The following is a 144179-nucleotide window of genomic DNA, read 5'->3' on the forward strand; positions in this document are numbered from 1 at the left end:
GTCAGTAAAGATAAAGAGTCGCAAAGCAAAGAAAAAAATGGAACTCACCCTTAGGCCCATCGCGGACACATCGCATGACAACTGAGAATCGCTGACTTCCTGGAGGGCTCTACTTTCAGCGGCAGAGTAGAGAAGATATTACGGGATTTCGAGTATACGGGAAGGGCATTCCGCCCTTACCTCAGTACCGATGAAGCCATCCTCAAACATACTCATGTCCTCAGGGTCAATGTTGGACTCGGTTTTATAATCCTCAACCATGACGCCTTTCCATTTCTCTTCGGGCGAAGAAGGGGCGCGATTCTGCTGAGATAATGACTGTCTGCTTGGAACAACTATGGAGGCCTCGGGATCCCGTCCCTCTGCTATATTAGCCTCTTGGATGCTCGCAACGGGCGTCGCCTCTGCCTCTTGGTTAGCCTCGCTGCCGGTTTTAGGAACCGTCGAAATAAGGTCGCCTTTTAAGGACGTTTCGGCTACAGAGGCCCTTTCCAGCACTACCCTTCGTCTCTTCGACGGGGCCTCTCCCCTATCGATGCAAGAAGATTCGCCTGTTGAACAAGCTTCGGGGATCGGATTCTCCAGTTAAGAAGCAACCTCCAAGTGTATGACTTCGGTTGCAGGTGCGGTCTGACGAGCAGCTAGGCTCCTCATCCCCTTACCTGTAGTAACTCTTGGTGCGGGCCGAGTAGGGGGCACCGGTTGAAGGAACGCGAGCAGAGAAGCCCTCTTCCTTCTCACTCCTCTCCGACCTGTCAACAAGGAGGGATTAGATCATATAATGACAAGGTTAAAGAAACTATGAAGTAGAGAACAAAACAAAACTACAACAAGCCAAATCATCAGTAAGAGGCTTGCGCCCAAACTTCTCATGGAAGGGCGCCCACTCACGAATCCCCACCATGTGGGGGAGAATTGCGCTCACCCACTCGCGGATATCGGCAACTAGAGGGGGAGGTAGTCTCTCGGCTGCAAAAGCAAAAACAAGTCCTCAGTGAAGTCGCCAAAAGGAAGACGATCGACGATCGTCTTAAGAAAAATTACAAAGTAAACAGAGGAAAACTCACGAGCGAAGTTCCACGTCTCTGGAAACCCTGCCGAGTTCGCCACAAAGTGCTCTGTCCATACATAGAAGTAGCTTTCCCAAAAGCGGTAATTATCCTTGTCGTCCATCTTCACCACCAGACTTTTGGTTCCTCGATGGCGCATATGAATCATCGTACCCCAAAGAAAATGAGGGACGGAGATGTGGAGCATGTGCCCTAGGGAAATTCCTCGGCCATGAGCATAAGAAAGAGTTTGTACACATACGGAGAGATTTGAGCCGAGCACACTTCATAGAATCGGCAGAAGTCCACCACCAGAGAAGGAAGGGGAAGCGTGTACCCGATAACAAAGGGATGCGCGTAAAATGCGAAGTATCCCGGGCGGTGCAAAGGAACTATATCCTTCCCCGCCGGCACTATTTAGATATGAGCGGGGACTCCCCACTTGGCTTTGAGCGCCGTGATTGACGCGTCATCCATAGTGGAAGGAACAAGCTTCGGTCCATCTCTGGCAGAGGGATACGTCACTTTCCGACATTGGAGCACCAACAGCTTTATCAGACTGGGAAGGAGCACTAGCCATTTGTCTTCTTTGATCGAAATAAACGAGAATGGAGAAGGAAAAAAGCTAATGGTCACAACGAATTCTAGCGAAAGTAGAAGTATGAAAGACTAGGGAAGGAGGAGGAAGTTTACAAAGTTCTTTCTTAGACAATTGAAAAATGCAACAATCAAATGAGAGGCTTCCACCTATTTATAGGGACATAAATGCCTTGAGCGGGAAAACCAAGAGCCGCCAATCAGAAAACGGAAAGGGCACAGGAAATGACACAGTGCCTGGGAAACGTGCGCCATAATGATACATAAGAAGCATTTTTATCATGATACATAATGTAATTTAGGTGGTAAAAAAAATTACACTTTTATATATAGCGCCATAATACCTGGCGCTATACAGTAATAGTAACGGCACCGTTAATGTATAGCGCCAGGTATTGTGGCGCTATACTGTAAAATCTGACACGCCCAGGTATAGCGCCACAATACCTGGTGCTATACATACATCATTAATGTATAGCGCCAGGTATAGTGGCGCTATACATACATATTTTTATATCCTCTCTGTCTTCCTCGTCGATTCATCCTCCATTATTTTAACTCCCCTCTCTTCTTGGTCCCCCACTCCAGACCCGTTTCTGCCATTTTTTTAAAAAAAAAAAAATTTTGGGTCCCCCCCGACACATAAAACTCGAAGAACGTAGGTCCCACATTCGAGTAGAGCTTCGTGTTATTGTTGATTCACATTTCCGGAGTCAAAATTCAATCTTTTTGCTTTCCAAAAATTCTAAATCGAGGTATTTTGATTTATTTTAAGTTGAAACATTTATAATAATGCATATTATTTGATTTGTATGTGTTCTATTTCGGTTTGTGTTTTTTTTTCGAAACTAGTATGTTAAATTTATCCGGATTTAAAATTAGTGTTTTCTAAAAAAGTATAAATTAGTAAAATAAATTTGTCTGTTAATATCCTGATTTATATATATGTGTTTCATGCCGTTTTGTATTTTATTTGCAATTAAATTTATTTGTTGTTTATGGTTAGTTTAGATTATTTTTTAGCGTAGTAAAATCTAGACCTTTTTAGCGTAGTAAAACGTAGACCCTTATAGCGTAGTAAAATTTAGAGCCTTGTAGCGTAGTAATGTGTAGTATTTTAGCTTAGAATTCCTTTTGTTTAAGTATCTTATACTGGTTGTTGAAAATGCAAACTTTGTACAATTAAGTTAATAATTATATATATATATATATATATATATATATATATATATATATATAATTTGTACAATTAAGTTATTAAAAAATATGAATTTAAATTATAATAAAAACACATAATTATTAATGATAGTTTGGTGTCACTGGTCCTCAAAATATCGAGCCCTGAACCCATATATATATATATATATATATATATATATATATATATATATATATAATTTGTACAATTAAGTTATTAAAAAATATGAATTTACAGTTGACGACATGGACGCGACTATACATCCCGACCCTCGGACGTTGGATCTATTAGCCCTACAGCCCCAACATAGATCCGAGTATATATGGGACGGACAGTTGCTTACGCAGACTTTCCGGGCTAGGAGAGTGGATCTATTATGGGAGTTTTTGAGTCCTCCCCGCATTCTACATCCCCGGGTGGTCCATTACCTGGAGGAGATGGGATTATATAGGATTATTAGGATTGGCCGGATACAGCTCGACTATGCTTTGATTGATTGAGCGGTGGCGACCGGAGACGCACACTTTCCATTTGCCCATTGACGAGTCCACCATCACACTCCAGGACGCTGAGATTTTATATGGCCTGTCCGCTGATGGCTTGCCAGTTTTACTGCCTGCGACCATGAGATATTATTCGCGGCAGGCATATTGGGATATGCTACACATGCTCACGGGTTTTATGCCAGAGGACGAGGCGGTAGCGTCTGGGTCCAGTCGTATACAGTTGGTTCCCATTAGAGACCACCTGGTACAGATCCACCATACTATCGACGATGAGTCAGCGGAGGTGGATGTACAGTGATATACGAGGTTGTTGTTGCTCCTTCTATTTGGGGGGGTCTTGTTCCCGAACACTTTGGGGAACCTAGTGAGCCTCCGTTTTCTGCATCATATTGCCCGGTTCGAGGATACAGCCATCTACAGCTGGGGTGGTGCTGTCATCTCATATCTATACAGGCAGATGTGCCGGGCTTGCATCGGCACACAGAGAGACGTTGGTGGCTTTCTGCTGCTTCTACAGGTGACAACATATTCAAATAATATGTCCATTAGTTACAATTCTACCTAGTTATTAATCTTATACTTTACGTCAACTTTGTATGTTAGGTTTGGGTCTGGGAGCGATTTCTGCAGCTTCAGCCACCTCTACCACAGCTACCGGCTAATGTAGAAATTCCGCAACTCCCTCTAGCTTGTAGGTGGGTTATGCGTCGTACTCTTGCACGAGAGTATGATGCCCATCATAATCTCCCCCTCTGTAGGGATGTGTTGGATCTGCTGGAGGACGCACAGGTGAATATCTAACTAAACTTACTTATTATAGATTAACTTAGTGTTGTGCATACTAACGGTTTGTGTTCTTATTTAATAGTTCATCTGGACGTCGTACAGCGATGAGGTGATAGGTACCCTGCCAGCGTATTGCACGTTTGGCCGACATATTTGGAGGGCTTCTGTCCCGCTTATATGCCTCGATATTGTCGAGCACCATGCCTCCGAGCGGGTATTTCGTCAGTTTGGCCTGCCGCAACCTATACCGACTCCGCCTGCATGGCATGCTTTATATTATGAGAGGGATGATCGGTCCAGGGCGGACGACACATTTATGGCATGGCTTAACGAGCAGTTGGGTACTTGGGACAGGCGAGGAGACTTGACCCCACCTCCGCAGCACTTTCCTATTCAACGTTATATGGCATGGTACCGCACTGTTTCTCGACTTTTTATCGGGAACCCAATTCGTCAGGCACATGGTCAGTACGTCCCATACGCCGGGAGACACAAGGCCCTGGTATGTTTTCTGTTATTATTAGTTATATAGCTGTAATTTAGTGTCAAATATGTAGTTTATATTTTTTAGTTTGTGCAGGCAATTGGATTGCATACCGTCTATCATATGGGGCAGCAGATGCAGAGTTATGTCCACGATCCTGTGGACATGCAGGAGTATAGTCATCGATTCATGGATATGGCTGCCCAGACACTGCAGCGAGCCCGATCGGATCAGCGTTTGGCACACGAGGCTGATTATATGGACCCAGCGTAGTACCATCAAGGTCGTGGTATCCCACGAGCTGGTGGTGGCCGACAAGCTGGTGGTGCCGGACGACGTGGTCGTGGGCGGAGAGGAGGTGGTCCCCAGCAAGGGGGCATTGAGGCTCCTGCTGATGATGTTGCTGCTGATATGGCAGGTGGCATGCATGAGACGGACATGCCGTCTTACAACCTTGGAATTTATCGCACTCCAGTGCCATCGCAGGTGACCCCATTGGGTCAGTTATTGATCACGGGCTCGGATATTCAAGGAGTGGATTGGGGTAGATACTTCCCAGGTCCGTCTACCACTATTGAGGATCGACCGACCCGAGATTTTTATAGTGGGCGCCGACTGAGTTATGGCTCCACATCACATGCGCAGGTATGAGTTTATTAGTATTGAATTTGAATTTGTTTTAACTGTAACTTATTTATTTTCTTTAACTTTATTAATTTTCTTTTTAAGGCTTCATGCGATGCAGCGACAGATGACTACATTCAGGATCTAGAGACGATGATGGTAAGACAATATAAATTGTTGTGAATTGTTATGTAATTTTCTATACAAAGTTTCATATTATTATGTAGCCTTCTACTGGAGCTGACAACACCACTGATACATGTCATCCTGCGCCGCATCCGGCTATAAGGAGACTACTTGATGATGATGATCCTGATAGCGTACCCGGGCGGGAGGGGATGCGCCTCAGGCCAGCGGCTATATTGAGACACACCGGATGCGATACACATTGACATGGTGTAAATAATATTTTTGTATACATTAACAACAATATTTAATCGAATATGTGCATTACTTTTTTTAGTTCTCCATTCGTTTGATAGTTTTATAAAATAAAATTTAGTACAACACAAGCGCTTAAACTTAACTTCCACTTCATTTAAAATAAAATGTAGTACAACATAAGCACTTAAACTTAACTTCTACTTCAATTAAAATAAATTTAGTACAACAAATAAGGAAAACATTACTGTAGCACAAACACAATCACAAACACAAACATAGCAGGCCAACATAATAAAAATACATGAAATATGAAAAATACACTAAACACATACATGCCAATGTTTAGCCCCAGTTGCTATTTTTTCTCCACTCCAACCACTTAAATCGTTCTTCCAATTGTTTTTTTTCTTCTTCTACCTCTTTCAGTTTCGCCTTCACCTTCGCAAGTTCCAGTTTATATTTTTTTTCGATCCTTTTGTGCTTCACAATTCCATTGTGTTTTCCATTTTTCTTCTCCCACCTCCTTTAGGTTTGCCCTCAAGTCTGCAATAATTCTATTGCTTTCTTTTTCATGTTCTTGTTGTCTTAAACACATATTATGAAGAAACTGCAGTTGTTCTCTGTAATATTCCTGATAATATGGTTCATCAACCCATTCCTGAAAATCACAAATAGGTTCGCCGGGAACCTTGTAAAACTGGTTCATACAGTGCCAGTAGCGGCCTCCAACTTCACCACCGTCCCAACAATTTTGCATCAAGCATGCTTTTCCACAGTTGCAATTTGGTGGACGAAGAGGTTGAGCCATTTGTGTAATATTTGATTTTAGTAAAAAAAAACCTTACTTTTAATAAAATATTTGCTTTTAGTAAATTTTGAGCACACAACATAACTACAATGAGCCCGTTATTTATAAGCGAGACAACACACACATAACGTACTATCTAATGGCGCTATACTTTGCGTGTTAAATATCATGATGTTGACAAGACAACTTTATGTCAGTTGGTCAGCTTTTTCAGTTCGATAAGACAACGCACACATAACGTACTATCTAATGGCGCTATACTTTGCGTGTTAAATATCATGATGTTGGCAAGACAACTTTATGTCAGCTGGTCAGCTTTTTCAGTTCGACAAGACAATACACACATAATAAATATACATATAATTTTATTAAATTATTATTTAAATAGGTAAAATGGGAAAGTACAAATCATAGTTAACAAGCATAATTTTATTTCATAAATCTTGCAACATAGACATAACAACTAATTATTACAACATCAACTCATGGGTAGTTAGGTACACTAGAAGAACACCCACCACGAGCTTGATTAGTTTTGCCACCCAAACCAGCTGAAGGACATTTACGACGGTCGTGTCCTGTTTGCGAGCATATACCACATTTGCGCGCATAAACGGTGTCACTAACATCCATTTGGTTCCGTATACGTGTTCTCTTCTACACCTGTTTTTTACGCAAATAGGACTTGTTACACACCATTTTAAATGGTTCCGGAGGCCAATAATGCTCAGCACTCACTGGCTGCAACTGACCACTATATGTGTTTAGGTACTTGGAAACACTATATTGTTGATCAATATAGTTGGTCTCCGCATAACCAACATGTTGAAAACACTTGATGGCATGTGAGCAAGGCATGTGGTAGATGGACCATTTCCCACAGGAGCATAACCTTACAGATTCATTTATAGTATGTACATTATTACCCCGATTATTATGGATAGCGGTGCGAAGTTCAAAAATACCTCTTTCGTTATCATATTGCAAAAATGAATGTCAATGTGCTCGCCGCCTGTATTTCTCAAATCTCTTCATAGGCACTGGCATAAATTCAACATCCATCTCCATTAATTCTGTTGCAGCTGCAGACCGTTCAACAAACCTCTTCGCTATCTGCTTGAACGACATCCGCACCATGGCTGTGATAGGCAATCCTCTTGCCGACTTCAATAACCCGTTGAAGGACTCTAACACTTTTGTAGTAAGAATTGCCCATCGTCTGCCACCATCCGCATACAACGTATACTTTTCAGGGTCATGTCGCATTAACCAACGATAGGCTGCCTCGTCTTCTTGCCTGATAGAATCCATATGGCTCCGGAATTTATGCTGTTGGTGGTCTGTTACTGCCATCCACATCAAATCATGTAGATCCTTGTTGGGATGTGCCTTCTGGAAATTGGCCTTAAAGTGCCTCACACAGTAACGGTGGTATGCATAAGGTTCTTGCCATGCAGGCAAGTTCTCCACAGAACTTAATATACCACCGTGCCGATCAGATATTAGACAAATACCTGAACGCTGTTTGACAACGTGCTCTTTCAGGTGGTTCAAAAACAGCGTCCACGTCTCTGTGCTTTCATTGGCACAAACAGCAAAAGCTAGAGGAAATATTTGTCCATTAGCATCCACTGCCATGGCTATCAATAGCTTGATATCGTACTTTCCATAGACATGAGTTCCGTCTATGGATATTACTGGCCGGCAATGCAAAAAACCATCAATTGCTGGCTTAAACGCCCAGAACACGTAATTGAATATGTATTCTGGTGTTCCCGGACTCTGCTCAAGCTTCCATTCAACAACTGTCCCAGGGTTAAAGTGCTGCAGTGCGGCCATGTACTTTGGCAGAGATGCAAATGACTTATCCCAATTACCGTAGACAATTTCAAACGCTCGTTTGCGCCCGAGAAATGCCTTTCTATTCGTAATGGTATGGCCATATTCCCGGTGGACTTATGTAATGCACTCTTTGATTGTATACCTTATGGACGCTTCGATGTGCGGAATAAGTATAAGAGAAATCAAGTCAATATCCAAGTTGAAGTGATTCCCGTTGAATGTGTCCATTTCACCTGTGTTGGGTAGGAATGTATTTACCCACTTTCCACATACCTGTCTTCTTCTTGGTCGCACGCAACATCCAATTACATGGTGAAAACCACCTGCGGCAAACAACCTTGTATACCATCGGACTTGACTCTCATACCTTCATCTCACGACACTCTTTTACGTTGTGCATTTTACAAGCCCTGCTTAAGCGCGTTTTATCAGGAAAAAGCATCCCATTTGCAAGCACCGTTGGTCTAGACTCATCTCACATTGCTGTCTGAATTTCATCAAAATCTCTTGTGAGAGCTTCCACATCCGGCACGGTTGGCAAGTTATCAATGTAAGGAATCTCCCTTGAATGAAACGACACTTCAGACTCGTACACTCTTAATCTCGGGGGGTCTCTCTTCAAATCAGGTCCTTCCTCCTCATCCTGCTCATCACCATCCTCACGAAAAAGGGTGTCTCGTCTCCGGATTCATCGGCATTGTTATCGTAATCACTGTTCTGTTCCTCACTCTGTGCATCTGACAGATCTCGATGTAATACGTCATTTTCGGTCAATTGAGTGAGTACGGGTGGTTCAACTTGCTCGTTTTCACTGCACAACCAACAAAAATATAAGCTACTGAATTAATAAATGATTTCCATATGGCTATATCACTTCAGTTACAAGTCGTAATGTAATGAAATTTCATGATGGATGTTTTCAATTAAGTGATGACTACCCGATGGGCCACTTGTAAAATTCATATCCGGCCGGTAACCCCTATTAAATATATGAGCGTTAATACAAATTCAATACGCCAAAAATATACATAATTAACACAAATGAAAATTGAAGTTTACTACTCGTCTTGTGAATTATGGAAAGCGGGGTATAAATTATTTTCTCGTTGCTCATTCGCCGGCGGTGATAAGTTTAAATCAAGGAAAACTCTTTCATCCGGAGCCTGTCCGGTAAAAACTGCTCCAGAATAATCACCCGATGACTGGGGGTTATCTCTGCTACGCACAACCTCGGTTTTTGGAACGTCTTCGACCTTCACGTATATCTCCAACATTGTGATTACAAGAAATTCCCGGCATTCGTCCGGAGTCCTCAGAAAATCACTCAAAGTTTCATCATCGTCGATGTTAAACCCCGAGTAAAAAGCAACCCCTTGTGGAGTGACGGAATACGGATATCTTCCGGTTACTTTAAGTATCACTGAACGTTTCCTCACACTCAGTTTTTTGCATAACAACGATATCAATTTATCGTACTCTATTGTAAGTGGCAATTTAACATGACACTGAGCAGGTAAACTGTAGCCCACGGAGTTATTCTCCATCACAACCTCACCCCTCAATATAATGAAACTCTTATTCTACGCTCTTCAGACATAATGAAAAAATGCTGGAGAATTTAAGAACAATAAACGTTTCAACAAGAGTTAAAAAAAATTTTGAATGAATTTCTATACAATCCTAACCTCTTTATATAGGAAATGGCTAGCCGGAATTTTTTTTTTATGTAGGTATAGCGCCCAAAAAGTTGGCACTATACGCTTTTGAATTATTGAAGTCAGGAATTATTGGTGGGGCCAGGAAAAAGAAGTATAGTGCCACTATACCTGGCGCTATACATTAATGATGTATGTATAGCGCCAAGTATTGTGGCGTTATACCTGGGCGTGTCAAATTTTACAATATAGCGCCACAATACCTGGCGCTATACATTATCGGTGTCGTTACTGTTATTGTATAGCGCCAGGTATTATGGCGCTATATATAAAAATGTATTTTTTTTACCACCTATTTATGTAGTTTGAGTTCAAAAGAACCACATTTTGGTTCCGGACTCATAATTATAGTGGAGTACATAATTGACTGTGTACGTGGTATTGGGTATGAGGGTATACGGAAATGACGAAATTAAGCCGAGATCAGAATATTTTGGCATGGGATCAGAATAGATAATAGAGTCCAGAAAAGAAAAAAAAAGACAATAGAGTATGAGATAAAATTTTGTGTTTATCATTTTTCTTTCTTCTAAGCTTGTTCTTTCCTTTAATTTCTTCTTTCATTAAATTCCCTTGGGTGAAAATGGGCCCCTAAATAATGGTATTTTTTTCATCTTTAAATAATGGTGTATGAAAATTATGATTCGTTCAAAAATATTGTAAATGAATGTGGTAATTGACCAATACACTATAATCTCTGGCACTCGAAAATAAAGGCACGAATAAGACAGTCTTGAGTGGTAGTAAATTTGAATTAGTTGTATATGGACAGGTAATCAAGCTTTTTTTCACAAGGGAAATTCAAAAATAGCGAGATTTACGAGCGGTCATTCAAAAATAGTCACAGTTTTAAAAGTAATCAAAATTTAACCATTTTTTATGTAAAAATAAATTTGAACGAAAATACTGTTCAAAATCCGGAAAAATACTCCAGCATAATATACTGGAGTTCCAGTCTCCAGTATATTATACTGGAGCCAGCAAAGTATACCGATCCAGCATAATATGCTGGAAGTTCATACACAAGTGCACCGAACTCTAGTATATTATGTTGGACCGGTTTCTATTGTAACAAAATAGTGGCTATTTTTCAATGACTTGACAAATATTGACTATTTTTGAATGACCAGTCCAAAAACTGGCTAGACCGTGCTATTTTTACTTTTTTTACTCTATCCCTCGATCAAAAGTTTAAACTATGTAGAATCAACCTATAAATTAAATAAGATTTTTGGATAAGTAAAACACTATATATGCACGTGTAACACTATATATGCACGTGTGCCTGTGCGCCACGTTTGGGGATTTTGACGTGGTGTGGTAATATACCCACATAATTATATCACAACCTTTTCTTTCTTCCCTGTGTATATCAACATATATATTAAAATTTTATTTTTCTTCTTTGTATATCTAGAATATGAAATTGTATATATAATTTTTTAATATTTATTGTTGTCTTTTTATCAATATATATATCACAATAAAAATAATTATATTATTGGCATATTGCAGTGTATGACACATTGAATGTATATCAAAAATTTATTTTCTTTCTTTGTGTATCAAAATTTTATTTACTCCTGTAATTATATTTATTATTTTTATATTTTAAAACTTGCTATAAAAACACCAAGAGAGTAAGCTGGGCTTGATTACATCCTTTCATATGAAATTGATAGGTCGTCAACTCATCATGTCTCTCCGTTTTCAATATTCAATTTTTTGTTTTTTCTTCAGATCCTTTGTTTCGTACTCTGTCTGGTTCAGTAACAACATCCTTTTGTTCATAGGTTATGACACACATTTATTTATTACGACTAATAAATAGTTAAGTGTCTATGAGCAACGATCTTCCAATAATTTCGTAAAAACTTACTACTAGTACTTTTAGTATAATAAGTTATGGTACTACGAGTTATTTCTAATTTATTTGTTGGAAGAACGTATAGTACTACGTAGTTGCAAATCATTTCTATTTCTATGATCAGCACTGTTCTTTTTATTTATTTGAAACTTAGTTACGTCTTAATGAGAAGTTCAATATTGTAAAAAATGATCTTTGAAGAGAATTTTCTTAAAACAAAAGTACTATTTACTTGTTGGGAGGTAGGAGGGTCAGTGATTCGGTTTGGATCGGTTATTCTATAAAATTTGTACCATATTAAATTTTTAATTATTTAATTTGTATAATTAAAATTAGATTTTTAGAATTGTTCCAGTTATCTCGATTTTTCTTCGGTATCCATACAATTCGATTAATTTACTATATCGATACTAATTATATCATCTAAGGATTATGATTTTTTATTTTAGTGTTTGTGGTTTGCAGGATGTTGTATAGTTAATTTTTATCTCATGATATTTTTCTCTACTCATTCGTAATTACTACATTCTTATACATAGTAGTAGTAACTAGCATGTATAGATACTTATCTTAAATCTTCCTTCGTTTCATTCAACTTTTTTATTTTTTTTATGTGTTTTACATTATTTCTGTACTATTTTTAGTGGGCGTTTGAACATAAGAATCGTAAATTTCTTTAAAAAAAAGTAATATTTATTTTAAGTGAAAATAGTATTTAAAAATTAGAGTTGTGTTTGGACATGAATATAATTTAGAGTTATTTTTGAATTTTTGAGTGATGAAGTGAAAATTTTGAAAAATAACTTTTTGGATTTTTTAAAATTTTCGAAATTCAATTTCAAGTGAAATTTAAAATTTTCATGAACAAATATTGATTACGGAAAAAGTAAAAAATTTTGGAAAAAAGTAAAACTTTCGGCCAAACGGCCCTTATGAAATCGTAAGTTAGTAAAGTAAAATTTACATCCTGTCGCGCTGCTTCATGAGTGTCCGAAACCTAAACAATGATTTTTGGGACTCAAAATATGTTTATATAATTTTTTTTTTAAAAATTACTTTTTTATTTAAAACGCAGTATTATACTGTGCTTTATTTTAACAGAAATTTAGCCGCTAAAGTAAAGTAGTAAAACTTCTCTTTTGTACTTCTCCATTAGAGTCATCCCCTCAGTTTTCACTATTTTCAAGAAGAAAAGGAATACGATATTCTTTGCCTATAAATCAGCTGACCCGAGTGACTTTCATTTATTAAGTTATAGAAAAATCCAAATATTGTGGGGACTGGTAATGGGTGTGGAGATTCTTTTGTTTATTTATGGAGAGATTTGAGAAAATCAAGGTCTAGAAAGATACAAAGAAAATTGATAAACAAATTTAATGTATGGAGAGCCTAATAGTATTTCTTTTTACAGTTTGCATGGAAAATATAAATCCCACTATAGAAGGCATTGAAACCGGGAAATTTGATAATGTTAAGGTAACTTTTACTACACTTTTTTTCTATTGTAGAAATATAAATTTTTATGTTACATGATAAGAACTATTCTCGAAGATATCACTCTTGTGATGGTAAAGATTATTATAGTAATTTTTGCAAATAAAATTAAAAGATTATCTTGCAATATCAAATCTTGTGCATAAAGTGAATTAAGTTATATAGTGCTTGTATAAATATTTTTAATTTAACAGTAAATTTTATTTTGTAACAAATGATTGATAACCAATTCAACTTGACTAATGCACATTCTTAAAAGTTGAAATATTTCTAAAATTTCCTATATTTATTTAGGCATAATTTTATAATTTCAAGAACTTATTTAAATAAATAATAATATAATTGTTTTTCTGTAATCCATTTTAGATCACATGTTTGGTACTCTATTTTAAAAAAAAAATATTCTTTTAATTATTTTTATTTTATTTACAATGGCATAACCTTAGTAGTACCTAAATGTTATGATACCCATGGTTAAATTTTGGGAACATTTGTAATATGTGCCAAAAATTTATTTTCCTTAAACTTTTTGTTCCATAAAACGCTGCATTGCATAAAAAGAAAATAATGAATATCTAGTTTAGTAAGAGATGATAAATATGTAAAATCTCATCCATCCCATACTTTTACTAATTTCAAAACCTTTTTAATTGGGTCGAAGACTTTTTCTCTCTCTAAAATTTTTTATTGACTTTCCCTACCACGTTTCTCCCTCTATCCACAAAACTGAACGCATAAATAAAGGCAAAAGCCCCATTCATTTCTCTCTAGTCGCCACCTCCTACACCAAATCTACATATGCTCTCTCTCTGCTACAAAAGAGAAGTAAATGCATTTTACTTATTTTAACTGTTAAATTTCTGTTAAATTAAAACGCAATATAATAGTACGTATTACGTTTTAAATAAAAAAGCATCTTTTTTTTAAGTTATATAAAGATATTTTGAGTTCCAAAAATCATTATTTAGCTTTCGGACTCTACTTCACGCCACCCCTTTTCTGCAAGATCTCTGTTACCTTTTCTTCCCTGCAAAAATCCTCTCAAATCAGACAAACCCCTCCCTTCTCCTGCAAAAATCATCTTGCCTTTTTCTTTTCCTTGCAAAAATCTCTCAATTTATGCAATTCTTTGACCAAAAATCGACCTCCCTTTCTTTCTTTTCCATATTGTCTCATCTCTCTCAGTCACTCCACCAGATTCACAAGCAATTTCTTCCTTTTCCATCTTTATCAATGAGGAGAGAGAGGGGGACAGGTTTCCAATGTGTCCCAGCTATTCCTTCTCACTTATTAATTTCCTTCTATAAATTTGATGAATCTCACTAGTGTAATGGTGTTCCGATTACCAGAAGAGTTGAAAATCTGTGAGAAAAAGCAATAGGAATCCGAGAGAAGAGTGAGTATTATTGTGAGGATAAACTCAAAATAAATCCTAAAATAAAATTCTAGAGTTCTGAGTTAGAGGCACAGCTCAGCTATGTACAGCATCAGCGGGGAGGCTCTCGGTTCAGATTGACAGTAATTTTAAGGTCCGGTTTCCCCTTTATTTTTCTTTTAAAATAAATGTGTACATTGTTTAGTATAAACCTTGAAATTTCCTTATAATGAAATTATGAGTGTGTGCTTCTAGTTCCTCTATTATTTTCAGGTAGCTGAATTTTTACTTCCTCGTTCACATTTTTGCCGCTAAAATCCATGACTTCGATCGATGTTAGGATGCATTATGTGTTACTCAAGATGTCTTATTTTGATGTTTTTTTCTTCTGCATTTTTAACGTAGCATTTTGTTTCATTGGTTTCTACATGATTTACGGAATTTATGTTTAAAACACATTTAAAAAGGCAGAAGCATATGAAGCATATTTGACTTTTTATTTCTTCTTTTCTGTTTTTTGGTACCTACAGTCTCTTTTATGTCTTTTGATTGCCACTTCTCAAGAAATGCAGTGATGTTGGATTACATTGAGTTGTGTGTTATGAGTTTAATTTAGAGACTAAAATGCAAATTGTACCTGGTCAAAAAAATAGAGGAAATAATGGAATATAAGATATGCAAACTATGAATTTTCTTATAAGAATTTGGTATTTTCATAGCATATGTTAAGGTTTGAGCCAATGGCGTCCAAGGTTTAACAACATGGATAGGGTGATGATGATAATCGTGGCTTTTTTTTTTCTAACCATGACGTCTAGCCAACTTGGGTGCATTGTTACCTCCTACCAGCAACAAGTACTAGATAACTCTATCCACCAAGTCTTGAACAAATGAGAAGAAATCACCTAGTGTTTTTTGCCTCCATTAGGACTTAACCTGAGACCTTATGATTCTCAATTCACTTTATTGACCACGAGGTAATACCCTCGAGTGCATAATAATGGCTTTCCTTAAGGTCTTTTAGGCTCCCAGAAACAGATTTTCTATGTATCAACCTTTTCTTTTTGTCCAGGCAATAGAATTTTCTCTCAGACCATGTTAGCATTAGGGTGGATCTTGCTATTTTTTAGCTTTTGATAATGTTTGTCATGGTGTGAAGTGGTGATGCTCAAATCATGGTTTATGTAATATAGTGTGTTTTGGTTCTTTTAATGTGGTGTGTGATGAAATGACACATATTGTTTTCTTTAGGTGATGGGAGCCTTTGATGAACTAGGATTCCCTTTCAAGGGTAAGCATTTCTAAGTTGGTTAGCTTCTGTTTTTCTCATTTTTGTATTCTTAACTTTACACTTTTGTGCTATTGATATCAGGAAAGAGGGGCAAACCCGTTAGACGTGCCTCACAGTGTTGTGAACCAATTGTTGACAATGATTAGGCCAGTTTAACTAGTGTCAGTTTAATAATTAGGTTGATGGTTATAGTGGGCTAAATGATATTTTGCTAATGGGAAAAACTAATAGGCTCGATTTGATTAACAAAACCTTGAAGATGTACACATTTCTTTCTTTATTATATTCTTAATAGTATGAAGTGGAACAATAGCTTGTTAATTTACCTTAGCCTTTTCTATCCTCTATATATTTGACATATCTTAATATGATTATTGGCTGAGAAGATTCAAATTGCACTTGAAAATAGGTTTTTCAAATGAAGATGGACAATTGAGATTCTGAAGATCAATATGAAAACTGCCTCTCTATTGCACCCTTTTCACATTGATCTTTAGAATCCTAATCGTCTTGAAAGACTTATTTCTAAATGCAATTCAATTCTTCTCGGTCTACAATCAAATTAGAATATGTCAAAATTGAACTAAAGCATATTGAATATAGAGAGATAATAGAGGATAAGTAAATTTAGTAAGTTATTTGGAATAGGATAAGGAAAGGAAAGGTTTAACTTCTAAGGCTTTGACGGCTTTGTCAATTAACTCTAGCCTATTTGTTGTGCGCGCTGGCAAAATATTGCTTAGTCTACTATATCCATCAATCTAATATCATTAAAGCGCTAATAGTTAGACATAATATAGACAGCTTAATTCAAAAGCAAAACTAATGCATAGAGTTGGCGGTAAGATGACTCAAACTAGTAGAGTGTTTGAGGCCAGCCATCGTTAACAGTTGGTTCACAGCCCTGCCACGGGCTACACATGCACTAGTTATACGTGATATAGAGGGACTAGGACGCAACCAAATAACCTAGAAGTTGCATGTAATCTGGTACCCTGGAGGACCTGACTGGAAATCTTTTGGTAGCACTCAACAAACAGGGAAACCTTGTGCTTGGTGTCCAGGTGCATGTTTTTCCCTTTGGATTCACGATGGTTATTTTTTCAAAATAAAAATAAAACCAAACTAACCATTGTGAGATGTTAATCCTTCATATTAAAACTAGCAGTTTGTCCTCATTTTAAGTAGCTATATTTCTAACTTAATCCATGTTTAATTGTTTTTTTAAACCTGTCAGATGATTATGTTCGTTTAAATTTTCTATATGTTAGTTATGTTGTGTTTACTTATTAAAACCGAACATTTTCATGTTAAATGTTTTTCTCGTCTCAAGATGATGCATTCTTTTGAGAATGAAATTGTTGTGGTGAATTATCCTTTAAAAGGGGTTTCAATGTAGAATGTGGTGTAAAAGCCTTTTGAATCAATCTAGAGATGCTTGAAATTATAGTAGTGTTGTCTTTTTAAAATTTCTGTCCTCCCAAGGGATTTTAGGATGTTAGTGGTTAGAAATATGCTGTTATTGTCTTCTGAGTTGTCTTTTATGTATGCTTTTTCTATAAAAAGGAGAGCAATTTTTGTTATCCATGCACCTTGATCACGGCATTTTAAATTCGCATCATTTATCATCTTTGTTATCTGTATGGTTCATTTACTTATTGGAGAAGGTACTTTCATGGTTAAACTTGGTCACAACTATGAATTGGAGAGTATCTAAATCTGGCATATTAAATAAACCACAGAATATATGGGCACAAATTGTAGCTTTAACGAATTGTTTTCCTGATGGAAACAAAATTCATGCTGAAATTCTTGGTCGTACCTGCGTCAAATCATTCAGTTTAAAGTGACGCTCACTGCTGCATCCTCAACACTAGAACTAAAGATGATAGGTGCTTTAACGCATTCGCTTTTTAATCCAATACCTTCTCTTGTAGGTTGCTTCAATTGTAGAGGTTGATACTTGATACCATTGCTTGAGATTGAAAGGGCGCTTTCTCATATTCATTGACTCTATCTAATTAAGCATTTTCAGCCATTTTCTTGGACTCGGAAATTTTTGGGTGATAACTTCTTTGATATTCACAAATTAAAAGTCATTTCCCTTGGAATGTATTCCTTTTTTTAGAAGGGTTTTCCTTAAAATGTGTTTTTGAGTCACAAATATGGCAAAGTTCTTTCACTTGAAATTTGAATATATTATAAAGTATGTTCAATGGAGCTTTAATGACAATACTCAATAGAATAGTTGTCTACATTGATCCTCTAATACTTTCAAATACCAACTATAATGAGTTTTGCCTAGTTATTACTTGTTACCTTTTAATTTTACATAACTTTACTATTTCAAACATCAATATAATGCAGCGAAGTATCCAACTTGGAATCAGCAATGTTTTCTTACCCACTGGAGCCTTCTCTGCTCTTTACAGGTTTAGTTTTCGATTTAGCTTGTTATTTACAGTCTTTTTAGTTAATATAACTGTATATTGTAGAAAATTTCTTATTTTCACTGAAACTTGATTTCTCCTTTTCCCTTGCTTTTTTCCTTTTATAAATCTGTATGCTGTATATGCAGGAATCAGCAATCTGTATGCTGTATATAACTGTATATGCAGGTGGCTGCTGATGCCTATCAAAGTAGGGAAGAAAGTCTTGGTTCCTATGTTGTAAGTTCTTAAGACCGCTCCCTCCCTGCACCCGCAGGGAAGTCAAATTAATATTGATTCAAATTTGCTCCATAGTTTGTATTATTTTGTGGTTCATACTAATAACAATCTATATTTCCCTGGTTGAAGTTGTAGGTGTGCATTTCAAGCATATTGCATATCAGGACTTTGACCTCAACACTATAGCCTTGATGTTTTATAAGCTAGTGTTACATGACTTCCTTGGTGGTGTCAAAGTAGGGGGTGGCAAACTGGTGGGTTGGAGTGGGTTGGGTCAAATATGGGCGGGTCGAAAATGGGTAATATAAAAATGGATGAATTATCCAACTTGACCGATATTTAATACGGATAAAAAATGGGTTAACCGGCAGATAATATGGATATTCATATCATCCATGGCTTCTTGAATATGATCACCTTTGAGAGAATTTATAGTCTCCCAAATTTGAGAAACTCCCAATTTGATCCATTTTAAAAAAATTCATTATTCAATCAATTTTTTTAGTGGATAATATGGATGTATAGCTAGATTAGTGGGAGAAATTCAAAAATAGTCAGATTTATAACTGGTCGTTCAAAAATAGCCCAGTTTCAAAAGTAATCGAAATTTAATCACTTTTCATGTAAAGATAAATTTGAGCGAAAACACTGTTCAAAACCCGAAAAATAAGCCAGTATATTATACTGGAGTTCCAGCATAAGTATGCTTGAACTCCAGTATATTATACTGGAGTTCCAGCATAAGTACGCTAGAACTCTAGCATAATATACTGGAGTTCCAGCAAGTATAATTGTCCAGTATAATATACTGGAGTTTGGAGTACCGGTGCTCCAGTCTCCAGTATATTATACTGGAGTCAGCAAAGTATACCGGTCCAGCATAATATGCTGGAGTTCATACACAGGTGCACCGAATTCCAGTATATTATGTTGGACCGGTCTTTGTTGCAGCAAAATAGTGGCTATTTTTTATTGACTTCGTAAACGCTGGCTATTTTTGAATGATCAGTCTGAAAACTAGTTATACCTGATTAGAGTGGATAGAGTCTGTAACTATACTAACAAGTTTTTTTTTAATAATAAAAAAAGAAATATTCTACTTGCCTGCTTTTCTACAATGGGTTAACTTTCCGATTTTCCCTTGTTAAGATATGTATCCAGTTTAAAAAATTTCGCCATAAATATCATATTGTAGTGATGAACTGGTCGCCTGTTGAGAACACTAATACAAAATCAGTCGTTTTTGAGTACTATATTCATTCAAATAGTTCTGGCTAATTATAAACATGTATACTAAAATATGTGATTTATTTTTGTCTATTTTCCTTTTAAAAAAAACTCTTTTCATGATGATAAGGTAAATAGTACATATGCACTGGCAACTGCTAGAATATCACGTATTAATGGAAAATAATTATCACGAAGGTGAAATGGAGTAAGGTCGAAGAGAAAAGTGAAGGAAAAAGAATTTATGTTAGAATATACCTATGAACTATGCAAAATGGTTCATCCAATTTGGGGGTATATTCTCTCTCGCACGCTCTTTCCTGAGTTCACTGTTGTGACTGGTTTAGATTTGAAATCAAAAGGACGTCCATTAAAATCTGAGTTTGGGTGTGAGACAGCTGCAAATTGGAGCAATGTCTGTTACCCATTGTTGAAATTTGTTGTTTGAGCTTAATTAGAAGCAAAGAACTAAGCTAGTGCCTTCAAAAACTCAAATTCCACTAAAATTCAAAGTGTTGATTTTTGGCTATTGATATCAGTTGGGTGTTGATTCTAAGACTTAAAAACATGATTTAACAATAGTTTTGGTACTTGGGTGTGAAGATTAAATTAGGATCTACTAAAGAGCTCTTCGAAGACCCATCTAGAGTGAAATTTTATTTTGATATGAAAATTTGTCACATGTTGTTGGAATTAGCTGGTTAATGTACTTTGAGCCTATATACATCTATGCAAATTGATTTGAGAATGAGAACCTTGAAGGAGTTGTAATTCCATGGGCACTCTTTTGAAACATTGGTTCGAAAATAGGTGTTTTTTGAAATTGTAACTTATTTTGAATGAGTTTTATTAGATTTTGTTGGGGATATTAATAGGAGCTTAAATCTAAAATTTGAGAGGGTTTGGAACAGATTTGAGATGGATTTGGGTGGATTTCAGAGCGAATTCGAAGGTTGAAGAACATGTTTGGTCCAAAAAATTGGGGCGGATCTAAACGTGAGGCAGTTAGAAATCAATCCAGATTGGGGTGTCACGTTCCTAATGAAATAATACCAGTACATTAAAAAAAGGATCACACAATATTCCGTTAGTCGCGGGTAGTTTTAGACCGAAAGATAACGTTGTATACAATTTTAGACCAAAAAGTAGATGGAGAGTGAAAATAAACCATTATCAAATAATAGGGGTAATTTTAGCCCCTTTTCCGAAGAATTTAACACAATAATATCATGACTCATAGCGGGAATATTAGCTACATGTGATTTGCCTAACCACAACAAGTGAAGTAGTTAGGTGAGAGTGGTAGATGAATGTGAAAAGTTACTAGAGTACTATATATATACAAGCCACCTAACTTTCATGCATGTATTCATCCATAAATAGTGTAGAAGTTAAATAGTGTAGAAGTCTCAACAGAAATCTCATCTCCCTCTCAATCATTCTTCTTCATTCAGTATTTTCTCATCATCTGACCTCTCCATTTTTCTCCCCTTCCCTTTGTCAGATCTTTCTCTTCTTTCTGATTTTTTTGGGTTGAGCCACTGGTTAAGTCATAGTGTTTGCTATCTCAACGGTTAATTATGTCTATAAAATCATAGAGATGCATGGTCATGTTTAGTTGCCTCTCACACTGGATTTTATCTCCACGGTTATGGCCGGCAGATAGCCGAGGAAATAATACCATAACATACTCTGCCCCAGGAAGGAGAATAGGTAAATACTTTACCCACACGGGTGTTTACACCAAACTATATTGACTCACTATGGTTAATTAATTTAATTAATTGAGAATGCATATAATTTACCATGGTTAAATGATTGAAGTTCATATGCAAAACACATGTCATGTATCAGTTGGTTTGGTGTAAACACCCGGTGTGGGTAAGTTTTTATTGCAAATATATATATATATATATATATATATATATATATATATATATATATATATATATATATATATATATATATATATATATTTGCAACAAATAATAAAACCACTTTCAACGCGACCCATAGGCCGTGGAGATAAAAAAAAAAATCAGCAAATCATGCCGAAGGCGTTGAAGTTATGAATTCAGTTAACTAAATTATGAAACAATAAAATATTTAATTATATTCAAACTATGAGAAACAATAATTTTCTTTGCTTAATTTCTACCTTATCCTTCTGAATATATAGCATGGAGATGCTTCCAAAGACCCAAAGAGGCAGAGTGTGATTAGTTCATGGTGAGTTCTTTAATTACTTCAATATCTTCGTAAAAAATATTCAAGAAGAAAAACAATTCTTTAGCCTTAATTTTTTTAACTCGTATTTTGGAACAAGATTGAATATATGAGCTAAAGACTCCATTTAATGGTGATTATCTTTGTTGATTGTCAATATTTATTTATGATATGACATAGATATTATTGAAATTGTGAAATTCTCAGTGTTGAAAGTCCATGTTTTGCACATTACTTTTGGTCAAGGGAGATTGATGATCTGTTAGCGGCTTTAGCGATAGGGGCGAGGGCAGCGGGACATAGACCCCGTTTGGATTGACTTATTTTAAGTGTTTTTAAGCTAAAATGGCTTTTAAGTCATTTTGTAGTGTTTGGATAAAGTAAAAAAATATTTTTAAGCACTTGTTTTTAAGCTAAAATGATAAAAATAAGCCAAAAGCTAGAATTCCTAACTTATGGCTTTTGGCTTAAAAGTCACTTACAACAAGCCCATCCAAACGGGCTCATAGACTCTGAATCCTAAATCTAAGTTCCTGTTTCGAAAATCTAGCATGAGATATCCGGAGGTGTGGAAAAAGCTGTCCGTGAAAGTTTCTACAGAAAGACCCCTTGGTTCTGGCAGGTGAAGGGTATTCTGTTCTATTGAATATTTCTTATTAATATTAAACATCAAGATGTCAAGATTTTGGGCAGCCAATGGATGAACCTTTTCATTGATTGTAGAATAGGCACCGCAAATTAATTTCTGCAATACATTTTGCAATTGAGCTGATATTGAAAAATGAGGAATAAAATTACAATTCACTATTTTTTGCTTGACGGTTTTGGTGCAGCTAGCTTCGAATGCTAATATACTTGCTTAATTATACGAGGAATTTATATAGAATACAACCTTTCTAACATTTGTTTAAGTTTCTTACAACTGCTTTGATAAAATTACATATAATACAATTTATTTTAAAATTTACAACTTTTCATATTCCTAATATATCTCTGCTGAGATTCTCTTACCTAAAATGTATCCTAATATATCTCTGCTAAGATTCGCTCTCATCTAAAAGTATTCAACATATTAATTTTCCCCTAATTTCTACATTAATGTATTGTATATTGTATATTTCTTGTATAAAATCCTTTTGTTAAACTCGATTTAAAACCATTTCATATTTTATAACAGTTTGAAACGTATTGAACCCATATTATTCCGATTTAATACATTATACCATAAATTTGGAGTAAAATTGCCAGCACTAATCCTAATATATTTGTAAAATAATGAAGTATAATCAACTTGTCGGTGAATTGGATATGCTTAATAAGAAAGATTTAAACATTGATTAATATATGATTTGTTTGATGGTATTGGCTAATGATAAATTTTAAATACTATTAAATATTTTATGAGCTTCTCTTACTTTCTAACAAAAAATTCAAAATTGTACAAAGATGGACAATAAAAAGATGAAGTCTTACAAAGTGTAGGTAAGTTGAAAATTTGATGTTTGTACTAACAAGATTTTATTACATGTGGGTTTTCATTAAAAAAATAAATAGAGTAACCGCATATAAACATAAATGAATCATAATTTGGACGAAATGCTTATTATTTTTGCAAATTATTCCAATATTCTTGATACTAATTTTTAAATAGAGTGGTAAAAGTTCAAGAGTGACAAAAATTGATTGCTTCATAGCTACATCACAAGGCAAAACCTAGCGTAAATTAATTTTTGGTTGAAAACATTGCTTATCTTGGAATAGAGAGGTGAATTTGAAAATATTAATGCATTCATTGTTCCAGAGATGAATTTGTATGGTCACAGAATTATGTTTGTTTTACTAAATATCTAAAGATTTACACTGGGTACGGAGAAAAAATCATTAGAAGTAAAAAAATATCAGTTTTATCAAATTGAGCTCGTTAGTTTCTGCTAATTCAGTGATATCCTATCAAAAGAAAAAGGGAAAAAGAAAAAAAGAAGCAAAGACAGCTTATCCAAGAAAACATATGCAGTAGTAATAAGTTCTCAAATAATGCATAAATTTTTTAAACTTTTAGATTGACCTAAAATAACATGTAAGTTTTTATAGAATGCCTAATATATATTGCCGGTTGAATTGAATTGATTTGAGGACAGAAAATCTTGAGTAAATTACACCAAAGACCCATATAATATAACTCAGTTGCAAATACACCCTTATATTATAAAATCAATCACGTAACCCCTTTACGCTATGTAAATACAACACAAGTATTAGTTTTAATAATATTTTCATTGTACTAAGGTGTTACTGTTTTGTTTTTGTGATGATCCGATAGGTCATCTTATGTTTTAGAATCTAATCCTGCACTTTGAAGCCTTAAATACCTTATTTTAGCCCTCTTCGATTTGCGTGCACAGTCCGGGCGTGTTTCTAGAAAGCTTTTATGTTAAAAACTGAGAAAATATAAAAAGAATTGTCTTAAAATCATTTAAGTTGACTTCGGTCAATGTAACGGACCCGGATTCGTATTTTGACGGTCCCGATGGGTCCGTATCTTGATTTGGGACTTGGGCGTATGCCCTGGATGGAATTCGAAAGTCCCTAGCCTGAGTTATCGAACATTTGTTGAAATTTGAAAGTTAAAAACTTAATGACTTTGAAATATTTGACCAATGTTTGACTTTTTGAATATCGGATCCGTATTTTGGTTGTGAAATCCGGTATAGGTCCAATACTATATTTATGACTTGTCTGTCAAATTTGGTGAGTATCGGAGTTGGTTTGACGTGATTCGGACGTCCGGTTGTGAAATTAGAAGTTGATGAGTTTTCTTGAAAATTTCCTTTGATTTGATGCTAGATTCGTAGTTCTAAGTGTTATTTTGGCGATTTGATCCCGCGAGCAAGTTAGTATGATGTTCTTAGACTTGTGTGCATAGTTGATTTAGACCCTCAGGGCTCTAGTGAGTTCCGGATAGGCTACGAAGTGAATTTAGACTTAGAAACATTGGTGGTGTTCTTCAGTTTCTGATGCAGGTCTCAAACCTCGCAATTGCGAGGTCTGACCTCGCATTTGCGATATGGCAGCATACCTGTCAGGTTCGCACTTGCAATCATAATCTTCGCATTTGCGAAGAAACCCGATTGCGCAATTGCGACCAAGTCTTCGCTTTTGCAATGGGGACTGGGGGGAGGGGGAGAATTGCTTCGCATTTGCGATCAATGGTTCGCATTTGGGATCAGGCCCAGTTCGCATTTGAGAACATTTCATCACATTTGCGGTGGAAGCAAAGATGGGAAGGACTTTGTATTTGCGATGGCTTCTTTGCATTTGCGGGGTTCGTAAAGTCGCAAATGCGACATTTGCAGCTGATCAAAATAGGAGTTAGGCGGGATTTTTGTTCATTTTCTCAAATTTTCAAACTTAGGAACCCTAGAGGCGATTTTTCTAAGTACTCTTCTTCCCCAAATCATTGGTAAGTGATTCTAAACTAATTTCTTCCAATCTTTCACTGCATTTCCTAAGATTTCAACCAAAATTCTTGTATTTTCATGATGGAAATTGGGGGTTTGGGTAGAACTAGAAATTTTTGTAAAATGGAGATTAAAACCTCAAATTAAGGCCGAATTCCAAAATAAATTATATTACCGGGCTCGGGGGTGAATGGGTAATCGGATTTTGGTCCAAATTTCGGGTTTGGACCAAGCGCGTCTGGAAGTTGACTATTGTTGTCTCTTTCAATAATGACCTAAATTGAATTCTTTGCAATCGTGGGCAGTTCCTAAGGCTTAGTTTGAATCGTTTGGTTGGTAATTTGTTAGATTCTATTGGTTCGGAAGCTTGTTTCAAAGTCAAAGCCGTGGTTGAGCTTTGAATTGATCCTTTGGAGAGAGGTAAGTGTCGTGGTTAACTTTGACTTGAGGGATTAGGACTTGTTTATCTATTTGATGCATGTTTAGATGTTGGGTACAACGTATATATGAGGTGACGAGTACTTATACTTGTTGTCGGGTTATAGCATGCGGGTGGGACTTGTTCTTGTAATTTATTGCTTTTTTAGATCATGTTATTCATGCTTAGACTAGTTATTTGTTAAATTGATCGGTTCTACCGTGTTTATGGGCTTTTGTGATAATTGAGTATTGATTCCAAAGTTGAGATTGGTATTGTGGACCCATTGTTGAAGTAAGACTTGTTCTTGTTGATCCTATCTCCCTGTTATTACTTGTTCATTGTTATGTGGTAAGGGAGAGTGTTAAAGCACGAAGGATAATGGCGTGCCATATTGTGAGTGTTAAAGAAAGAAGGGTGTTGTCGTGCCATATTATGAGTGTTAAAGCACGAAGGGTGATGCCGTACCATATTATGAGTGTTAAAGCACGAAGGGTGATACCGCACCATATTGTGAGTGTTAAAGAACAAAGGGTGATGCCCGTGCCATATTGTGAGTGTTAAAGTACGAAGGGTGATGTCGTGCCATATTGTGAGTGTTAATGCACGAAGGGTGATGTCGTACCATATTGTGATTGTTAATGCACGAAGGGTGATGTCGTGCCATGTTATGAGAGTTAATGCACAAAGGGTGATGTCGTGTCGTATCTATTGGTCTATACTGTGAGTGAGAGTAAATGAACGAAGGGTGATCCGTGCATTTTCATTGTTTTATTGTGTTGAGAGAAAAAGCACGAAGGTTGATGCCGTGCAACTTTCTTCATTGTGTTTAATTGTTTTTACTGGTTAAAGGCATATTGACTATTCTGGTTATCATTTTCGTTGCATCTCTCGTATCATGTATCCCCTTTAGCATGTCCCCTTCCAATAGTCCATGTTTAGCTTTTATTTATCGTTATCTTGTACATATACTATTATCTGCACAGGTTTATCATGTAGGTGTTTTGTCATAGCCTCGTTACTACTTCGTCGAGGTTAGACTCGACACTTACGAGTACATGGCATCGGTTGTACTTATACTACACTCTACACTTCTTGTGCAGATTTTAGTATCGGCCCTAGCTGTTCGGCGTAGCAGCTTGGACTTGCTTGTTGGAGACTCGAGGTAGATCTGCTGGCATCCGCAGACCTTGGAGTCCCCTTATATTTTCCTGTTTTATTGTTTCTTTATATTCAGAATAGTTGTATTTCTTTTATACTCTATTTGTAGTAAATTCTAGAAGCTCGTAAATTGTGACACATATATGTATTGTAGTAGATATTGGGCATTTATGTTATTCCGCACTCACCTTTAATTCATTTTGGCTTATCGACTTTATTTATTGAACTTGAATAAAACTTGACTTAGCGGTTATCTAACGTTGGCTTACTTAGCAAGTGAAATGTTAGGTGTCATCATGGTCCCCAAGGTAGAAATTCCGGGTCGTGACAGTTTTAAAAATTATGAAGTATATCTGATACTAAGTATTGAAGTATCAATACTAAAAGACAGAGAAATTTAGAAGTACAAATAGAAAGCTCTTATATATTTAGTTTTATGAACTTCAGAAAAAGAATAAACATTTTATTGATTTTTTAGTAAAATTTACCTATCATACATAAATCTAAGAGCTATTAATGGATCATAGCTATCTTTTAATTTAAATTTTTCATAGTTACTATGAATTTTTAATTTACTCATCATAGCTGTAGATATGTGATTTTTGACCCTCCCCAAAATTTCACCCATTTTAGTGTAAAATATTTAGTTTAGTCATAATATCTTTATTTTAACTAATTTTGACTCTTTTACTTTATTTCGTCAAAAAAAATGAAAATTACAAAAATATTTTAGTTTACGTATCTTTCATAAATTTAAATAAATAAATACAAAAATAGCACCTTATTTCTATCTTTATATAATCTTGAAAAATAAAAGAAAATATATAATAACTTCATGTTTTAATATAGTTTAGTTTAATTAATTAAAATTATTTTTTGCATTGTGTAGTATTTTTATCTTTTATTAAATGGAGTTAACTAAGGTATTAGACCACAATATTAAGAGTCTTGGAGCCCAATTTTAGGACTCAATTTGGACCAACCCAATTCTCCTTAGCCCAAATAACCCATCAACCCAGCTGACCTACCCATATACACCATTTTAATCTCAACCATCGATCTATTTTAATCCAATGGTCACAATCTTTTCACCTATCAAATATAAACCAAATTATAACCTAAAAGACCTAGATCCCGACAATCTCTACAATCAGCCGCAGACCTAAAGACCTCAGCTAAAAAATGGAACGACAAACACGTTGAAGACCCTAGAGACAGCTAAAAAATCTGAGTCGTTCCCCCCTCTCCATCAGCGACAAGAACACCCAAAACTGAAGAATCCCTCTATAGCCGCCACTGCTTCTGAACCCCCTAAAAATCTCAGTCGCAGACCACTCTATATCCTCCACACCTGGCCGTCGCTATCCACCACCCCAAGAGAACGCAAATTCCAGCCTCCCAGACTCACTACACACAAATACACAATCAGAAAATTTTAAAAAATCAAAACTAAGAGGGGCGGACGAAGGTGACGAGCACAACAAAAATAGTGTTGATTTCTTCGTTTCTAATCTCAGACGTCTGCTACCAAATGGGGTTTGTTTGAGTCGAGTTCGTCGTGGTTGATGCTCATTTTTCGAGTTTTCCGGTCGAGGTCCTGCTGCTCTTGTTCGGAGGTTCGTCGAATATTTTGTTTGAAACTTATTCACTGTTTGATTTTTTTTTTCGATATAGTTGTTGTAATTGCTGAGATTCATTCTTCTCCTCTCTTCTATTGTTTGCGTTGTTAATTTGGTGTTGTGACAAATACTTCAACAACTTCGTGATTCTGGGTTAGATTCTGCCTCCATTTGCTTTTCTTTGAATGGTCTCAACATGGTTATCAGGTTTACCAGCCTCTTGACCATTTATTCAAACTGTTCCATGTGTGTTTGGGTAGTCATTATTTTAATTGTTAATTTTCAGTTATAAGAAAAATGTTATAAATATGTCGGAGAACAAAATTACTTAACGTGGTAATGAGTTTAGTCAGAATATCTTATCAACCTATATTTGTTTGTTTCACTTGAGTAGGTTTGAGGTCATTATTAGGGAAAAGGAATCTTGTTAGTTGAAATTGATTGAAATATAGCATTGGTCTATTATTCAAGTTTTTCTTTGATTTTGGTTTCTGATTGTGTGATAACATCAAGCATGATATTGGCTTATTTGAGTTCTGTTTAAAATTTCTGTAATCATGTTCATTAGAGCTGCAAACTTTGGTTTAAAGGTTGATTTTGTCTTATCTCTTAAAGTGTGAATGGTTGTTTGTTATTAATTTGTGTGAACTTGTGGGGTATTTACACATAGAATTGAATTAAAGTGTCATTATCATAATTTGAATATGTTATGGTATTTTTCCGGTAAAACTAAAAACAAGAATAAACATTGAATTTATCATGTAAATTATTCTACTTTATTTGTTTGGATCGATAGTAGCATACTTAGGCCGTTAATATTCATAAACATCGTAGCTTGCTTTAGGCGCTATTAAACATTTATCATAACCAGGAGTATGGTTCCCGTGACGAAGTTGTGATACTTAATTTCAAATTAGCTTTAAATATGAATATCCGTAGTTTAATGCATTTCCTTTTATAAAATTGAGGTGTGCCATACAATCACCTAGTCTATGGCCCTCACATTGATATCTTAACTAATGTAGAAAAATGCCTCGAATGTTTGTAGTTTGCTTTAGGCGTGCTAATTAATAAAATTATCATAGCTACGGGTACGGCTTCCGTGACGTGGTTGTGACACTTAATTTCTAAAATTCGGGAGTACATTTTATGTGACACGGTTCTAATTCCAACACGGTTAAATAGAATGTGTCGTGAATCATGGGTGCATTTCATGTAGCGTGGTTTACAATGTATTTTAAATAATCTTGAAATAATTCCTTAAATAAATAAAAGCGATTTTAAAGTTAAAGAGGCACATAGTTTTAAAATCAGATAATTAGGCCAATGATAATAGTTGAGCGACCGTGCTAGAACCACGGAACCCGAAAATGCCTAACACCTTCTCCCGAGTTAACAGAATTTCTTGCCTGGATTTCTGTGTTCGCGGACTGTAAAACAGAGTCAAACTTCCTCGATTCGGGATTTTAAACCGGTGACTTGGGACACCATAAATTATCCCAAGTGGCGACTCTGAATTTTAAATAAAAATAATCTCGTTTCGATTGTTACTTAAATTGGAAAAACTCCCTTATACCCTTTCGGGGGGTAGGAAAAAGGATGTGTGACAGCTCTGGCGACTCTTCTGGGGACAAGAACCCAAAATCTTTGGTTCAGGGTTCAAGAATTCGAGCTTAGAATAATTTTTATATTTGACTTTATTTATTATCTGGTTTTATTTACATGTTTGGGCCTAATGTGCTAAATGCTACTTTTTACCGCTTTAATATTGTTGAACTGTATATAAATTGTTGCGAAACCCTCATCTCTCTAAGTCTTCTAAATCATCTGGGAAGTGTGCACTTCGTGTGACTTCTCTTCTGTTAGAGTCATATCCCAATTTTAGAATGAGGTTCGGACAAGTTGCAAAGCCGGTGAAGCTTCTGTATTCCCAGTACGCTGCCCCTCCTCGGCTCGAGTTGTTCGCTCGGGTAAGCCGGTCAGGTCTAGAACAAATAAACCTAGGTTTTTAAACCTAGAATAACATAGCATCATGTCAGATCCCTAGTAAGAACGCTTGTTTGCATCACGTGCATCTGACTTTGGGGACTCAACATAGGGGTTGGGTCCGTTTAGGACATGTGTATCCCAAAAAATAAAAGATCATCCTGATGCATCCTAATGTGCTACATGTTGCAATCTTCAAGGGGAAAAGGGTCATTTGGCGGACCAATAATAGTTGAGGGCAAATGAAAAAAAAGGAAACAAAGAAAAAAAGAGGGTGAAGTGTGAAAATAAAGCAAGTAGAGCCCAGTTATGTTTTCTTTCACATTTTTGTTAAGAAAATAAAACATTAAAAATTCAAAAAAAAAGATTTTGCACTTTTTCATCATTTTTCGAAAATCGAAAAATCAAAAAATCAAAAAAAAAGGAAAGGAAAATCCAAAAAGAGTTTACATGTTTCATCTTTTTTCAAAAAAGACAAAAAATATATTTTCTCTAAATCAGTTTTTTTTAGTTCTTGTCCTTATCCAATCTTCTTGAACTACGCGAACCTGATTCTTGTCTCTCAGGGCGAGATACGTAGGCAACACACATAGGGTCCGGTCTTCCTAGTGAATCTTAGGTTCTTGGCTTTGCGGGGTCTTAGCTAAATTTTGCACTTCTAGCCACCTTTTGGCCAAATAAAATATTTTACAAAAATAGCCTCAATCATGTCTTGCATGTGTTCAACAGGAAGGATTATTGTCTCACAAAGCATTTTAAGTCTTTAACTTATTTGGTTTTAATTTTTCTCATACAGGTGTGGATTTACTTACTAGGGTTTGAGCATGACAGACGCTCCAAGACCATTTAGTCAGGATCGCTCATTCAGGAGTGGATTAAAATGAGATTTTCTTTTTTCTTTTTTTTATGTTTTGAGTTTTTCTTTTTATGTTGTCTTTTACCTTCTAGTTTTGTATAGTAATGTCGAATTTTTTTATTATTATTGTACTTTCTGTTTTGCATTTGAAAAAGTGTGTTATAAATCAAAAAATCCAAAAAAAAGAGGTATTTTGCATTTTTATATTTCCGTTAGAATTTTCTTTATAAATAATACTCCTGGAAACTAAAAAAAAATTGAGGTGATTTTTCCTTTAGACAATTAATGCCTAAAACTCAAAAAAAATTGCTTTTATATTTCCTTTAGGATACTAAGACTAAAAACTCAAAAAATGGGATTTTTCTCTTTTGATATCTCTTTACAAATTTTCTTTAAGGTATTAATTCCAAAAATCCAAAAAGATTTTCTTTTGAGGTTCTTCTTTGGAAAATTAATGAAAAATGAAAAAAAAAATCTTTTTATTTTCATTAGAACTTTAGGATATTGTATATAGAAGAAAAAAAACATACTTTATCTTTGGTTTATCTTCAGAGTTTCTCCGTTAGGTAATCAAAACTGAAATCCAAAAGCATTTTTATCTTTATTATTTCTTTGGTCGAAATCTTTCTTTTAGGATATCAAACGAAAATCAAAATATATTTCTTTGGTTTATTTTTTTCGATTTCCTTTCTAAAAAAAGTCAAAAAATATTTTTCTCTTCTGCGATTTTTCCTTAATAGAGTATTTGTTTCAAAAAGAAAAAAAAAGAAAAAAAAATTGTTAAGTTTGAGTTTAGAACAGGTTATAGAACTTTAAGTCTAGAAAAAAAAAGAGATTTGTTTCTTTTATTTCCTTTTTCTCGTCAGAGTAGTTATTAAGGTTAAAAAAAGAAGAGAACGTTAGTTTGTTTCCTTTATTCCCGAACTACGCAAAGATCTGATTCATTCGGTGTCATGATACACTCTGCAACCTACATAGGGTTCGATCGAATCATTTTTTTTATTATTAAAAGGAAAAAAAGAAGAGGAAAAAGAAGGAAAAAGAAAAAGAAAAAAAGAGGTGAAATTATGGGATGTGAGAAATGAGAGTAAAGAAAAGAGTGATAATTAGAAGAAAAAAAGTGGAAGGAAAATGAGCAAGCCAAGAAGTGCCAGAAAAGAAAAGAAAAGAAAAGAGACGATTGAAATGAACAAATTGGGATGATGCCAAGTGACCTTGTGACCCTCGAAATCATTTTGAACCGTTAATTGTTGCTGGGTGCATTTCACACAATGTGATATTTGCAGCTGTTAAATGCCCTAATGCTAACAGGATGTCCCATTTTGTTCCTTTTGTTATCTTCATTGAGCAGAAGGGTGGTTGGTTTGTGCTTCTTAAACGGGTAACTCTTCCATACAACGCAAGGTCAAAGAGTAAGGTAGCCATGGCTAGCAAAGACTTGGGCACAAGAGTTGTTAACCCGTCGAGGGAGTTTGTGGAGTCGGAGTCTGAATTGAAAGGGGAGGTCCAAATGTTGAAACAGCAAATGGCAGAAATGTATCAGTCTTGGATCAAGGGGCATCCTCCACCTTCATTCCCTGCTAACTACATTGATAACCCTGCAATTATCTCACCACTATCACAAATCCAGATTCCCACTGCTGCTGATATCACCCCACAACCTTTTCACACTCTACCCGCCAAAACCACCTCATATCCTGCTCCTTTGGCCACTCATGCTCTTGTAGCTCCTCCTCCAGCTACTTTTCCTCGATCCTCTAACGAGACTGTGTTCAAAGTCCCCGATGTCCAACACTATGCTCCAGAACCAACTTTCAAAGTCTCGAATTCATACTCTCACGCTCCTCATTTTGAGCCTCCTGGTGAAACTAAAAAGCCTACTAAGATAGTAGGGCAAGATGAGATATCTAGGAAGGTGAAAATCTTTGAGCAGTCTTTAAAAAACATGCAAGGGATAGGGAGCCAGATGAACGTGTCGTACAAAGACTTGTGTTTGTTTCCTGACGTCCAACTTCCTGCTGGGTTTAAGATGCCAAAGTTTGATTTATATGACGGGCATAAAGATCCTGTGGCCCATTTGAGAGGTTACTGCAGTAAGATGAGAGGCGTCGGTGGGAAAGACAAATTATTGATTATATATTTTAGCCAGAGTCTGGGTGGGGTAGCTCTGGAGTGGTTCACCCGCCAAGACGTTAGCAAGTGATACACATGGGACGATATGGTTTAGGCCTTTGCCTGGCACTTTCAGTACAATATAGAGATCGTCCCTAATCGCATGTCCCTCACCAAGATGGAAAAGAAGCCTAATGAAAGCTTTAGAGAATACAGACTCAGATGGATAGAGCAAGCTACCAGAATCAATCCCCTGATGGAAGAAAAAGAGATGGTCGAGTACTTTCTTCAAGCTCAAGAGCCAACTTACTTTGGGCATTTGATCACGCTTGTGGGTAGACCTTTTAATGATGTGGTAAAAATGGGAGAAATGGTAGAAGATGGGTTGAAGTCGAGCAAGATCATGAGCTATTCTACTTTAAAAGAAACAACACAAGCAATTCAGAACAACACAGGAAGCTTGCTAGGTTAGAAGGAACACGATGATGTTACCATGGTTGTTTTAGAGTCATGACATGGTCCAAAGGGTCCGCCTCACCAATATACCCAGCCTCAACTCCAACCCCAAACCTATCCCTGAGCTCCACATAATCCACCTCAGTATTATCCTCCGAACAATGTCCAGTCATCTGTCCAACCACCAGGTCGCTCCCTATGGCGAGCACCAGCACCGCATAATGCATTCTTTCCTTCACAACATTTTTGAACACCCAACAACCCTAGGAAATAGGGGCAGGGAGGGGAACAAAGGCAAAGAAATAGTTTCACACCAATCAGGGAGTCCTACACAAGCTTGTTTGAAAGGTTAAAGCATTCTGGCCTGATTGAGCCGCTCCTCGGTTGTACTCCAGATCCATATGCAAAAGGTTTTGATCCTACTGTACGATGCATGTACCACTATAACGTCAAAGGGCATAGCATTGAAGATTGTCGTTCTTTGAAAAGGGAAATAGAAAGAATGATTCAAGAAGGGGTAATTGTGATCAATGACAGTGACAGGGAGCATGCGAATCCTCTTGAGAACTTGCTGACTGAAGTTAATGATATTGAAGTTGTTAATGGTCTTGGCAATATTGATGTGGAATCCAATAGCTAAGATGTCGTGCTTGGTAATTGGAAAGACGCTCCATCTCTAGGGAAGTCAGGGAGGAGTCTTGGTGGTTTATTTTGTTGTCATTTCTGTTGTCCGGGTTATTTTCAGGGTTGTAATCCAGATATTGTCTTGTGACTCAAACCCTTCTATCCTTTTATTTTGCCTAGTTTGTTTAGTCGTAGTAGCTCGTTTATTGTTGTCTGGTTTTGTTCCAGGGTTGTAACCCTAGCTTATTTTACTTGTTTTGTTGTTCAAACCCTTTCATTATCTGTCTAATGCAATTTCCTATTTTCTGTTATTTCTAGTCAGTGTTTGTTTAATTCTCTTTCCCTTTTATAGTTCTTTTCCTACTGACTCTGGTGACATGACATGCACGCGTAATTCTCAGCCTAGTCTTAAAAGTTAGTTTAGTCATGAAGCAATGAAACAATTTTGAAGATGATCGGGACATTTGAGGGAAACAAGTAAAGGCATTTTGAGATCACTTCAGACCCAAATTGTGTGAAATTGGGGCAGATAGAACATAAAGAAACACTATTGAAATGCATCCTGCCACATCAGGTTGAATCTAAAGGCAAGTTTTCCCCAAATTGGCAGGGGCCATTCGTGGTAACGAGAGTGTTGTCCAATGGTGCTTTGTATTTAATAGATGTAGAAGGCAAATGTGTGGATATGGTTATCAATTCTGATGCAGTCAAAGATATTATGTATGATTTCTTTGGTTTGTTTAATTGTGTTGTTTGTATTTGGCATGCTTTGAAGATTGGAATGACGAAGGCATTTTATTCTGCTATCTAAACACTTTATCCTTTGTTACCCCTTTGAGCCTTATTTATTTTCTTTCATATCCCTCTTTTGGAATCAGAAGCAGAGTTTAGAAATATGATACCAAAAAAAAGGAGAGAAAAGAAAAAAAAAAGAGAAAAGTACAAAAACAAAGCAATTCTTATGACATGAACTACGTTCAACCTGATTCTTTTTAAGGATACATAGGCAGCCTCACGGTTCTGTCACGACCCCGGTTTGCCCTCTGTGAACCATCGTGACGACACCTAGTCTCTACGACTAGGTAAGCCTAAATTGTGGAAGAAAACCAAAATTTACGGAAGTAAAATAATTTAAAACAGTAATAAAGTAATAACAATGTTTAAATGTGCCGCTCGGCATACACCATGTTTAACTCTCACTATCCAATACATAGATCCAAGACCCGAAAATCCATGAATCCCAAGCTAAGATCAATACTACATAGCTCTAACTCTGGAATGTCTCATAAGAACAGGAAAGTACAGAAAGGCTAAATACTAAAAGCAAGAATAGAAAGGGACTTCTCGGTCGGCGGACGCGGCAGATGTACCTCGAAGTCTCTAGAGCAGTCGCCTCCTCAAGGATGATAGGCCTGTGTAGCGGTACCTGGATCTGCACATGAAAAACATGCGCAGAAGGGGTATAACTACACCACCGCGGTACTCAGTAAGTGTCAAGCCTAACCTCGGTTGGGTAGCGACGAGGAAAGTTAGGGCCTTACTGAGGTTAAATAAAATATAAAAATGACAGGATAAGATAAGCAGTGCAATTGAAAATCTACAGTAAGAATCTATACATGATAATAAGAGTACAATAACGGAAATAGAGATGAAGGCAAACCACAAGGAAGTACCACTCATAACAAGGATGATAATCGGGGATCTCTTGGTATCCCGAGGATCTCTTAGTATCCCGAGGATCTCTTGGCATCCTCAATATATGCTAAGGATCTCTCGGTATCCTCAATATATGTGCCAGGGATCTCTTGGTATCCCGCACCTCATTTCATATCATAAATACGTACATGGGATCTCGCAGGATGTCGTTCCGTAGTCCCAAAGTAAAAACACACAGCAGCAACACAAGAATACCCAATCAAGCTAAATTTTGTACCAAGTAAACAGTTAATTCTAGCCTAACATGCTTCACGTGATGCAATTAAGGCAGTTTAAGAAAATAGGCAATTAAGTCAACTAAACATGCTTTTCTAAACTAGCAACATGCTAAATTCACAAGTAGAATAAAACAGGAAAAAGAACTCAATTGAAACACTTAAGGAAAAACCAGATTTTCAACAATTAGCTCAAGTACGCGCTCGTCACCTCACATACAAGACATTTCAATTATCAAAAATATCATATCCTAAGGGGAAGGTCCCCCACACAATGTTAGACAAGCCACTTACCTCGAACTAGCTCAAAATCAACCCGACACCATGTCTTTGCCACGAGTACTCGACTCCAAATGGCTCAGATCTATTCGATTCAATTGCATAATGTAAATAATACTTCAAGTAAACTTGATTCTACAATTAAAGTCTAAGCGAATACGCAAAATTATGTAAAATGACCAAAATGCCCCTCGGGCCTACATCTCGGAATCGGGTGAAATTTACATTTTCAGAAACCTCGTACTCTCATGAGTCTATACTAAAGGTGTTTATCGGGCGGGCTGGGACGGGTTGGACACAAAAATGGTCAGCCCGTTAGGGTTACGGGTGGGTTGTTAGCGGGCTGGAGTTAACTGGCTGGTGGCGGGCTGGGATTTTTCGGGTCCTATAGGCCCGTACGGGTTCGGGCCTAGCGGGTTCGGGCGGGTCGGGATTTCCTTTTTTTTTTAACTATCTTATATTTTTGTTTTTCAATGTTATTGATAGTTAAGTACTTAAGTGTTTTCAAACTTTTAAGGGTTAAAATTAAAGATTAGATTGAACTTTTAAGGGTTAGAATTAAAAGAACAAACTAAAAGTCTAAAATTTGCAAACTAAAAGTCTAAAACATAAAACATATTAACATAAATGCATAAGTCTATAAAAAAATATTGAATAAGAGTATAAGACATTATGCAATATAAAAAATTCACAATATTTAAGTAACTTTGATATTTTTATTGAATAATATATAGTACTTCTAATTAATTTGCAAGTTCTTTTTTTATTTTTTAAATATTTGAACTTGCAAATTAAAAGTTTACAACAATTGTTAAAAAAAAAAAGAAGTAATAGTAAATCAAATGTTTTGCATTATCTTTGTAAGCTCTTCCATGTCAATGTGAGGTGCTTGGTTTCCGGTATTATAATCGGTATCATAAACCATTATATCTCCAATTTCTTGGTCTTCCTCTTCATCTACCTCGTCGCGCCCTTGATTTCGTCGTTCTGATCTAATCCAATCTCTGAAGCACACTAGAACTTCCAAAGCGTTGCTGTCCAATGAATGACGGGTATCTCCTAGCTGCTGTCTTGCTTGGCTAAATGCGCTCTCTAATGCGACTATTGAAATAGGCACATTTAGAACGTCTCGAGCCATGGCCGAAAGAACAGGAAACTGATTTGTGTTGCTCCTTCACCAACTCAGAGGTAAAAAATTCTTTGTGAGGGGCTCCGGTGACTTTTGCAAGTAGAATTGAAGTTCATCAATATTCCGGCTACTGGTTTGTTGATGCTCTCCTAGTGTAGACCAAATCAAATAATCTTGAACATTATCATCATCTTCCAAATTTGTTCCAGATGTTGAAGTATTACTTGAAGGAATATTTGCATCTACAACCGAAGAAGCATCAACAATGTTAGCATAATAATTATACAAAATTTGTAAATGTTTGTGCAGATCAGAAATACAAGTCTCAGTATCAGGAGTTTCAGTTGGTCCAATATCCATATAAGTATATAAAGCACTGATTAATTGGCGACACTTTATCATTTTGATAGTAGGGTTTAAAATAGCACCAATTAGGTAAATAGGGGGAATTGGGACGAAATATTTTTTAAACTTATCTAGCATGGTTTCAACAACATAGTATATCCCTCTTTCGCCTTCAACTTATGTAGTAAAAGAGAAATTTCAGCAATGTGAACTAAACCATTTACAATAGTAGGATAATAAGCTCCAGAAAACTCAAATGTAGCCACATAAAAATTTTGTAAAAATTGTACAACATCATGAATGACATCCCAATTTTTAGATGTTAACAGATGGTTAGGATCGGTACAATGAGAATTAGCAACTTCAGTTATAGGCATTCTATATTTATAACAACATCTTAGGAACAAATAAGTATAATTCCACCTAGTAACTATTTCTTCAGGCATGAGTCTTGGTTTTAGTCCATAGTGTACACATTTTTCCTTAAATGCATTTAATCTAGCACTTCTATTATTTCCTTGAATTACACCAACAACTCTTCTAACTAAAGTGATGTCATTGTGAAATAAGTCAAGGTCACTCTTCACAATCAAGTTATAAATATGACATGCACATCTAATATGAAATATTTCAGGAAGTGGTGGGCGTAGATGCAATTTTAGTAATGTAATAGCAGAAGTATTGTTAGAAGCATTATCAAATGACATACACAAAACTTTTTCAGAAAGATTATAAAATAAAGCAACTTCATGGATAGTAGCACTTATAAATGCACCGGTATGACTTTGATCTTCATCATATTTAAAAGCAATAATACGTTTTTGCATACAAAAATTATCATCTATCCAATGGCATGTAACAGTTAAATAATCATTTCCATTTACAGCACGACCAATATCAGAAGTAAGAGAAACTTTACAAGAAAGACTAGCGAACAAATAACGTATATATGTCTGATATTGTCCATAAAGCCTAAAGATATCAGATCTACAAGTACTTCTAGGAATACCTTTAAACATAGGGTTATAAATTCTTTGAATATAAGTAACAAGATATGGTGAAGAAGCAAAACTAAAAGGTAAACAACCTAAAACAATCATTTTAGCTAATTCTTCTCGATCTTTTTTAATATCGTATTTACCCATTAACCCCCCAGTGACCGGGTTAAGTTTTTGTTGCCCAGCTTCATCGCCTACTCCCCAATCAATAGGATGAATTTCTTCCATGTGCCTACGAAGTTGACCCGTTCCCCCATTCTTACCGGGCTCGTGTTTATAAACTTCATTACATATTTTACATTTTACATAATTTTTCTCATTTTCTAGTCTATCAAAAAAATTCCAACACTTACTTCTTAATCTTCTATGGAGGCTTACTTACACTTCCACCTCTAATATTTTGACTAGCATTACCGGGTGTAGGTGGTGGTATTTCAAGATTATCGGGTGATTGAATATCATCTAAAATATCATCTAAATCATCATCAATACCAAAATTTTCTTGAAGTAGCTCATAATCTACATTTACGTTTTCGGGTGAACTTTCAGAAACATGTGTTGCACTACTAGAAGAACCACCTCTTACTCTTTTGGAATTTTTCTTACTACCACCTTTACTAGTGCAAGCTTTTTGGCCGCTCTAAGTAAATCCATTATCTAATTTAAAACAAAAAATTCAAATAATAATTCTAAATAATAAAGAGAAAGGGATGGAACGAGTGTACCGGGATTCCGAATGCCGCACTAAATTTGATATAGAAACGAGAAAGTAGAAACTCAAACTTCAAATCTTCAATTGATATTTGATAACTTGATAATTGATTTCACACTTCACTTGAATAATTGAATTAGAAATTTATGATAATAATACTTTTGTAATGAAAGTATGAAACTTGTAAGTTGAAACTTGAAAGCTTGAAATAATGAGCAATTGAGAATATTATCAAGAGAGAATTGAGAGATAATTAGAGAGAATTGAGAGATAATTGTGAGGAATAATGAAAAAGAAAGGGGGTATTTATAGTTTTTTAAAAGGATTCAATTGCAATTTACAAATTATAAAGGGGGGGGCTAAAATATAAATAAAATACCAAATTTTGGCTGTTTTTGACAGATTTGGCCGTTGGCCAACTGTCATTTTTGAAATTTGACTGTTGGCAACGGTCAGATTTAATTTTAAAAAAAAAAATTAGGCGGGTTTGCGGGCTGTCACGGGTTGAGGCCCGTTAAGAACCCGTTAAGCCCTTAACGGGTTGTGGCGGGTTCGGGTACCCGTTTGGTGAAAACTTAACGTTACTAGCCCGCCCCCAGTCCAACCCGTCCCAACCCGCACACATATGCACTGTAACGGGCTGGACCGGGCTGGCCCGGGTTGAACCGGGTTGTTAGCGGGTCAGCCCGGCCCGATTAACACCTTTAGTCTATACATAACAAGAACATTGAAATTGGAGTCCAAATGGCCCCTCAAATCCTCATTTAAAGGTCTCTTAAACTCAAGCCCTAATTACCCATTTTCCCAAATTTTTCACCACTAATTAGGTCTTCAATCACATAAACATGAGTTATGAAGTCAATGATGTTACCTCCAAGTGATTCCCCTTTGTTTTCCTCAAAAATCTCTCTCAAAAGCTTCAAACCCGCATGAAAATGGTGAAAGAATAGCTCAAATCCGCGAAGGCAACTATTTATATGTTCTGGCCAGCGATTTCCGCATCTGCGGCCCCGGGCGGTCCCGCTTCTGCGGAACTAATGTCGCATCTGCAAAGTTTCGCTTATTGGCCAATTTCCGCATCTGCGACTCCCAATCTGCAGATGTGGTACCGCTTCTGCGGAATTACAACCGCTTCTGCAGAATTACAACCGCTTCTGCGGAATTACAATCGCTTATGCGGTTCATGAAGAAGTCCCCAATATCCGCTTCTGCCGAAATTTGCCCGCATCTGCGGAAGCTGCTGACCTCCCTAATTTTCAATTTTGCGGCCTGTTAGCCATTTTTGTGGTGCCGCACCTACGGAACCCAAACAGCATGTGCGGTTATGACAGAACCAACAGCTGAAGGTGCAACTTAAATTCAAAAATCTTTCCGTCAACCATCCGAAATCATCCCGAGGGCTCCGGGACCTCAACCAAAGGCACAAACAAGTTACCAACCACTATACAAACTTGTACCAATCCTTAAAACACCTAGAACAACATCGAAGCCTCGAATTAACCATGGATTTAAGCCTAAGAACTCCAAAATTCTCAAAATACGATTTCGATCAAAAAGTCTATCAAACCTCGTCCGAATGACCTGAAATTTTGCACACACGTCACATTCAACACTACGGAGCTACTCCAACTTCCGGAATTTCATTCCGACCCTCGGATCAAAATCTCACTATCGGACCGGAAATATCAAAAATTTAACTTTCAGCATTTCAAACCTAAATTAGCTACGGAGCTCCAAAATACGATCTGAACACACCCCTAAGCCCAAAATCACCTAACAAATCTAACGGAACCATCATATTTCCATTCCGAGGTTGTCTTCATATTGTTCTGAATACGGTCAACTTTCCAACACTTAAGCTTTCATTTAGGAACTAAGTGTCCCAGAACTCTCCGAAACTCAAAACCGAACATCTCGGCAAGTCAAAATAGCATAATTAAACTTGGGGAAAGCAGTTAATAGGGTATCGGGGCATTAATTCTTAAGACGACTGGTCGGGTCGTCACAGGTTCGGTCCCATTAAAATAAAAATTCAAAAGTCCCCAAGCAAAGAAACTGGGGCAGAAGTTGTGGTTGTTGTAAGAGATCCGATTCCAAAGTTGTAATGTTGTTTAATTTATTTTTGAGCCTTTATGATACCTTTTGTTTCCAATCCTATCCAAAAGCCTACATTATAGTCCAAAGAAAGACTTTCCGATCAATCTTTGTGTAGTGCCAAGTCAAGCGAGTTAGAGGCATGATTCTCATTAGGGGCAACACTCCGTTCTATACAAGGAAAAAAAAATGAGATAGTCTTATCGGTGAAAACCTTCGCGGACACCATAAGGCGATGGTAAGTTGATAGAAAGAGCAAAATGAGAGAGGCTTGATGGTGAAAACCCTTTGGGCACTACAAGTCGAATAAGGACCGTGAATCCGATAGGATAATCAGAGCATTGAAGCCCAGTTTCACGGCGAAGAGGCACAACAAGAGTCGAACATTAGACTTGCTTAACAAATTAGGCCACTTAATCCAAAGGTGCATGTCATGGTCATTAGAGTTGGTATCCACATCTGATAAGTTTCTACTTTGTAGTTTTCTTGTTAGGAATCATCTCTTTCCATTGTCCTTTACTCTGTTCATTTTGTCTTGTTTACTTCCTCTTCCTGAGTCTGTTTGGTTAGAACAAGTGAGAAATGACTTCAAAATTTGCTACTAGTTTTCCAATTGCACAAAACGGAGTCTGGCCAGCACATCAAGTGGCATAAGTTAGGAAAGAACAGTATGCGCACTGAGTCAGTAACAATCAACGTGCTTTGGTATTCATGTGAAATACAAAGGTTCGGTAAATGTCAATTCATGAGCAAAATGCAACGGGTAGATGGTATTGAGTTTGAATGAATCAGAGGTACTTTCTGCAATAAGAGTGACAGAGAAAGTACTTAGTTAATGAACAAGCAATATCTTTCAAGTTGAAATCAAAGTTATCATGGCAAGTGAAGGAGTAATCGCCGCAAAGTCAAGGCCACAAACCAACCACCATGTTTAAACTCACAAGTTTTCTTTGTCTGAAACAGGGACGAAAGCTAGGTTCATATCAAAGCTTAGAAGCTTGAATTTTTCAGGTGTAATGTCCCAGTTCTGCTTACGCAAAGGCTATTGAGAAGATCACACATCACCCCTAGGAGAAACACTTCCTAGTCTGGGTTTTCAAGTTTTATTTTGTTGTAGGAGATGCACTTCCTAATTTGAGGTTTTACCCCTAGGAGACGCACTTCCTAATCTGGATTTTCAAGTTATATTTTATTGTAGGAGACACACTTCCTAAATTGAGATTTTACCCTTAGGAGATGCACTTCCTAGTTTGGATCATATAAGTTTTAGTCACTGAAGTTTTCACCCCTAGGAGACGCACTTCCTAGTCTTGGTCATTTAAATTCACCCCTATGAGATGCACGTCCTAGTTGGAGTCATTGTAATTTTACCCTTTAGGAGACGCACTTCCTAGTAGGGATCTTTCAAATTATACTTTTTAGGAGATGCACTTCCTAGCTTTGTCATTTAAATTAATTCCTAGGAGACACATTTCCTAGTTTAAGTCATTGATATTTCACCCCTGGGAGATGCATTTCCTAGTCTGGGTCTTTCGGGATACACTTTCAGGAGATGCACTTCCTAAAATTGAGATTTTCGCCTAGGAGACGCACTTCCTAGTCCGGTTCATTTAAGTTCATTCATAGGAGACGCACTTCCTAACATGAGCTATTAAAGTTTCACCCCTAGGAGATGCACTTCCTAGTCTGGGTTTTTCAGGTTATATTTTTGTTTTAGGAGACGTACTTCCTACATTGAGATTTTACCCCTAGGAGACATACTTCCTAGTTTGAGTCATTTAAGTTCGGTCATAGGAGACGCACTTCCTAGTCTGGTTATTGAAGTTTCACCCAAGGAGACGCACTTCCTAAATTGAGACATCCGTAGGAGACGCACTTCTTAGTTTGAGTCATTAAAGTTTCACCCATAGGAGACGCACTTCCTAGTCTGGGTTTTCAGGTTATATGTTTGTTTAAGGAGACAAACTTCCTATTTGGTTCATTTAAGTTCATTTATAGAAGACGCTCCTTCTTGTACAATCATATGATGAAGTCTCATCAAATAGCTCTTCCACTTCCAGTGGTCACATAATTACAAACCCAAACAAATAATAAAAGCTAAATAGAAAAAGAAAGGAGTTTAGAACTAAACTATTTTTGACTTGGAAGACAAAGAAGTGTGATGAAGATGAGACCATACAAAATGAATATTCATCAAATTTACTATTTTCCGATTTGTTCCTACTTTGAGTCATGGAAGTTCCACCCCTAGAAGATGCACTTCCTAGTCTGGGTTTTTCAGGTTATATTTTTGTTTTAGGAGACACACTTCCTAAATTGATATTTCACCCCTAGAAGACGCACTTCCCAATTGAGTCATTTAAGTTCGGCCTTAAAAGACGCATTTCCTTGTCTGGTTCATTGAATTTTTACCTATAGAAAATGCCCTTCCTAATCAAGGTCATTCAAGTTATTCTTTTAGGAGACGCACTTCCTAAAATTGAGAGTTCATTCATAGGAGACGCACTTCCTAGTTTGGTTCATTTAAGTTTCACCCCTAGGAGACTCACTTCCTAGTTTGGTTCATTCAGGTTTTATTTTTAGTAGGCGCACTTGCTAGTCAAATTTTCTTGGTTTTACTCACGGGAGATGCACATCCTAGTCGAGTCTCTAGTTTACTCTCATCATTGCATCAATAGTATAAGTGGTTTACAATTTTGCTAACAACTCACAGATGTTCCCAATATAAAACTGGGGCAGAAAAATTTCTGTTGTTTTGTCTGTTTTGTTGTAATCAGGCACCCACCTGGAGAACAAGGGAAGACATTTCAAGTTTCAAGGAAGGGCATGTTTCAAAGAAGGGTAGTGCGGGTGTTAGCAATCAAGAGCTCACCTGGACAACAAAGGGGAAACAAGTCAAGTTTCGGAGGAAAGGAAGATGATTCAAATGCTAGGAAATTAGGCACCCACCTAGAGAACAAGGAAAAGCATTTCAAGTTTTAAGGAAAAGCACCGCGAGTGTTGGAAATCAGGAACCCACCTGGAGAACAAGGAGAAGCAGTTCAAGTCTCAAGGAAAAACAATGCAGGTGTTGGAAATCAGGTACCCACCTGGAAGAACAAAGGAGGAGCAGTTTAAGTTTTAAGGAAAAGCAATTAAAAGTTTTGGCAATCAGGCGCTCACCTGGAGAGCAAGGGAATACAGTTGAAGTTTTAGCAATCAGGTGCCCACCTGAAGAGTAAGGGAATACAGTTAAAGTTTTGGAAATTAGACGCCCACTTGGAGAGCAAGTGAATACAGTTAAAGTTTTGATAATCATGCGCCCACCTCGAGAGCAAGGGAATACAGTTGAAGTTTTGGTAATCAGGCACCCACCTGGAGAGTAAGGGAATACAGTTAACGTTTTGGCAATTAGGTGCCCACCTGGAGAGAAAGGGAATACAGCTGAAGTTTTGGCAATCAGGCGCTCACCTGGAGAGTAAGGGAATACAGTTAAGGTTTTGGCAATCAGGCGCCCACCTGGAGAGCAAGGGAATACAGTTCAAGTTTTGACAATCAGACACCCACCTAGAGAACAAGGAAAGTAGTTCAAGTTGAAAAGGAAGACAACACATGTTTCAAGGGAAAACAGTTTAAAGTAACAAAGAGAATACAATTCAAGTTTTGGTAATCAGGCGCCCACGCGGAGAACAAGGGAATACAGTTCAAATATTGGCAATCCGGCACTTACCTGGAGAATAAGGGAATTCACTTCAGAATGCAATTCAAGTCAGCAACAATAGAAGCTCGCGGCAAGAATGCGAGTGAACAGTCCGAGGTGATCAACAGAAGTTAGTCACAATCCAGAATAAAAAAAGGCAAGAAGTGAATCCAGATGCAGAAGTTGATGAAAGATCTGAGCTGCTCAAGACATGACTGAAGTCACAAGCATGGTATGTCCGATTTTGATCCGAAAAGTTGAAGAAGAATGAACTAGCACCTGCAACTAGCAAGTGTCAAGGTTCAAATCCAAAGTCTGCATGAAGAACCATTCAAGACTCAAGATCAAGCTTCAGAAGACTTATAGATAGGAATCTTGTAACTCGTAGTTGACAGGCTTAGCTAGTTTTTTCATTTTTTGATTTTTGATGTAATAACAGAACTGCGGACCGGAACCTCGACGGAATGGCACCTCGATCGTCTCTCCACCTCGGTATAATCTATCACCTCATTCACTTTTGAACTACACGTGGCCTAATTCCTTTATAGCCAAGGATATGTAGGCAGCTCAAACACCAGGGCTCGGTCACATTCTCCTTTATTTTAGTTTTGGTCTCCCTAAATAAGGGTCGGGTCAAAAAACCTATTTAGTCATTCTTTGTCTGAAAATACTTCGTGTTTCCAGTGAAAGAGGGGCAGTTATAGACATATGATTTTTGACCCTCCCCGAAATTTCACGCATTTTAGCGTAAAATATTTAGTTTAGGCCTAATATCTTTATTTCAACTAATTTTGACTCTTTTACTTTATTTCATTACAAAAAAATGAAAATAACAAAAATATTTTAGTTTACGTATCTTCCATAAATTTAAATAAATAAATACAAAAATAGTACCTTATTTTTATCTTTATATAATCTTGAAAAATACAAAAAAAAATATATAATAGTTTCATGTTTTAATATAGTTTAGTTTAATTAATTAAAATTAGTTTTTGCATTGTGTAGTATTTTTATCTTTTAATAAATGGAGTTAACTAAGGTGCTAGACCACAATATTAAGAGTCTTGGAGCCCAATTTTAGGATCCAATTTGGACCAACCCAATTCTCCTTAGCCCAAATAACCCATCAACCCAGCTGACCCACCCAAATACACCATTTTAATCTCAACCATCGATCCATTTTAATCCAATGGTCACAATCCTTTCACCTATCAAATATAAACCAAATTATAACCTAAAAGACCTAGATCCTGACAATCTCTACAATCAGCCACAGACCTGAAGACCTCGGCCAAAAAATGGAATGACACATACGTTGAAGACCCTAGAGACGGATAAAAAATCTGAGTCCTTCCCCCTTCTCCATCAGCGACAAGAACACCCAAAACTGAAGAATCCCTTCATAGCCGCCACTGCTTCTGAACCCCCTAAAAATTTCAGCCGCAGACCACTCTATCTCCTCCACACCTGGCCGTCGCTATCCACCACCCTAAGAGAAAGCAAATTCCAGCCGCCCAGACTCACTACACACACATACACAATCAGAAAATTAAAAAAAATCAGAACTAAGAGTGGCAGAGCAAAGGTGACGAGCACAACAAAAACAGTGCTAATTTCTTCACTTCTAATCTCAGATGTTTGTTACCAAATGGGGCCTATTTGAGTCGATTTCATCATGGTTGACGCTCATTGTTCGAGTGTTTCGGTCAAGGTCCTGCTGCTCTTGTTCGGAGGTTCGTCGAATATTTTGTTTGAAATTTATTCACTGCTCATTTTTTTCTCGATATAGTTGCTGTAATTGCTGAGATTCATTCTTCTCCTCTCTTCTATTGTTTGCGTTGTTAATTTGGTGTTGTGACAAATACTTCAACAACTTCGTGATTCTGGGTTTGATTTTGCCTCCATTTGCTTTTCTTTGAATGGTCTCAACATGGTTATCAGGTTTACCACCCTCTTGACCATTTATTCAAACTGTTCCATGTGTGTTTGGGTAGTCATTGTTTTAATTGTTAATTTTCAGTTATAAGAAAAATGTTATAAATATGTTGGAGAACAAAATTACTTAACATGGTAATGAGTTTAGTCAGAATATCTTATCAACATGTATTTGTTTGTTTCACTTAAGTAGGTTTGAGGTCATTATCAGGGAAAAGGAATCTTGTTAGTTGAAATTGATTGAAATATAGCATTGGTTTATTATTCAAGTTTTTCTTTGATTTTGGTTTCTGATTGTGTGATAACATCAAGCATGATATTGGCTTATTTGAGTTCTGTTTAAAATTTCTGTAATCATGTTCATTAGAGCTGCAAACTTTGGTTTAAAGGCTGAATTTGTCTTATCTCTTAGAGTGTGAATAGTTGTTTGTTGTTAATTTGTATGAAGTTGTGGGGTATTTACACACAGAATTGAATTAAAGTGTCATTATCATATTTTAAATATGTTATGGTATTTTTCTGGTAAAACTAAAAACAAGAATGAACATTGAATTTATCATGTTAATTATTCTACTTTATTTGTTTGGATCGATAGTAGCATACTTAGGCCGTTAATGTTCATAAACATCGTAGCTTGCTATAGGCGCTATTAAACATTTATCATGACTATGGGTACGGTTTCCGTGACGTAGTTGTGATACTTAATTTCAAATTAGCTTTAAATATGAATATTCGTAGTTGAATGCATTTCCTTTAATAAAATTGAGGTGTGTCATACAATCACCTAGTCTATGGCCCTCACATCGTTATCTTAACTAATGTAAAAACGTCTCGAATGTTTGTAGTTGCTTTAGGCGCGCTAATTAATAAAATTATCATAGCTACGGGTACGGATCCCATGACGTGGTTGTGACACTTAATTTCTAAAATTTGGGGGTACATTTCATGTGACCCAGTTCTAATTTCAACACGGTTAAATAGAATGTGTCGTGAATCACGGGTGCATTTCATGTAGCGTGGTTTGCGATGTGTTTTAAATAATCTTGAAATAATTCCTTAAATAAATAAAAGTGGTTAAAGTTAAAGAGGCACATAGTTTTAAAGTGTTATAAAATCAGATAAGTAGGCCAATGATAATAGTTGAGCGATCGTGCTAGAACCACGGGACCCGAAAATGCCTAACACCTTATCCCGAGTTAACAGAATTTCTTGCCGGATTTCTGTGTTCGCGGACTGTAAAACAGAGTCAAACTTCCTCGATTCAGAATTTTAAACTGGCGACTTGGTACACCATAAATTATCCCAAGTGACGACTTTGAATTTTAAATAAAAATAATTCTATTTCGATTGTCACTTAAATTGGAAAAAACTCCCTTATACCCTTCCGGGAGGTAGGAAAAAGGAGGTGTGACAATAGCTAATACCAAATACACAGAATTATTCCACTGTATAATCTTTTATCTCAGTCCTATTTTTCTCTTCTCCCTCAACTCTCTCATTTTCCCTTTCTTTTCTCCCTCGGCAACAAAGAAGTCACCGTCGGCCATCTTCTCTGGCGGAGTTCTACGGAGCTCAACTATTGTGAGTTGAGCTTCAATTGAGCTAGGTCATGAACTCCACTAATGGAGGAATGTAACAGTATCTTGTAAGAGAGAAGAAGAAGAAGGAGGAGAGAGAAATAAAGTAGGAAACTTTCTGTGTATTTTTGTTGTGTATATACAATAACATATACAACCCTGTATTTATAGACACAACTAACTTCTACTTAATTAAGCTAAAACCACTAATTATTGGCAACTAACTCTAACAACATCAACTAACTTCTGCCAGCACTAACTTTGCTAACTGTCCTAGCTAACTTGACAACTGGCTCATTAGTCAACACTACACAGTCGACTCCTTCATTCTCACACTCCCCCTCAAGCTGGAGGGTGTAAGATGTTGAGCACTCCTGGCTTGCTCAGTAGATGTTCATGCTGTATTGCCTGCCTGTTGGTCCTTAGTTCCAATATGGTGTGTCTTGATCCTCCCTTCTTTGATCTTATCCCTAACAAAATGACAATTTATTTCGATAGGCTTGGTCATTTCATGAAATATGGGATTAGCTGCAATTTGTAAAGCAGCTTTGCTATCACACATTATATCCACTGATTGTCTGATAGATACATTAAGCTCTGCAAACTATCCTAGTAACCATACTATTTCTGCAGTAGATGTTGCTAAGCTTCTATATTCTGCTTCTGTTGAGCTTCAAGAAACTGTTTGTTGCTTCTTTGACTTCCAAGACACCAATGAGTCTCCAAACTTAACCACAAACCCAGTCACTGATCTTCTAGTGTTAGGGCATGATGCCTAGCCTGCATCACAGTAACAAACCAAACTATCTACATGCCTGCTACTTATCAGAATTCCCATTCCTGGATTCTGTTTGATGTATTTCACTACCCTTACTGTGGCTTCCTAGTGGGACTGCTTAGGTGATTGCATGAATTGACTTAATGTCTGCACAACAAATATGATATCTGGCCTAGTGATTGTTAGGTATATCAACCTTCCAATCAACCTTTGATAGGCTGAGGTATCTGCCAACATCTCATCTCCAACTATTCCAACATGTCTATCAAACTTAGCTGAGGTAAACTTTTGATTCATATCAAGTGGAGTAGTTGTTGGCTTTATTGATCCCAGACCTAGATTAGACACCAGTTGAAGTGTGTATTTCCTCTGGTTCAACAAGATCCCTTGATTGGATCTCATGACTTCTATCCCTAGAAAATATGTCAATTCTCCAAGATCCTTCACTTTGAACTTTCTGTTTAAAATATTTTTTGTCTCCTGAATACACTACAAGAAAATAGGGTTATTACGGCGGTTATTTTAGCATATAATGGCAGTTTGGAACCGCCTAATACACATTAACAACGGCTTTTGAAAGCGCCACAATCTCGTCAGCCAAAATTATATTACGGTGGTTTTGGGCAAACCGCCGTAATTACATGTGAAAACCGTTGTATTTTAACCGTTTCAATTGTGGCTTTTTTCAATATTAAGGTAGTTTAAACAGTTGTAATTTTAATTTTCTCTGCTTCACAATCCTATTTTTTCACATTTAGAATCCTATTTATTGAATGTTATGCTTTGAAACTTTTGTAGCACTTCATATTCATTAAACCCAATATAGAAGATTAAATAATAAAAATATTCATTATATAAAACAAAAGTATACCAAAATTACATCATCGAAATATTAATGCTTCAAAGTATTTCAACAAAAATATCCAGAAGATTCATTGTCCATCCTACAAAATAATCACAAATTCACACGTACACAAGTATAACAAAATTACATCATCCAAATATTAATGCTTCAAAGTGTATTTCCACAGTAATATCCAAAAGATTCATAGTTGATCCTATAGAATAATCACTAACTCACACTTGGACGATTATCATTGTTACTTTCATCTAAAAATCTTCTTGGTTCAACTGTTGATGGTGCATCACTTCCTAAATCTGGTGCCTGAAAAAAAGGGAAAAAAATACAGGCAATAAGGAAATAACTAAAATTTTAACATGTGAGCTGAAGTAGTAGGACTGGATATACAGAAATCACATTGAAATCAATAAGTTTAATCACCAAAAAGGTAACTACACGGCTTAGGAAACCACTTTATGTTAAAAAGGAACAATAAGAAAAGCAAATAACTAAAATTTTACTGTAGTAAGTGTGACGATCCGGTCGATCGTCTTAAGAATTGATGCCCCGATCCTCTATTAACTGCTTTTCCCAAGTTTATTTCTACTATTTTAATTTGCCGGGATGTTCGATTTTGAGTTTCGGCGAGTTTTGGGATACTTAGTCCCTAAATGAGAGTTTAAGTGTTGGAAAGTTGACCGTAGTCGGAACAGTGAGAAGACGGCCTCGAAATAGAAATCTGATGGTTCTGTTAGCTCTGTTGGGTGATTTCGGGGTTAGGAGCGCGTCCGGATTGTGTTTTGGAGGTCCGTAGCTAATTTAGGATTGAAATGCCGGAAGTTAAATTATTGAAGTTTCCAGCCCGATAGTGAGATTTTGATCCGAGGGTCGAAATGGAATTTTGAAAGTTGGAGTAGTTTCGTAGTGTTGAATGTGACGTGTGTGCAAAATTTCAGGTCATTCGGACGAGGTATGATAGACTTTTTGATCGAAAGCGTATTTTGAGAAATTTGGAGTTCTTAGGCTTAAATCCATGGTTAATTCGAGGTTTCGATGTTGTTTTAGGCGTTTTAAGGATTGGTACAAGTTTAGATAGTGGTTTGTGACTTGTTGGTGCCTTTGGTTGAGGTCCTAGAGGCCTCGGGATGATTCCGGATGGTTGACGGGAAGATTTTTGAATTTAAGTTGCAGCTTCAGTTGCTGGTTCTGTCATAACCGCACCTGCAGTTGGAGTTCCGCAAGTGCGGTACCGCAGATGCGGCTAGGTGACCGCAGAAACGGGATTTGGCCATTTTCTCAAGAACCGCAGATGCGGTGAAAAGTTCGCAGAAGCAGAACCGCTCCTGCGGTTAATGTTCCGCAGATGCGAGAATTGGGTCTTTAAGTGGAAGTCGTAGGTGAGACCTTTTGTCCGCAAAAGTGGCCGCAAATGCTGGAATCGCTGGGGAGAACATATAAATAGTTGCCTTTGCGATTTTGAGCTATTCTTTCATCATTTTCATCCGGGTTTGGAGCTTTTAAGAGAGATTTTTGAGGAAAACAAAGGGGAATCGCGTGGAGGTAACATCCTTGACTTCATAACTTGTTTTCATGTGATTAAAGACCTAATTAGTAGTGAAACATTTGGGGAAAATGGGTAATTAGGGCTTGAGTTTAAGAGACTTTTAAATGAGGATTAGAAGGGTCATTTGGACTCCGATTTCAGTGTTCTTGTTATGTATAGACTCGTGAGAGTACGAGGTTTCTAAAAATGTAAATTTCACACCGATTTCGAGATGTGGGACCGAGGGGTGTTTTGGGAATTTTCCCTAATTTCGCATATTAGCTTAGAATTTAATTGTAAAATCAGTTACTTGAAGTGTTATTTATATTATGAAATTGAATTGAATAGATTTGGGCCATTTAGAGTCGAGTACTCGTGGAAAGAGCATGGTTTCAGATTAATTTTTGAGCCGGTTCGAGGTAAGTGGCTTGTCTAACCTTGTGTGGGGAACCTTCCCCTTAGGATTGGTATATTTGGTAATTGAAATGCCTTATACGTGAGGTGATGAGTGCGTACTTGTGCTAATTATTGGAAATCCAGTTTTTCTTTAAGTAATTACTAGTATGTTTCCTTTCCTGTTTCTATTACTTGCACTATTAAGTCTGCTGTTAGCTTAGGAAAGTATGTCTAAGTGACTTAATTGCTTTATTTAATTCAACCTGCCTTACTTGAATTTTGTGCAGTATGCTAGGCTAGAATCACGTATTGCCTTATTATGAAATTTTATCATTTCTGTATATCTTCCTGCTGCTGCTGTGTCTATACTTTTGGGACTACGGATGTGGGATTCCAGTAGCTCCCCCTTGTCTGTTTACTTTGGGACTACGGGTAAGATTCCCGTAGATCCCCCTGCATATTTACTTTGGGACTACGGGTTAGATTCCTTGTAGATCCCTCTACACAGTTATATGGAACTATGGGAATGCACCTGGTAGATTCCCCCAGTACTGGGTATTTACATTTGGGACTACGGAACGGGATTCCGGTAGATCCCCACGCACTATAAGTTGGACTACGGGACGGGATCTCAGGAGATCCACTGGATATGTACATATGGGACTACAGGACGGTATCCTGGGAGATCCCCGATTGCTATTACTGAGTTGTATTTCCTTTCCATATTTACCTTGTTTCTGTATAATTATCGATGACTTGTACATCCTATGTTATTTTACTACCGTACTTATTTATATTGTTCTGTTCTATATTGTTGATCTTTATATTTTATTTAACCTCAGTAGGGCCCTGACATTCCTCGTCACTACCCAACCGAGGTTAGGCTTGGCGCTTACTAAGTACCGTTGTGGTGTACTTATGCCCCTTTTGTGCATGTTTTTTATGTGCATATCCAGGTATCGCTACTTAGGCCTATTATCCTTGAGGAGGCGACTGCTCTAGAGACTTCGAGGTACATTTGCCATGTCTGCAGACTAAGAAGTCCCTTTCTATTCCTGCTTTTAGTATTTAGCCCTTCTGTACTTTCATGTTTTTATTAGACATTCCAGAGTTAGAGCTATGTAGTGTTTTCTCAGCTTGTGGATCTGTGAATTTTTGAGTTTTGGGATAGTGTATCAGATTTTGAGAAGTTATGTGTATATGTCGAGCGGCATTTAAATATTGTTTCCTTCAGTTGTTTTCAGCTTTTGATTGTTTATTCCGCAAGTTTAGTTTGTTTTCCGCACTTGTTAGGCTTACCTAGTCATAGAGACTAGGTGTCGTCACGACCGTTCACGGAGGGCGAACTAGGGTCGTGACAAGTTGGTATTAGAGCTCTAGGTTCATAGGAGTCATGGATCACAAGCCGGTTTAATAGAGTCTTGTTGATCGGTACAGAGACGTCTGTACTTATCTACGAGAGACTACATAATTGTTAGGAAAAATCCACTTCATTTGATTTCCTTGTCGTGCGATATTTTGACATCACAATTCTAAACTTTTGTCTTTTATTCTCTCACAGATGGTGAGGAAACGTGCTACACGAGATGATCAGGCACCTGTGCCCCCTACTACAGCTGTTAGAGGTCGGGCCCGAGGTAGAGGCCGAGGACGCGCACATGGTGCAGCCAGGGCACTTGCGCGAGCTGCCGTCGAGGTATCACCAGTGGATCCAGCCAGAGTCTAAGCACCTGACACGCCTACTGCTACTACTACTCCAGCTCTTCAGGAGACTTTGGCACAGTTCATGAGTATGTACACCACTTTGGGTCAGGCAGGGTTGGTTCCCCTTGCTGCAGCTACGTCTCAGGATGGGGGAGGATCACAGACTCCTGCCGCCCGCACTCCTGAGCAGCGAGTGCATGTTGAGCAGGTCCCTGAGATTATTCCTGTACCGCTTGCAATGCTGGTTCAACCCGAGGATAGGGCAGCGGCTTCCGAGGATGAGCAGTTGAGGCTTGAGAGGTTCAAGAAGTACAAGCCTCCTATATTCAGTGGTCTAGAATCGGAGGATGCTCTGGGATTTCTTTATGAGTGTTACCGCATTCTCCATACCATAGGTATCTCAGGATTGAGCGAGGTTTCTTTCACTACTTTCCAGCTTCGAGGAGCCGCCTATTAGTGGTGGCGCACCTATGAGTTAGACAATCCAAATAAGGCTGCTTCACTGACTTGGACTTAGTTTTCAGATCTGTTCCTGAGGGAGTATGTTCCTCAGACCCTTAGGGATGCATGGCGTGCAGAGTTTGAGCATTTGCACCAGGATGTTATGACTGTTTTAGAGTATGCTATCTGTTACACCAGTTTGGCTAGGCATGCACCAGCCTTGGTTTCTACTATTCGTGAGAAGGTTTGCCGGCTTATTAAGGGCCTTATTCCCAGCATCAGATCTAGCATGTCTCATGAGTTGGAGATGGATATTTCTTATCAGCGGGTGGTGAGAATTGCTAGGAAGATTGAGGGTATGCATGCTAGGGAGAGAGAGGAGAGGGAGGCCAAGAGGTCTCGAGAGTCGGGCCATTATTCTGGTGCCCGTACCCCAGCTGCAGGTCGTCATGGTAGGGGTTATATGAGTCGCCCTGTTCATTCAGCTCTTCCAACAGTCAGTAGTGCTCTAGCTCCTCCTAGGCCTCAGGAGCCTTATTATGCACCTCCGGTTTCTAGCGCGCCTCCTGCCCGGGGTGCTTTCAGAGGTCAGTCCAGCAGACCTAGCCCTAGCCAGTCACAGCCACCACGTACTCCCAGAGCTTGTTTTGGGTGTGGTGACACACGTCATATGGTGAGGGATTGTCCCAGATTTGGGAGGGGTGCACCTCCACAGACTTCTCAGCCACAGCATGCCCCACAAAGTTTTCAGGCTTTGGTTATAGCTCTAGTTGCTACCCTACCTGCTTAGCTAGCTAGAGGTGGAGGTCCGAAAGGTAGAGGTTGCCCTAGAGGGGGAGGCCAGGCCAGATACTATGCCCTTCTTGCCCGTACCGAGGTTGTTGCCTCCGATTTTGTCATCACATGTATTATATTGGTTTGCCACAGATATGCATCAATTCTATTCGATCCAGGCTCCACTTGTTCTTATGTATCTTCTTAGTTTGCTCCACATTTGGGTGTATCTTGGGATTCTTTGAGTTCCCATGTTTATGTTTCTACTCCTGTGGGAGATTCTCTTATTGTGGACCACATTTATCGGTCATGTTTGGTTGCTCTTAGTGGTTTTGAGACTAGAGCCGATTTATTGTTACTCAGCATGGTTGACTTTGATATTATCTTGGTCATGGACTGGTTGTCGCCCCATTATGCTATTCTTGATTGTCACGCCAAAATCATGACGTTGGCTATGCTAGGTGTACCACGTGTTGAGAGGAGAGGTACATTAGATCACACTCCTAGTAGAGTTATTTCTTTTCTTAAAGCTAAGCGTATGGTTGAGAAGAGGTATGACGCATATTTAGCTTATTTGAGAGATATCAGTATTGATACCCCTTCAGTTGATTTAGTTCCAGTAGTACGGGATTTTCCCGATGTGTTTTCAGCTGATCTCCCAAGCATGCCACTTGATAGAGATATTGATTTTAGCATTGATCTGTTGCCGGACACTAAGCCCATTTCTATTCCTCCATATCGTATGGCTCCTCCTGAGTTGAAGGAGTTAAAGATAAGTTACAGGAATTGCTTGATAAGGGTTTTATCCGGCCCAGTGTATCACCTTGGGGTGCTCCTATCTTGTTTGTGAAGAAAAAGGATGGTTCTATGCATATGTATATTGATTATCGCTAGTTGAACAAGGTTACAGTGAAGAACCGTTATCATTTGCCTCGTATTGATGACTTGTTTGACCAGCTTCAGGGCGCACGGGTGTTTTCTAAGATTGATTTGCGCTCAGGTTACCATCAGTTGAATATTCGGGAGCCAGATATCTCGAAGACTGCTTTCAGGACTCGATATGATCATTGCGAGTTGTTTGTCATGTCATTTGGGCTGACCAATGCCCCAGCAGCCTTTATGCATTTGATGCACAGTGTGTTCCGGCTGTATCTTGACTCGTTTATCATTATCTTTATTGATGATATTCTGGTGTATTCCCAAAGTTGGGAAGATCATGAGCAGCACCTGAGGACTGTGCTTCAGACTTTGAGAGAGAAGAAGTTACATGCTAAGTTCTTAAAATATGAGTTTTGGTTGGATTCAGTGGCATTCTTAGGCCATGTGGTATCGAGTAAGGGTATTCAGGTGGATCCGAAGAAGATAGAGGCCGTGCAGAGTTGGCTCAGACCATCCTCAGCTACCGAGATCCGCAATTTCCTTGGTCTAGAGGGCTACTACCGTCGTTTTGTGGGGGGTTTTCATCGATTGCAACCCCTATGACCAGGTTGACCCAGAAGGGTGCTCCGTTCTAGTGGATGGAGGAGTGTGAGGCAAGCTTTCAGAAGCTCAAGACAACTTTGACCACAGCCCCAAATTTGATACTGCCTACAGGTTTTGGGATCTTATATGATCTATTATGATGCCTCGATGGTTGGTCTGGGAGCGATGTTGATGCAAGACAATAGGGTGATTGCCTACGCGTCCAGACAGTTGAAGATACATGAAAAGAACTACCCTATTCACGACCTTGAGTTAGTTGCCATTGTTCACGCCCTGAAAATTTGGTGCCATTACTTATACGGTGTTCCCTGTGAGATTTATACTGATCATCGAAGCTTGCAGCACCTATTCAAGCAAAAGGATCTAAATTTGCGCCATAGGAGGTGGTTAGAGTTGCTAAAGGACTATGATATCACTATTTTGTATCACCTGGGTAAGGGCAATGTGGTGGCCAATGCTTTGAGTCGTCGGGAAGAGAGTTTGGGGAGTTTGGCTTATTTACCAGCATCGGAGAGGCCTATGGTGATGAATGTTCAGGCCTTAGCCAACCAGTTTGTGAGATTGAATCTTTCGGAGCCCAATCAGGTTCTAGCTTGCGTGGTTTCTCGGTCGTCTTTATTTGATCGTATCAGGGAGCAGCAGTATGATGACCCTCATTTACTTGTCCTCAAGGAAAAGGTTCGGCACGGTGATGCCAGAGATGTGACTATTGGTGATGATGGGGTATTGAGGATGCAGGGTCGGATTTGTGTACCCAATGTTGATAGGCTTCGGGAGTTGATTCTGGAGGAGGCCTATATCTCGCGGTATTCCATTCATCCGGGTGCCGCGAAGATGTATCAAGATTTAAGGTAGCACTACTGGTGGAGGCGGATGAAGAAGGATATAGTTTGTAGCTCGCTACCTCAACTGTCAGTAGGTGAAGTATGAGCACCAGAGACCGGGTGGGTTGCTTCAGCAGATAGAGATTCCAAAATGGAAGTGGGCGCGGATCACCATGGACTTTGTAGTTGGGCTACCACGGACTTTGAGAAAGTTCGATGCTATTTAGGTGATTGTGGATAGGCTAACCAAGTCCGCTCATTTTATTCCTATGTGTACTACTTATTCTTCGGAGCGGTTGGCGGAGATTTATATCTGGAAGATTGTTCGTTTGCATGGTATTCCAGTGTCCATCATCTCAGATATGGGTACTCAGTTTACATCACGGTTCTGGAGGGCTGTTTAACATGAGTTGGATACTCGGGTGGAGTTGAATACAGCATTTCACCTTCAGACGGACGGACAGTCCGAGCGCACTATTTAGATTCCTGAGGATATGCTTCGTGCGTGTGTGATTGAGTTTGGAGGGTTTTGGGATCAGTTTTTGCCATTGGCAAAGTTTGCTTACAATAATAGCTATCAGTCCAGCATTTGGATGGCACCATATGAGGCTTTATATAAGAGATGGTGTAGATCCCCGGTAGGTTGGTTTGAGCCAGGTGAGGCCAGATTGTTGGACATAGACCTGGTTCAGGATACTTTGGAGAAGGTTAAGGTAATTCAGGATAGACTTTGCACATCCCAGTCCAGAAGAAGAGTTACGCGGACCGGAAGGTTCGTGATGTTTACTATATGATTGGAGAGCGGGTTCTGCTTCGGGTTTCGCCTATGAAGGGCGTTATGAGATTTGGGAAGAAAGGGAAGTTGAGTCCGAGATTTATTGGCCATTTTGAGATATTGAGGTGGATTTGGGAGGTTGCTTATGAACTTGCCTTACCTCCCAGCTTGGCAGGAATTCACCCGGTATTTCATGTTTCGATGCTTCGAAGGTATCACAGTGATCCGTCGCACGTGTTGGATTTCAGTTCAGTCCAGTTGGACAAGGTTCTATCCTATGTTGAGGAGCCAGTGGCAATATTAGACAGGTGGGTCAGAAAACTGAGGTCAAAGAACATTGCATCAGTGAAGGTTCAATGACAGGGTCAGCCGCTCGAGGAGGCAACCTGGGAGACCGAGCAGGATATGAGCAGTCGTTACCCTCATCTTTTCACAACTTCAGGTATGTCTTTATGCTCGTTCGATGACGAATGAATGTTTAAGTGTAGGAGGATGTGACGACCTGGCCGGTCGTCTTAAGAAGTAAGATCACGATCCCCTATTAACTGCTTTCCCCAAGTTTATTTCTACTATTTTAATTTGTCGGGATGTTCGGTTTTGAGTTTTGGAGAGTTTTTGGGACACTTAGTCCCTAAATGAGAGCTTAATGTTGGAAAGTTGACCGTAGTCGGAACAGTGTGAAGATGGCCTCGGAATGGAAATTCGATGGTTCCGTTAGCTCCGTTGGGTGATTTCGGGGTTAGGAGCGTGTCCGGATTGTGTTTTGGAGGTCCGTAGCTAATTTAGGATTGAAATGCCGGAAGTTAAATTATTGAAGTTTCCAGCTCGATAGTGAGATTTTGATCTGAGGGTCGAAATGGAATTCTGAAAGTTGGAGTAGTTCCGTAGCGTTGAATGTGACGTGTGTGCAAAATTTCAGGTCATTCGGACGAGGTTTGATAGACTTTTTGATTGAAAGCGTATTTTGAGAAATTTGGAGTTCTTAGGCTTAAATCCATGGTTAATTCGAGGTTTCGATGTTGTTTTAGGCGTTTTAAGGATTGGTACAAGTTTGGATAGTGGTTTGTGGTTTGTGACTTGTTGGTGCCTTTGGTTGAGGCCTCGGGATGATTCCGGATGGTTGACGGGAAGATTTTTGAATTTAAGTTGCAGCTTCAGCTGTTGGTTCTGTCATAACCGCACCTGCGGCGCCGCAAATGCGGCTAGGTGACTGCAGAAGCGGGATTTGGCCATTTTCTCAGGAAGCGCAGATGCGGTGAAAAGTTCGCAGAAGCGGAACCACTCCTGCGGTTAATGTTCCGCAGATGAGAGAATTAGGTCTTTAAGTGAAAGTCGCACGTGCGACCTTTTGTCTGCAAAAGCAGGACCGCAGATGCGGTCCAAGGGCCGCAAATGCTGGAATCGCTGGGCAGAACATATAAATAGTTGTCTTTGCGATTTTGACCTATTCTTTCACCATTTTCATCCGGGTTTGGAGCTTTTGAGAGAGATTTTTGAGGAAAACAAAGGGGAATCGCTTGGAGGTAACATCCTTGACTTCATAACTCGTTTTCATGTGATTAAAGACCTAATTAGTGGTGAAAATTTTGGAGAAAATAGGTAATTAGAGCTTGAGTTTAAGAGACCTTTGAATAAGGATTTGAGGGGTCATTTGGACTCCGATTTCAGTGTTCTTGTTATGTATAGACTCGTGAGAGTACGGGTTTTCTAAAAATATAAATTTCACCTGATTCCGAGACATGGGCCCGAGGGGCATTTTGGTCATTTTACCTAATTTCGCGTATTAGCTTAGAATTTAATTGTAGAATCAGTTACTTGAAGTGTTATTTATATTATGAAATTGAATTGAATAGATTTGGGTCATTTGGAGTCGAGTACTCGTGGCAAGAGCGTGGTTTTAGATTGATTTTTTAGCCGATTCGAGGTAAGTGGCTTGTTTAACCTTGTGTGGGGAACCTTCCCCTTAGGATTGGTATATTTGGTAATTGAAATGCCTTGTACGTGAGGTGACGAATGCGTACTTGTGCTAATTGTTGGAAATCCGGTTTTTCTTTAAGTAATTACTAGTATGTTTCCTTTCCTGTTTCTATTACTTGCACTATTAAGCATGTTGTTAGCTTAGGAAAGCATGTCTAAGTGACTTAATTATTTTATTTGATTCAACCTGCCTTACTTGAATTATGTGCAGCATGCTAGGCTAGAATCACTTATTGCCTTAATATGAAATTTTGTCATTTCTGTATATTTTCCTGATGCTGTTGTGTCTTTACTTTTGGGACTACGGATGTAGGATTCCGGTAGCTCCCCCTTGTCTGTTTACTTTGGGACTACGGGTAAGATTCCCGGTAGATCCCCTGCACATTTACTTTGGGACTATGGGTTAGATTCCCGGTAGATCTCCCTGCACAGTTATATGGAACTACGGGAATGCACCTGGTAGATTCCCCCAGTACTGGGTATTTACATTTGGGACTACGGAACGGGATTCCGGTAGACCCCCGCGCACTATAAGTTGGACTACGGGACGGGATCCCAGGAGATCCACTGGATATGTACATATGAGACTACAGGACGATATCCTGGGAGATCCCTGATTGTTATTATTGGTGCTAAGTTGTATTTCCTTTCCATGTTTACCTTGTTTCTGTATAGTTATTGATGTTCTATACATCCTATGTTATTTTACTACCGTACTTATTTATACTATTCTATTTTATACTGTTGATCTTTATATTTTATTTAACCTCAGTAGGGCCCTGACCTTCCTCGTCACTACCCAACCGAGGTTAGGCTTGGCACTTACTGAGTACTGCGGTAGTGTACTCATGCCCCTTCTGCGCGTAATTTTCATGTGCAGATTCAGATACCGCTACTCAGGCCTATCATCCTTGAGACGACTGCTCTAGAGACTTCGAAGTACATCTACCGCATCCGCAGACCGAGTAGTCCCTTTCTATTCCTGCTTTTAGTATTTAGCCCTTCTATACTTTCATGTTCTTATTAGACATTCCAGAATTAGAGCTATGTAGTGTTTCTCTCAACTTGTGGATTCGTGAGTTTCCAGGTTTTGGGATAGTGTATCCGATTTTGAGAAGTTATGTGTATATGCTACGCAGCATTTAAATATTATTTCCTTCAGTTGTTTTCAGCTTTTGATTGTTTATTCCGCAAATTTAGTTTGTTTTCCGCACTTGTTAGGCTAATCTAGTCATAGAGACTAGATGCCATCACGACAATTCACGAAGGACAAACTGGGGTCGTGGCAATAAGAGAACTTATACCTGTGGAGGAGTGGATAATAAGTGAGCAAACTCCTCGAGGATATTCCCTATGTTCCTTTCATATAAGCTAATCAATGCATTTAATTTTGATTTCACATCTATCATCTCTTGCTGCCACTCCAGAGTTGGAGCGGTAGTGCTAGATGAACCCACATAACTACGATGATATCTCATAGATGTCTGTTTGAATGCTACAGTTGGAACTACACCCAAGCCTAAACCTCGAACACGGACGGGGTGCTCGCGACCAAATACTATGCCAAGTGCATCATTTGGTGAAGGTTCATCAAGACTTTCTGCTCTATCACTTCGAATTTCTTCAATTCTTTCCTACAAAATTTGAAGAAGCATAAACTGAGCAATATGAAATTGCTTGGAACTTGGAAATGACAAAAACTGTACATTAAACTGCTAGCGAAAACATGAATCAAACCATCAACAGATCCATAACACCACATCCCAAAATGAAATGCAAATTACACCATATGGTCTAGCCAAAATTTCCATAGAAGCAGCAGATCTCATTTAACGCTAATTTGCTAACATAACAACACTAATCTGCTTTATAACAGATTTGTTAAAACTATTCTGATGAGCAGTTGATTGCAAAGAAAACAACATTTGAGCTTGTGTATAAAAGCTACTTCTGTTATACTAGTTCAGAGTAATTTCTTTTCTATTAATGCTTATTGAGACAATGGTAATGCTTGGCTGCTGGTTCTGTGCGACTCAAAAACCTGATTATTATTTCCAACATTCAACTTCTGATAGTTAAGCAAAGTATTGGCTTTTGAACAGTTCTTCAAATGTTTGCTGGTTGAAACACAACCAGGTTACTGGAACTCTAATGTACAGGAGTCACTAGATCTTTTCAAAACCAATGTAAGTATAGTCCACACAAAAAACAGTATAGTCCATACAAATCATGATAAGAGAAGGCACGAGTAACACTACAAATTGTCACCAACAGCCTGTCATGCATCTCAGACTATCAAAATGCTAGTGCAAAAAGTTGTGGAAACCCACTGGACAAGCAGTACCAATCTGAAAATAAAATATAATTTCACAGCTGAAGGCACCAAAAATGTTACTTACCCCAATCACCCTAGCCTCATCAGTTACATAACTCCCATCTTTCCTTTTATGAGTCTCAGTCCACATTTTGCCTCGATCAAAAGCTTTTCCCATCGCCTTCTGAAATTTTTAAAATGAATAATGTTAGTAATTAATTGAGAACATATATCTTATCTAATTTAAGCGTGTAAACTACCATTGCAGCCCTTCTTCTAGCAGAACTCATAGCACCACAAGTATGAGGAAGCTGGTTTTTTCGAATCTGTGCATTCTTCTTGCAATGCTCCTACAAATTAAATAGGTGAAATTCCATTATATAAGACCAAAATAAGCAAAAGCAGAAGCAGGAGAAGTAGTAGCGAAGAAGCAGCAGAAACAGAAGAAGCAGCAGAAACAGAAGAAGCAGAAGCAGCATCAGAAGAAGCAGATAGCAGTAGCAACAATAAATTAGACTATGAGTTGGTTCTCTTTTGTCTAACTACAGAAATGGATATTATTTATTTGTTGATCTCTTTCTGTCATCAGGGTCACTTTACTGATTATGCTTCGCTCCATCGACTCAATCAGGATCAATTGATCTCCGTGAATGACATAGAGCCTACTCAATCAGGCCATACTTGCTGGCAACCTATCATTATTTGCGGATGAAGAAGCCAAGCAAATATTGGAACTTAAGTTTGACTTCCCAACCATCATGTATAGCTGGAGAGATTACTCTCAGAGAATAACCGGTTGTCAAAGTTTCTTGGCTGAAATTGAGAAAACTAAGTCATTGTTGGAAACTTCAACTAAAGAGGAGGAGGATCTCAAGGATAGATAACCGGAGAACAAGGAGAAGGTATTGATGGCACAATTGGAAGCAATTCAAAAGGAGAAAAATGAGATAACTGAACAGAGGAGTGAAAATTTTAACCAGACCTAATGGTTAAGTGAATTAGTTAAATTAATTTGGATGGATGTAGAAAAGCAGTTCATTCACATGTTGATTCAAATGAGCCCTTAATGTATGATAATCTTCATTAATATTAGAACAGTTATATGTAGTAAGAAGAGTGACGTTGTACAATTTGGATACGGGCTTGTACGATTTTATGCCTAAAGAAGCAGATATAGCAGTAGCAACAATAGCAGAAGAAGCAGAAGCAAAATAAGAAGCAACAGAAGCAAAATAAGAAGCAAAAGAAGCAAAAGAAGAAGCAGCAGAAGCAAAAGAAGAAGCAGAAATAGCAGTAGCAAAAGAAGCATCTATGCCTAAAGAAGCAGATAGCAATAGCAACAATAGCAGAAGAAGCAGAAGCAAAAGAAGAAGCATAAATAGCAATAGCAGAAGAAGAAGCAAAATAAGAAGCAGAAGAAGAAAAGGCAACAGTAGCAGATGAAGTAGGAGAAGCAGTAGCAAAAGAAGCAACAGAAACAGAAGAAGAAGCAGAAGTAGCAATAGCAGAAGAAAGTACCTTTGCCTCCTCTTTCATCCGATAAGTAACATAAAGTGCCCATTGGTCCATCGGTATGCCATCCGGAACGTTCTTGATGATATCTTGTTTACTTAATAAAGGATCTTGAGCCTCCTTCCATAGTTTAAGCCTGTACTCCCTCCACGGTTCGTTAATGGAACTGTTAAGCCATGCCTTTGCCTTTTGTTGATCAATCCTAAAGAAAAACCGAGGCTTCACAAATATAAAGTAAGTTAATTTACTGCAGTTTTACATATACAACTAAAAGATACAAACTAAACAAAATAATTTAGATGGCATTACCACTATTATATCATTAAAAACACGGTCCAGAAAAGATTTGGGCATGGATGGCCATTTCTCAAAGCCAATAGGAAAATACATAGGATTTGTTGCAAGCTGCCCTAAAACTCCAGCAATTAGGCCAGCCAACTTCCCAATTGCTGCATGATATTCATCAAATTCTACAATTATATGCAATCCTTTATCCAAGTTATGGACATCCTTAACCTTCAATCTAATTGCTTTTATTACTTGACGTTCATCTACAATAAAATAAAGTCATGTTAAAATATTAAATGAGGAAAACAGAAAGAATACTCAATCACTTGAAATTCATATGTACCTATAACATCGACAAACCAATGAGGCTCTTCATTGCTAGTACTACGTCCAATTTGTTGTGAAGAGACTGCACCAGATGATGAAAATGGAACGGCGGGCTGAGAAGATACCCCATCAGATGATGAAGATGATACAACATGCTGCGAAGAGACTCCATTAGATGATGAAGATGGAACACCGTGCTGCGAAGAGACTCCATCACCTGGAATAACAGGCTGTGTAGGTTGTGTAGGCAGTGTAGAATGTACAGAGACTCGATAAGATGTTGAAGATGAAGCTTGAGCCTGTGATGACTGCCTAGGAACAAGTAAAGATCTCTCTTTGACTGATTTGAATTGATTTTTAACCCTATTTTGCTTCGGCATCTCTACATACATAAAGGTATATAAAGCAAAACAAGAAAACCTTGATACCAAACCAGTTTAAATTTCAAGACAAAAATAACTTAAAGCTTAATTAATGAAAGAAAGTAACTAGATGCAAGAACATAAAGCAAGTCAAGAACAAAAAAGGACATAGCTATAATCTAAACTAATTTGAAACGAAAATATATTAAGATGCTTCCAACTAACCCGTGCTCAAAAGCAAAATCCAAAAATTGTCTTAGACCATCTACATATTCAGGTGTGTTTCGTGGTTTACTGATCCAAGATTTATCAATTGGCATGGCTAAAAAGGAAGACATAAGATAACATCACAATATCAAAACTAAAAAGATAGTTCAAAAGCAAAAAACATAACCTGTGAAATAACACCATTTACAGAGGACAGAAGACATTTAAAATGAAAGTACTCCTGATGACCAGTGGTCAAACTTCAGCAATCAATTTACTCCTATTAATATTCTCAAATAAAAATTAATGTAAAACTGAAAAAGGAGGGAGAAGCTTAATAGGATTCAAGAACAACATATAGCTATATGAATCATTAAATGTGCAGAACATGTAGGTTACCAACAACATACTTATCAACTAGTCATCCAAGTAAGCAGGTCAAATACAAAACATGGGCTACAGGGAAACAATTTATAAGATCAACATAATGTCACAAGTAGACGAGTCAAGTTAATCTAGAGGTACAAAGACACCAAGAAAAGTTCAAGAACATGATGCAATTAGCTTAGCTGATATGATATTACTGTTTAACTAACAGAGGTAGGTTATGCACAAAATCAACATAAAGGTTAACTCAGCTAATCATAGAGACTTAATAAGATTAACCATAAGACTATCACTTAATATAGAAGAAGGCAACCAGGCAGGGCCGCGAAACACTTTGGGAATTTGGATTTGAATGTGGAGTTCAGTAATGAGCTTGAAGAGCTTATAATTCAGATAAGCCTATGAAATCTATTACTATGTAAACAAACTTAAATGAGCACAAAATATATGAACAAGCTTGGAAGATCTTCAATTGTGCCCTCAACCCTTCAAACACAAGGGCAAATACTGAATTTCAACTAAAATTAGAATGACAAACTCTCATTTAAAACATTAAATGAGCCTTGGAGAAATTGTCAATTTTTATTTCCCTCTGTGAACATAGCCAAAGAAGGTGATGACAAGGCGAAGATTGAGGCAGTTAACGCCATTTAAGTATCCAATAAATTCTGTGTGCAATGTTTAACTAAAAATGCACAATCAATTTGAGATCTTTTGTAGTTAATAGGCCAGAAGCTACATTAATGTTGCATCAGGTGTCATTTAAAACAGCATGAACAAGAAAACTTGTAATGTTCAAACTCTAAGTTATGATTTATCAATGGCATAAAGAAAATACAGAAATTTCAAACTAAAACATCCACCATTCAGCACTAGTATCTCTTAGATTCAGATAAACACAAATAAATATAGAAATTCGTAGAGATAATATCTCCTATGAAATCTGTTTAATAAAAAAAATCTGCTCAAAAGAAAGGATAAAATTAAACTGAAACGAGCTATACCTATCAAATGGTTTACTGTCGATGTCGATCACAATAGCTTCACCAGTAGTTTTTGGTCTCTCGGCTACATATCAAGCCCATATATAATACTTAGGTTAATATTAGCAAGTAGAACATATTAAAATATCAAAATTAAGTGCATGCAATCGAAATACCAAACAAAGCATTGGGGAAAAACGGACTGAGGAAAATCGAAATACCAAACTGTAGCAAAATCATTGATTATCGGACTAAGGAAAAAGAATTAGAACAAATTGGGAAAAATCTCTACATGCATGAACCCTAATAAAGAGAAAAAGAACTTTTGGTACTATACATGAACCGTAATCGCTACATTACCTGATTTGAATCTCGATTCTTATCAATTTCATGCCTCAGCTGCAATTATTTTACCTAAAACAGAGGAATGGTGGATAAGAGTGAGTTTTACCTTCAAGAATAATGAATCGTGAAAATGGGGTAAGCATAAGTTTTACCAAAAAATTTCGGAGGGAAAGGATGGAGGGATCTGAAAGGAAAGGATAATTTTTGGGAGGGAAAGGGTAAGCTTCATAACTGAGCAGATAGTCATTTGGGGAATTCTGGAGGGAGTCTCAAAATAATGAGGGGGAAATACTAAAACATATGGGGGAATAGTATCAATTGTTGTGAGTAAAATATTACGGCGGTTTTAATCGCCGCTATTGAAAATATTTAATCGGCGGCTGGCAAGACGCCATTTTTAATTAGATTTTGTGGCGGTTTATTGGAACCGTCGTAATATAACCGCCACAATATTTCCATTTTTTTGTAGCGATAAATTCCTCATTATTTCCTGTGATGAGTAAGTCATCAACATATACCAATACAGCTACAAATTTGTTCCCTTTCTCTTTGTGACTGATGAGTAATCATAGAGACTCTGACTATAGCCTGCATCCAGAAGAGCTTCAGTATGTTTAATGTTTCATTGTCTTGAGGCTTGTTCAAGCCATACAAGGATTTCATTAACTTGCAAACTTTTGTCTCCCTCTATCTTCTGAATCCCTGAGGCAGTTACATATACACCTTTTCATACAAATCTCCTTGGAGAAAAGCATTATGAACATCCATTTGGTATATGTTTCATCCTTTTGAGGCTGCCACTGCAATGACTGCTTCTCACAATTACCATTTTTGGCAACTGGTGAGAAGGTCTCATGATAATCCAAGCATTCCTTTTGATTGTACCCCTTGACCACTAATCTAGCTTTGAATCTTTCAATTTATCTATTTGCTTTGAACTTTATCTTGTACACCCATTTTGATCAAATGGTGTTCTTTTCTTTAGGCAAATCTACTATCTCCCAAGTCTTGTTGTCTTCTAAGGCTTTAATCTCCAATTGCATTGCTTCCACCCATCTTTTGTCTTTAGATGGTTCTGCAAAACTTTGAGGTTCTGTCAGTGAAGAGATCTTTGCTACATATCTTTGGCAAGATGTTGATAGCCTATTATGTGTTAAATGGTCTGATAAAGGATACAGTGTTGTCTCATTAGCATTCTTTTGTGTCACATAGTCCTTCAACCACAAGGGCTCTTTGACATTTCTGTTAGACCTTCTTGGTTCTTCACTTGTAAGGGCAGGTTTTATCTCTGGTAATGTGTCTACGTCTTGTGGCAAATACATTGCATCATGCTCATCCTCACTTATAATGTCATATAAGCTTGGTGTTGTACTTATTTCTCCTTGTGTATACTCATTTGTTGCATGCCCATTTTGCACTTTCTTAGTAGGTACATTATTTACGCCAGGAATTGGAGTTGAATCCATTATTGGTGAAACTCAGCTTCTTGTGAATGAGAAGTGGATACTTGTTCAAGGCCTTCATGATCATCTTGTTGTAGGAAGTCATGATCAACCGGAATGGTTCATAATTAACCTGCACGTTCCCCCTATCATGGACCACCGGATGTTTCCATAAGAAGGCTGAATAAAAGGAAATAAGTGTTCTTTAAACACAACATCCCTGGAAACAAAAAACTGGTTAGTAGAAAGATCTAGCAGCTTGTAGCCTTTCTGAGTTTCTGAGTATCCAAGATGGACTGCTGGTTTGGCTCTTGCTGAAAATTTGTTTCTATGCACCAAGGTAGTAGCATAGTAGAGGCAACCAAACGCTCTCAAATGGTTGAGTGAAGGTTGTGTATGATACAACAATTCATAAGGTGTTTTTCCATCCAGAACAACAGTAGGAAGCCTATTGATAAGGTCTACAACAGTAGTTATGCACTCTCCCCAATATCTAGTTGGCACATTAGCTTGAAACTTCAGTGCCCTTGCTGTGTCAAGAATGTGTCTGTGTTTCCTTTCTACCACCTCATTTTGCTGGGGTGTGTATTCACAACTACTTTGGTGTAATATACCATAGAGATCAAACAAGTTACTGCATTGTTTATTAAAAAAATTTCCTTCATTGTCTGTTTTAATGGTCTTAACAACTGCATTAAACTGTGTTCTGAGCATAGAAAGAAACTTCTGCATGATTACTATAACATCACTCTTTAACTGCAGTAAATGGACCCAAGTATATCTTGAATGATCATCCACAATGGTCAAGAAAAAATGCTTCATATCATATGTAGGGAACTTACAAGGACCCCAAACCTCCATATGTAACAATAGCAAAGGACTAACACTTCTAGGAAAGACCAACCTACTTTGTTTAGCCAAAGGGCAAATTGAACAATCATTATTTGCATTTATATCTACTGTCGCATGCTGAAAAGAATTTATATGTTTCATTGTGCTAACTGAGGCACGTCCTAATCTCTGGTGCCAAAGATGGCCATCAAATTCTGGCTTTTGAGTGGTGGTTGTCGATATCTGCTACAACACTTTTGCTATGTGTGTATCCTTCACCACATATAGACCTCTTTTTTCCTTACCAATCCCCCTCACCCTGCCACTCCAAAGGTCCTGAAATACACAGAAGTCAAGATAAAGATGAACTGAGTAGCAGAGTTCCTTTGTGGGTTTGGATACAAACTGCAAATAAATTTGAAGTCCGGAACAAATAGCACATTTTTCATCTCCAAATCCTTAAGAATAGTGGCACTACCAGTATGTGTAATGTCAGTTCTCTCACCAGTGGGCAGTTGTACATGTTCCTTTTGTTCACCTTTCAACTTAGTTTTAGAATGCAATAAGTCTAATAAGGCAGCTATATGATGAGTTTCACCAGAATCAACTATCCACTCACTATTATAGCAACTAGTTATTAGAGATGTAGTAATACCTACAATGTTTACTTGTGGTACAGAAGTATCCTTATTCAGCATATTCAATATTTTCATGTACTGGTCCTCAGTGAAGAAATGCCCTGCTACTTGATCACAACTAGATCCTTTTTCTCCATTCATCTGTGTCTGTTGTTTATGCTCAAGTACACCAGTAGCATTGTTAGCCACAACCCGCCTTTTTGCCTTAAAGTCTCCTGGATACCCTATCAATTTAAAGTAGTTTTCCTTTAAATGCCTATTCTCATGACAATAGTCACAACATGAAGGGTTTCTTCCCTTTACAGGGTTGTCCTCTACCAGCTTGCATGGAAATTGGCTCTCCTCTAGGAATTGTCCCTCGACCAGCCTGCATAATACTTGCATCTGCTTTAAAAGCTAAGGTTGGATATGGGCTTGACCTCCGACTCTCATCTTCAATAATTAGAGCATAAGCCTGATTCAGTGTCGGTTCTGTTGTCTTCATTATGATTTGTCTCCTTGCTTGATCATCTAATTCATTGAGACCACTCAAAAATTGAAGCAACCTACGCTGATGAAGATGCACAATATAATCCCTTGATTTCACACAGTCACATCCAGGTGAAGGCACCAAGGCATTATACTCTAACCATAACTCTTTCAGTTTTGTAAACTAGGTGTCCATAAAATTTGTTCCTTGTGAGATTTTTGCAATTTCTCTATGCGATTGGAATATACTTACACGATTAACCTTATCATACCTCTCTTTTAAGTCCTTCCAAACTAAATGAGCATCAGATGCATAAGCAATTTCATTAACTAGGTTCTGCGATACTGTATTCATGATCTAGGGGAGGACAATCACATTGCATGTCATTCATTCCTCATGTAGTTCCTTCTTAAAGGAATCCTTTTGACAAGTACCAATCGCGAACCCTAATTTTCGTTTAGCTAGAACTGCAATTCGCATCGTTCTCTGCCACAATCCATAGTTTTCAGATCCTGTGAGTTGAATTGGAATCAAAACTGAACTCGCCATGTCAAAAGGATGAAGAAATAGTGGATGAGTATGATCGATCTTATCATCTCCCATTGTTGAGCTTAAGAGGAAGATCAATTGCTAGAATTGACAATAAAATTGCACTGTTCGTGTACTTCTAGCCATGCCTGCTCTAATACCTTGTGATTTGAGCTTCAATTGAGCTAGGTCATAAACTCTCTTAATGGATAAATGTAACAGTATCGTGTAAGGGAGAAGAAGAAGAAGGAGAGAGAAATGAAGTAGGAAACTTTATGTGTATTTTTGTTGTGTATATACAATAACATATACAACCCTGTATTTATAGACACAACTAACCTCTACTTAATTAAGCTAAGACCACTAATTATTGACAACTAACTCTAAGAACATCAACTAACTTATGCTAGCACTAACTCTGCCAATTGTCCTAACTAACTTGCCAGCTGGCTCATTACTCAGCACTACACAGTCGACTCCTTCATTCTCACAACAACCACATTTTTCTTTCTTTCCCATATATCACCACCCTCCGCCATATACCCCATTCGCCGCAAATCATCCTTAAACACCGTCACCACCCACCGTTAGATCCAGATCTAAAATCACGAAGTTGAGATCAATCCATTATCAACAACGAAAATAATTGAGGAGGAAGATCGGAGGCGTCATCGAATCTAGATCTAAAGTAGATGCTGGAATCATGACTTCTTCTCCTTCTTTGTATCTCACATCTGAGTATATTCGTCTGACCTAAGACTTATTCCTCCGCTACTGCTTTTCACGCCGAAAAAAGAAGCAGCCTCTTTCTTCTCTACTGCCTTTCACGTTGGAAAATCGTTGTATAAATACAGTGTATTTTGTAATTTCGTCAAAGATCTAAAGTGTATTTTGGATTTTCGCCGGAGATTTGACGGGATTTGATTGTGTTCTCCATTTTTAAATATAGTGTATTTTGTATTCTCGTCGTAGATTTGACTATATTCTTTATTTTTTTAGTTAAATACAGTTAAAAGGATTTGAACGTATTCTACATTTTTTTAGTGTAAATACAGTGATATTTTTGTATTTTGCCGGAGATCCGATTGGATTTGATTGTGCTCTTCTTTTTTAAATATAGTGTTTTGTATTTTCATCGAAGATTTGGCCGGATTTGACTGTATTCTTCATTTTGTCAATTTTTTTAGTGTAAATACATTCAATGTTCAACCTTGCCACATCAAATAAGGTTGGATACAACTGAACATTGCATTCAAATACACGCGGAAAAAAATACAACTTGACAATGTATTCAAATACACTCAAATACAATAAATTGTCCAAAACTAGCTACGAAACGTAAATACATAAAATATAGTTACGAATTATTAAAAGCTCCTTAAAAGGTAGTCATTTCTGAAAGTTTCCTAAATTTTTATTCACACGTGGAAAAAAAAAAGAATTAGCATTTATGTATTTTGAAGACACTTAAATGAGAAATGGTTACAAATTTCTTAATAAAATGTATATATATTTAGTAATGACATTAATCTTGCACTTTAAACATGTAGGTTACTTAAAAAAGTTTTAAAAAAATTTATAAGTAATAATATTTTATTATATAGGATTTTCTCATTTTGTTTAGTTTACTCATTTATTGTTCTGTAATCTTAAATTAGCTTAGTTAGATGAACTCTTCTTTGGGTAAGTTGTCCATTATACACCCTCCGTTTACTTTTACTTGTCCTATGAACTTTACACACCCCTTAAAAGATAATAATGAAGTGTATAATATACCATGCTATCCATATTTATTAATTCATATTTTTAATGAATTTGAGAAAATGATTTCAAATGGGTAATTAATACTGTGGGTATAATAGAAAAAAAAATTGTCTTTCTCTTGATATGCTAAAAGTGATAAATAAAAGTAAAAATTTATTTTTAGAATACTGGACAAGTAAACGTGAACGGAGGGAGTATAAGGTATATAGTATTTTTAGAAAGTTAGAAATCCAAGAAAGACGATAAGTTGCTTAATGTTATTCTTTGTTACTCTAAGCGGGGAGGGTCGGGATCCATAATCTATTTCTTGCAATTATTATCTACCAAAGGCAATAAATTTGGCTAGTTATTTTATTAGAAATTCTTTTCAATTTAGACATGTCTGATTAAGATAAATTTTCCTTATTCTTTTTTATCTTGTTTCTTTAATTTTTTTTCCTTTTTGGTTTTGTTTCTTGTTTCTAACCAATCCCATTCATTTTAGAATTTGGTAATTCACTTTCTTTTCCTTCTCCTATATTATCTTGCCACTAGAGTACGTAATTTACTCGAAAATCTTTGCACCGAATTTATATAGGAATAAAATTGACATTTATTAAAAGAGAAAAATTCAGTAAATCCCAATTGGATTCAATGTAGATTCCTCATGCATGTACAACTCTTTATCTTCTACATTAACTACTATATAAACGCCTTCAGTCTCCGCCTATTCCCCCGCAGATTAGCTGCTACGACCAAAATCGAAGGCAGCTAATCAAAACTAAACCCTAGAAATTCAACCCCTTTTCTCTTTCTTCCATGGCTGTGACCATGCAAGAAAAAATACAACAAAAAGATCCCGAAAACGTTGTACCTGAAGAAAATGACGAAGAATCACCAATCGAACAAGTTCGTTTGACAGTATCAAACGACGATGATCCTTCACTTCCTGTTTGGACTTTTCGCATGTGGTTCTTAGGACTTTTGTCTTGTGCTCTTCTCTCGTTTCTGAACACTTTCTTCAGTTATAGAGCAGAACCATTGGTCATAACTATGATTACTGTTCAGGTGGCGACATTACCACTTGGTCGGATTATGGCTAGGGTGTTACCGACGAGGAAATTTAAGATCAGATCGTGTGAATTCACGTTGAATCCAGGGCCGTTTAATATGAAAGAACATGTTTTGATTTCTATTTTTGCGAATGCTGGCTCGGCGTTTGGGAATGGACCTGCTTATGCTGTTGGAATTGTGGATATTACTAAAGCCTTTTATTTTAGGAACATCTCCTTTTTGGCTGGCTGGATTCTAGTGATCGCCACCCAGGTAATTGTGGATTTTTATTTATTATAATCTCTTCTTGTTAAATCAACTTTTAAGTAGCCGCATGTACCAAAATTCTAAAAACTATAAAAATAAAAATAAAAAAATTATGACCGTGGTGTCCCAATTAGCTTGGGCACCTTGACTGTTCCAACTGTTTGAGTAACTTTGTCTATCAATGTTTAAGAATAAATCACATAGCTAGTAGTATTTTTTTGCCTCGGGCGGAAGAAACCATCAAATTTTAAACAAGATAATTGCACGAGAATAGAATGTCACAAAATTATATATTTGATGAGGAAATAAAACATGATCGTAATTAGTAAAAAATAACAAGATAACATGGCTCTTCACGCGATGACAAACTAAATCGATGAAATTAGTTGCTAAGCCTGAATTAGTTACTCCTACATTTGTGGGAAAATCTTTGAACTTAATGGTCAATTGCTTTTCAACTCTTTCATACTCCTATTTTTGTTAATTAGTCCTCTTTCATACCTTAATTTCTTTTTATTTAATCCGCCTTGATGTGGCGGCTACCTTGTATATTAAAATTCAAAAAGAGAATACATGCAGGAGGGGAACATAAAAATCTAACCTCCATAAAAACAAGAGATGAATTGGATATTTCCGATTTTGAAAAGTATGAGTGCAATTGCTCTAAATTGTAATAAGGGATAGACAATGAAGTCCTCTTTCATAATACTAGTCCATCCAAACATTCTCCCCCCAAGTTTACATAAGCCTGACTTGCCTAAGCATCTTTTAGAGGGTAGGGATTTTGTTGTTTGTAGACACGTCTAATTTATCGATGCTAATATATATAATGTTTGTGTATCAGGTTCTGGGATATGGCTGGGCAGGAATTATGAGGAAGTATGTAGTAGACCCTGCAGAAATGTGGTGGCCAAGTAGTCTTGTTCAAGTTTCTCTTTTCAGGTCATTTTCTCAAAAAATTCAACCTTAATTTTCCCCTGAATAGCCTATTATCACAAGTCGCTCGTCGTCTGGTGCTTCTTGAATTTGCTTGCATTATTATATATATATTCTAACAAGTATAATTTCTCTTGAATTTTACAGAGCTCTACATGAGAAAGAAGAAGGGAAATCCTCAAGAGGAAAATTTTTCTTAGTTGTATTAGCTTGCAGTTTTATATGGTACATTGTTCCTGGTTTTCTCTTCCCAACATTGTCAAGCTTATCATTACTTTGCTTGGCATTTCCTAAATCAGTATTAGCACAGCAAATTGGTTCAGGAATGCATGGCCTTGGAATTTTTTCCTTCACTTTTGATTGGGCTACTATAGCATCATACCTTAGTAGCCCTTTAGTTTATCCTTTCTTTTCCATTGTCAATGTCATAGTTGGCTATGTTGCAATAGTCTATATACTAATTCCATTTTCCTATTGGGGGTTGAACCTTTACAATGCCAAGAATTTCCCTCTATTCTCCGCAGATTTATTCAATGCCCAGGGGCAGGTATATAATATCACAGCTATTGTTAATGATAAGTTTGAGTTAGACAAGGTATCATACGCGAAACATGGACATATACATCTCAGTATGTTCTTTGCTGTTACTTATGGCCTGAATTTCGCAGCTGTTGTGGCTACTCTCACTCAAGTTGCTCTATTCAATGGAAAGTAAGTGCTCGTTACTTATCTTTTTCCTTCCTCCTCCTCTTTACTCCACACTTTTAATCACACTTATTCGTTGTAATGGATCTAGACTAGACGCTGTGATTCCAACAGCAAGCACTGAATCTAGATGTAGAAATTGGCACATATGGAAATAACGGAAGCTGTAACTCTTGTTGATGTTGTAGGAACACTTAGCTATTTTCAGATAATTTCCTATGCATAGTTAATATTTTCGTAATTATTTAACCAACTAGAGTAGGACTTATACATTACCTGAAAAAAGAAACTCGTACACAAACACACTGAGGAAGATAGAGACTCCGCCTTACCCCTACCCCCACCCCCACAAGGACAAGTATTATTCAACTTAGATGTGACTCCTATTGGCTTAACTCATGATTAAACTGCTAATTAAGAAAAGTGTACTGATAAGTACTCATTGAACAGGGAAATATATCAGAGATTCCGAGCCACGTTCAAAGGAAAGCCTGATATTCACACAAGGCTTATGATGAAATATAAGGACATCCCGAGCTGGTGGTTTCACATAACCCTTGCACTTTCATTGGCGTTATCGCTTGTTCTGTGTATTTTCATGAAAGATCAAGTTCAGCTTTCGTGGTGGGGGCTTCTTCTTGCTGCCTTTCTTGCATTGATATTTACCCTACCAATTAGCATCATAACAGCGACCACAAACATGGTTAGTCTTATATTACAAAGTTGAAATTATGTTTATTTCCTTTTGTTGATGCACTTATTAATTTTGCTTCTGATGACAGTCTCCAGGACTAAACGTGATCACAGAATACATTATCGGTATGATAATTCCAGGATATCCAATAGCCAATGTCTGCTTCAAGACATATGGCTATATGAGTATGAGTCAAGCTGTTTCATTTCTCCAAGATTTTAAGCTTGGTCATTATATGAAGGTTCCTCCAAGATCAATGTTCATTGTTCAGGTATGAACTTTCTTGTTTTTTTCCTTTCACCAGTATAGTCAAACATCTCTATAACAGTCTTGTCTATTCCGATATTTTTTGGTGCTATAGTGAAGTGTTGGTATAGAGGACATATAATATAATATAACATAATGATCGGTTCCAAGGAAAACCAACTTTTATAGTGAATGACTATTATATAAGGATGCTGTTATAGAGAGATGTGACGGTATATATTTAATATTTGACAAGTAAGGAGTCAAATTTCTTGGTACTACTTCAAGAGACTGACTAAACTTGTATTATTTCTTAAACCAGCTAATTGGAACCATACTTGGTGGTACGATCAATATGGGCGTGGCGTGGTGGCTACTTAATAGCATTAAACACATATGCCAACCTGACTTGCTTCCTCCAAATAGTCCATGGACCTGTAATAGCGATAGAGTATTTTTTGATGCATCGGTTATCTGGGGATTAGTTGGACCAAAGAGAATATTTTGGGGAGATTACATTGCCTTAAATTGGTTCTTTGTTGGAGGGGCAGTGGCACCAATTTTAGTGTGGTTGTTACACAAAACATTCCCAAGTCAGAGTTGGATTAAATTGATTAATATTCCAGTACTTTTAGGGGCAACAGCAGCTATGCCACCAGCAACAACATTGAACTTCAACAGCTGGATTTTCTTTGGAATATTGTTCAATTTTGTGATTTTCAGATATAGAAAGAAGTGGTGGCAGAGGTATAATTATGTGCTATCAGCAGCATTAGATGCAGGAGTGGCTTTAATGGGAGTGGTTCTGTTTTTCTGCCTTAGTCTTGAGAATGTTAACTTTTCTTGGTGGGGAACTGGAGGAGAGTATTGTGATTTGGCTACTTGTCCTACTGCCAAGGGTATTTTTGTTGATGGATGTCCTTTGACCTGATTTTATTAGTTTCGTTTTTTTTTATTGTTAGGCTCCATACTGAAATGTCATTTTTTTTTAAAAAGTGTTTAGCTGATATTTTTGTAAATATTATCATTCTAAATAGTAGTATTCCGTTATCAATATCTTGCACTCTTTTATCGCAATTAGAGCTGTTAATCTTTCTCTTTGTGTGCGTAATTTTTTCCCTTTTCGGATCTTAAACTTTATTTCAAATTACTTGGCTGTGTTATCTCCCATTTGGCCGTAGATTCTTGACTATTTTTTTTCAAAGAATTTCTGAAAACATTGTTTGTTCATAAAATATGATTAGTTTTTGAAAATGTTTTGACAAGAATTTTCAAGTTCCCAAAAGTTTTTGGATAAATTTTTTTCTTCCACTAACAAAACTTCAACTTTTTTTTTTTAAATAAAATATATGTCCACACACAAAATTATTTTTTAACACAACTTCAATTTTTTTTTTTAAGTTTCAACCAAATCTACGTCCAAAACTAGCTTAATAAAAGTTCCAAATATAAGTCGCATGGTACTTACACTTGCACAACATGACCCTTATTTATACGTAAAACAGTCATCAACTGCATTTAATAAAGCAATTTCATTTTGTTAGTTACACATACTACTAGTTTGCATGTAAGTTAATATAATAATCTATAAAACACTAGGATAAGAAGCCATTTTCTCTTGTTGGACTTGTCTCTCATGTCTGCAGGCTTAATCGATTCACGTCTATGAAAAGAAACTAGTCATTGAAATTTGAATAGTGATAACGAAAGTTTAAAAAACTAGTCAAATACAGAAACAAGAGAAAATAAGTTCCATTTAGCGCTTTATAAAGCTCCCTAATTTGCATAGTACTAGAATGAAAAGTGCCTAAATTGAAATAATTGGATATAAATGATTCACATATACATATAGTTGTTTGACAAAAAAATATAACTCTTGGTTCAAATAATTAAATTTATGTGATAATGAGTTAAACCTAGTTAATAATAATATTTTTAGATGTAACTTCTGAAAGCACGATTAGCGTCGAATAGATTTGGTAGGAAAGTGATAACAACATACAATAACTATTCCAAAAAGTATGAGAAATAATGTAGCATTTAATAACAATAAATGACAATAAATGAAATTTAAGTAAATAGGAGGAGTGATTCACCCAATAAAGGATGAACTAGATGGTTGTTCCACCTCATAATGATGAGTCAAAGACAAATCCTTGAATGTTCGAATTATTCTTGGATATGATGGAAAAATATGGAATAATATAGACAAGAATCTTGATGAAAAGGTAGTGTTTATATCTTAGTAAGAGAGAATCTTTTTTCAATGTTTGTTCTTACAAAATGAATATAACATGTTTCATATCATTGCCCTTTTTTTTTCCTATTTATATGAGATATTTTCCTATAAACCCTAATAGTACAAATACAGAGAATATCCACTAGAATATTCTCTTACATATCGTATTTTGATAACCATATGTTACTACTTCATCAGGGATGCTCGACTTCGACCATTATCGACACCTCGACCATGGCTCTCGTCGAATCTTCGGTTGTAGGTCTTGCTACTTCCTGCTCCACCTCGATTAATCGACGATTCAAGGACTCTTTCTTTAGTGTCACCTTAGCTTAAATATTCTAGGGCAGATTTTGACCCATACAGTTAGTCCCTCCGCTTATTGAGACCGGCCTCAGGCGGACTTGATGAGAGGATTCCTTTCTTTGCGGTTGAAACATTTGGACGAGTTGACCGGGCCGTAATGATTGGGGCGAGCTGGAAACGTGGCCCTTAATGAGACGCAAATTCTAAAGTCATGTTGTCCATGAATCAAGGTGACATTATGACATCATGCGTAATTATGACGCATTTTGCCAATGTGTTGCTTCGTTTTGCGTGTGTCTTTTGCTTGAATCTGCCGCTTCGGTTATGGTGTCAGGTAATGATGAATCAATTTCTTGGTTATGATGCTTGAGTTCCTATAAATAAGGGTGTGAGGGTATAATTTCAATATTTACGAAATTCTTGCACCGAAACCTTGTATCTTCTTCTTCCTCTTCCATTCTTGTGCATCTTTTCCTTCTGTTCCAACGATCCTTATCGTTTTTAATTCTCCGTTGTTTGATACCTTCCTCTCTTTCGTTGAAAATATGTCTAACATACCCTCTGGGCCCAGCGAGGGAAGTGACCCGGTCCCTCTGGCGATTCTTCTTCCTCTACATGCGGGGAACGTTCCCACTGCTGTAAAGGACGGAAGCTTCCCAACTGTGGAAGAGATAGTTCCTCGTAACCCCGATGTCAGGTCTGATTTCTCAAAAATGCCTGAAGCCGAACCCTGGACCTTTAAGTCCGCGATGAAGGAGGGTGATTTGTTAGAGCTCAAGGCGAAATATGACCTTTCTGATCACGTCGAGTTGATCCCTGTCGTGTGGGATGCGGTGCAGAACCACCATCCTGGGTATTGCGCATTCTACACATATCCCTTTCACATCGGCTACACTCTTCCTCTCCTCCCGTTGGCGGAGGAATTCTGCCGCTTCTACGATATTTGCCCGACTTAACCCCTTCTGTGATCACGACTGATTCTGCTCACTTCTCTGTTCCGCCCGCTGATACTTCAACATCAATTCCTTCTTTATTTGCGGAGACTTCAGCCACGAAACATTCGGCTTCTCCCTTGTACCGTCTCATAGATAAGAAAAAGGAGTTGTTGCCAGGTGATGGGGACCTGATGCCCCTTAAGAAGAGATCGATGGACGTTGGCGACGGGGTTACGTGGGCCATTGGCTCGGTGATGGGTAATTTTACACTTCGTGAGATGGCGACTATTGTCATTGAAGTCGATGTCGAGCCGACATCTGAGATTCCGAGGTTGGTGGAGGCCGACGAGGGTGTGTCCCTCCCTTCTGCAATGACGGAAGCCTAAAGGCTGTCCACTAAGGCTTCTGACACTTTGCGGTATGAGGGACCGTCGACTTCGCAGCCAGCTGATGATACTTCTTTGTCGGCCAATAGGAAAGGCAAAGGCGCTGCCGAAGAAGGCTATAAGATGGGTTTAGACATTGATGTTGCTGACCTAAGGATGATAGAGGAAGGGTTTACCCAACTCGAGGTGAGGCTGGAGGGGTCTACGAGGACCATTGCGATCCCCATGGATCGTGTTCTGTTGAATAATACGGAGAACGTAGTCCTTGTCCTCGGCCCTCTTTGCTCTGACATAGAGGGTGAAACCCTCAAAGAGCTGGAGGATGTTACCTTGTCGAGGTGCTTTCCTTCTTTTTCCTTTTATGACTGCAGGCCATGATTTTGGAGATTGAAAGAGCCTGAAGGGAGTAGAAGTGTAAGGAAATATTTGAGAGGTTGAAACGTAAATATTTCGAGTACCGCGACAAGTACCGGAAGTTTCGCAGGCAGTTTGGTGAGGGCGGAAATTTGCAGGCCCTTCGTGATGAATTGAAGGACAAGGATGACGAGCTGATGAGAGTCATCGAGAAGTGTAGTGTCTTTGAGGGGACATTGAGAAGTAGGGAAGAAGAGCTCGAACTCAGCAGAGCCGTAAAGGCCCAATGTGGCGACCTTCAAACATAAGTGGTTGAGTTGCACAGGCAATTGGAGGAGTGCCCGCTACAGATGAAGGTCCTTCATGGCAAAGTCGCCGAAAATCAGAGCGAGCTTGAGAAGGCGGAGTTTTCCCGTTTGGAGGCTCGGAGAACATCGAAGATGTTAGAGTTGGCGAATAAGACTCTCCGGGCCGAGTGGGAGATTGATCAATCTACGGCGAAGGCAAAAGAAGATAGATTGGAGATGATGAGAGGAGAGATAGAAAAAGACAACTCCCTTCTCCAGGACCAGGTGGCCGCCTTAGAGGCTGAAAAGGCTCAACTACTTGTGCAGTAATCTTCCACTCGTACTTCAAATTTCCCAAACATTCCTCGATATATTTACGAGGAATGGATTCATGCTGAAGCTCAGTTGGACATGTTTCGAGATTTGTATAAGGTGGGGTCCATTTTTACGGTCGCCCTTGATAATGTTCGTGTTAAGGCCCGCGAGGCTCATGTCACTTGTGGATATGGTCTTACCACGCCTGAGGCTGGTGATGACGAGGGGGACGGGGGCATGGACCAGCTTGAAGAGAATGCCTGGTGTGATGCTGCATACCCTGAGGGCGATGGTGATGATGAAGAAAAGTATCGATACGGCCCAGGCATCGGTGGTCAGGGTAGTGGAGGTGTAGAAGATCCTGATGGTGGCGACCAGTAGTTTTTCTCCTCTTTTTTGTTGTAAGCTTGTGTATTTTTGCTGGCGTCTTCACGAGCCTTTGTAAAAAATGTTTAAGTATGAAATGGAATGCCAAGATTGTTTTTTCATCTATTTTTTTTCTATGGTTAGTTTTTCTATACTTGCATGTTTTTGCTTTTGTTTCTTGTTCGAGCGAGGTTGAACATATTTGAACTTAGTCGTGGCCGAGGGCCGATAGATGTTAGTTCGATTGAGGTCGAACATATTTGAACTTAGTTGTGGCCGAGGGTCGGCAGATGTTAGTTCGAGCGAGGTCGAACATAACCTAAACTCAGTTGTGGCCGAGGACCGGTAGGTATTAGTTTGAGTGATGTCGAACATAACCTAAGTTTACTTATGGCCGAGGTCCAGCAGATGTTAGTTCGATCAAGGTCAAGCATAACCTGAGTTTAGTTATGGCCAAAGTCCGGCAGATGCTAGTTCGAGCAAGGTCGAACATAACCTGAACTCACTTGTGGTCGAGGGCCAATAGGTATTAGTTCGAGCGAGGTTAAATATAACCTGAGTTTAGTTATGGATGAGGGCCGGTAGATGTTAGTTCGAGCGAGGTTGAACATAACCTGAACTCAGTTGTGGCCGAGGGCCGGTAGGTGTTAGTTCGAGCAAGGTCAAACATAACCTGAGTTTAATTATGACTGAGGGCCGGTAGGTGTTAATTCGAGCGAGGTCGAACATAACCTAAATTTGAGAGAAATGTGTTGGTAAGTGTAAAGTTTATTGCCTTGACATTGTTGCATTTGTTCCATACTTGGAGAAATTTACAGATTCTGGGTGTTGGCTAGTGTTCCAGTCCCAGTCTCGGTCTATCTAGTCATTTCATTGGTCAATCTGGAGAGTAGTGAGAGGTTGAGCAGTGAAATAGTAACCGGGGCTTAGCCTTCGCGTACTTCGACTTATAGTGTTCCCTTCGTCGCCTCGTTAAAACCCTCCTTGAGAAAACTCAACTAGGACAAAACTCAAGTAAGGGAAAAAAGAGTACGACTTGGGGGACACTCTTTCCTTTAGAAGTTGAAGTATTTGAGGTGGCTGATATTCCAGTTGTTTGGTAGTAGCTTTCCTTCCATTGTTTCTAGCTGAAATGATCCTTTATTCACTTTTGTTGTGATTTTGTACGGACCGTCCCAATTTATTCCTAGCTTACCTTCCCTGGGATCTTTGCTTGCTTGGGTTTTAGATTTTAGTACGTAGTCCCTGACTTTGAGTGGCCTGACCTTTGCTTTCTCATTATAATAGTGTTCTGCTTGTTGTTTTTGGGCGATCATTCTTATATAAGCCATATCTCTTCATTCGTCGACTTTATCGTGTTCCTGCCTTCGGTCCTCGTTGTTGCTTGTACCACTTTCCTGGGATTCCTTAGACTTGTCTCTCTGACCTCAACTGGTATTACCGCCTCAGCCCTGTAGACCAAAGAGTAGGGCGTCTCTCCTATGCTCGTTTTCAGAGTTGTCCGGTATGCCTACAATACTTCTGGTAGGACTACCGGCCACAGTTCTTGGTGTCCTCGAGCTTCTTTTTCATGATGTTTAGTATTGATTTGTTGGAGGAATCTGTTTGCATGTTTACCACATGGTGGTACGAGGTTGAAAGTATTTTTTTGATATGCCATTTCTCAAAAAATTCGGCGGTTTTCTTTCTCGTGAATTGGGGTCCGTTGTCGCAGCTGATTTCTTCAGGAAAGACAAATCGACATATGATATTTCTACATATAATAGTGACTATTTCCTGTTCCCATATTTGGGTGAATGCTCCTACTTCCACCCATTTAGAGAAATAGACAGTTAAAACTAAAAGGAATTGTACATTACCTCGTTCTGCCGGGAGGGGGCCTACGATGTCCATTCTCCATTTGAAGAACGGCCAAGGTGAGGTGACCAAGTGTAGGTGTTTGCCCTCTTGGTGAATCACTGGGGCGTACCTAGGGCATTGCTCGCACATTTTTACGAAGTCTGCAGCCTCCTTTCATGGTAGGCCAATAATATTCCGCCCGTATAAGGCATCTGACCAGCACTCAGTTGCCAGAATGAGCCCTGCAATGGCCTTCATGGATCTCCTCAAGGACGCGCCGAGTTTGGCTTGGTCCAAGGCATTTTGCTAAAGGGCCTCCGTAGGTTCTCTTGTACAGGTCGTTGTAGAGGATACTGTATCTGGCTGCTTGCATTCTCAGTTTCCTGGCCTCTTTTTAATCGCTTGTGAATGTGTTGTCCTACAAGTATGTGATAATACGATTGCGCCAGTCCCAAGTTAAGTTAATGGTTCTTACCTCGACTTGGTCTAGCGAGGACTTGAAAAGATGGACCACATTTTTGTCTCATGTTATGATGCTTTTGGTAGCTGTGGATGGTTTGGTGAGGCCATCTGCCTCGGCGTTCTGTGCTCGCGGAATCTGGTCGAGCTGACATTAGTCGAACTCGGGCAACAACTTGTAGATTTCGGTCTGTTATTCTTGCAATCTTTGTTCCTTGATTTGGAAAGTCCATGTAACTTGGTTGACTATGAGCTGGGAATCACAACATAGTTTTAATCGTTTTCCCCCATACTTGAGCGCTAATCTCAAATCTGCAATGACTGCCTCATACTCGGCCTCGTTGTTAGTCATGTCTGTGAACCTTATGGACTAGCGAATTACTTCGCCTATTGGGACTTCGAGTACGAGTACGAGTCCGGAACCCGACGCGTTGGATGCGCCGTAGGTGTATAGGACCCAGAGGTCTTGTGTTTGGGGGAGTTTAGAGGGATTCCCTTTCTACTTCAGGCATTATTTTTGCACTAAAGTTGGCGACAAAGTCAGCGAGCACTTGTGACTTTATCGCCGTTCACAGCTGGTATGTGATATCGTGCTCGCTGAGCTCGATGGCCCGTTTGGCCAGCCTCCCGGACAACTCGGGTTTATGCAAAATGCTTATTAGGGGTAAAGTTGTGATGATCGATATGGGGTGCCCCTGAAAATATGGTCTAAGCTTCCGTGAAACTGCGACTAAGGCCAAAGCCAGTTTCTCGAGGTGTGGGTACCTCATCTCGGCATCGACTAGTGTTTTGCTAATGTAATAGATGGGAGATTGCATACCTTTGTTTTCTCAAATTAGGACTACGCTCATAGCTACCTCGAATACAGCTAGATAAACAAGGAGACACTCCCGTGGCTCTAGTTTTGAAAGCGAGAGCGACAAGGACAAGTATAACTTTAGTTCCCTCAGAGCCTAGATGCATTCCGAAGTCCATTGGAAGCCGTTATATTTCTTGAGTACGCCAAAGAATTTATGGAATCTATTCGACGACCGCCAGATGAACCTTGATAGGGCGGCGATGTGGCCAGTCATTCTTTGGACGTGTTTTTTGGTGGTCAAGAGTTCGGGTATCCCTTCTATGGCTTTAATTTGGTCAGGGTTGACCTCGATCACTCTCTGTGGTATGAGAAACCCTAGAAATTTTCCTGAGGCTACGCCAAATGCACACTTCTCCAGTTTCAGTTTCATTCCATATCGTCTGAGTATGTCGAAAGTTTCTTAAAAATGATCGATGTGATATTCTCATCTTTTCGACTTTACCAGCATGTCGACTATATATACTTCCATTGTCTTGCTGAGCTGATCCTTGAACATTCTCGTCACCAACCTTTGATAGGTCGCCCCTACGTTCTTTAGTCCAAAGGGCATGACCCTGTAGCAGTACGTTCCTTGGTAGGTGATGCGGTTTTTTTTTCCTAATCTTCCTCTTCCATGAGGATGTGATTTATACCCTGAGTAAGCATCCAAGAAACTTAGCAACTCATGTCCGGTCGTTGCATCAATGAGATGGTCGATGTGAGGTAGCTAGAACGAATCCTTCGGGCATGATTTGTTCAAGTCTATGAAGTCTACACACATACGCCATTTCTAATTCGTCTTTTAACCATTACCACGTTGGCAACCCATTTGGGATACTTTGATTCCCTAATGGTACCATTTTCTAATAGTTTTTCCAATTTCTCGTGCATTGCATCATTGATTACAAAGTTGAATTTACGCTTGACCTACGTCATTAATGCCCGACATATCTGCATGGCTGAAAACAAACAAATCTGCGTTAGCTTTTAAGAATTGAAGGAATTTATTGCTACTGAAATAGGCCTTTTGCTTTGGTTGTTGGAGTCTAATTGAATGGGGTCGAGGTCTTCTATGATCGATCCTGCGGCTTCAACTATGTTGGGATCTTTGATGCCTTTCGCGACCTCATCATGCCCCGAGCTCGACCTTGCTCATTGTTATGCCTCTTTTTCTTTGTTCTTCCTTTGTTGGGAGGTCGTGTTGTCTAAAGCAATGTTGTAGCATTCCTGGGGTGTACGTTTCTCTCCTCGTATGTTGAATATCCCTCATGGAGTTTGGAATTCGATGACTTGGTATAAGCTAGAGGGGATGGCCTTCATGAGGTGTATCTACAATCGTCCCACTATGGCATTGTACGCGGTGTCTTGGTCCATGATATGGAATGTTGTTTCTAGAGTTACACCGCTGGCCAAAACGGGGAGAGTAATTTCCCCGGATGTCCGCTCAACTGCATTGTTAAAACTAGTTAGCGTGATGCAGCGTGGCACTATCTTATCCTCGAATTTCATTTGGGTAAGTACTCGGGGATGAATAATGCACGCGCCACTTTTGTCATCAATCATAATACATTTAACATCAGTATCCAAAATTCACAAAGTAATAACGAGAGCTTCATGATGAGGAAATACCAAGCCGTCGGCATCCGGCATGTCGAAGATAATACTTTCTTCGAGTTCATCATACCGTTCGTAGGTGATGGATCGCTTGAGTTTATGTGTAGTGGTAAACTTCACGTTGTTGATAGAGGCATCATCTCCGATGATCATGTTGATGGTACAGGCTGGTGAGGGCGGTTTGGGTGGCCCTTGATGTTCGCACCCTATAGCGAAATTGGTTCTTCCCTTATCGCTTAGCAGCTCTTTAAGATGTCCTTGTCATATCATATTCACAACCTCCTGTCGTAGGGCGATGCAGTCTTCCATTTTGTGCCCTCGTTCCTGGTGGAACTCATAGAGGGCGTCGGACTTTCTGGTATTAGGGTCTGATCTCATCTTTGGCGGCCACTTCACTTTTAGTTCGAGCTTCTCCAGGGCGTAGACTATTTCTGCAGGTGACACACAAAAATTGGGAGCAAACAATAGGGGGCATACCTTTGTCATTCCTATGAGTTACCGTCTTTGGTCTGGATGGACCTTCTTTGTAGCGAGGAGAGGGGTCAGCGGCCGTTCTGATATATGGTTGGTGTCGTGCCCTGTTAGGTTGTAGGATTGGGTGATCTCTTTTGGCGTTGTCTCTTCGATCCTTTCTTGACTCCGTTTGTACTGAGGCTAGCCGGTAGGTTGACCCGTTGAGGTCATCCTCATCTGCACGGACTTCTGCACAATAAGCATTATAGATTTTGTCCCAAGTGGTTGGGGGATACTTCATCAATCAATGTAACAGTTTCTTCGTTGCTCTTGAACCATCCCCGCTCAACCCGTTCTGAAAGGTTGCGATCGCCATCCCTGCAGACATGTTTTGTAAAGTCATGCTTACTCAGTTGAACTGGGCGAGGAAGTCCCTCAATCCCTCTCCCCGAGATTTTTTGATGGCAAATATGTCGTTCACTTTTACCTCGGCGTTTTTGGCTCCGGTGTGGGTCGTTACGAACTTGTCGGCCATTTCTCAAAGGTTTCAATGCAACATACTGGTAGCTGCGAATACCAGGTTAATGCTCCTCCAGTGAGGGTTTCTCCGAGCTTTTTTAGCAAAATGGAAGACACCTGTTCCTTGGCGAGGTTGTTGCCTTTTACAGTGGGGACGTAATAAGTCACATGATCTTTGAGGTCGGTTGTGCCATCATATATCCTAAGGTAGGGAGAAATTTTAAACCTTTTTGGTATAGCATGTGGGACTGCGTCATCACTGTACGGCTGTTCGGCGAACCGGTATACCTCTTCGGCAACAGCTTGGGGACGCCTAGTATTTTATCGACCCTTTCCTAGTGTTCTTTCATTTGATCTCAGAGTGCCTTGTTCTCATTCTTCATTTCCTCTATCCTTTCCAAAATGGTTGCGGGGGCGTTATCACCTACACTATTAATGACATTGTGAGTAATACCTGTCATTGGAGGAGGAGGGAGTCAGTTGCACTGCTCATCTGCTGGTTGAATAGTGCAAGCCCTTGCATTTTCTGTGGTCGTGTCCCGGGCAGGCTTGTTGAGGATACTAGTTAGTGTGTCAGTTAGCCACACTTAGAGGAGCTTTTTTTTTATAGCTGGGGGCATCTCCTCCGTTACATATGTAGAGGCTCCCTTACCAAGAAATTTTGTGATGCTGTAGTTAGGGTCCAGGGACCTATCTCGCCTAAGGGAGGCACTGGGCATTGCGCCTTCGTCTGTCATTTTATAGCTTTTGTTGATGACTTCATGAGGTTGGTTGGAGGTCACTTATTATTCTCGTCATCTCTTCTCGGTTACCTGCCATGTTGGAATTTGTGCACACAAAGAAAGGAGATCTGGTTTCTGCTTCTTCTTTTTTTCGTTAGTGACCCGTGTTGGTTGTAGATCTAGAAGAAACTAAAGGCTTAACTAAGAAATCCCAGTAGATGGCGCCAAGTTATTTGACCAAAAAATATAACTCTTGGTTCAAATAATTAAATTTATGTGATAATGGGTTAAACCTAGTTAATAATAATATTTCTAGATGTGACTTCTGAAAGCGTGATTAGCATCGTATCGATCTGGTAGGAAAGTGATAACAGCATGCAATAACTATTCCAAAAAGTATGAGCAATAATGTAGCATTTAGTAACAATGAATAACAATAAATGACATTTAAGTAAATAAGAGGAATGATTCACTCAATAAACGATGAACTAGATGGTTGTTCTACCTTACAATGATGAGTGACAGACAAATCCTTAAATGTTCGAATTATTCTCGGATATGATGGAAAAGTATGTAATTATATAAACAAGAATCTTAATGAAAAGATAGTGTTTGTATCTTAGTAAGAGAGAGAAAGAGAGAATCGTTTTTTCAAAGTCTATTCTTACAAAATGAATATCACCTGCCTCATATCATTGCCCCTTTTTCCTATTTATACGAGACATTTTCCTAATAAACCCTAATAGTACAAGTATAGAGAATATACACTAGAATATTCTCTTATATATATATCCTATTTTGAAAACCAGTTGTGACAATTTCATCAGCGATGCTCGACTTCGACCATTATCGACATCTCGACCATGGCTCTCGTCGACTCTTCGGCTATAAGTCTTGCTGCTTCCTGCTCCACCTTGACTAATCGACGGCTCGAAGACTCTTTCTTTAGTGTCACCTTATCTTAAATATTCTAGTGCAAATTTTGATCTATACAATAGCAGTGTCAAATAAGTGGATACATGGAGCTATATTTACGCATAGTTAATATGAATTGAATTAATAAATGAATTGATCTATAACTTGTCCAATATTTGCTTGAGTCAAAACGAGCGGGCCAATTTGAACTAAATAATGGATCAAACACGTCTAACTTTAAGCTTTATTTTCATTAGTATGTTTCTTCTTTTATAATTTATTTAATTACTAAATGAAACTAATAAGAGATTTTTCTTTATTTATCATGACTATTTCAAACAAACTAAATTAAAAAAAAAATTACACTAGGATAGGGTGCTAACTGCTAAGTAAAAAAATATAGAAAGATGCAAAATTCAAAACACTCAAATTATCCGTTCCAATTTGTGATCTTCAGTTTGATCCCGTTTTAGCTGCACATCATTGATAGGTTTATTTAAAGATATATTAGCTGTTATTAATAAACACAAATATTGAAAATTTCCCGTTGAGAAATAGAATTGAAATATGTAATCAAGAATCAGTAATTGTCACGGAAGTAAATTAATCCACTTCTTACATTCTTGGCAATTATTCCTCAATTTTGCTTTGCTGCTCCATTTGGTCCTTAGAATAAAAATAACACAAAAAAAGGAACCTTTAGCACATGCTGAACTGTAATTATTATGGGAAAGGTAATTACATCAAGTCGGACCTATTCATTTATGAGGTTTTGACCGGAAAAGGTACGTAAAATAGACAAAATAATAAGAAGGAGAGTTATTCATTTATGAGATATTTGATCTAATTGGTACGTACACTGTCACGACCCAAAATCTAACCATGGTCGTGATGACGCCTATCGTGTTACAAGGCAAGCCTACTTCCCAAAATATTACTATTGATTGATTTTAAGAATTTAATAAATATTCTCATAACTTAATTCCTGATAAACTAAACCAACTCTAAATATAAATAATATAAAATACGGAAACGAGCCCCAAATATCGGGGTGTTACTAAGTCATTAGCGTCTAAAATTATAAACTAACAGTTTGTTTGGATGGTTGTTACATATCGTTTCATAATGTATCGTATCGTATTGTATTGTATTGTATTGTACTGTACTGTATCGTTTGATGAATACAGTGTTTGGATGGATTGTGTCGTTTTGCCGTCGTTTCATGGTATCATGCACCAGTAATATGATGAATAAACTTGCAATATTATAAAGAACAATTATGAGATGATATATAAAAAGATAGGGTAAATGATAAAATAAAATTATTTAATAATAATGAAGGGTGAGATTGAGAGAAAAACACAAGGAAACGACCCGACCACACCAAATCGGTCGTTACATAAAGTAGCACATTTCATCATTATGTACCGACGGATTTAACGATACGATACAATAAAATTTAAGTAACAATCAAAACAAATATTGTATTTAAAGTAACAATACGATACGATACAACTGGTAACAACCATCCAAACAAGCTGTTAAATATATAAACTGTCTAACTGTCCAAAAGAAGAAATGACAAGAGGAGTAACAAGGTCCTGCGGACACTAGCAGCTACCTTGCAATCTCCACAGATAGCCGGCCTGAACTCAATGATCGCCGCGCTCTAATTCACCTGGATCTGCACATAAAGTGCAGGGTGTAGTATGAGTACAACCGACTCAGTAGTAACAGAAATAACTAAGGAAATGAGCAGTAGTGACGAGCTAAGCAAAATAGTACAGTTATTTATTTTCACAATTTAAAAATAAAAATAAACAGGAAAATTCCATAACTCAGTAAATGCCACAAAGAAATTTAACAGATAAATGCAGCAACATCACAAATAAATACAACCTCAAAGTAGTGTCACTCCATCACTCATCACTCGCACTCGACACTCAACACTCGGCACTCACTAGGGGTGTGCACAGACTCCGGACGTATCAATACCTGGATCCGCACAGTCAACTCACGTGCTACGCGGAAAACTCACGCGCTATGGTATAAATACCTGGACCCGCACGTTCAACTCACGTGCTACGCGGACAAATCACACGCTATGATATTAATATCCTCACAACCAGGCCATCATATCAATACCTGGATCCGTAAGGTCAACTCACGTGCTACGCGGACAACTCACGCGCTATGGTATAAATACCTGGACCCGCACGATCAACTCACGTGCTACGTGGACAACTCACGCGCTTTGGTATTAATATCCTCACAACCAGGCCCTCGGTCTCACTCAATCATGTACCTCACTAGTCTTACCATCATCAACAAATAAGATGACACAACCCACATCAAGTATCACAACATATTAGCAAATAATAGAGACTAAGGTATACATGTACAATAATTTCTATGACTGATTACAAATAATGTAAGCATGAATAAAGCCTAAACATGATCTCTAACATGAAGGCAAACAAGTTCAACAACAAGTAACTACGTAAATACAAATAATGACCATTAGGCCTCAAGCCTCACGTGACAGACTAAGTTTCGATTCTTCGCGGTGCACACCCACACGCCCGTCACCTAGCATGGGTATCACCACCAAACAATTATATGATATCAATTTCTCTGGGTTTGCACTCTCAAAGCCAGAGTTAAAATTGTTACTTACCTTAACAGCGTGAAATCCTACTCCGGAACGCCCTCATCTCTGGAGTCGGTTTCCAAAAGCTTCGAATTCCAATCCATATGGTGAAACTTACCTCCAAAATCGCCCAAATCCGAGCTCCCCAACTCAAGATATCACCGAATGAACAAACCCTAGTTTTATATATTTTTTTGCCAACTATTTTGCCTCGTTTCTCGTACCAAATGACCCTAAAACTCGCTTTTTATGCCTTCAATGGATTTCTTGTGAAATGCTAGTCAAGTTAGGCTTTTGAATCACTCAATTTGACCTTAAAATGAATTAGATATGTTGATTTTAATATTTGTAAATAGTGCAGATTTTTAAATACGCTGTCAGTGACAATTTCGTAATTAATTTGAAAAATCTGGCAAACTAATTCTTAGTAAAATGACCATAAAATCCTCATACAATGTCCAAATTCAACGATTCTTTTTGTTACAGGTCCGTAATTATGATACGGATCTAATGCTTCAATCAAAAAGAAATCGGAGCTCATTTGTTCAATATGATATCATTATGCTTGAAGAAACGACATCGAAACATTAGAAAAACGAGCGCAATACAACCCAAACCTATCCGAAACTCACCCGAGGCCCTCGGGACATCAACCAATAATTTCAATATGTCATATATCACTACCCGAACTTAGTCGAACCTCCGAAATACCTAAAAGAACACCAAAACACCAAATCAACCTCGAATTCAAGTCTAAGAACTTCTAAACTTCCAACTTTCGCCAATTCAAGCCTAATTCTACCACGGACCTCCAAATTACATTCCGAACATACTCCTAAGCCTAAAATTACCTAGCAAAGCTAATCGAATCATAAAAATCCAAATCCAAATTCATTTACTGATAAGTCAACTTCCGGTTGACTTTTCTAACTTAGCTTTCTAACTAAGAGACTAATTATTCATTTCACTCCAAAATTACTCCGAACCCAAACCTACCAACTCGATGCAACTCATCACAGCTGAAAAATACATAAATAAGCATAGATGGGGGAAAAGGGGCTATAACTCTCATAACGAACGACCGGGTCGTTACTTCCTCCCCTCTTAAACAAACGTTCGTCCTCGAACGAGTCTAAAAACATACCTGGAGTCTCAAATAGGTAAAACCTTTAGGAATACCTTCTCGTCACATTCAAATCATATGAACTCATCTCGCGGTCACAACATACTCATCACGTATCCATCCAGTCACCATTTCCGCTAATAGGGACACTACCAGACATATAGGTCCACAAGCACGCACTCACACAATCAATATCTCAGTGCTCAATCTACAGTCAAAATCCGGCCTCAAGTCCTCTAGACTGGCCCAACATCAACATACAGAAATTACCTCTCACACCTCATCAAAGAAATCACAAGCCGTCGTTGCACAACTGATATCGAGCGCTCATGTGCTCATACGAATGCGTGGAATAAATTCAAAGAATTATACTTCAAGATGAATCAATACCGCACAATAAGAATTCAAGAATGTGAAAGTTTCCTAAAGGTTCTGCAGCCTCTCGAAGATAAGTACAGACGTCTCTGTACCGATCTGCAAGACTCTACTAAACCCGCTCATGACTCGTGAGACCTATGTACCTAGGCTCTGATACCACCTTGTCACGACCCAAAATCTAACCATGGTCGTGATGGCGCCTATCGTGTTACAAGGCAAGCCTACTTCCCAAAATATTACAATTGATTGATTTCAAGAATTTAATAAAATATTTTCAATAATTTAATTCCTGATAAACTAAACCAACTCTAAATATAAATAATATAAAATACAAAAACGAGCTCCAGACATCGGGGTGTCACTAAGTCATGAGCGTCAAAAACTATAAACTAAGATATATAAACTGTCTAATTGTCCACAAAAAGAACTGAAACAGGAGTAACAAGGTCCTACGGACACTAGCATCTACCTTGCAATCTCCACAGATAGCCGGCCTGAACTCAACGGTCGCAAACATTTCCAATAATTTAATTCCTGATAAACTAAACCAACTTTGAATAATATAAAATACGAAAATGAGCCCCAAACATCGGGGTGTCACTAATCATGAACGTCTAAAATAATAAACTAAGATATATAAACTGTCTAACTGTCCACAAGAAGATATGACAAGAGGAGTAACAAGGTCCTGCGGACACTCGCAGCTACCTTGCAATATCCACAGATAGCCGGCTTGAACTCAACGATCACCGCGCTCTCACTCACCTGGATCTGCACATAAAGTGCAGGGTGTAGTATGAGTACAACCTACTCAGTAATAATAGAAATAACTAAGGAACTGAGCAGTAGTAACGAGCTAAGTAAAACAGTCCAATTATTTTTTTTCACAATTTAAAAAAAATAAACAGAAATAAACAGGTAAATTCCATAACCCAGTAAATGCCATAAAGAAATTTAATAGATAAATGCAACAACAACACAAATAAATACAATCTCACAACAGTGTCACTCCATCACTCATCACTCGCACTCGGCACTCAACACACTCAAACACTCAACACTCTGCGCTCACTAAGGGTGTGTACAGACTCCGGAGGGGCTCCCAAAGCCCAAGCGCTAAGCACAGACAACTCACGTGCCATCATATCAATACTTGGATCCGCACGGGCAACTCACATGCTACACGGACAACTCATGCGCTATGGTATAAATACCTGGAACCGCACAATCAACTCACGTGCTAGGCGGACAACTCACGCGATATGGTATTAATATCCTCACAACCAGGCCATCATATCAATACCTGAATCCGCACGATCAACTCACGTGCTACGCGGACAAGTCACGCGCTATGGTACAAATACCTAGACCCGCATGGTCAACTCGCGTGCTACGCGGATAACTCACGTGCAATGGTATTAATATCCTCACTACCAGGCCCTCGGTCTCACTCAATCATGTACCTCACTAGCCTCACCATCATCAACAAATAAGGGGACACAACCCACATCAAGTATCACAATATATTAGCAAATAATAGAGACTGCAATACACATGTACAATAATTTCTATGTCTGAGTACAAATAATGTGAGCATTAATAAAGCCTAAACATGATCTCTAACATGAAGCAAACAAGTTCAACAACAAGTAACTACGTAAACACAGATAATGGCTATGAGGCCTCAAGCCTTACGGGATGGACCAAGTCTCAATCCCTCGCGGTGCACACCCACATGCCCGTCACCTAGCGTAGGCATCACCACCAAAAAATCACATGATATAAATTTCTCCGGGTTTATACCCTCAAAACCAGAGTTAAAACTGTTACTTACCTTAACAACGTGAAATCATACTCCGGAATGCCCTCGTCTGTGGACTCGGTCTCCAAAAGCTCCGAATCCCAATCCATATGGTGAAAATTGCTTCCAAAATAGCCCAAATCCAAGCTCCCCAACTCAAAATATGACCGAATGAACAAACCCTAGTTTTATATATTTTTCTGCCTCACATCTCATACCAAACAACCCCGAAACTCGCTTTTTATGCCTTCAATGGATTCTTTATGAAATTCTAGTCAAGTTAGGCTTTTGAATCACTCAATTTGACCTTATAATGAGTGAGATATGGTGGTTTTAATATTTACAAATAGTGTAGATTTTTAAATACGCCATCAGTGGAAATTTCGTAATTAATCTGAAATATCTGGCAACCTAATTCTTAGTAAAATGACCGTAAAATCCTCATACGATGTCCAAATTCAATGATTCTTTTTTCTACAGGTCCGTAATTACAATACGGATCTAATTATTTAATCAAAAAGAAATCAGAGCTCATTTGTTCAATATGATATCATTTATGCTTGAAGAAACGACATCAAAACATAAGAAAAACGAGCACAACACAACCCAAACCTATCTGAAACTCTCCCGAGGCCCTCGGTACATCAACTAGTAATTCCAATATGTCATATATCACTATCTGAACTTAGTCGAACCTCCAAACACTCAAAACAACACCAAAACACCAAATCAACCTTGAATTCAAGCCTAAGAACTTCTAAAATTCCAACTTTCGCCAATTCAAGTCTAATTCTATCACGAACCTCCAAATTACATTCCGCCTACATTCCTAAGTCTAAAATCATCCAGCGAAGCTAATCGAATCATAAAAATCTAAATCCAAATTCGTTTACTCATAAGTCAACTTCCGGTTGACTTTTCTAACTGAGCTTTCTAACTAAGAGACTAAGTGTTCATTTTACTCCAAAACTACTCCAAACTCAAACCTACCAACTCGATACAGAAATCACCTCTCACACCTCATCTAAGAAATCACAAACCGTCGTTGCACAACTGATACCGAGCGCTTATGTGCGTATACGAATGCGTGGAAGAAATTCAAAGAGCTACACTTCAAGATGAATCAATACCGCACGATAAGAATTCAAGAATGTGAAAGTTTCCTAAAGGTTCTGTAGCCTCTCGAAGATAAGTACAAACGTCTCTGTACCGATCTGCAAGACTCTACTAAACCCGCTCATGACTTGTGAGACCTATGTAACCTAGGCTTTGATACCACCTTGTCACGACCCAAAATCTAACCATAGTCGTGATGGCGCCTATCGTGTTACAAGGCAAGCCTACTTCCCAAAATATTACTATTGATTGATTTTAAGAATTTAATAAAACATTTTCAATGATTTGATTCCCGATGAACTAAACCAACCCTAAATATAAATAATATAAACTATGGAAACGAGCCCCAAATATCGGGGTGTCACTAAGTCATGAGCGTCTAAAATTATAAACTAAGATATATAAACTGTCTAACTGTCCACAAGAAGAAATGACAAGAGGAGTAACAAGGTCCTGCAAACACTGGCAGCTACCTTGCAATCTCCACAGATAGCCGGCCTGAACTTAACGATCGCAAACATTTCCAATAATTTAATTCCTGATAAACTAAACCAACTCTAAATAATATAAAATACGAAAACGATCCCTAAACATCAGGGTGTCACTAAGTCATGAGCGTCTAAACTCAACAGTCGCCGCGCTCTCACTCACCTGGATCTGCACATAAAGTGGAGGGTGTAGTATGAGTACAACCAACTCAGTAGTAACACAAATAACTAAGGAGCTGAGCAATATGGAGCTAAGTAAAATAGTCCAATTATTTATTTTCACAATTTGAAGAAAACAATAAACAGAAATAAACAGGTAAATTCCATAACTCAGTAAATGCCACAAAGAAATTTAACAAATAAATGCAGCAACAACACAAATAAATACAATCCCATAGTAGTGTCACTCCATCACTCATCACTCGCACTAGGCACTCAACACACTCAAATATTCAACACTCTGCGCTCACTGGGGGTGTGTACAGACTCTGGAGAGGCTCCCAAAGCCCAAGCACTAAGCACGGACAACTCACCTGCCATCATATCAATACTTGGATATGCACGATCAACTCACGTGTTATGCGGACAACTCGTGCACTATGGTATAAATACCTGAACCCGCATGGTCAACTCGTGTGCTATGAAGACAACTCACGTGCTATAGTATTAATATCCTCACAACCAAAACATCTTATCAATACCTGGATCCGCACGGTCAACTCACGTGTTACGCAACCAACTCATGCGCTATGGTATAAATACCTGGACCCGCACGGTCAACTCACGTGCTACGTGGACAACTCACGCGCTATGGTATTAATATCCTCACAACCAGGCCCTCGGTCTCACTCAATCATGTACCTCACTAGCCTCACCATCATCAACAAATAAGGGAACACAACCCACATCAAGTATCACAACATATTAGCAAATAATAGAGACTGAGGTACATATGCACAATAATTTCTATGACTGAGTAAAAATAATGTGAGCATGAATAAAGCCTAAATATTATCTCTAAAATGAAGGCGAACAAGTTCAACAACAAATGTAAACACAGATAATGGCTATTAGGCCTCAAGCCTCACGGGACAGACCAAGTCTTAATCCCCCGCGATGCACACCCACACGCCTGTCACCTATCATGGGTATCACCACCAAACAAGCACATGATATCAATTTCTTCGGGTTTATACCCTCAACGCTAGAGTTAGAACTATTACTTACCTTAACAACGTGAAATCCTACTCCGGAATCCCCTCGTCTCTGGACTTGATCTCCAAAAGCTCTGAATCCCAATCCATATGGTGAAAATCGCCTCCAAAATCGCCCAAATCCGAGCTCCCCAACTCAAGATATGACCGAATGAACAAACCCTAGTTTTATATATTTTTTTGCCAGCTATTCTGCCTCGTTTCTCATACCAAATGACCCCGAAACTCGGTTTTTATATCTTCAATGGATCTCTTGTGAAATTCTAGTTAAGTTAGGCTTTTGAATCACTCAATTTGACCTTATAATGAATGAGATATGTTAGTTTTAATATTTTCAAATAGTGCAGATTTTTAAATATGTCGTGAGTGGCAATTTTATAATTAATCTGAAAAATCTGGCAAACTAATTCTAAGTAAAATGACCATAAAATCCTAACACGATGTCCAAATTCAATGGTTCTTTTTGCTACAGGTCCGTAATTACGATACGTTCAATCAAAAAGAAATCGGAGCTCATTTGTTCAATAAGATATCATTTATGCTTGAAGAAATGACATCGAAACATAAGAAAAACGAGCGCAACACAACCCAAACCTATTCGAAACTCACCCGAGGCCCTCGGGACATCAACCAATAATTTCAATATGTCATATATCACTACCCAAACTTAGTCGAACCTCCAGAACACCCAAAACAACACCAAAACACCAAATCAACCTCGATTTCAAGCCTAAGAACTTCTAAACTTCCAATTTTCGCCAATTCAAGCCTAATTCTACCACGGACCTCCAAATTATATTACAAACACACTCATATGTCTAAAATCACAGAGCGAAGCTAATCAAATTATAAAAATCCAAATCCAAATTCGTTTACTCATAAGTCAACTTCCGATTGACTTTTCTAACTTAGCTTTCTAACTAAGAGACTAAGTGTTCATTTTACTCCAAAACTACTTCGAACCCAAACTTACCAACTCGATACAACTCAACACAGCTGAACATTACATAAATAAGCATATATGGGTGAAAATGGGCTATAACTCTCATAACGAACGACCGGGTCATTACTTCCTCCCCCTCTTAAACAAACATTTGTCCTCGAACGAGTCTAAAACTATACCTGGAGTGTCAAATAGGTGAAACCTTTAGCAATACTTTCTCGTCACATTCAAATCATATGAACTCCTCTCGTGGTCACATCATACTCATCACGTATCCATCCATCCACCATTTCTACTAATAGGGACACTACCGGACATATAGGTCCACAAGCACACGCTCACACAATAAAAACCTCAGTGCTCAATCTACAGTTAAAACCCGGCCTCAAGTCCTCCAGACTGGCCCAACATCAACATACATAAATCACCTCTCACACCTTATCCAGGGAATCACAAGCCGTCATTACACAATTGATACCGAGCACTCATGTGCGCATACAAATATGTGGAAGGAATTCAAAGAGTTACACTTCAAGATGAATCATTACTGCACGATAAGAATTCAAGAATGTGTAATTTTCCTAAAGGTTCTGCAGCCTCTTGAAAATAAGTACAAACGTCTACATACCGATCTGCAAGAGTCTACTAAACTGTCACGACCCTAAACATAGATCCGGTCGTGATGGTGCCTCTCGTGAAGACAAGGCCAGCCGACACAACACCAATTCATTTTAAGCAATTAAAATAAAACAATTTAAGTCTTTAACATAATTAAATCCCAAATAAACAATGAAATAGTACAATTTGAGGAATAGACACAGTCCGACATCGGGGTGTCACCAGTCGTGAACATCTATCGTAATTCTACAAGTCTGAAAGAGTTTACACAATTTACTACATAACTAGGACAAGGGAAATAAAATAGGAGGGAGAAACACTGGGCTGCGAACGCTGAGCAGCTACCTAGTGGACTCCGAAAATCTACTGGAAGCTATCAACCCTCGCTAGCAGGACCTGAAGCGCCTGAATCTGCACACAAGGTGTATGGAGTAAAGTGAGTGCTCCAAATCAGTGAGTAATAATAATAAATGAAGGCTGAGCGATAAGAAATCACGTAAAAACACATCAACATGCTATAAAGAAGCAGTGTAAAAAAATAAGAAGCAATGAAACAGTGAAAACATATAAAGTCGCCTTAGTTCAGAATAAGATTCTTTAAAATGCCTTTTTAACATTTAAACAATTAAATGAAAAGCAGCTAGAATAGATAAACACATAAAATCCGCCCCTCGGGCACAATGTCAACAGAATCAGCCCCTCGGGCAATAACATGGAACAATACCAGCCCCTCGGGCGATAACATGGAACAACATCAGCCCCTCGGGCTATATCTCATATCACAATGGGTACCCGCGCTCACTGGGGGTGTAAAGACTCCGGGAGGGGCCCCTTACGGCCCAAGCGCAATATCAAGCCATCTCGTGGCATAATCAATAGGCTCTCGACCTCATATCTACAAGCCACCTCGTGGCGTACAATCTCAGGCCCCTCGACCTTATAATCATAAATCAGTGTATCACTGCTGCGGCGTGCAGCCCGACCCAAAGGTATCCTTACAACACAGGCCCTTGGCCTTACCCAATCACAAATCTCTAAAAGCCACTCGGGCATAGTAAAATATGATGCTCAGCCCAGAATATCATTTAAAGTATTAAAACAGAGTAAATATGGTTGGGTTATGAAAACAGTTTAATATAGCATGACTGGGTACAAATATAAAATTAAAATAGTGAGGAAATAGCAGTAAAAATCCCCTAAGGGTCCAAATAGTTGGCACGAGGCCCAAATATGGCATTTATCCTAAAAATAATGATAGCAAACAATTTTTAATCAAATACGCGGTAAAATAGTCATTCGGGATGGACTAAGTCACAATCCCCAACGGTGCACAACCCCACGCTCATCATCTAGCATGTGTGTCACCTCCATATAGCAGAACGATGTGAAATCTGGAATTTCATACCCTCAAGACAACATTTACAATCATTACTCACCTCGATCCGGTCCAAACTCTAGCCTACAACACCTTTGCCCCTCGAATCGGCCTCAACTCGCATCTAATCTATCCAAAATCAGAATTACGACGTCAAAATATGCTAAGGGAATGAAGCCCATGCGAAAATAATCAATTTACAACATAAATCCCGAAATTAACCAAAACCCGACCCCCGGGACCACATCTTGGAATTCGATAAAATTTACATCAATAAATTCCTTATCTCCCCAAGAGTTCATACATATCAAAAGTCCCAAAATCCGACCACAAATGACCCCTCAAATCCTCAAGTCAAGGTCTCCAATACCAAGCCCTAATCCCCAATTTTTAACCCTTAATTTCCATTAATCTTAGGCCAAATCAGTGAAATAATGCCATAGGATAGATTATTAGGTTCAAAAATCTTACCTCCAGACGTTATCCTTTGAATCCCTCTTCAAAATCTCCCAAAAAGCTCCAAAACCGACTTGAAATGGTGAAGAACAACTTAAAAATCGCGAAGGAATCCTTTTATACCTTATGACCCAGGCTTTTCGCACCTACGGTCCAGTACTCGCTCCTACGCAACCACTTCTGCGGTCCCAAGCGCCGCTTCTGTGGTCATCACTTAAGCCTTCAACTTTCGCATATGCGATACACAACCCGCACCTGCGTCATTGCAGGTGCGGTTCCTTAACCGCTTTTGCGGTTCCTGCCTTCCTTGGCTTCTCTGCTTCTGCGACTGGTCTTCCGCATCTGTGGGGGTCGCAACTGCGGCCTCCCAACTGCAGATGCTGTTATGACATCAGTCCTACAACTTCAGCTGCCATTTCCAAATTCCTATATTTCCGTCAACCACCCGAAATCACCCCGAGGCCTCTGGGACCTCAACCAAAAGCACAAACAAGTCACATACCACCATTAAAACTTATACCAATCTTCAAAACACCTCAACAACATCGAATCAACCAAAACACATCGGATTCAAGCCTAAGGTTCTAAAATCTTCCGAATTACGCTTTTGATAAAAAAGTCTACCAAACCACGTCCGAATGACCTGAAATTTTGCACACACATCCCAAATGACACAGCGAACCTACTGCAACTTCCGGAATTCCATTCCAACCCCTATATCAAAATCTCACCTATCAACCGGAAAATGCCAAAATTCCAATTTCGCCAATTCAAACCTAAATCTACTTCGAACCTCCAAAAGACATTCCGATCACGCTCCTAAGTCCCAAATAACCTCCCTTAGCTATCCGAACCATCATAACTTACATCCAAGCCCTTTAATATATAAGTCAACATCTGATTGACTTTTCCAACTTAAGCTCACTCAAAAGAGACTAAGTGTCTCAATCCTTACCAAAACCTTTCCGAACCCGAGCCAATCAATCTGATAATACCAAAATACAGCTGAACAAATAAATAAAAAGCAGAAATAGGGGAAATGGAGCGGTAACTCACGAAACGACCAGCCGGGTTGTTACATAAACCCGCTCATGAATCGTGAGACCTATGTAACCTAGGCTCTGATACCACCTTGTCACAACCCAAAATCTAACCATGGTCGTGATGGCGCCTATCGTGTTAAAAGGCAAGCCTACTTCCCAAAATATTACTATTGATTGATTTTACGAATTTAATAAAATATTTCCGAAACAAATAATTTGAGCATAAATAAAGCCTAAACATGATCTCTAACATGAAGGCAAACAAGTTTAATAACAAGTAACTACGTAAACACAGATAATGGCTATTAGGCCTCAAGCCTCCTAGGATGGACCAAGCCTCAATCCCTCACGGTGCACACCCACACGGCCGCCACCTAGCGTGGGTATCACCACCAAACAATCAGAAGATATAAATATCTCCAGGTTTATACCCTCAAAGCCAGAGTTAAAACTGTTAAATACCTTAACAACATGAAATCCTTCTCCGGAATGCCCTCGTCTCTGGACTTGGTCTCCAAAAGCTCCAAATCTCAATCCATATGGTGAAAATCGCCTCCAAAATCGCTCAAATCTGAGCTCCCCAACTCAAGATATGACCGAATGAACAAATCCTAGTTTTATATATTTTTGCCAGCTATTCTGCCTCGTTTCTCATACCAAACGACCCCGAAACTCGCTTTTTATGTCTTCATTAGATTTTTTGTGATATTCTAGTCAAGTTAGGATTTTGAATCACTCAATTTGACCTTATAATGAATGAGATATGTTGGTTTTAATATTTGCAAATAGTGCAGATTTTTAAATACATCGTCAGTAGCAATTTCGTAATTAATTTAAAAAATCTTGCAACCTAATTCTTAGTAAAATGACCATAAAATCCTCATATGATGTCCAAATTCAACAATTCTTTTTGCTACAGGTCCGTAATTACCATACGGATCTAATGCTTCAATTAAAACAAAATCGAAGCTAATTTGTTCAATATGATATCATTTATGATTGAAGAAACAACGTCGAAACATAAGAAAAACAAGCGCAACACAATCCAAACCTATCCGAAACTCACCCGAGGCCCTCGGGACATCAACCAGTAATTCCAATATGTCATATATCACTACTCGAACTTAGTCGAACCTTTGGAACACCCAAAACACCAAATCAATCTCGAATTTAAGCCTAAGAACTTCTAAACTTCCAAATTTTGTCAATTCAAGTATAATTCTACCACGGACCTCCAAATTACATTTCGGACACACTCCTAAGTCTAAAATCATCAAACGAAGCTAATCGAATCATAAAAATCCAAATATGAATTTGTTTACTTATAAGTCAACTTCCGGTTGACTTTTCTAACTATGAGACTAAGTGTTCATTTCACTCCAAAACTACTCCGAACTCAAACCTACCAACTCGATACAACTCAACATAGCTGAACAATACATAAATAAGCATAGATGGGGGAAATTGGGCTATAACTCTCAGAACGAACGACCGGGTCGTTACATCCTCCCCCTCTTAATCAAACGTTCGTCCTCGAATGAATCTAAAAACATATCTGGAGTCTAAAATAGGTGAAAACTTTAGCAATACCTTCTCATCACATTCAAATCATATGAACTAATCTCACGGTCACATCATACTCATCACGTATCCATCCAGCCACCATTCCCACAAATAGGGACACTACCGCAATCATGCGCTAACACAATCAACACCTCAATGCCCAATCTACAGTCAAAACCTGGCCTCAATTCCTCCAGATTGGCCCAACATCAACATACAGAAATCACCTCTCACACCTCATCCAGGGAATCACAAACCGTCGTTGCACAACTGATACCGAGCGCTCATGTGCACATACGAATGCGTGGAAGGAATTCAAAGAGTTACACTTCAAGATGAATCAATACTACATGATAAGAATTCAAGAATGTGAAATTTTCCTAAGGGTTCTGCAGCCTCTCGAAGATAAGTACAGACATCCCCGTACCGATCCAAGACTGTCACGACCCCAACCCCGGTCATGATGGCGCTCAATACACTACTAGGCAAGCCCGACCATTCAACAACATTATCCCAAATTCTTATTCAGATTATAGATAAATATCACAGAGAATTTACTAAGTCATTACATTCAAGTGTATAATTAATAATAAAATCTGCGGAAGTTCAACTAAAATACCACACCATAGCCTAATAGAATCCGGTGTCACGAATATGAGCCTCTAATACAGAATATCCACCTATTACAAGTTTGTCTAGGAAAAATGCAGAATAAAAGATAGAGATAGAGGGGAGAGATCAAGGCTGCGAACGCCATGCAACTACCTCAATACTCCCGGATACTGCTGCTCAGCTAACAAATCCTCACTCAGCCTGTGGTGTACCTGGATTTGCACGCAAGGTGCAGGGAGTAATGTGAGTACTCCGACCCAGTGAGTAACAAACATAAATAAAGGCTGATAATAAGAAATCGTGGAAAAATACAAAGTAAACTATGACTGGCAGTTTACAACAACAATTAGTGAAGCAACAAGTCAATTAAATCAGAGTACCAATTACTGAGACAAGTATAACAGATAAAAACAAATGCATGAGTGCAATGCAATGCATATGATGGTACACTCTATTCATGAGTGTAATGCAATGCATATAATGTTACTCTCCAGTACCCACTGCGGCGTGCAGCCCGAGCCATCCATTTTATTTATCATCGACGACGCTCACTGGGGTGTGTACAGACTCCGTAGGGGCTCCTACAGCCCAAGCGCAATATAAAGCCATCTCGTGGCATCAAATCTAGGCCCTCGACCTCATATCAATATCAGTATAATCACCCAGGCTCTCGGCCTCAATATCAATGTAATCAACCAGGCCCTCAACCTCAATATCAATGTAATCAACCAGGATCTCGGCCTCAATATCAATATAACACTGCTGCGGCGCATAGCCCGATCCATGCTCAGTCCAGAAATCATCATAAGCCCCTTGGGCATTTGTAAAACAGTAGTTCTCAGCCCGAAATATCATTTAGAAATATCATTTAAATTTTCAAATCTTAGAAAGATGGCTGAGTTTGCAAAACAGTATTTAAAACCTTGGACTGAGATCAAATGATATGCATGTATGCGAAAACAATGATGTCAATCCCAGAAGGATTCAAATAAATTGGCAAGAAGCCCAAATGTAACAATTAAATCCAAGTAAGGATGATTCTCAATTTAGTTCAAATAGAAAACACGGTAAAAATATCTCTCGGGACGGACCAAGTCACATTCCCCAATGGTGCTCTACCCCACGCCCGTTATCCGGCGTGCAAGTCACCTCAATAAAGCATTACGATGTGAAATTCCGAGGTTTCAAACCCTCAGGACATCATTTACATCAATTACTCACCTCAAATCGGCTATTTCTTTAATTCGTGACGCCTTTGCCCCTCGAATTGGCCTCCACGTGCGTCGATTCTGCCCAAAATCGCAACGAATATGTCACATAATGCTAAAGAGACAATACCCAATCGAAAGCACTCGAAAAATATCAAAATTCACGAATTTGGCAAAACCCGAGCCCTGGGCCCACGTCTCGAAAAATCAGAAAATTGACATCACCGGATTCCTTATCTCGCCACGAGTCTATACATATCAAATTTACCAAAATCGAAGTCCAAATGGCCCCTCAAATCCAAATTTGAAATATTAAAACTCAAGCCCTAGTTCTTCCTCTTTCGCAAAATTTCCATGGATTCCAAGATCAATTTCACAATAAAAACGTGTTTTTAGTTCATAGGACTTACCTCCAATCACTTCCTGTCGAAACCCCCTTCAATCCCCGTCCAAAAGCTCTCAAGGTTGCTCAAAAATGGAGGAAATGAGACTTGGATCGCGGGTGAAATGTTTATTAAACTCACTGCCCAGAATTTTTCGGAAGTACTGTTCACCTGCGCGGTCACTGTTCACCCGCGCGGTTACTGTTCACGCGCGGTTACTGTTCGCGCTGCTAAAAAATATACAGCAACAGCCAAAGAAATTGCAACACTTTTCTTTTTACTAAAATGACTCTAACTCCATCATACGAACTCGGAATTCGATGATTCTTGTTCCTATGAGTCACAAATAATGATACGAACATAGTCCTTCAATCGAAACTCAATTCGGAGCTCGTTTGCTCAGTGTCCATTTCGCCCGTTAAACAATTAACTCATGTTTCGTGTCAAAAACCCAATCGCGACTTGATGAAATTAGACCAAACTTTCCAGATCACTCCTATAATTCAGAATTTAATTCTGGAAATCTCGAAATAAAATTTCGATCTCTAGAACTAAAAATGGACCTTTGGATCATTACATGCTTATGCTCAAACGGCAAAAATCTTCCAAAAAACTCTTCCAAAACTTATCCGAGCTTCATGGGACCCCGACCAAATATGCCAACATAATTCATAACATTATTCAAACCTCTTCCAATCATCAAAACACCTCAAACAACATCAAATTACCCAAAACTCATCGAATTCAAGCCTAATTTTCTAAAAACTTCCAAAATACACGTTCGATCAAAAACCCGACCAAACCACGTCCGAATGACCTGAAATTTTGCACACATATCCCAAATCACCTAAAAAAGCTACAAAAACTCTCGAAATTCCATTCTGACTCTCGAAAATCTCACCTATCAACCAGAATTCGCTAAAATACTAACTTCGCCAATTCAAGCCTAATTCTACACCGGACCTCCAAAATTACTTCCGATCACACTCCTAAGTCACAAATCATGCCCCGAAGCTAACCGAATCAGCGGAATTCACATCCGAGCCCTCTAACTCATAAGTCAATATCGGGTTGACTTTTCCAACTTAAGCCTTCTTAAAAGAGACTAAGTGTCTCATTTCTTATCAAAACCACTCCAAACCAACTCGATCACATAAGATACAGATAATAAAACATAAAGAAGCTGAGAATGGGGAAAAAAATGGAGCGGTAACCCATGAGACGACGGGCCGGGTCGTCATATCCTCCCCAACTTAAACAAACGCTCGTCCTCGAGCGAGTCAAGAAATATACCTGAAGCCTCAAACAGGTGAGGATATCTGCTCTGCATCTCCCGCTCAGTCTCTCAGGTAGCTTCTTCTGCGGGCCAACCTCTCCACTGCACTTTTACAGAAGATATATCCTTTGACCTCAATTTCCGAACCTGATGACCCAAAATAACCATTGGCTCCACATCAAAGGTCAAATCACCATCCAACTGAACCGTGCTGAAATCCAAAACATGGGATGGGTCCCCAACATACTTCTGGAGCATAGAAATATGAAATACCGGATGCACACTCGACAAGCTGGGTGGCAAAGCAAGCATATAGGCCACCTCCCCAATCCTCCTAAGTACCTCAAAAGGTCCAATGAATCGTGGACTCAACTTTCCTTTCTTTCCAAATCTCATAACACCCTTCATGGGCGAAACCTTCAGCAAGACCTTCTCATCAACCATGTAGGACACATCTCGAACTTTCCAGTCTGCATAACTCTTCTGACGCGACTGCGCTGTACGAAGCCTCTCCTGAATCACCTTCAACTTCTCTAAGGCATCATGAACCAAATCAGTCCACAATATCCTAGCCTCGCCGGGCTCAAACCAACCAACTGGAGATCTACACCGCCTCCCATACAAAGCCTCATACGGTGCCATCTGAATGCTGGACTGATAGCTGTTGTTGTAGGCAAACTCTGCAAGCGGCAAAAACTCATCCCAAGAACCTCCAAAATCAATCACACAGGCACGCAATATATCCTCCAATATCTGAATAGTACGCTCGGACTGTCCGTCTGTCTGAGGGTGCTCAACTCCACCTGGGTACCCAACTCTCGCTGAAAAGTCCCCCAAAATTGGGAAGTAAACTAAGTACCTCTATCTGAGATAATGGAAACTGGAACACCGTGCAATCGCACAATCTCTCGGATAAATATACCTGCCAACCGCTCCGAAGAATAAGTAGTACACACCAGAATGAAGTGCGTGGACTTGGTCAGCCGATCCACAATCACCCAAATAGAATCAAATTTCTTCAAAGTCCGAGGAAGACCACTCACAAAATCCATGGTAACTCTCTCCCACTTCCATTCTGGGATATTCATCCGCTGAAGCAAACCACCCGATCTCTGATGCTCATATTTCACATGCTGACAGTTGAGACACCGAGCTACATAACCTACAATATCTTTCTTCATTCTTCTCCACTAATAGTGCTGTCTCAAGTCCTGATACATCTTCGCGGCACCCGGATGAATAGAATACCGCGAGCTGTGGGCCTCCTCTAGAATTAACTCTCTAAGCCCATCTACATTGGGCACACAGATACGGCCCTGCATCCTCAATACGCCATCATCATCTATAGTCACATCCCTGGCATCATCATGCTGAACTCTATCTTTAAGGACAAGTAAATGCGGATCATCATACTGGCATTCTCTGATGCGATCATATAAGGAAGACCGAGAAACCACACAAGCCAACACCCGACTGGGCTCAGAAATGTCCAGTCTTACAAACCGATTAGCCAAGGTTTGAACATCAACTGCAAAGGACTTCTCCCCAACTAGAATGTACGCCAAACTCCTCATACTGACTGCCTTTCGGCTCAAGGCATCTGCCACTACATTGGCCTTTCCCGGATAATACAAAATAGTGATGTCATAATCTTTTAGCAACTCAAGCCACCTCCACTGCCTCAAATTAAGGTCTTTCTGCTTAAACAAATGCTGAAGACTGCGATGATCAGTGAATACCTCGCAAGATACGCCATATAAATAGTGCCTCCAAATCTTCAAGGGATAAACTATAGCAGCCAACTCTAAGTCATGAACATGGTAGTTCTTCTCATGGGGCTTTAACTGACGAGAAGCATAAGCAATAACTCTACCCTCTTGCATCAACACATAGCCAATCCCAACTCTCGAAGCATCACAATATACAGTAGCTGATGGTAACACCAATACTGGAGCTATGGTCAAAATTGTCTTGAGCTTATGAAAGCTCTCCTCACACTCGTTTGACCATACAAATGGAGCACCTTTCTGAGTCAACTTGGTCAAGGGCGACGCAATGGATGAAAACCCCTGAACAAACCGACGATAATAGCCCGCAAATCTGAGAAAACTACGGATCTCTGTGGCCGAGGACGGTCTAGACCAACTCTGCACTGCTTCTATCTTCTTTGGATTAACCTGAATACCCTCGCTGGACACTATGTGTCCCAAGAATGCCATAGAACTTAGCCAAAATTCACACTTGGAGAATTTTGCATAAAGCTTCTCCTCCCTCAATCTCTGCAACACCACACGCAAATGCTTGATGTGCTCCTCCTGGCTACGCGAGTACACCGGAATGTCATCAATAAATACAATAACAAAAGAATCTAGATAAGGCCGAAATACACTGTTCATCAAATGCATGAATGTTGCTGGGGCATTGGTCAGCCCGAAAGACATGACTAGAAACTCATAGTGACCATATCTAGTCCTGAAAGCTGTCTTAAGAATATCCGAATCCCTGATTTTTAACTGGTGATAGCCCGAACAGAGATCAATTTTTGAAAACACCCTCGCTCCCTGAAGCTGATCAAATAAGTCATCAATGCGAGGCAAATGATACCTGTTCTTCACTGTTACCTTATTTAACTGTCTGTAGTCAATGCACATTCTCATTGTGCCATCTTTCTTCTTCACAAACAGAACTGGCGCACCCCACAGTGACACACTAGGCCGAATGAACCCCTTGTCTAGGAGCTCCTGAAGCTGCTCCTTCAATTCTTTCAACTCTGCTGGTGCCATACGATATGGCGGAATAGAAATGGGCTGGGTTTCCGGCACCAAGTCAATGCCAAAATCGATATCCCTGTCCGGCGGCATGCCCGACAGGTCTGCAGAAAATACATCAGGAAAATCCCTCACAACTGGGACAGAATCAATACTAGGAGTCTCAGCTCCAACATCTCGCACAAAAGCTAGATATGATAGACAACCCTTCCCAACCATACACTGGGCTTTCAAGAAGGAAATTACTCTGCTAGGAACATAATCAGTCATACCATGCCACTCGATCCTCGGAACACCCGGAATAGCCAAAGTAACTGTCTTAGCATGACAGTCTAGAATAGCATGACACGGAGATAGCCAATCCATGCCCAGAATAACATCAAAATCTACCATACTCAATAGCAATAAATCAACTCTGGTCTCCAGACCCCCAATAGTCATAATACAAGACCGATACACATGGTCTACAATAATAGTATCGCCCACCGGGGTAGATACGTACACAGGTAAAGTAAGACACCCTCGGGTCGTACTCAAATGATGAGCAAAATATGAGGATACATAAGAATAGGTGGATCCGGGATCAAATAAGACAGAGGCATATGTGTGGCAGACTGAGATAATACCTGTGATAATAGCATCTGATGCAATGGCATCTGTCCTGCCTGGAATAGCATAAAAATGAGCCTGGACACCGCCTGATCGACCTCCCCCTCTGGGGCGACCTCTGGCTGCCTGGCCTCCACCCCTAGCTGGCTGGGCGGGTGCTGAAGAAACTAGAGCAGAAGACGAAGGTTGGTCCCTCTACTAAAACTAACCACCACGAAGTCGAGGACATTGCCTCTTTATATGAACAAACTCTCTGCACTCGTAGCAACTACCAGGTACTGGAGAAGGGAACTAGAGGGAACCCCTCGCACCTGAATGACCAGTCGATGCACTCGGCGCAGATGAACCCTGAACTGAAGCGGCATAGGATGAGCTCTGAGCTAGGAGAGCGTTAAGTAAAGACTGGCCCTGCTGAAATCCCTGATGACCACGGTCTGAAGATGTCCTACTATATTCTGGACGGGCCGACTAAGGAGGTCTAAAGGAATGACCTCTACCACGCTGGAACTGGCCCCTAGACGGAGCACCACTGAAACTGCATGAACCTCTAGGCCTCTTGGCCTCCATCTCCTCTCTCTCTCTCTCTGCGGTGAACTGTCTCTATATCACGAGCGATGTCAACCACATCCTCGAACGAAGCACCCAATACTCTCTCTCTAGTCATCAAAATGCGGAGAGAGTAGTTAAGACCATCCATGAATCTCCAGATCCTCTCACAATCTGTCGGAATCATCCAAGTAGCATGACGAGACAACTGTGAAAATCTCATCTCGTACCGGGTGACGGACATATCTCCCTGAGTTAACTACTCAAACTGCTTACGCAGCTCCTCTCTACGGGACTGAGGTACATACTTCCCCAGAAATAGAGTGGAGAACTATTGCCAAGTAAGGGGCGCTGCAGCAACAGGTCTACGCCTCTCAAAATCTTTCCACCAGGTAAATGCAGCTCCCTGGAACTGAAATGTAGTAAAAGATACACCACTCGACTCCAAAATCCCTGCGGTGCGAAGCATACGCTAACCCTTGTCAAGAAAACCCTGGGCATCCTCACCTTCTGCACCACTGAATGTTGGAGGCTGGAGCCTACCAAATCTCTCGAGACGACGCTGCTCATCGTCTGGCATAGCTGGGACCACAAGGTTCTGAACTGGTGCAACCGGCTGAGCTGGAACAGCTTCCGGTGTCTGCAATCCCTGCACAACCTGCTCAGCTGTGCTACTAACATGAGTCTGGGTGCCTTCCCTGGCCTGTGAAGTAGCTGTGGCTATAGTGGCTGAGACCACCTGAGCTAGGCCAGTGCAAACTATCAAAATCTGAGCCAGGTTTCCTGAAGACCCGGAATCACAATAGGCATAGCTGGTGCTTGAACTGGTACAACTGCTAGAGCCTGATCTGAAACTAGGGCAGCTAGTGGATTAACAGGTGCTGCCCGCGCTACTCTACCTCTGCCACACACACGACCGCGTCCACGGCCTCTGGTGGCATCAGTGGGTGGCACTGGTGGTCGTCCACCTCGTCCAGTAGCACGAGTCCTCGCCATCTGCGAGAGAATAGAATGATAGAAATTTTCAGTGTTCGGATCAACAAAGTCGCACGACAAGAATTTCAAGAACATGAAGTTTTCCTAAAGGTTCTGCAGCCTCTCGAGGATAAATACAGACGTCTCCGTACCGATCCGCGAGACTCTACTAAACCGGCTCATAACTCGCGAAACCAATTAACCTAGGCTCTGATACCAACTTGTCACGACCCCAATCCCGGTCATGATAGCGCCCAACACACTGCTAGGCAAGCCCGACCAATCAACAACATTATCCCAAATTCTTATTCAGATTATAGATAAATATTACAGAGAATTTACTAAGTCATTACATTCAAGTGTATAATTAATAATAAAATCTGCGAAAGTTCAATTAAAATACCACATCATAGCCCAATTGAATCCGGTGACCCCAATATGAGCCTCTATTACAGAATATCCACCGATTACAAGTCTGTCTAGGAAAAATGCGGAATAAAAGATAGAGATAGAGGGGAGAGATCAAGGCTGCGAACGCCATACAGCTACCTCAATACTCTCGGATACTGCTGCTCAGCTAACAAATCCTCACTCAGCCTGTGGTGTACCTGGATCTGCACGCAAGGTGCAGGGAGTAATGTGAGTACTTCAACCCAGTGAGTAATAAACATAAATAAAGGCTGAGAATAAGAAATTGTGCAAAAAAACAAAGTAAACTATGACTGGCAGTTTAGAACAACAATTAGTGAAGCAACAAGTCAATTAAATCAGAGTATTAATTACTGAGACAAGTATAACAGATAAAAACAAATGCATGAGTGCAATGCAATGCATATGATGGTACTCTCTAGTACCCAGTGCGGCGTGCGGCCCGAGCCATCCATTATATTTATCGTCGACGACGCTCACTAGGGGTGTGTACAGACTCTGGAGGGGTTCCTACAGCCCAAGCGCAATATAAAGCCATCTCATGGCATCAAATCTAGGACCTCGGCCTCATATCAATATCAATATAATCACCCAGGCTCTCGTCCTCAATATCAATGTAATCAACCAGGCCCTCGGCCTCAATATCAATGTAATCAACCAGGCTCTCCGCCTCAATATCAATATAACACTACTGCGGCGCGCAGCTTGATCCATGCTCAGTCCAAAAATCATCATAAGCCCCTTGGGCATTTGTAAAACAGTAGTTCTCAGCCCGAAATATCATTTAGAAATATCATTTAAGTTTTCAAATCTTAGAAAGATGGCTGAGTTTGCAAAACAGTATTTAAAACCTTGGACTGAGATCAAATGATATGCATGTATGCGAAAATAGTGATGTCAATCCCTGAAGGATTCAAATAATTGGCAAGAAGCCCAAATGTAACAATTAAATCCAAGTAAGGATGATTCTCAATTTAGTTCAAGTAGAAAACACGGTAAAAACATCTCTCGGGACGGACCAAGTCACAATCCCCAATGGTGCTCTACCCCACGCCCGTTATCCGGCGTGCAAGTCACCTCAATAAAGCGTTACGATGTGAAATTCCGGGGTTTCAAACCCTCAGGACATCATTTACATCAATTACTCACCTCAAATCGGCTATTTCTTTAATTCGCGACGCCTTTGCCCCTCGAATTGGCCTCCACATGCATCGAATCTGCCCAAAATCGTAACGAATATGTCGCATAATGCTAAAGAGACAATACCCAATCGAAAGCACTCGAAAAACATCAAAATTCATGAATTTGGCAAAACCCAAGCCCCGGGACCACGTCTCGAAAAATCAGAAAATTGACATCACCGGATTCCTTATCTCACCACGAGTCTATACATATCAAATTTACCAAAATCGGAGTCCAAATGGCCCCTCAAATCCAAATTTGAAATATTAAAACTCAAGCCCTAGTTCTTCCTCTTTCGCTAAATTTCCATGGATTCCAAGATCAATTTCACAATAAAAACGTGTTTTTAGTTCATAGGACTTACCTGCAATCACTTCCTGTCGAAACCCCCTTCAATCCCCGTCCAAAAGCTCTCAAGGTTGCTCAAAAATGGAGGAAATGGGACTTTGATCGCGGGTGAAATGTTTATTAAACTCACTGCCCAGAGTTTTTCGGAAGTACTGTTCACCTGCGCGGTTACTGTTCACGTGCGTGGTCACTGTTCACCCGCGCGGTTACTGTTCACGTTGCTAAAAAATATACAACAGCAGCCAAAGAAATTGCAGCACTTTTCTTTTTACTAAAATGGCTCTAACTCCATCATACGAACTCAGAATTCAATGATTCTTGTTCCTATGAGTCACAAATAATGATACGAACATAGTTCTTCAATCGAAACTCAATTCGGAGCTCGTTTGCTCAGTGCAATATCCATTTCGCTCGTTAAACAATTAACTCATGTTTCGTGTCAAAAACCCAATCGCGACTTGATGAAATTAGACCAAACTTTCCAGATCACTTATATAATTCATTATTTAAAGTCTGGAAATCTCAAAATAAAATTTTGATCTCTAGAACTAAAAATGGACCTTTGGTTCATTACATGCTTATGCTCAAACGGCAAAAATCTTCCAAAAACACTTCCAAAACTTATCCGAGCCTCATGGGACCCGACTAAACATGCCAACATAATTCATATCATTATTCAAACCTCTTCCAATCATCAAAACACCTCAAACAACATCAAATTACCCAAAACTCATCGAATTCAAGCCTAATTTTCTAAAAACTTCCAAAATACACGTTCGATCAAAAACCCGACCAAACCACGTCCGAATGACCTGAAATTTTGCACACATATCCCAAATCACCTAAAAAAGCTACAAAAACTCTCGAAATTCCATTCTGACTCTCGAAAATCTCACCTATCAACCAGAATTCGCTAAAATACTAACTTCGCCAATTCAAGCCTAATTCTACACCGGACCTCCAAAATTACTTCCGATCACACTCCTAAGTCACAAATCATGCCCTGAAGCTAACCAAATCAGCGGAATTCACATCCGAGCCCTCTAACTCATAAGTCAATATCGGGTTGACTTTTCCAACTTAAGCCTTCTTAAAAGAGACTAAGTGTCTCATTTCTTATCAAAACCACTCCAAACCAACTCGATCACATAAGATACAGATAATAAAGCATAAAGAAGCTGAGAATGAGAAAAAAAATGGAGCGGTAACCCATGAGACGACGGACCGGGTCATCACAAAGACTCTACTAAATCCGCTCATGACTCGTGAGACCTATGTAACCTAGGCTCTAATACCACCTTGTCACGACCCAAAATCTAACCATGGTCATGATAGCGGTTATCGTGTTACAAGGCAAGCCTACTTCCCAAAATATTACTATTGATTGATTTTAAGAATTTAATAAAATATTTCCAATAATTTAAATCCTGATAAACTAAACCAACTCTAAATATAATCAATATAAAATATGGAAGCTAGCCTCAAACATCGGGGTGTCACTAAGTCATGAGCGTCTAAAACTATAAACTAAGATATATAAACTGTCTAACTGTCCAAAAGAAGAAATGACAAGAGGAGTAACAAGGTCCTGCGGACACTAGCAGCTACCTTGCAATCTCCACAGATAGCCGGCCTGAACTCAATGATCGCAAACATTTCCAATAATTTAATTCCTGATAAATTAAACCAACTCTAAATAATATAAAATACGGAAACGAGCCCCAAACATCGTGGTGTCACTAAGTCATGAGCGTCTAAAACTATAAACTAAGATATATAAATTGTCTAACTATCCACAAGAAGATATGACAAGAGGAGTAACAAGGTCCTGCGGACAATAGCAACTACCTTGCAATCTTCATAGATAGCTGGCCTGAACTTAACGATCGCCGCGCTCCCACTCACCTGGATCTGCATAAAGTGCAGGGTGTAGTATGAGTACAACTGGCTCAATAGTAATAGAAATAACTAAGGAACTGAGCAGTAGTGACGAGCTAAGTAAAATAGTCCAATTATTTATTTTCACAATTTGAAAAAAAAAACCCCAGAAATAAACAAGTAAATACCATAACTCAGTAAATGCCACAAAGAAATTTAACAGATAAATGCAGTAATAACACAAATAAATACAATCTCACAATAGTGTCACTCCATCACTCATCACTCGCACTAGGCACTCAACACACTCAAACACTCAACACTTTGCGCTCACTGGAGTGTGTACAGACTCCGGAGGGGCTCCCAAAGCCCAAGCACTAAGCACGGACAACTCACGTGCCATCATATTAATACCTGGATCCGCACGGTCAACTCACGTGCTACGCGGATATATCACGCGCTATGGTATAAATACCTGGACCTGCACGGTCAACTCACGTACTACCCAGATAACTCAAGCGCTATGGTATTAATATCCTCACAGCCAGGCCATCATATCAATACCTGGATTCGCACGGTCAACTCACGTGCTACGCGGATAACTCATGCGCTATGGTATAAATACCTTGACCCGCACAGTCAACTCAAGTGCTATGCGGACAACTCACACACTATGGTATTAATATCCTCACAATCAGGCACTCGGTCTCACTCAATCATGTACCTCACTAGCCTCACCATCATCAAGAAATAAAGGGACACAACCCACATCAAGTACACAACATATTAGCAAATAATAGAGACTGAGGTAAACATGTACAATAATTTTTATGACTGAGTACAAATAATGTGAGCATGAATAAAGCCTAAGCATGATCTCTAACATGAAGACAAACAAGTTCAACAACAAGTAACTACATAAACACAGATGATGACCATGAGGCCTCATGCCTCACGGGACGGACCAAGTCTCAATCCCTCGCGGTTTACACCCACACGTCCGTCACCTAGCATGAGTATCACCACCAAACAATCACATGATATCAATTTCTCCGGGTTTATATACCCTCAAAGCCAGAGTTAAAACTGTTACTTACCTTAACAGCATGAAATCCTACTCCGGAATGCCCTCGTCTCTGGACTCGGTCTCTAAAAGATCCGAATCCCAATCCATATGGTGAGAATCGCCTCCAAAATCGCCCAAATCCGAGCTCCCCAACTCAAGATAAGACCGAATGACCAAACCCTAATTTTATATATTTTTCTGCCAGCTATTCCGCCTTGTTTCTCATACCAAACGACCCCGAAACTCGCTTTTTATGCCTTCAATGAATTCCTTGTGAAATTATAGTCAATTTAGGCTTTTGAATCACTGAATTTGACATTATAATGAATGAGATATGTTGGTTTTAATATTTGCAAATAATGCAGATTTTTAAATACGCCGTCAGTGGCAATTTCGTAATTAATCTGAAAAATCTGGCAACCTAATTATTAGTAAAATGACCAAAAAGTCCTCATACGATGTCCAAATTCAACGATTCTTTTTTATACAAGTCCGCAATTACGATACACATCTAATGTTTCAATTAAAAAAGAAGTCGGGGATCATTGTTCAATATGATATCATTTATGCTTGAAGAAACGACGTCGAAACATAAGAAAAACTAGCGCAACACAACCCAAACCTATCTGAAACTCACCTGAGGCCCTTGGGACATCATCCAATAATTCCAATATGTCATGTATCACTACCGAACATAGTCAGACCTCCAGAACACCCAAAACAACACCAAAAAACCAAATCATCCTCGAATTCAAGCCTAAGAACTTCTAAACTTTCAACTTTCGCCAATTAAAGCTTAATTCTACCATGGGCCTCCAAATTACATTCCAGACACACTCCTAAGTCTAAAATCACCCAACGAAGCTTATCGAATCATAAAAATTCAAATTCGTTTACTCATAACTCAACTTCCAGTTGATTTTTCAAATTTAACTTTCTAACTAAGAGACTAAGTGTTTATTTCACTCCAAAACTACTCCGAACCCAAACCTACCAACTCGATACAACTCAACACAGCTGGAAAATATATAAATAAGCATTGATGGAGGAAATAAGGCTATAACTCTCAGAACGAACGACCGGGTCGTTACATCTTCCCCCTCTTAATCAAACGTTCATCCTTGAACGAGTCTAAAAACATACCTGGAGTCTAAAATAGGTGAAAACTTTAGCAATACCTTATCGTCACGTTCAAATCATATGAACTCATCTCACGGTCACATAATACTCATCACTATCCATCCAGCCACCATCCCCGCTAATAGGGACACTACCGAACATATAGGTCCACAAGCACGCGCTCACATAATCAACACCTCAGTGCTCAATCTATAGTCAAAACCCGGCCTCAAGTCCTCCAGACTGGCCCAACATCAACATATAGAAATCACCTCTCACACCTCATCTAGGGAATCACAAGCAGGCGTTGCACAACTGATACCGAGCGCTCATGTGCGTATACAAATGCGTAGAAGGAATTCAAAGAGTTACACTCCAAGATGAATCAATACCGCACGATAACAATTCAAGAATGTGAAATTTTCCTAAAGGTTCTGCAGCCTCTCGAGGATAAGTACAGATGTCTCCGTACCGATCCGCAAGACTCTACTAAACCCGCTTATGACTCGTGAGACTAATGTAACCTAGGCTCTGATATCACCTTGTCACGACCTAAAATCTAACCATGGTCGTGATGACGCCTATCGTATTACAAGGCAAGCTTACTTCCCAAAATATTACTATTGATTGATTTTAAAAATTTAATAAAACATTTCCAATAATTTAATTCTTGTTAAACTAAACCAACTCTAAATATAAATAATATAAAATACGGAAACGAGCCCCAAACATTAGGGTGTCACTAAGTCATGAGCGTTTAAAATTATAAACTAAGATATTTAATTTGTCTAACTGTCCACAAGAAGAAATGACAAGAGGAGTAACAAGGTCCTGCGTACACTAGCAGCTACCTTTCAATCTCCACAGATAGCCGGCCTGAACTCAACGATCGCCGCACTCTCACTCACTTGGAGTTGCACATAAAGTGCAGGGTGTGTATGAGTACAACCGACTTAGTAGTAACAAAAATAACTAAGGAACTGAGCAGTAGTGACGAGCTAAGTAAAACAGTCCAATTATTTATTTTCACAATTTGAAAAAAAAGAAACAGAAATAAACAGGAAAATTCCATAACTCAGTAAATGCCACAAAGAAATTTAACAGATAAATGCAGCAACAACACAAATAAATACAACCTCACAGCAGTGTCACTCCATCACTCATCACTCACACTCGGTAGTCAACACACTCAAACACTCTACGCTAACTAAGGGTGTGTACAGACTCCGGAGAGGCTCCCAAAGCCCAAACGCTACGCACAGACAACTCATGTGCCATCATATCAATACCCGGATCCGCACGGTCAACTCACGTGCTACGCAGATAACTCATGAGCTATGGTGTAAATACCTGGACCCGCACGGTCAACTCACGTGCTACGCGGACAACTCACGTGCTATGGTGTTAATATCCTCACAACCAGGCCATCATATCAATACCTAGATCCGCATGGTCAACTCACGTGCTACGCAGACATCTCATGCGCTATGGTATAAATACCCGGACCTGTACGGTCAACTCACGTGCTACGCGGATAACTCATGCGCTATGGTATTAATATCCTCACAACCAGGCCCTAGGTCTTACTAATTCATGTACCTCACTAGCCTCACCATCATCAACAAATAAGGGGACACAACCCACATTAAGTATCACAACATATTAGCAAATAATAGAGACTGAGGTACACATGTACAATAATTTCTATGGCTGAGTACAAATAATGTGAGCATGAATAAAGCCTAAACATGATCTCTAACATGAAGGAAAATAAGTTCAACAACAAATAACTACGTAAACACAGATAATGGCTATTAGGCCTCAAGCCTCAAGGGATGGACTGTCACGACTCAATCCCTGAACCCGGTCATGACGACGCCTCTCGTGAAGACAAGGCCAGCCAGATCAAAACGGAACACCTTCTTTAAACAGTTAATCATCATAAACAATAATAACATATAATATAGTACTCATAAATTGCGGAATTTAACAATAATAACTACAAGAACCATCCCGACACAGCCCTAATCGGGGTGTCACAAGTCACGAGCATCTACTAGGGTATAAATACAACTGAAAGCCTGGAGTGTACAAATACAGACTAATTAAATGAGGAGAGAGAAAAGCAGTGCTGCGGACGCCGGCAGCTACCTTGCTAAACTCTGATGACTCTACCTCCGATCAGCCAAAACATACCTGAATCTGCACACAAGGTGCATGGAGTAATGTGAGTACTCCGACTCAGTGAGTAATAATTATAAATAATGGCTGAAAGTATGAAAACATGTAAAGGCACAAAGCAATTCCATATCAAGCAGTAAAATCACTTAAAGCAGTAAATCAGTGAAGAAATCAAATGATATTCCTTTTAAAACAAGTAAAACCGGTAATTTAACAGGTAAATAACAAGTAGAAATCCGCCCCTCGGGCACAGTATCAATCGCTCAGCATAGTATTAGCCCCTCGGGCTCACTCTCAGTACAGTATCAGCCCCTCGGGCTCAGTATTAATCACTCAGAACAGTATCAGCCCCTCGGGCTCACTCTTAGAATAGTATCAGCCCCTCGAACTGCCTAATTCTCTAGCTTGCGACGCCTTTACCCCTCGAATTGGCCTCCACGCGCGTCGAATCTATCCAAAATCAGAACGAATACGTCACAATATGCTAAGGGAACAAAGCCCAAGCGAAAACATTCAAAAAATATCAAAAATCCCGAAATTAGCAAATCCCGAGCCCCTGGCCCACGTCTCGAAATTGGGTAAAATTTACATTTTCAGAATCCTCATACCCTCACGAGTCTAACCATACCAAAATTATCTAATTCCGATACTATTTGGTCCTTCAAATCATCATTTTACATTTTTGAAAGGTTTCACAATTTTCTTCCCAAATTCCATCCCAAATCACGAATTAAATGATGAATTCAGTGATAGATTCATGTATTCTAGTCAAATCTGAGTTAAAATCACTTACCCCGATGAATTTCATGAAAAACCTTCGAAAAATCGCCAAAATCCGAGCTCTCTAGGTCAAAATATTAAATAAAACCCAAAACCTCATTTTTATAGGGTACCCCTCAGGTTCCAGCCTCCGCAGGCCGCATCAAAATGACCGCGGTCCGCGCAAACACAACCGCGGCCGCACAGGCCTTCCTCTGCAGTGACAAACTTTAGTATTTTGGCCATAACCTTTGCTACAGATGTCCAAATTGTGATATCTTTACTTTTCTGGAAACAAGACAGGAAGGTCTACAACTTTCATTTTTGAATCATCTCAAAATTCCTTGTGGATCAAAAGATATGAGCTTCCGAAGTTGGACCGACGATAGGCAGATCTTCATGACCGCGGCCGCGGTCACTTTTACGCGCCCAGCGCTAATTCTACCGCGGCCAGCGCTAACAATTCTGCCCCCATCCATTTTCTAAGTTCCGAAATGTCCGTACTCGCTCAAAACTCACCTGAAACACAGCCGGAGCCATCAGACCTCAACCCAAACATACCAACACCTCCCATAACATCATTAACACCTAGTCGAGTTTTCGAATCACTTCGAATAACATCAAAACACAAAATCAACTTCGGATTCAAGCCTAAGAACTCCAAGAACTCTTAAATTATGCTTTCGTTCAAAAAGTCTATCAAATCTCGTCCGAATGACCTCAAATTTTGCACGCACAACCCAAATGACATAACGAAACTACTGAAACTCTCGGAATTCCATTTCGGCCCCTATATCAAAATCTCACCTATCAACTAGAAAGCGCCGAAATCTCAATTTCGCCAATCCAAGCCTAAACCTTCCACGAACTTCTAAAATGCATTCCGATCACGCTCATAAGTCTCAAATCACCTAACGGAGCTAACCAAATCATAAAAATTCCCACCCGAGATCAAATACACATAAGTCAAATTTTGCTCAACCCTTTCAAATTTTAAGCTTTCAACTGAGACTGTTCTTCCAAATTCATTCTGATTAACCTGAAACCCAACACAAACGATTTACATAAGTCATAATACACCACACGGGGCAAATCATGCCCGAGAACTGGCGGGCGAAATGCAAAAGCTCAAAGCAACCAGTCGGGTCGTTACATGGACCAAGTCTCAATCCCTCGCGGTGCACACCCACACGCCCGTCACCTAGCGTCGGTATCACTCCCAAACAATCATATGATATCAATTTTTTCGAGTTTATACCCTCAAAGCCAGAGTTAAAACTGTTACTTACCTTAACAGCGTGAAATCCTACTTCGGAATGCCCTCGTCTCTGGACTCAGTCTCCAAAAGCTCCGAATCCCAATCCATATGGTGAAAATCGCCTCCAAAATTGCCCAAATCTGAGCTCCCCAACTCAAGATATGACCGAACGAACAAACCCTAATTTTATATATTTTTCTGCCAGCTATTCTGCCTCGTTAGCATACCAAACGACCCCGAAACTCGCATTTTATGCCTTCAATGGATTCCTTGTGAAATTCTAGTCATGTTAGGCTTTTGAATAACTCAAGTTGACCTTATAATGAATGAGATATGTTGGTTTTAATATTTGCAAATAGTGCGTATTTTTAAATACGTCGTCAGTGGCAATTTCGTAATTAATCTGAAAAATCTAGCAACCTAATTCTTAGTAAAATGATCATAAAATTCTCATACGATATCCAAATTCAACGATTCTTTTTGCTACAGGTCCGTAATTATGATATGGATCTAATGCTTCAATCAGAAAAGAAATCAGAGCTCATTTGTTCGATATGATATCATTTATGCTTGAAGAAACGGCGTTGAAACATAAGAAAATCGAGCGCAACACAACCCAAACCTATCCGAAACTCACCCGAGACCCTTAGGACATCAACCAGTAATTCCAATATGTCATATATCACTACCCAAACTTAGTCGAACCTCCGGAACACCCAAAACAACACCAAAATACCAAATCAACCTCGAATTCAAGCCTAAGAACTTCTAAACTTCCAACTTTCACCAATTCAAGCTAAATTCTACCAGGGACCTCCAAATTACTTTTCGGACACACTCCTAAGTCTAAAATCACCCAACAAAGCTAATCGAATCATAAAAATCCAAATCCGAATTCGTTTACTCATAAGTCAAATTCCGATTGGCTTTTCGAACTTAGCTTTCTAACTAAGAGGCTAAGTGTTCATTTCACTCCAAAACTACTCCGAACCTAAACCTACCAACTCGATACAACTCAACACAGCTGAACAATACATAAATAACCATTGATGGGGGAAATGGGACTATATTTCTCAGAACGAACGATCGGATAGTTACATAAACACTAAAAAATAATAATAAATGCAAATATAAAATCAACCTTTTATGGCCACAGTTGACCCTTTGACCATTCTAATTTCGGAAACACAATTGGTATATACTGGGATGTCTCCAAACTATAAATAGTTAACAATTAGCTCGGTAGGAAATTGAAGGGAAAAGGTGTTAATAATAAGAGTGATACTACAAATAACGGTAAATAACATTAATAAGGAATTTGGTAATGGGATTCAATATTAGTTTCTGCCACGACTGCCCTTTGATTCAAATACTAAGAAGCAAAATTTCGAAAAGTGTGGGTCTATACATCTATCTAACTATTTAAATATACTAGTATAATGGCATGTGATGGTTTAACCATTTAAATTATCTGAATGCTAAAAAAATATTATTACATTAGTATGATATGTGAATTAAAAATAAAAAGACATTATCAGAACTTACACAAATAATCAATTTAGTCATGTTAGTTAGCTAATTACGTATTATAGTTTAAAAGTATTTAATTTGATGGTGTCTTATCGAACACTTCTTTGTAGATAATTTTTTTGTGTGTATGTTTCCTTCTAATGCTTTGGCTGCTCTGTCATAACCAGAACCCTTGTTGTCGATATTGATATTCATTCCTTTTGAAAGTGCAATAGTTGTTCGTGCAAGAAAACATATTGCGATAAATATAGTCTAATATTTAGGAAGTTTATCCTTGTGCTTTATTTATTATAATTGCAAAATATAAACATATCGAAAATTATCCTTGTCAGTTAAATCTTTTTTATTTGAGGTCATAAGTATAATTTTGGAAAATTTAATTTTTATAGTCGCTGATTTCGTCGATTTTGTAACTATTGATAGTACATGACAGAAATCACCTTCCAAGCCATTAGTTTTTCACCAAATGGTTCACTGGTATTAAATATATCTTTAGGGGCAATGTTTTCGATCATTTAACATTAGCCATAAGCGCTTCTATCACATATTATCAATTTTGCTTTCGTTATAAATTTAGCATTGTTGCTCTACTATTAGTTCATCTCATATTCTTATTATTAGTTCATCTCATGTTTTGAAGATTTAATCTTAGTTATAATTTTATCGACCATAAATTTTCTTTTCAAAGAGTAAAAGGATCGATCTGACATTTCACGTTTAGATCTTTATGTTTGCAGAATCATTAGTGGTATTGACTCTTACCAACCATTTTTCTTTCTATTTCTCACACATTTATTTTTAAATAGTTTTTAGTTGTTGTTTAATAATTGGGTATATTTTTCAATAATTGATTAAAAAATATATTATTTGAGTAGGAAAACAGTTTAAATATAATATAAAATATATTATGGGGATATTTTTCTCAATTTCAACGGTTTATGCAGTCCATTTAATATTACTTTTATTTTCCCTTAGTATTAGATATTATGGAGTGGTAATGTAGTGTCAATATGGAGAATTCTTATGAAATTAATTTTAAACCTTCCTACATATTTTTAATAAGAAGTTAATAGATAAATGTAATTTAGAAATATTAAATATTAAAAAATTTAATAGAAGGTCATGTAGTCCAAAAAATATGTTATTTTAGTTATGTTCTTTCCCTGTGAGTTCTTATATTTAATATTTTAGGACTATTTTGGTCTATCAATATTGTATTCTTATTTTATAATAATATAGACTTTTCTAAATGAATTTGAACAATATAATACATTTTCAAATTAAATAGTAATAGCACATCATAATACGTTTTCAAATTAAATTAGTAATAGAACTTTTTAAGAAATATATCCTAAAAGTAATAGGATTACATGACTTAAAATATATCTCTATCCCAAAAGTAATTATACTAATAAAAAATCTAACGTGTTCCCAAAGGTATTAGGTTTATATGCTAACATGTAATATTATATGTCTATGCTCTAAATTAATTATACTAATAGGAATCCTAAATGTAATCATATAAGATTCCTAACCTGTAGTATTATGTTCTAAAACTAATAGGATTACAAATATCTAAAATTCTGGTTCTGTACTTTTATTGTGAGTTATTATGCTTAATATTATAAGGTTATTTTTGTAAATTGACATTATATTCATGCTTTTATAATAATATAGATACATATAAATAGATAGATGGATAGATAATATAGACATAGATTATTAGCAAAGTCTAGAGCTTATTTTTGGAATTCCCAAAATATAGATTTAGCGGCCTAAAGATACAAATATAATGTTACTTTTAACTGAATTCAAAGTTTTAGATATTGAATTCTTAAATATTACACTATTATCTAATATTAATTACCATTTTATGTAATATTATTTAATTACCATATTATCTAATATTGAACTATTTTTAAAAATTTTTATCTTTCAAATCATAAAATTAGATCAATAGCACATAATAAATTCAATTCGAATAGAAGCATGCACATGAGTGTTATTTTCTTTGTTGTTAATTATCGATAGAATTCATAAAGATATTTATAAAACTTGAATAGGTTCGTATATCATTAGGTTTTGGAATGTAAGTTAGAATCCTACGAATCTTCTTACAGACGGGCTACATTAATATATTTTTGTTGAAAAAAAAGCCTAAACTAAATTAAAAACCAAATCGGATACAAAAGGAAATATTACAATTATGTCTAATACTATAGCTATATTTTAGGGCTATTTTGGTAAACCGACATTTTATTCATGCTTTTATAATAATATAAATAAAGTACCAATAGAGTACCTCCCTTTTGGTTGTTTCATTTCACAAGAAAAAAAATAATTACCAATAAAAACTTGCTGATTATTAAAAAACTTAGCTCAAAGTAATAATATAAAACAAAAAAATAGACAAGAATATAGGGAGCAAGAGATGAGAAATTCTTATTTCTTTCATATATTCAAGTGTATTATAAAATGACTTCTCATCCTCTATTTATAGTACTACATAGAGGTATACCAAAAGAATTCCATAAATATGCCATTAAGCATTTGAGATCATGTTGGAAGATCATGGGGGAGGTATGAAAGTTACAACTATAACTCCATAAGCATTAGAGTAGTGAGAGTTATGGAGATAGCGAAGAAGAGTAGTGAGTATTACTCATTTGGTAGTTATGGACATTCACTATAATTATTTTATAACACTCCCACTTGGATGCCCATAATAATGTGCCTCGTTAAAACTTTACTAAAAAACCCTCCGTAGAAAAAAATCTTAGTGAAGGAAAAATGGTACACATATCTTGTAATACGCATTGTTTGCTACCTCGTTAAAAACCTTGTTAGGAAAACCTAGTGGGATAAAACCTCAGCTAAGGAAAAAAGAGTGCGCGTATCTTAATCCCCCTGATGAAAACATCACTTTACTTTTCAGAAATGATGCATTCCAATCCCATATACCAGCTTCTCAAATGCTGGGATTGGTAATGATTCATTGAACAGATCCACCAAATTATCAATCAAATAAATTTGTTGAACGTCTATATCACCAATCTGTCGAAGATCATGTCTGAAAAGAACTTTGGTGAAATGTGCTTTATTTTGTTACCTTCAATATATCCTTCTTCCAATTATGACAAGCAAACAACATTATCTTCAGTATTATTGGAATCTTCTCTACAAAGAAAAGTCACACGTCTGTTGTGTGTTGAGTCCCTTGTTTTATTAGTTGCTTATCTTGGCATGACTTGAATAAGTATCAACAATTAACTGCCTTGTAAAATGATAATATGGAAGTACTCTCACATGGAAATAGATTGTTTGAAGAACGAACTTCAGGAAAATACCTTCATTTGCATAACCAACAAAATCTTGGCAATATTTGTTAGAATACACAAATCTATATCAAGTATTCCTTTTGAAATATAATACTAATTGTATTTCAATATCTCCACATAGAAATATAACTATATCTCGCTAGAATATTGTTATACATATGGTTCTAGCAAGATACATTAGTGCACCAATTGCACTAGACACAAAAATAAATCATGTACACCATGATTACTCTAATCCACATACGGATCTACTGAAACTTTATATATTGCAGAACAATTTAAATTCTTCAAGGATTTTCATTCCACACATATCAAGTTTTTCATGTATTGACAAATTAAAACCTGAAAAGGATTTCATCCACCGTTGGAGAACTTATCTCCATATAACTAATGCTGAAATATTTACGAAAAATCTTGTGCTACAAGTTGTCTTTATGTCTATTGACTTGATTTTTCATTTCACTTTCAGGTGTTGGGACTATCCGTCCAACTTCACATTTTTCAGATGAAGTCAATTTTCATTGCGTATTTTTCATTTGGTCAGTCATTTATCTGTTAAAATTCCATGATAGATTTGAGCTCAAGATCCTAATCAATATTAATAATATTGAACGCTACATTATATCAACAATATCATCGACGATCATTTTATATCGGTTCCACCACCAATCAATAAAGACATAACTTATCGAGATCTCAATAGTTTCAAATACTTGAGCCTCTCCCATGAGGTCTTATAAAGTGCCATGTCGTGGTGCTCTTATAGAGAACTTGCCTCCTTAGCTTGACCATCTTTATCATTTGCTCCTCTCCTTCTTCAAGAAGTTTTATCTTTGGAACTGATTAGTCTATCACGCTTCATGCGTCCCATAGACTATGTCCATCATGAACTTTATTCTATTTGGAGCATTAGTAGCTGAAATATGACATTTAGTTTTGGATTAGCAAATGCGCATGGTAATATTTTGCAAATGAATTATCAATTGAATTTCAAGTTCATATTTTCTTGTACGAGGATCTAAGTGTACTCATAATAATTCATTCCATGTATAACCTTTTCCATCTGCTCATTTTCTCCCCCTAATGTTGGGACCACCAACACATATCTTCAACCTTCTTTGGGGACCAATCTTTGTGCATTGTAGTGACACACTTAAATCATATAGTACATCCATATTTCTAGATGAAAATATTTGGTTCCTGACCCTGAACCAATTGTGATGGGGAGAATATATCATAACTTGTTGGCTAGATGCGTACAAGTGCTGATGTATATTAAATAATACACTTCATACAAAATTTCTATTTGGAGTTTTGTTCTCATAACCAATGGTTTAGCTATAATTGAAGGCATACAATTTCTACTAAACCAATTTGGATTTAAACTAGCATTATCATCACAATTTACATTATGGAATTTTGCTCTAATAATTTGAGCAAGCAACCTTACAAAAGCCAAATTGCAAGTTGATAACCAACGTACATGTGAGCATACAATAGATACATCTATTAAAATCATACAATAGTAAACGGTCCACATGGCAGGTGACTGGGACCATATATTTATCACCTTTTATTCGTTCCAGAAATCAAGGAATTCAATCCCAACCTTAGCTGGTATATCATGAGAATAAGTAGCACAAGAGAATTCTTGAAGAATCTTATATTTCTTCAATATATACCAATGTGAATTCTCAATCAATTTCACATCTTAATTGAACTGGGATGGCCAACCGGTCATGCCAACTGATCTTTATTTCAGTAAACATTTAATTTATTATTTCATGTGATTCCATCATCATGCTTATATTTGTGTAGTATAAATAGAAGAAAAATCGGGTAACCTTTTATATTTACCCAGTATGATAATGAAGATATTAAATCTTCCTTTCATTTATAGTCTCAAATGGCAATCACTTTGGCTAATATATTTGAAACTCAAAAAATTTCTTTTGAAACTTACTACAATATCAATATCATGAACAATTTCATTCATCCGGATAGTAACCAATTAATTCTTCCGGAGCTCTTCATTAATTATGTACTACATGATCCTTTGTCATACCATCCATATGGTGAATGTCTACTTCACGGAAAAATTATATCATAATAATTATCATGGTCAAAATCACATAAGCAAAATCAGTTCTTGCTTGCCTTTAATAATTTTTTATAAGGCACGGCAAAATATTTTTGGCGTACCACATATACACGATCAATGACATATTTATATAACCACAATAATATTCATTCTCTTTATTTCTATCAAACCTCCCTTAGAGGTGAGTTGTGGTATTTATCTAACTATACATAAGTACATTATTATGCATAATCTTTATCACATGAAGTATATATTTTCACATTCACTTTCAGGAATGAGTCTGCATTTATAATGCTTATCACAAGTCATATTTTCAAGTAATGGAGCGTGTCTCGTATTAACAGACCATATCGATACATATTTCCTTCACCTTTGAAGGATTATTTTGAGAACCCTTATTGTTCTCCTTTTTACAATTACCATAATGATGACTATTATTAATTTGATCTTTGGCATGGCCATGTTCATCGGTCAACCACTTGTCTTCATTTAGACTTACTAGTTTTAGTGTACGTGCGTTGCACGTGTTCTTCGCGTCGATTAATCTATACTATATTAAAAGCACGAAGGCTCTTAGCGAAATGTTGTTCGCCTTTTTTACTCTCTAAAAATAAATTTTGCATTGGACATAATTGTAATTTAAGTTACTTTCCTAATATTTGGGATATTTCAATCACCTAAAATTTTGGTTATTAAATATTTCCTTGTTAAACTAAGTAAGAGTCCTAATTTTTGCCTTTGTCCATCATAAGTCGTAACATATTAATTAAAGAAAACGTGAGTTTCTTAAACCCAATAGAACATTATTTAGGAAATGATATTTACTTACAAGAAAGGACTAAAATTTAAAACTAATGCCTTTTCTTTTAATTTCAAACTTGATCTTGATCACACAAATATTCCGAAGTCCCTCAATTTATGCTAAATATTATCAGAAACACTTCATTTAATAGTTATTTAATTATTATTTTTAAAATTTTAGAGCTTAAAATTTACTTATTAATTTATTTCTTATTTGAACCATGAAGAAAGTTAAAATTTATTTTTTCTTTTAATTTCAAACTTACATAAACTATATATAAATGATAAAAACTAAAATAAAGAAGAGGTACGAGTTCTTGGACAATAGCATAGATAATTCACTTTTTAAAAATATATAAGGCTATTGCACTAATAATATTATTCAATATTATACTTTTAACTTTTAAAAAATTTAAATACACTATTATAATTATGAAAAATGTTGAGCAGAAATCAATAAAGGGCGCAAAATTAACAAGATAATTTATGAGATTATTCTTTGATTTTTAATCCATGATACATTTAGCTAAATATGAGTGGGTTTATTAGCTAGCTTTCAATTGTAGAATATCTTACTAGCTTACTTTATTTATTTATTTATTTTTAATGCCTTTTTTTGTTTATTATTGCACTTTGATTTTGTGTTATTTAAAGTTCGTAGATTATTAATTACACCCAACATAATGCTAGGCAAGCCCGACCAATTAACATCTCACAATCTCTTTCTTTATAATTCAATACCAATTTTCGGGATTTAATACCAATTTAATATAAATAGAAGTATGAATTTAACGGATGAAATGTACGGAAACCATAATCACGAAAAAAAAATCTTTGTAAAACAGCCCACTGATCCGGTGTCACAAGTCTGAGCCTCTAATACAAGGTTTCAACAATCTAATACAGAAATTTGTCTAAAATGCGGAATGATAAGTGGAGATAGAAGGAGAAATCGGGTCTGCGAACGCCATGCAACTACCCCGATAACTCCGATGAAGACAGAACGGCAGGAAAGCTCGCTCTATGCCTCAGGAATACCTGTACCTGCACACATGATGCAGGGAGTAATGTGAGTACTCCGACCCAGTGAGTAATAACAATAATTAATGGCTGATAGTATGAAATCACGTAAAGGCACTAAGCAGTTCTATATCAAAACAGTAAAATCATTTAAGCGGCAGTGAATGAGGAAATCATGTGAAATTCTGTAAACCAGGTAAAACAGATATAATCAGTATAAATCAGCTCCTCAAGCATTTCAGTTCATTTATTCGTTCTTATCCTCAGTTCTCAATTCACATACTTCTCGCGATAACCGAATCAAAATATATATATCCCGCTGCGGCGTGCAGCCCGATCCGTATATCGCTGTGGCATACAGCCCGATCCATAATAATAATAGTCGACTGCGCTCACTGGGGGTGTGCAGACTCCGGAGGGGCTCCTTCAGCCCAAGCGCTTTATAATTTCTGCGGCGTGTAGCCCAATCCATATAAGTAATTGCTGCGGCGTGCAACCCGATCCATATCATATAAAATATCTCACTATTGGGTCTTCGACCCCTCTCAGTCATTTAAAAATCACAGCCTCTCGGGCATAATGTACGGTCGGAATCTCAGCCCTCATATCTCTTTCTATTCATGATTAACATTTCATAAATTTGGTTCATATCATTCTTAAACAATTGGAAACATGACTGAGGATATAAATTCTTTAACAAAATAAGTGAGGAAAACCAGTCAAAAATCCCCTAAGGTTCTACAGGTCGGCACAAGGCCCCAAGCATGGCAACAAGCCCAATTCACAACAATAAGTATATGTCTCAATAAAAAATGTAGTAAAATATCATTCAGGATGGACCAAGTCCCAATCCCCATAGCATTGAACCTCACGCTCGTCACACATCGTGTATCTCAACTTAGTATAGCACTACGTTGTGCAAATCCAGGGTTTCAAACCCTCAGGACATCATTTAAAATCATTACTCACCTCAAACTGGCCAAAACTCTAGCTCGCTATGCCTTTGTCTCTCAAATTGGCCTCAACGAGCGTCGAATCTATCCAAAATCAGAACGAATAGGTCACAATATGCTAAGGGAACATAGCCCAAGCGAAAACATTTGAAAAAATATCAAAAATCGCGAAATTAGCAAAACCCGAACCCCGCACCCACGTCTCGGAATCGGGTAAAATTTATATTTTCAGAATCCTCATACCCTCACGAGTCTAACCATACCAAAATTATCCAATTCCGATACCATTTGGTCCTTCAAATCATCATTTTACATTTTTGAAAGGTTTCACACTTTTCTTCCCAAATTCCATCCCAAATCACGAATCAAATGATGAATTCAATGATAGATTCATGTACCTTAGCCAAATCTGAGTTAAAATCACTTACCCCGATGAATTTCTTGAAAAACCCTTGAAAAATCGCCAAAATTCGAGCTCTCTAGGTCAAAATATCAAATAAAACCCAAACCTCGTATTTATATAGAGTACCTTTCAGATCTTCTCACCGCGGCCGCGCCCATTTTTGTGCTATCCGCGCGAGTTCAGAGACTGTGAAACTACAAGTCAACTCATGCGGCCCCACCCTATGGTCACGCAGTCCGCGTCAGTGAAGTTCAGAGAAGCTGCCAAACCCATTCATGCGGCCGCACAACCACTTTGTGCGGTCCGCGCCAGTCTTCATGCGGCCGCATTCCGTCTTTGTGCGGTCCGCATCACCGCGCGGTCCGCGCGTCGCCTACCGCGCCCGCACCCCTGCAGTCCTCTTGGACCTGCTACAGCTGCTGCATTTTTCTGTTATATTTTTCAACTCCAAACTTCCCGTTAGCCATCCGAAATCACCCCGAGGCCTCCGGGACCTCAACCAAAAGCACCAACGCATCCTAAAACATCCTCCAAACTCGTTCCAATCCTCAAAACACCTCAGACAACATCAAAACCATCAAATTACATCGAATTCAAGCCTAAGAACTCCAAGAACTCTTGAATTATGCTTTCGATCAAAAAGTCTACCAATTTCGTCCGAATGGCTTGAAATTTTGCACACACATCCCAAATGACATAATGAAGTTACTGCAACTCTCTGAATTCTATTCTGACCCCTATATCAAAATCTCGCCTATCAACCGGAATTTGCCAAAATATCAATTTTGCCAATTCAAGCCTAAATCTTCTCTACAACTCTAAAACCCATTCCGATCGCGCTCCTAGGTAAAAAATCACCTCCCGAAGCTACCCGAACCATCAGAACTCACTTCCAAGCCTTCTAACACATACTTTTCCAACTTAAGCCTTCTTAAAGAGACTAAGTGTCTCATTTCTTACTAAAACCACACCAACCGCAAACCAATCAACCCGATCACATAAAACACGGATAATGAAGCATAAATAAGCTGAAATGGGGGAAGACAGAGCGGTAACTCATGAGACGACTGGCCGGGTCGTGACATCCTCCCCAACTTAAACAAATGTTTGTCCTCGAACGAGTCAAGAAACATACCTGAAGCCTCGAATAGGTGAGGATATCTGCTCCGCATATTCCGCTCGCTCTCCCAGGTGGCCTCCTCCATGGGCCAACCTCTCCACTGCACTTTCACTGAAGCTATATCCTTTGACCTCAACTTCCGAACCTGACGACCCAAAATAGATACTGGCTCTACATCAAAGGTCAAATCATCATCCAACTGAACCGTGCTGAAGTCCAAAGCATGAGACGGATCCCCAATATACTTCCGGAGCATAGAAACATGAAATACCGGATGCACTCTAGACAAGCTGGGTGGCAAAGCAAGCTCATAAGCCACCTCCCCAATCCTCCGGAGCACCTCGAACGGCCCAATAAATCACGGACTCAACTTTCCTTTCTTCCCAAATCTTATAACACCCTTCATGGGCAAAACCTTCAGCAAGACCTTCTCACCAATCATGTAGGATACATCTCGAACCTTCCGGTCCGCATAACTCTTCTAATGTGACTGAGCTGTACGAAGTCTTTCCTGAATCACCTTCACTTTCTCTAAGGCATCCTGAACCAAGTTTGTTCCCAACATCCTAGCCTCGCCAGGCTCGAACCAACCAACTAGAGATCTACACCGTCTCCCATACAAGGCCTTATATGGTGCCATCTGAATGCTGGACTGATAGCTCTTGTTGTAGGCAAACTCTGCAAGCGGCAGAAACTCATCCCAAGAACCTTCTAAATCAATAACACAGGCGCGCAACATGTCCTCCAGTATATAAATAGTGCGCTCGGATTGTCCGTCCGTCTGAGGATAAAACGTTGTGCTCAACTTTACCTGAGTACCCAACTCTCTCTTCACGGCTCTCCAAAACTGCAAAGTAAACTGAGTACCTCTGTCTGAGATGATGGAAACCGGAACACCATGCAACCGAACAATCTCCCAGATATAAATCCCTGCCAACCACTCTGAAGAATAGGTAGTACACACAGGAATGAAGTGTGCGGACTTGGTCAGCCGATCCACAATCACCCAAATAGCATCAAACTTCTTCAAAGTCCGAGGAAGTCCAACCACAAAGTCCATAGTGATCCTTTCCCACTTCCACTCGGGAATAACCATCTGTTGAAGCAAGCCACCCGGTCTTTGATGCTCATATTTCACCTGCTGACAATTGAGACACCGAGCTACAAATCCCACAATATCTTTCTTCATTCTTCTCCACCAATAGTGCTGCCTCAAATCCTGATACATCTTCGCGGCACCCAGATGGATAGAATACCGCAAGCTATGGGCCTCTTCCAGAATCAACGCTCTAAGTTCATCCACATTGGGCACACAAATCCGGCCCTGCATCCTCAAGACACCATCATCACCGATGGTCACATCTCTGGCATCACTATGCTGAACTCTATCCTTAAGGACAAGCAAATGCGGATCATCATACTGGCGCTCTTTGATGCGATCATATAAGGAAGACCGAGAAACCACACAAGCCAACACCCGACTGGGCTCCGAAATATCCAATCTCACAAACCGATTGGCCAAGGCTTGAACATCAACTACAAGGGGTCTCTCCCCAACTAAAATATATGCCAAACTCCCCATACTCACTGCCTTTCGGCTCAAAGCATCGGCCGCTACATTGGCCTTTCCCGGATGATACAAAATAGTGACATCATAATCCTTAAGCAACTCCAACCATCTCCGCTACCTCAAATTAAGATCCTTTTGCTTGAACAAATGCTGAAGACTGCGATGATCAGTGAGCACCTCACAAGATACGCCATACAAGTAATGCCTCCAAATCTTCAATGCATGAACTATGTCAGCCAACTCCAAATCATGAACGGGGTAGTTCTTCTCATGGGGCTTCAACTGACGAGAAGCATAAGCAATAACTCTACCCTCCTGCATCAATACACAACCAATCCCAACTCTCAAAACATCACAATACACAGTATATGAACCTGAAACTGATGGCAAAACCAACACTGGAGCTGTGGTCAAGGCTGTCTTGAGCTTCTGAAAGCTCTTCTCACACTCGTCCGACCATACAAATGGAGCACCCTTCTGAGTCAACTTGGTCAAGGGAAATGCAATAGATGAAAATCCCTGAACAAACCGGCGATAATAGCCTGCCAACCCAAGAAAGCTACGAATATCTGTGGCTGAGGACGGTCTAGGCCAACTCTGAACCACCTCTATCTTCTTTGGGTCAACCTGAATACCTTGCTGGACACCACGTGTCCCAAGAAAGCCACTGTACTGAGCCAAAACTCACACTTGGAGAACTTTGTATAAAGCTTCTCCTCCCTCAATATCTGCAACACAACTCTCAAATGCTCCGCGTGCTCCTCCTGACTACGCGAGTACACCAGGATATCATCAATGAATACTATAACGAACGAATCAAGATAAGGCCGGAATACGCTGTTCATCAAATGCATGAATGCTGCTGGGGCATTGGTTAGCCCGAAAGACATAACAAGAAACTCATAATGACCATATATGGTCCTGAAAGCAGTCTTAAGAATATCTGAATCCCTGATCTTCAACTGGTGATAGCCCGAACAGAGATCAATCTTGGAGAACACTCTCGCTCCCTGAAGCTGATCAAATAAATCATCAATGCGAGGCAAAAGATACTTGTTCTTAATTGTTACTTTGTTCAATTGCCTATAATCGATGCACATTCTCATTGTTCCATCCTTCTTTTTCACAAACAGAACGGGCGCACCCCAAGGTGACACACTAGGCCAAATGAACCCCTTATCTAGGAGTTCCTGAAGCTGTTCTTTCAATTCCTTCAACTCTGCTGGTGCCATATGATACGGCGGAATAGAAATAGGCTAAGTGCCCGACACCAAGTCAATACCAAAATCAACATCCCTGTCCTGTGGCATGCCCGGCAGGTCTGCAAAAAAAAACATCGGGAAATCCCTCACAACTGGAACAGAATCAATACTAGAAGTCTCGGCTCCAACATCCCTCACAAACGCTAGATATGAAAGGCAACCCTACCCAACCATACGTTGGGCCTTCAAGAAGGATACCACTCTACTAGGAACATAATGAGTCACACCACGCCAGTCGATCCGCGGTACACCCAACATAGCCAAAGTGACTGTCTTAGCATGACAGTTTAGAATAGCACGACACGGGGATAGCCAATCCATGCCCAAAATGACATCAAAATCCACCATGCTCAATAGCAATAGATTTACTCGGGTCTCCAGACCCCCAATAGTCACCACACATGACCGGTACACACGGTCTACAACAATAGTATCGCCCACTGGGGTAGATACATGAATAGGTAAAGCAAGAAACTCACAGGGCGTACCCAAATAATGAGCAAAGTATGATGACACATAAGAAAAGGTGGAACCGGGATCAAATAATACAGAGGCATCTCTGTGGAAGACTAGAACAATACCTGTAATGACAGCATCCGAAGCAATGGCGTCGGGTGTGCCCGGGAGTGCATAGAATCGGGCTTGACCACCCCCTAATCGACCTCCCCCTCTAGGGCGACCCCTAGCTGCCTGACCTCCACCCCTCACTGGCTGGGCGGGTGGTGAAGTAACTGGAGCAGAAGTCGAGGGTTGACCCCTTTGCTGATACTAACCATCGCGAAGTCGAGGACACTGCCTCCTTATATGCCCAAACTCTCCGCACTCGTAACAACTACCCGGTGCTGGAGATTGGGACTGAAGGGAACCCCTGACACCAGAATGGCCAGAAGGAGGACCTGCCACGTAGGAACCCTGGACTGATGGGGCACGAGATGAACTCTGAGCTGGAAGGGCACTGAGTGATGATTGGCCCTACTGCGACCCATGATAGCCACGACCTGAGGATGCCCCACGATACTCTGGACGAGACGACTGAGCAGGCCTAAAAGAACGACCTCTACTCTGCTGGAACTGGCCCCTCGAAGGAGCACCACTGAAACTGCCAAAGCCTTGAGGCCTCTCTCTCCTCTCTATCCTGACGACAAACCATCTCAATCTCCCGAGCGATATCAACCACCTCCTCGAATGTAGCACCTAATACCTTCTCTCTAGTCATCAAGATACGGAGATGGTAGTTAAGGCCATCCACAAATCTCCTGATCCTTTCCCGATCGGTTGGAACCATCCAAACAGCATGACGAGCCAACTCAGAATACCTCGCCTCATACTGTGACACAGTCATATCTCCCTGCTTTAGCCACTCAAACTGCCTACGCAGCTCCTCCCTGCAAGATTGCGGTACATACTTCTCTAAGAAGAGAATGGAGAACTCTTGCCAAGTCAGGGGTGCTGCACCAACCGGCCTACGCCTCTCATACGCCTCCCACCAAGTGAAGGCAACCCCAGTAAACTGAAAGGTGATAAATGCCAAACCACTAGTCTCAAGAATCCCTGCTGTACGGAGCATCCGCTGACACTTATCAAGAAAACCCTGGGCATCCTTGCCCTCGGCACCACTGAATGACGGAGGCTGGAGTCTACCAAACCTCTCAAGACGACGCTGCTCATCATCCAGCATGACTGGCACAACAAACTCCTGAGCTGGTGCAACCGGCTGAGCTGGAGGTGCCCTCGGTGTCTGTAGTCCCTGCACTACCTGCTCAGGAGTGCGAGCGGTAGGGGTCTGATTGCCTCCCCCGGCCTGTGAAGTAGCTGCTGCTGTGGTGGCTGACACTGCCTGAGCTAGGCCTGTGCAAACTGTCAAGATCTATGCCAAGGTCTCCTGTAGACCCGGGATCACGATGGGCACTGCTGGTTCCTGAACCGGTGTTGCTGCTGGAGCCTGATCCGGAGTTAGGGCAGCTGGTGGGTCAATAGGTGCTGCCATCGCTACTCTGCCTCTACCATGGCCACGACCGCGCCCACGGCCTCTAGTGACCTTAGTGGGTGGCACTGGTGGTCGTCCGCCTCATCCGGTAGCGCGAGTCCTTGCCTTCTGCGAGAGAATAGAATAACGGAAATTTAACACTCGGATCAACAAGTTCGCACGACAAGAGTTTCAAGGATATGAAGTTTTCCTAAAGGTTATGCAACCTCTCGAGGATAAATACAAACATCTCCGTACCGATCCGCGAGACTCTACTAAACCGGCTCATGACTCGCGAGACCAAGTAACCTAGGCTCTAATACCAACTTGTCACGACCCCAACCCCGGCCGTGATGGCGCCCAACACAATGCTAGGCAAGCCTGACCAATTAACATCTCACAATCTCTTTCTTTATAATTCAATACCAATTTTCGGGATTTAATACCAATTTAATATAAATAGAAGTATGAATTTAACGGATGAAATGTACGAAAACCATAATCACGAAAAAAAAATCTTTGCAAAACAGCCCACTGATCCGGTGTCACAAGTCTGAGCCTCTAATACGAGGTTTCAACAATCTAATACAGAAATCTGTCTAAAATGCGGAATGATAAGTGGAGATGAAGGAGAAATCGGGTCTGCGAACGCCATGCAACTACCTCGATAACTCCGATGAAGATAGAATGGCAGGAAAGCTCGCTCTATGCCTCAGGAATACCTGTACCTGCACACATGGTGCAGGGAGTAATGTGAGTACTCCGACCCAGTGAGTAATAACAATAATTAATGGCCGACAGTATGAAATCACGTAAAGGCACTAAGCAGTTCTATATCAAAACAGTAAAATCATTTAAGCGGCAGTGAATGAGGAAATCATGTGAAATTCTGTAAACTAGGTAAAACAGATATAATCAGTATAAATCAGCTCCTCAAGCATTTCAGTTCATTTATTCGTTCTTATCCTCAGTTCTCAATTCACATACTTCTCGCGATAACCGAATCAAAATATATATATCCCGCTGCGGCGTGCAGCCCGATCCGTATATCGCTGTGGCATACATCCCGATCCATAATAATAATAGTCGACTGCGCTCACTGGGGGTGTGCAGACTCCGGAGGGGCTCCTTCAGCCCAAGCGCTTTATAATTTCTGCGGCGTGTAGCCCAATCCATATAAGTAATTGCTGCGGCGTGCAACCCGATCCATATCATATAAAATATCCTCACTATTGGGTCTTCGACCCCTCTCAGTCATTTAAAAATCACAGCCTCTCGGGCATAATGTACGGTCGGAATCTCAGCCCTCATATCTCTTTCTATTCATGATTAACATTTCATAAATTTGGTTCATATCATTCTTAAACAATTGGAAACATGACTGAGGATATAAATTCTTTAACAAAATAAGTGAGGAAAACCAGTCAAAAATCCCCTAAGGTTCTACAGGTCGGCACAAGGCCCCAAGCATGGCAACAAGCCCAATTCACAACAATAAGTATATGTCTCAATAAAAAATGTAGTAAAATATCATTCAGGATGGACCAAGTCCCAATCCCCATAGCATTGAACCTCACGCTCGTCACACAGCGTGTATCTCAACTTAGTATAGCACTACGTTGTGCAAATCCAGGGTTTCAAACCCTCAGGACATCATTTAAAATCATTACTCACCTCAAACTGGCCAAAACTCTAGCTCGCTATGCCTTTGTCTCTCAAATTGGCCTCAACGAGCGTCGAATCTATCCAAAATCAGAACGAATAGGTCACAATATGCTAAGGGAACATAGCCCAAGCGAAAACATTTGAAAAAATATCAAAAATCGCGAAATTAGCAAAACCCGAACCCCGCACCCACGTCTCGGAATCGGGTAAAATTTATATTTTCAGAATCCTCATACCCTCACGAGTCTAACCATACCAAAATTATCCAATTCCGATACCATTTGGTCCTTCAAATCATCATTTTACATTTTTGAAAGGTTTCACACTTTTCTTCCCAAATTCCATCCCAAATCACGAATCAAATGATGAATTCAATGATAGATTCATGTACCTTAGCCAAATCTGAGTTAAAATCACTTACCCCGATGAATTTCTTGAAAAACCCTTGAAAAATCGCCAAAATTCGAGCTCTCTAGGTCAAAATATCAAATAAAACCCAAACCTCGTATTTATATAGAGTACCTTTCAGATCTTCTCACCGCGGCCGCGCCCATTTTTGTGCTATCCGCGCGAGTTCAGAGACTGTGAAACTACAAGTCAACTCATGCGGCCCCACCCTATGGTCACGCGGTCCGCGTCAGTGAAGTTCAGAGAAGCTGCCAAACCCATTCATGCGGCCGCACAACCACTTTGTGCGGTCCGCACCAGTCTTCATGCGGCCGCATTCCATTTTTGTGCGGTCCGCATCACCGCGCGGTCCGCGCGATGCCTACGGCGGCCGCGCCCCTGCAGTCCTCTTGGACCTGCTACAGCTGCTTCATTTTTCTGTTATATTTTCAACTCCAAACTTCCCGTTAGCCATCCGAAATCACCCCGAGGCTCGCGGGACCTCAACCAAAAGCACCAACGCATCCTAAAACATCCTCCAAACTCGTTCGAATCCTCAAAACACCTCAGACAACATCAAAACCATCAAATTACATCGAATTCAGGCCTAAAAACTCCTAGAACTCTTGAATTATGTTTTCGATCAAAAAGTCTATCAAATTTCGTCCGAATGGCCTGAAAGTTTGCACACACATCCCAAATGACACAATGAAGTTACTGCAACTCTTGGAATTCTATTCCGACCCCTATATCAAAATCTTGCCTATCAACCGGAATTTGCCGAAATATCAATTTCGCCAATTCAAGCCTAAATCTTCTCTACAACTCCAAAACCCATTTCGATCGCACTCCTAGGTTACAAATTACCTCCCGAAGCTACCCGAACCATCGGAACTCACTTCCGAGCCTTCTAACACATAAGTCAACATCCGGTTGACTTTTCCAACTTAAGCCTTCTTAAAAGAGACTAAGTGTCTCATTTCTTACCAAAACCACACCAACCGCAAACCAATCAACCCGATCACATAAAACATGAATAACGAAGCATAAATAAGCTGAAATGGGGGAAGACAGAGCGGTAACTCATGAGACGACTGGCCGAGTCGTGACATCCGGGATGTTCATCTTTGAGTTTTGGAGAGTTTTGGGACACTTAGTCCCTAAATGAGAGTTTAGGTGTTGGGAAGTTGACCGTAGTCGGAACAATATAAAGATGGCCTCGGAATGGAAATCTGATGGTTGTGTTAGCTCCGTTAGGTGATTCCGGGCTTAGGGACGTGTTCAGATTGTTTTTTGGAGGTCCGTAGCTTATTTAGGCTTGAAATGCTGAAAGTTGAGTTTTTGAAGTTTCCGGTCCGATAGTGAAATTTTTATCCGAGGGTCAGAATAGAATTCCGGAAGTTGGAGTAGCTCCGTAGTGTTGAATGTAATGTGTGTGCAAAATTTCGGGTCATTCGGACGAGGTTTGGTAGGCTTTTTGATCGAAAGCGTATTTTGAGAATTCTGGAGTTCTTAGGCTTAAATTCATGGTTAATTCGAGGTTTCGATGTTGTTTTAGGTGTTTTAACGATTGGTGCAAGTTTGGATAGTGGTTTGTGACTTGTTGGTGCCTTTGGTTGAGGTCCTGGATGCCTTGGGATGAATTCAGATGGTTGACGGAAAGATTTTGGGGTTAGAGTTGCAGCTTCAGCTGTTGGTTCTGTCATAACCGCACTTGTGGTTTGGGTTCCGCAGATGAGGCGCCGTAGAAGTGAAATTTGGTCATTCCTTCCGGAATCGCAGAAGCAATAGTAATACCGTAGAAGCGGTACAGCATCTACGGATTGGGAGTCGCAGATGCGGAAACTGGCCCTTTAATAAAAAATCGCAGATGCGACCTTGGCTTCGCAGAAGCGGGACCGCATATGCTGTCCCAGGGCCACAAATGCGAAAATCGCTGGGCAGAACATATAAATTCTTGCCTTCATGAAATTTAGTCATTTTTCATCTTTTTCAAAACGGGAAGAAGCTTGGGAAGCACTTTTCAAGAGGGATTTTTAGAGGAGTTCATTGGGGTAAGGTCTTTGATCCCTAAACTCGTTATTGGAATGATTTTTATCAATTTAAGCACGAAAAATTAAGGAAAATCAGTGGTAATTGGGGGTTAGGGGGATTAGGGCTTGTCTAATTGGAGACCTTTGAGTGATGATTTGAGGGACAAGTTGAGGTCCGATTTTGGTACTTTGATATGACTGAACTCGTGAGAGTGCGAGGGTTCTGGAAATATAAATGTTACCCGATTCTGAGACGTAGGTCCGAGAGGTATTTTGGTTATTTTACATAATTTCGCATATTAGCTTAGAATTTAATTGTAGAATCAGTTACTTGAAGTGTTATTTACATTATGCAATTGAATTGAAGAGATTTGGGCCATTTGGAGTCGAGTACTCGTGGTAAGAGCGTGGTTTCCGGTTGATTTTGAGCCGGTTCGAGGTAAGTGTCTTGTCTAACCTTGTGTGGGGGACCTTCCCCTTAGGATTGGTATATTTGGTAATTGAAATGCCTTGTACGTGAGGTGACGAGTGCGTACTTGTGCTAATTGTTGGAAATCCGGTTTTCTTTAAGTAATTACTAGTATGTTTTCTTTTCTGTTTCTATTACTTGCACTATTAAGCCTGTTGTTAGCTTAGGAAAGCATGTCTAAGTGACTTAATTGCTTTATTTGCTCAACCTGCCTTACCTGAATTCTGTGCAGCATGCTAGGCTAGAATCACTTGTTGCCTTAATATGAAACTTTGCCATTTCTGTATATTTTCCTGTTGCTGCTGTGTATTTATTTTGGGATTACG

At 38.8% G+C, this 144179-nt stretch overlaps 2 protein-coding genes and 3 long non-coding RNA genes across 9 annotated transcripts; 4 read left to right on the top strand and 1 right to left on the bottom strand.

The window, feature by feature from the left end:
- Window positions 1-14137: 14137 nt before the first annotated feature.
- LOC107776295 (uncharacterized) lies at window positions 14138-27377 on the top strand. Of its 5 annotated transcripts, XR_012699988.1 has the most exons (7): window positions 14138-14883; window positions 15981-16020; window positions 16102-18452; window positions 18599-18689; window positions 18819-21629; window positions 22096-22145; window positions 22350-27377. It is a non-coding gene; the product is annotated as an uncharacterized LOC107776295 (long non-coding RNA). The 5 variants fall into 5 exon arrangements; XR_012699986.1 differs by having other exon boundaries at window positions 22096-27377; XR_012699987.1 differs by lacking the exons at window positions 18819-21629; window positions 22096-22145; window positions 22350-27377 and having other exon boundaries at window positions 16102-17084; window positions 17958-18452; window positions 18599-18817.
- Window positions 27378-28363: 986 nt separating this feature from the next.
- On the top strand, window positions 28364-31837 carry LOC142170663 (uncharacterized). Its single transcript, XR_012699989.1, has 2 exons — window positions 28364-28795; window positions 31581-31837. It is a non-coding gene; the product is annotated as an uncharacterized LOC142170663 (long non-coding RNA).
- Window positions 31838-47244: 15407 nt separating this feature from the next.
- Window positions 47245-54255, top strand: LOC107776294 (uncharacterized). The gene is made up of 2 exons (XR_001645914.2): window positions 47245-47732; window positions 54026-54255. It is a non-coding gene; the product is annotated as an uncharacterized LOC107776294 (long non-coding RNA).
- An 8022-nt stretch (window positions 54256-62277) lies between these two features.
- LOC107776293 (uncharacterized) lies at window positions 62278-68539 on the bottom strand. The gene is made up of 9 exons (XM_075232031.1): window positions 68495-68539; window positions 68290-68359; window positions 67448-67511; window positions 65504-65799; window positions 65182-65423; window positions 64879-65091; window positions 63621-63710; window positions 63446-63544; window positions 62278-62680 (listed from the first exon to the last, which is right to left on the bottom strand). Exons 1-9 carry the CDS (start codon window positions 68537-68539, stop codon window positions 62345-62347), a joined length of 1455 nt encoding a protein of 484 aa, XP_075088132.1. The 3' UTR covers window positions 62278-62344.
- Window positions 68540-74084: 5545 nt separating this feature from the next.
- Window positions 74085-78288, top strand: LOC107776297 (oligopeptide transporter 2-like). Its single transcript, XM_016596171.2, has 6 exons — window positions 74085-74748; window positions 75587-75684; window positions 75826-76389; window positions 76834-77086; window positions 77166-77348; window positions 77646-78288. Exons 1-6 carry the CDS (start codon window positions 74242-74244, stop codon window positions 78252-78254), a joined length of 2214 nt encoding a protein of 737 aa, XP_016451657.1. The 5' UTR covers window positions 74085-74241; the 3' UTR covers window positions 78255-78288.
- The last annotated feature ends 65891 nt before the right edge of the window (window positions 78289-144179 follow it).

Source organism: Nicotiana tabacum, chromosome 16, assembly GCF_000715075.1.
Source record: "Nicotiana tabacum cultivar K326 chromosome 16, ASM71507v2, whole genome shotgun sequence".
Classification (NCBI taxonomy): Eukaryota; Viridiplantae; Streptophyta; class Magnoliopsida; order Solanales; family Solanaceae; genus Nicotiana; species Nicotiana tabacum.

Coding starts and splice junctions, on each gene's coding strand:
- LOC107776293 (XM_075232031.1), bottom strand. CDS start 68,539: ATGGATGTTCATAATGCTTTTCTCCAAGGAGATTTGTATGAAAAG. Junction 65,800..67,447: donor GACAGTAAACCATTTGATAG/GTATAGCTCGTT, acceptor ACTTGTTCCTAG/GCAGTCATCACAGGCTCAAG. Junction 65,092..65,181: donor TTTTTAATGATATAATAGTG/GTAATGCCATCT, acceptor ATATTTGTGAAG/CCTCGGTTTTTCTTTAGGAT.
- LOC107776297 (XM_016596171.2), top strand. CDS start 74,242: ATGGCTGTGACCATGCAAGAAAAAATACAACAAAAAGATCCCGAAAAC. Junction 75,685..75,825: donor GTTCAAGTTTCTCTTTTCAG/GTCATTTTCTCA, acceptor TGAATTTTACAG/AGCTCTACATGAGAAAGAAG. Junction 76,390..76,833: donor GTTGCTCTATTCAATGGAAA/GTAAGTGCTCGT, acceptor CTCATTGAACAG/GGAAATATATCAGAGATTCC.